At 40.5% G+C, this 144,179-nt stretch overlaps 1 protein-coding gene across 1 annotated transcript; it reads right to left on the bottom strand.

Annotated features, from left to right (window-relative positions):
* Nucleotides 1-6,607: 6,607 nt before the first annotated feature.
* Nucleotides 6,608-111,375, bottom strand: SLC9A3 (solute carrier family 9 member A3). Its single transcript, XM_075212822.1, has 16 exons — nt 110,943-111,375; nt 79,594-79,896; nt 78,796-78,956; nt 64,014-64,092; nt 58,619-58,796; nt 57,495-57,715; nt 44,871-45,073; nt 41,109-41,198; nt 39,880-39,950; nt 30,467-30,596; nt 29,581-29,696; nt 24,574-24,703; nt 15,965-16,138; nt 13,040-13,100; nt 8,000-8,110; nt 6,608-6,983 (listed from the first exon to the last, which is right to left on the bottom strand). Exons 1-16 carry the CDS (start codon nt 111,136-111,138, stop codon nt 6,736-6,738), a joined length of 2,472 nt encoding a protein of 823 aa, XP_075068923.1. The 5' UTR covers nt 111,139-111,375; the 3' UTR covers nt 6,608-6,735.
* Between the last annotated feature and the right edge of the window lie 32,804 nt (nt 111,376-144,179).

The raw sequence follows: 144,179 nt of genomic DNA on the forward strand, positions 1-144,179 counted from the left end.
GATGAGTGATTGGACCAGGATTTTGGTTGCTTCCTGAGAGAGGAAGAGACGGTTTTTCAGAATGGTACAGAGGTAGATGTGGCAATATTTGGTGAGGGAATGGATATGAGGGGTAAAGCTGAGGACTGAGTCAAGGGTGACTCCAAGACAGCGAGTTTGGGTGACAGGAAAAAGAGTGATGTTGTCAGCCATGAGTGAGATATTGGGAGGGAAAGCAACATTGGTAGGAAGAAAGATGATGAGCTCAGATTTGGAGACGTTGAGTTTCAGGAAGCATTGTGACATCCAAGCAGTGACAGCAGAGAGACAGCTAGATAACTGGGTCAGGACAGCGGGAGAGAGGTCAGGGGAGGAAAAATAGATTTGCGTGTCATTAGCATAGAGGTGGTATTGGAGGCCAAATGATTGAATGAGTTTGCCAAGAGAGGTGGTGTAGAGAGATAAGAGCAGAGGACCAAGGAAAGAGTCTTGTGGGATTCCAATAGAAAGGGGAAGAGGGGAGGAGGGAGAGCCAGAAGCAGACAAACTAAAAGAGCAGCCAGAGAGGTAGGCGGCAAACCAGGAGAGAGCTGTTTCACGAAGATCTAGGGAATGAAGGGTGGTGAGAAGAGAATGACTGATGGTGTCAAAAGCAGCAGAGAGGTTGAGGAGTATGAGAAGGGAAAAGTGACCATTGGACTTAGCTGAGAGCAAGTCATTTGTTACATTATTGAGGGCAGATTCAGTTGAGTGAAGAGGACAGAAGTCAGACTGGGGAAGGTCAAGAAGAGAGTGGGAAGAGAGAAAGTGGGTCAGATTGCAGATGAGAATTTTAGAAGCAAAGGGAAGCAGAGATATGGGGAGAGTTGGAGAGAGAAGATGGTTCAAGGGAGGGTTTCCTGAGAATAGGAGAAATGAGAGCATGCTTGAAGGCCGATGGCAAGATACCAGTGTAGAAAGAGAGGTTAAAGAGGTGAGCAAGGTGAAAACAGGCATTGGAAGAGAGGGAGCGGAGGAACTTGGAGCGGACAGGATCGAGATGACAGGTTGTAGAAGAGGAGGGAAGAGGGATTATCTCAGGCACAGTTACAGGTGGGTAGGAGCCAAGGGTGGCAGAGTGGACAGAGAGGACTTGTGGAGGGAGGCAAATCTGACGAGAACAGATATCATTGCGTATAGAGTCTATTTTGTCTTTGAAGTAGGTGACAAAGTCAAGAGCGGTGATGGAGGAGCTGGGGGAAGATACAGTAGAGAATTAATGGTAGCAAAGAGGTGTCAGAGGTTATTGGACAGGGAGGAGATGAGGGATGTGAAATAGGTTTGTTTGGCAAGAGAGAGGACAGCATAGTAAGAGGAAAAGATGAATTTATAGTGGGTGAAGTCAGCAATGTGTCTTTACACACATAAACATGGCTATGCAACGGTCTTCACATATTACAATTGCCTTTACAGAGTAATTAAACTCAATGTATGACTACTAAATCTACAGCACAAGTTTCCCTATATAAAACGGGGAAAAAAAAGTATATGAAAAACTACTGATCCCATTCTCAACTGTAAAACTAATAAGATAAAGTAACAAAGTTGCTCTCACAGGGAACATTTTTTTCCTGCACACAACAGTCTTCCTTACTTGCTCTATATATATAGACAATAGTATATAATAATTGTTATCATGGGAGACTTTATTTTTATACACCCCAGACTTATTACATGAAAGCCTACTGACGGCACTGAAGCCAGCCTCTGATTTTGTAATACTGAGAACAGAGAACTGTAGCTTACTGTTTCCCATACAAAGAGAGTTGCAGCACATGGTCACACACAGTCATCTTCTGACTCAGGGGCAGTGCAATAGCATGAATCTGTGTAACTGTCTAGCATTCTGTTCATAAACAAAAATTCTCAATACAGATTAGTGAATTCATACACAGGGGTATGATCAGATGTTACTGCAAATTTAAAAGGAAGTTTTATACAAATGCTTTGCCAGCACCCATGTGGACATCACTTTAAACATGTGGCATGTGTCTTCTACTTTTTAATAAAGCTGTATTGGAAAGTCACGTCAAGACTGAGTGAATTTTACCTTATTGATATTTAGGTACTTTTTAGGTTTTGGTTTCTTATTGTAATATAATAATAATAATAATAATAATAATAATAATAATAGTCAGAAGCACAGATACTAAATGTAATAGCCTTAAATCATTAATCTGTCTACATTTTTACTTACACTAAAATAATATATTGTTGAAATGGCAATAATAATTTCACAATTAACTAATGTGTTATCTTATCAGCTGGGATTTAAACACAGTTTTAATTGGTTTCCTTAATTTATAATCTCATTACAGTTGTGTTTCCTCCTGCTCCAAACAATGGGGATAAATATGACAAGGTGGAAGTGATCTGAGTTTCTGCAACTGAGCATGGTGCTGAAACGATTTTGGACAATTAAATGAACGCTGACTTTGTACACGTCTGGCAGCAGCAGACCTCAATGGTGTGTGTGTGCCGAGAAGTGGTTTCTCCTCTGGAAGGTCTTTGTTATTCATTTCTTCTGAGTCAAGTGTATTTATATTATTTTGCATTGTGTCCTTCAGTTCATGAAAAGGCTTAGACAATCGTGCAGACTTTGCTGGCCCTTTCATATCTAACATTGTTTCCCATTCAGATAAAGGTTCTATTTGATCATCTGTAATATATTCCATTATGGTTGCCAAGCTGTTTTTTTCTTTCATTTTTAGTAATGTGTAGTTTGGAGTCCAAGGCCATTGAAGACAAAAAGGAGCAATCTTTGGTGTATCTAAAGCACTCAAGGAATTATATCTTGTTTTGTCATGTGTCAAAGCTTCCAGATTTTCCATAGATGATTTCAAAGCTTGTAGGTCATTAGTGATGCAGTCACCTGGTTATAAAAAAAATATAAAATATACTTATATTTCAGATAGTATCTATAATAAAGTAGGTGGCTCTGCAACATGTACATTTCATAAACTCCATATATGCCAAAACTCGGTCTTTTTGTTATATAACATATTATATAACATACTCAATAAGTGATTCCATACTCAGTATATATGTATTAAATTAATTACCAAAGTTGCAAAAAATCAGAGAATGTGCTGAGTATTTCCATATTACACTTATTGATATGTGACTTATGCTACTCTATCTTTCCATCCATAACTTTACAGTGGCAATAGCACAAGAATGTTTAAATTATGTGTAATGAGGAGGGAATAAATATTTAATTTTTGTCACCAAAAGTACATTCGTCCGAAAATGAAATGAGATTGGGAAGGACCCCGTGTGTGAGCTGCTATGTTGTAGAATTATAAAGGTCTCAGAATCCAAAAGAAAAAATTGTATTAAAAATTCTGCAAATTATAAGGTGTGCATGAAACAGCATATTAAGTATCCAAGTATTCCAATGTATTTACAGCGTTATTGGATTCACAGATGGCAATCTCCTGGGTTATTGGCAAAATCAATTATGGCTGTCAATCAGCATGAAAATGGAATGTTGTATGAAAACTGTCTTGACAAATGACTTGAAGTGGTAGGGAGTAGAGGCTAAATTAAATTTTTGGTTAAAGAAGTTTCCATGTTAGAGTTTTTTAAGTTGTATCAAACTGTCATTTGTATTTGAAATTGGTACAGTTTCATATCCAATGTGAAGAGATTTAAAGAAACTCTTTCAATACAAAAACTTGGTTACTACTGTTTCTTCTATATGGTACAGTCTGTAATTGATGTTGCTAAAACTTGTTAGGAAAGGTCCTTCAGATTACTAAGGCTGGTGTTTAGGGTGAAGAGTTGGGTTCTTCCAAAATTGTCAATATCAGCACTAGACTAAGGTGGCACTGTAGCAAAGAAACAGCGTGGGATTGCCTTCCACAGTGACAAACAGCCCTGGACCAATCAGCACAGAGATGAACTCCGTAAGGAGATCAGGCCCCCCAAAAACTTCAACTCCCTCTTAGGATTAACCAGCCCACTGGAGTGGTGGGTGCAGGTTAAAAAATAAAAAAAAATAGTTAAAAATGTTTATTTCTATCTGTGTTGCACTACAGTTTGCAGTACTTCATTTGACAGCATACCCATGGCTGCCAGGGCATGCTGGTACTTGGTGAACCACAAATGCCAGCATGCCCTGAAAGAGCAGGAGAAATCCTCCCATTATAAATATATTGGCATAACTGCTAAGATCTCATTCACAATGGGAGCTCTTACCGGATTTAGGCTAGCGTCGTCAATTATATATATTTTATTTTACGAAAACCAGGATTTTTACATCAAGATGCCAGTGGTGCCAGACCAGATCTAGGTCTAGTAAAATATAAAATATGCCCACTGACTTAATGGTGGCCTAGGCCTGCTGGGACCAGTATACCACAATGGACAAAATTAGTATTTTTATTTTTTACATTATTAACTCCTTGGATGTGGGAATAGCCCTGGTGCTATTCTGCATGGGGCTGGTCAATGGTAAGGGGTGGGGGTGATTTTTTTTCCTGCAGGCCCAAAACAAGTCCCAGTTTAGTCACAGCAGGTCTGGTAATAGTAACTTTGACACTGCAATAGTCACAGTATAATGGACAGGCATCCTTAAAATCATTGACATTTTAAACACATAATTTTCAAATAAACTGTAGTTGAATAAACAACTCCACAAAGCCCCCATTCAGTGCTTTAATTAAAAGACTATTTTTATTTTATTCCTTCATTTGTCATAATCCAAATGAAGGAGAAAAAAAACCTACGATAATTCCCCATAGAAAAACAACCCACTATGAACAAGTGTCACGAAATGATCAAAATAACACGGGTTACTCTCAAGAATTCTCGTCACTTCCAGTCATTCAAAAGTATTTTCTCATGTTTGCCACTTGTTATTTACTATCATTGAAGGGGAGTCCTGGGTAATCCTAGCTTTGTTCATTTTGTTGTTCATAGTGTGTGTGGGTCTTTTTTGATGGGGATTTTTCTTTTTTTTTATTTGTACTGTAATGCATAAAAAAATATTTTTAAAAATAATGAAGTGAATAAGGGATTTGGGGAGTTGTTTAATCAATTAAAGTTTATTAATTAATTGTGTGTTCTTAGGTACACCAACACATTATATTGACTCTGGATGTGTCAGGGGTCCCAATCTTATTAATTACCAAGCCCCCACAGCTCAGAGCTAAGAGCTCCAATGCTTTTCAGCATTGGACTGGTAACCTCTGTAATGCAGTCCCAAGCCTGAGGCTGGTTTTCACTATAACAGGGAGACCCCACTCACATGGTCTCATTATTGCAATGGAAAACAAGTCAGAACTATGTTGACTAATTGTGTGAAGGAAATTTGCCTAGTTGTGTCACTTGTGGCAGACCGTTTCAAATTTAGTGCAATCATTTATTTATTAAAATAGATTACATATACTGTTTTAGGCACCATAGAGAGAATGAGAGACATATTACCATAAACATACATAAAAAGAAGGGTAAGTGAAGTAGATAAAACATAGAGGTAGCAAAACATGTTAATTCAAATAGCAATTACATTAGTCCAGCTAATGTCTCAATTCTAGAGTACATTTTATATAGAATAAAAAAGCATATATTTTTTGTAAACATATTATATTTTAATATATAAATATATATACCACAAAATAGATACAAAAGGCGCTAGGACACTGCACCAGTATAATAATATTATAGTCCAAAGTCTTGTAATGATTCCTTCTTATATAACACTTCCCCCGTGCGGGTGGCTGCCAATCCTCCGTATCAAGCGTTGTAGCAGGAAAAAATCTAAAAGTAAATGAGAGGAGGCGCACAATAGTGTAGTATGGCAAGTCAATGGAGCCAAGTGAAAAATCCAAAAAAGGAACCAAACCACCAGAAATGAGTGAGCCAGAGCTTCCCACCAAGTGGGTATCAACAGTATCTAAAATAGATATGTATAGCTCATAGAATAGAAAGTCACACACGGCCAGATGACATTCATAAAGGTATAAAACAGGTCACACCAATAAAGATGTATGCGTACCAGAAGCCAATTGTTTAATGGCTTATCTGCAGGATATCACGTAGGCTGTGAGGATGTATTCAATCTTCAGCCACCCTTGGCTATCCTATAGGTTACCTCAATATACAGAAGTACACAGATGTAGTATCCAAAAAATTCAAGTTTAATAAAAACAGTAGTAACTTACACATCCAGAAGCAGATGACAGGCCTATCTGATCAGAGATGGTAGTAGTAGCAGTAACTCAATGCGTTTCGTCTGTACAACAGACTTCATCAGGAGCAAACACAGGTAGTTTTGTGTTTTTTTTTTGTGTATCTATTTTAGATACTGTTGATACCCACTTGGTGGGAAGCTCTGGCTCACTCATTTCTGGTGGTTTGGTTCCTTTTTTGGATTTTTCACTTGGCTCCATTGACTTGCCATACTACACTATTGTGCGCCTCCTCTCATTTACTTTTAGATATATATATATATATATATATATATAAATATATATATATATATATTTATTAAAATATAATATATGTGTGTGTGTGTAATTTGATTATGCATGTTATTCAGCTTTTTATTTACCAGGAAAAAAAATTATTGCATTAATGTGTTATAACAAATATCTGTTAAGACTAATCAGTATGATATGCTTTTTTATTCCTGCAGGTTACAATTCTATAGTTGATTTAACCATGTTTGTATAGCATAGATCTGTGTATAAACAATAAATTCCATCTTATATATTACATATTTGTTGTCTCTGGAAGGAAAGAGCTGGGTCGCTCCTGTGCGCCATCTGTTATCAAAAAGGAATCAACTGATCTATTGCTGATACGCAATGGAGTGAGTCTTCTGAGGTTTCTCGGTGAATACGGTATCTGTACTCGTGCTCTTTGGGATGGGACTACTGCATCTTCGTTGCACAACCAAGGTGCAAACTTCATAGAGATATTTTGATCATCATCAGTTGAAAACACAGGATTATCAATTCCTAAAATTTGGAGTTGAAAATATTTTAGTTTTGCAAAAATTGTAAAGGGTAACAAACTGTAACATTGTCTTCTGAGCTCTTCAAAAACCATAAAAGTGTACAGAATTTAAATGCATATGATAGGGTTAAGTTTCAGTGTTAGACATCTTAGTAACATTTTCTTGGCTGACCATCTGAAAAACAGAAACATTACAGAAAGAGAAATAGAGTAGCTGACTGGTACATTACCAGTACTGCCAGAAATACCACTTAGAGAAATTATAAACATAAGTATTTAGCCTTGTTGTAGGCAGTGACATTAGCTCTTTTTAGATCTGGCTATATGCTAGGTTTGGTGCAGCTATGTACTTGAATTTGTTCATGAAAAGTGCATGCAGGGCGAACCAATGTAGATGTGGTCACATGACTGCTTAGGCCTCACCCCCCCCCCCCCCTCCTGTGCATTCTGGCACTGTATTTGATCTCACTATATGCACCTCTAGGGTGTCAGAGTATGTATATCTGTAAGTGCTTGTCGCTATAGTAGTTTTCTGGCTCCCTTGTGTAATATTCTTTCTTGGTGGATTACCATGGGCTTCCCTCTGCGATATTGTTCCTGGCAGATCCATTGTGCCTGCATATGTTATGAGGTTGCTGCCTGTTCCAAGGAACATTACATTAGTTTCATCCTTGTGAGTATTTCCCAAAGAATGCCCCAAAATCTGTGACATCAGGCTAATTGATATTTTTGTAGCCATTAAAGTTTGTATGCCCAACAATCTTGGGCTTACAACAATAAAACCTCACTTTATTGTGAGATATTCTGTCAACATAAACATGCTCTTGGTGTTCGATGATGTGTTTATAGTTATAACTTAATTTAATTATAGCTGCGGTTCTCATTATTGTGGAGATAAACTTTAATCACACATTTACTTGATCTAAAACTACTACACAAGATAAAACATGTCAAATGCAATAGAACATTTTTTACAAAATATGCATCGCTTATGAATTTTGTATATATTATTTATTACCAAATGCTGTGTCTGGTATTCCTTTGTTCTCTGTCAAAGATGTTAAAAAGGTAATGCTGCCATCAAGTTGATTGTCGTATTCCACAGTGTCGTCTGGACCTATATCTATCTCTGTATAAACACAAATCAAAAAATAATGCACTACAGCTGAAATTAAAACTAAAGTATAGCTAGATAAAGGAAGTTGTTGCTGATTAGGATTTTCCATTTTTTTTTATTTCTAGCCCACAATCTGTCTGATTTATATATACTATAATTACTTAAAAGCTATAATTGTGTCAATATTTTTATAGTATAGTAAAACATATTCAAATGATTACAATACGCAAAATCCAATTTAATTATTTTTGTAAGAAAAGAAGTGCAAAAAAGTGTGGTTCCTTGCTTTGCAGAAAAGTGCAAAACCATTTTCATTTAGCAAAAAAAAAAATAGAATTTTGCATCAGCTGTGACAGAAAGAGACATCCAGAAAGTAGATTTCATTTTGCAGGATAAGATTATGTAAATGGGATAAAGGGGTTGACAAGGCGTATGTAGCCGGTTGCCCCTGCACTGTTGGAGGGCACCCAGCCATTTTTTCCCTGCAAAAGGACATTACTTTTCTGCCACCACTGAGGTGGCTGATTCGGCTTTGTCCTGCTTTTTAAGGACACATTTTGTACCTTCCAGCCTCACTTCATTTCAATGCATTTCTAGGTATAGTTTCTCCCCCCTCCCCCCCCCCCCCCCCAAAAAAGCCCCTTAAAACATACAACAGTGCCACATGTAATAAACGCTGTATAAATGAAATAATAAATTAAGCTAAAATGATTGGTATTTTAGGGTAAATGCAGAAAAGTTTAAAAAATAGTAGGATGATGGACTTTTATGTGACATTTACAGTTTTGCACTTTGCACCTCTTCAGTTTTTAAGTCTCCCCACAAAGCTACGTGTACATACATAGTTTGCAGAGGTTTCTACCAAGAGTGTAGAGTAGGCATGGACCATTGAGGCAAACCACTGCAAAACCAAGGAGATATATGGTATGCAAATATCGTAACAAACATAGATGCTCAAAAGGCCAGATGGTCATACAGATTTGTTTGTCGAATAAGTTTAAAGATTTGCTGGAATATTCCATTGATAAAAAGAATTAAGCAAATTTTGAGAAAGGCACACAGGTTTGAACATATTCAAGCTGTTTGTACATAGTTTGAGTCAGTGCACACCTGTGTGAAATGGCTCAAACACATTCAAGCTGAAATTGATATATATTACCATTTCAAATTGTGAACCACAAACCATGAATGTGAATGGTACACCCCATTAGTCTCAAAACTACTAACTATTACAGAGTGGCTTTCGTACAATCTGACCAATCAGATCAAAACCAATCTGCATTGTTTAGAGTGACACTCATTGCCATGAAGAGCAGCAGTGAATGACTCAAATTTCAGTGGAGCTCCTGTAAAGAGCAGTTCTTTCATTGTCTGTCTATGGATTTGTTTTATCCTTTGTAAAGAATAGAACTCCTGGATTTATGTGACAAATAAATTGGTGGATAAGGATATGTGTGGTGTTTGTATTTAATAAAGTTTATTTTTAACAGTGTTGGTGTGATTATGTTACAGATATATTTACACTGTATATACATTTATTATATAATAAGCTTGGTTGGTCTGTGTGTTGGTCTCTGGAGTCAAGGCATGCTGGGACTTATAGTACCACTGTCAGTGCATGCAGAGTATGGTTAAACTTATTGATCCATAACGGCTTGGTAATTACAGGCTGTCTCTATTCTGGCCTCTAATAATCTAATGATTCCCATCCCAGTGTTGTCCTGATCAGACCTGAATGTTGGGAGATATGCTACGTTCATTACTGTTTTGCATAGTAATGAAATTGACTTTTGATGAAACTGTGAAATTTATTTCTGAATCCATAGCAACCAATTAGATGCTAACTCATTTTTCTAATACACGTTCTAAAATAAGCAAATATTTGATTAATTCATTACAACCCCTTTCTTTGAACAGTTACTGTGCATAAGTAATTTAAAAATGTGCCAAGTGTCTTTGGCAACATTCTACCAGTGAGATGTGCAGTAGATGTAACTGAGGGTTAAAAGAAAGATATCATATCATGCCCTGAGGGACTGCAAATGGATTTAACAAGAAGAGGGTGGGCTACCGCGCTCCCTATTGAGCCTGAAAAGGATAGATTTTGCTGCCAGGGGGACACAAAGCAAAAGGGTCGTCTCTACCCTTGAATGGACTAGTAGGTGAAGAAATCGGTCCCCTGGGGCGCAGACAGAGTGGGTGGGTAAAGAGTATGTTTAGTACCGCTATAGAGTGGATGGTATTCATCCAAGAGCATAAAGCTCAGCATATGATAGCCCTTTCTGGGTTTGGTTACTCGTGGTCTTATTGCTCAGAGGTATAAATATGTATACAGTTTCGGTAAAGACAGTATTTATTGCTCATATATTCAGCAACACAGTATACAACATATATAGTAAATAGCAGGTACCTTGCTATTAAACTAAGCATACATATAGGCAATGTTTAGTAAACAAATATTCCAACACTTGATAGAGGAATAAATGCAATTTCACTCTTTGAAAGACTCTTCGCCGCCTCACCGCTACATATGCTGCAGGTTGCAGCTGACACTCTAGAAGGGACCTATGCATCCCCCCTAAGAAGGGTAAGTCCTTATCTTACACACCACGAACCTGCCCTGCTGGACTTGCCACACCTGCTCCAATCGGATGGGAATTGAATGCATAAGGAATCTATGTACCTGTAAACAGGGCCCATTACCTTTGCCCCAAGGACATTTTTGGAGACTCTATCCTTATGGACATTTATTTTGCTTTGCCTGTTTGTAGTGTTTGATATCTAAATACCGGGGCAGTTCATCACTTGATTGTTTTTACTCTATTGATATTTGTGGTCTATGAAATTGCATTTATTCCTCTATCAAGTGTTGGAATATTTGTTTACTAAACATTGCCTATATGTATGCTTAGTTTAATAGCAAGGTAACTGCTATTTACTATATATGTTGTATACTATGTTGCTGAATATATGAGCAATAAATACTGTCTTTAACAAAACTGTATACATATTTATACCTCTGAGCAATAAGACCACGGTTAATCAAACCCAGAAATGGCTATCATATGCTGAGCTTTATGCTCTTGGATATTCATCCACTCTATAACGGTACTAAACATACTCTTTACCCACCCACTCTCTCTGCGCCCCAGGGGACCGATTTCTTCACCAAATGGATTTAACAGAATTTCAGCGCTGTCAATGTATTCATGTCACTCTCATTGTGTACAAAAAAATCAACTAAACAAGATAATCCCTGAATTATCAATAGTTGCAATAGAAGCAAGCTCAGGACCTCTGAAAACTGAACTCATGAAGATGATAAATAAGTGTTTGTTCAAAAAATGCCTACAGCACTAGTCAATTTGCTATGGATTAAAAGACAATAGAGGCTCAGCTGTAATCACCCTTGATGCAAGTTTCTTTTTTGGCATTGGATGAGAAGAAGGGACTGGCACTTGCTGTTTTGAGATTACATGCATGAATGAGGATGACTACATAGTGTCAGCACAGTGGGCATATTACAAGGCTGTAAAACTAGCAAGGGATAAACACAAGGCAATATAATAAGTGTGAAACAACTCTACCTTTAAAATGTAGTTTTTGGACTGTTTCTCTACAGAGCACGAAGGACATAAATAAAAAACAACACTGGATGTGCACTGCAAAACACCTTTTGTAACAATACAATTTATGGCTTGAATTAATGATGAGAGTAATTTGGCATAGTGTCTTTTGTGTTGTGCACTTTGTGTATTTAAATGTTTTTGTTTTACATTTCTTAAAATGTGTCTAGAAATGCAACTGGAAGTTACAAATGCGCCGCATTATAAATATATATTATCTCCATTTCTGAGTGTGATACTTCCTATTCTAAAGTGGTAGCCCTTTTCAGAAATAATTCACTACATGTGGCAGATCCTCTACTCAAGATTTGCAATGGCTCCTCTAGACAATGTTTTGTTGAGTCTTGTGGGGGATATTGGGAAACATCCATCACTTAATTATATCATATTGAGAGGATTCTACCAGATTTTAACCATTACAATATCTCTGTATTAGGAGCTTCATTCATCATACACATCATCATGAACATTTATTTATATAGCACCAGCAAATTCCATAGCGCTTTTCAATTGGGAACAAACACAGTATTAAAACAATACTGGGTTATACAGACAGAGAGGTAAGAGTGCCCTGCTCACAAGTTTACAATCTATAGGACAATCTGAATTTCATACATAAGGTTAATTGCTACATATTGCATATTGGTCTTGCCAGATTGCATAGGTAAAATGTACTTAGGGGGCTATATGATGCAGTCACACAGCAATGTTGGTCAAAGGGTTGTTGTCTTGTATGAACTGTGTAAAAGGTGGCAATAGGGTATGCTAGGGAGGTTAACCTGATGACGTGGGTTTTTAGAGAAGGCTTGAAGACTAGAGGAAAGTCTTATTGTGCAAGGGGGGGATTTCACAAAGCCTGAAAAAAGTCCTCGGGGCAGGGAATGAATGTGGATGAGAGAGGCAGATCTTGTGAAGAACGGAGGTGTCAAGTTGGGATATATTTTGAGACAAGTGAGGAGATGTATTTTGTGCACTTTTGTTAATGACCTTAATGGTTAGTAGAAGTATTTTATATTGGATTCAATGAAAATTATGAGAGGGCAGCAGTTTTTTTTTTACTTTCGTTAAAATGGCCTCTTTCAAGAGGATCATAGCCACCTAAACGCAGATGTCACAAGCCAGGATCCTTTTAAGCTCTGATCCAGGAAGTTTTTAACCACAGCACAGCAAAAATTTTATCTTACCAATATATAGCAGTTAATCAATGGGCAGTACATTAAAATAGGGAATAAACATGCAAAATAAAAAGGACTCTTTCAAATATATTGAAAATATGTTTTTGCCTATACATAAAATTTGTCTTATATAAGTTTACCATGCTCTTTGTTTTCATATGTAATATTCCCATTCTGTAGCATAAGCATACTGCTGCTTCTCTGCAAAAAAACCAACATATTTTAACATGTAAATGTAAGTAACTGATAAAAGAAATGCTAGAATACAAGTAACTAGGAAATAATTTCAATGCACTTTCTTTATGGTTTTCTTCATTTATCTTCAATCTTTTTGTATTGCTTTTTAACAAATAGCACAATATGAAGTATAATATGAATCTATTAAATACAGAATTCTTGGTAAGTTCAAGTAAACAGCCTTAACAGGATGGGAAGAGAATGGACAAAAATGGTACAGTGGGCTATGACGCTCTTAGTTCATTTAAAGAAGACCCACCGATTCATAGAAACAACAGTCATGTCAAAGGAGGCTAGAAATTAAGAGCCTCGTTTAAAGTTAGGAGGAAAAATGACAAAAAAGAGGAGCAAATTTGCACCTTGGCTAATGTAAAATGTGTGGACAGAGTTAGAGTTGGGAGGTGACATGTCCTAACTCAGACGTCGAGCAACTTGTGCCACAGAGTGGCACTTGAGGGAGTTCTGAAAGGGACTTGAGTTCTGTCTTCCTCTCCTGCTCTACTTTGTTCCTCACAAACAATGGTCTCACTGACTTTTTCTTCCTGTCTGTGTGGCTCAGGCCTTACCTTTCACCAATCACAGCGTCTCCTCCTTTGGCAGAATAAAAATAAAGCTGTCTGTTATCTGTGTGCTACATGCAAAAGTGGTCAGTATTTTACCTGTATGCAAAAAAAATGCATTTGCATTGCAACATGGTTTGTCCAGGGGCAAATTTGTTTATTTTTTTTGCTTCGCTCCAAACACTAACATGTCTATTTATTATTTATCATTATGAGTTACAGAGATAGGAAATCTATTATTGATGCGTTTTTCTTTCAAAATCATGTGCTATCTTCATCCTAAGAACCTTGTTTAGTAGGCTTCCCTTATGATAGCATGGCAGTAGCCCATTCACAGATAGCGAGAAGCCTGATCTCCGGCACATACACCTGTTTTCACTAGAATACACCGGTTTCCACCAACACCCCCCCCCCCCAAATATTGTCTACCAAAACTGAGTCAACTTCTCATTGTGATACAATTATGTTTAAATTTAATAATGCAAAGGTTAAGTTAGAAGACAATCAGAAATTAACTATTTGTAGCTTTGCCAGTGTCAGGCGCCGCCTGTAATGCCGATCAGCGCGTCTGTTTGCCTAGTAACCATACGCGTCACTTCCTCCCCGTTCGGCCGCCCGGCTACAAGTATAGAAAGCGTTCCCGTTGCTAGGCAATGGGACGCTGCATTAAGGAAGCGCTACGGCGCTAATATTATGACAGCGCTGCGGCGCTGAGGCTGATTGGCTATCAGATGTATTTAAGCCTCTCTTGGTCCCACCTCCAGTGCCAGAGTTTCAGGTCCATTCCTGTCCTTCAGCGTTTCCCTCAGTGTTCCTGTTATTGCTCGTCTTCTGACCTTTTGCCTGTCTCCTGATTATTGCCGTATTGCCTGTGACCCTTGTGACCCGGATTGCCTTGACTACCCCTTTGGATCTCCCTTTTGTACCGCGCTGCCAGAACGCTACCGACCCGGCTTGACTCACCACCCCTTTGGATTCTCCTAGTGTACCTGCCTTGTCCGCACCGTTGCAGAAGCAGCCTGTCTGACAATTCCTCTCGTGCTTCGCTATCTGACTCGTGGAAGGACCGCGACCTGCGTGTTTCCTGCAGCTGAGTCCATACCTCCTTGCGGGGGTCCCTGGTGAACACCAGGGGCACGTTAGACTCTGCACCTTCCTTCGAGTAGTGCCAACGATAGCAGGTACGCTATACTCAGTCGTGACAGCCAGTATGAAGATAGAGAGCAATGAAGGAGAGGTGATCAACTTTAGAATAAGCCATCACTCTTTACATACAAAGGTGTGCAATCCCTTTCCTTTAAATGATTTAACAATTGATTATGTCACTATTCTCAAAATAAGACCAGGGGGTAAATGTACCAAGCTCCGATTTTTTCATCGATTAAAAATTGCGGCAAATCACAGGTTATAACCCGCTATTTTAGTCCCCAAGTCGCAAAATGTATTAAGCTGCATTTTTTACTCTGACCTTAAAAATCGCTGGTCATCTCTCGTGATTTGCTGGAATTTCTAACTTTCCCGTGTTTAAGTTAAAAATGCCATTATGGCAGTGAGACCTCTACCACGTGTCCTCCTGCTATAGTGCCAACCACCCCATTTGCCTAGTGCTTTCAGTACTGGGCTAATTATTCCTAGAGGGGGGGGGTGCCATTTTTTCGTGGACCCCACTCCCTAGGGAATCCAGCCTGGGGTTGGTATGTCATTGTGGCAGTGGGACCTCTGCCACGTGTCCTCCTGCCTAGTGCTGGTTGCTTGAAAATCGGGGGGGCCCAACGCAAATTTTTTCCCTATTTTCACGCAACCAGTAGTAGGCTGGCAGTACTAGTGTAACAGTGATGTGCTTACTAATCACGCAGCTAGGATGCAGCATGTTGTATCTAGCAATTTTTAAAGCAAACTCGGGAGAGTTTCTTAATCACAGCTTCATACATTTGAGACTTGTATGGCTAGAGTGGCAAACAGTCGGGACTTCGATCTCTAGCGATTTTTGAAATAGCGATTTTGACAGAATCACATCTCTGGCGATTTTGCATCAAATCTCACTTTAATACATCGGTGAGATGAAACACCCTCGAGAAAATTGATTGGGATTGGGATTTTCAAAATCAGAGCCTGATACATTTACCCCCAGGTGAGAAGAGAGTTTTTAAAATGCTATGTACAATATATATATATATAACAATGTAAAATAAGTGGGTGCTTGCAGTACACTAGTATATCATAGCCCGAATCTCAATCAATCTATGTTTTGAAATTAGTTTTACTTACTCTCTGCCCACGATCTCTTTTGTAATTTTTGTTTAAATGTTTTGCTTGTTTACGTCCAAATTTGGTTGATTTAAAGGACTCTAAGCGCTTCTTCATTGTTCTTTGAAATATCTCCTTAGTTTGTATTTCATCTTCATCTAGTGTAACTTCATGACGACTGTAGAGGTGTTTTTGCTGTTATTAAAAACAGTTAAAGTTAAGACACAATATAGTCAAAGCTATATCAAATTCATGGAAAATAGTTTTAAGTGTCTCTTGCCAAATTAATTAGGTTACTTTTGTTTTTGCCAGATCTTTAATATTTGCTCACATTTTCAACATAAACTATTTTGAAATTGTTCCTTGAAGCAATTTTAATGCTTAAGGTGTAGTCTCAAAATAGCAAACATTAAGCATAATGTTATAGAAAATATACTCCAGATGTGGTGGTTATGTACTAAAGTTTGTGAAATTTGGATGGGTAAACTGGGGGCAATTGATGTGATATAGTGTAATATTTACAGATTTCACTAAACTATGTAGGATTATTAACACAGGCAGGGGATGGCTGTCCTAGGGTTCCCTTGAGTCGGTCTGGGTGACTTGACTATCTGCATTTTTCTTCCTTTATAATTTTCTTAATAGGCTGCAGAGCCAAGTATCACCCACCGGGCTAAAATATGCCAGACAGCCCCTGAACACAGAGTAGGATAGTAATTAGCTAAACAAGAGTTTAGAGAAAATGGTAAACTGAGCTGTGACATGGCAGATTTTAAAGTAATTTAATGCAGATAAATGTAGTTATGTGAATAACTATGCTAATGATAAATGATGATGATGATAATTACATATTAAAGGGAATGTAATTGGAGAAAAATGAGATGGAAAAAGATTGGGGAATACTATTTGATACAAAGTCATGTAGCACCATACAATGCAGACAGTGACTGCAGAGGAAATACAATTCTGGGATGTATAAAAAGGGGGATAAATGCAAACATAATATGAACATATACATCACTTCATAGCTCACATCTTGAGTGTAAGAATATAGTTTTAGGCTAGCCCCACTTGTCACTTCTACTTCACCTCCTCTCTGGGATCTCCCCCAATGGGGAGGAACAAAAAGTAGTTAAGTATGATATACACACTGGGCCTGAGTCACTAAGGAAAGTAAGGCAAAAAAAGAGTAAGTTCTCTCCTGGATAAACAATGTTACAATGCAAGGGGTGAAAATCAGGGGTTTTTTTTGCACATAAGATAAATACTGGCAGTTTTTCATGTAGCACACAAATTCTTGCTAGCCTTAATTTTACACTGACATTTAAAGTTGATCTAGGACATGCCCTACCCAAACTATAAATTTGCCATCACATTTTAAGTTTACACTCCCATCCAAAGCAACATGTTTTTGCCCAGGTGCAAAGTTTCTCCTTTTTTTGCTTTCCTTAATGAATCAGGCACACTGTTCTTAATTGCTGCGCTTTTGTTGTGTGTGGAAAAAACATACACTGAAGAAGCTATGTTGACACAATCATGAGAGTTTGTAAAGTTAAATTGACCTAAAGGAATTTTAGATCAAATTAATTTCCTCAGATTTATCATCAGAAGACAATTCATCAGATCCAATCAAGTCAAAGAGGGGTGTGAAAGAAAGAAGCAAAGAAAAAATGACACCCAGAGCCAGGCTTGTACTTCTCCGGAGTGTGGGGGAACAAAACCCCGGGTCCCTACATCTTCCCTAACTTAATACAAAAATAACTTGACTACAATGAACTAGCTAAAAGCTAATAAGAGTCTCTGGAGTCCTGCCAAACCTAGATCTAGAGTTAAATACATAAATACTAACCTGCAAACATAAAATAAAAAGCTCAAACAAAAGAGCAACCAAGGGTCTTGTTCGTACATACGTACATTTGCGCAGTGTATCTTTAGTATCTGTTGTGTGTGTCTACATATTGCAAGTACTGTTTAGCCAAAGTGTACTTCCACCCAGATTCAAATTGAAACATAGCTTGAGATTTGACTATGGTCGCAACGACACTTAAGTGGCTGCATAATATTAGTGTTCTAGTTGTTAAAAAAAAACATCTTATTAATTATTGTTTAATGTCTAACCTGTGTTTATTATTCTATTGTTTAGTTTTCATTTTTTCCTGTAGAGAATAAAAATGTACAATATGGGGATCAGAACATTTAGAGGTTATGATATGTTGTCCTTATCTTAATCAGGTAAATGGTTAGTAAATTATTAACCTTACTTTATTGTGATTGTGTTTATAGTGTGAAAAAATGGGTGATAAGATCAAAATGGTGCTAATTTTTAACTACTTTAAAATCAATACTGCTGATGCTGTGAGTCTTCAACATATACTGTATATTGTTTACTAGCATGTTAATTATCAAAAATGTCTTGGATTGTATGACTGTACTCTATATCTTCCAGTGAGCTCCTTCAGCTTATCAAAGATAATGAATACATTTTTCCATCACGGACAATACTACAAATATTCATTAACTAGCTGTTGTAACCAGTATTACACTTAAGGAAAAAGATGCTCTCCCACAATGCTTGAAATCTAAGAACACATGTTCTGATGCTTTAATAGAGTTTCGATGCATCTCCATTAGAGATGTTCACTGACTCCCGTGTTCTGGTTTTGGTTTTGGATCTGGATTAACTTCGTGTTTTGGACTTGGCTTTGGCAAAACTGCCCTTACGTGCAGGGGAGGACTGGCAAATTTTGGCCCGGGGGGCAAGATTCGATTCAGCAGTCTATTTTAAAGGGAAAAATAATGCAAGTGAATCAGCCCAAGGTAGCGCACTATGGGACCGGGCCAGGGGGCAGATGCCCCCTTGCCCCCCAGCCCAGCCTGCCCCTGCTTGCGTGTTTTGGTTTTGGATCCCTATTGTTTTCTAAAATCCCTATTATTTTGCTAAAATCACATAACTTTGCTTTTTTCCCCCCTACATTATTATTAACCTCAATAACACTAATTTCAAGTCATTTGCAGTCAATTTTGAGCACCTCACAGCAGGTCACAATATTATTTTCAAACACTTTCAAACAAAAGCTGCAGTGACCTGGCTGGATGCTAAGCGACAGAGCAATGACACAAACACACTGCAGTTCAGAGCACATTTAGGAAACATTGCCAAACAGCAGTGGCAGAAAAGAAAAGTGTTACAAGATGGAAATGTCCTTAGATTATGAATTCAGTTATGGTTTATTTGATCACTCCACTGATCCTTGGATAACTGTGGTAATTCTACAGCTAATACATGGCGACGAGCGCTGACCACCCCGGGATGCGTGCTTTTATCAGACCGACACCAATTCAGGGTGCCACACAATGCACTAAAAAGAGCCATTGTAATTCACAGCAAAAAACAAGTTCATCACTGAGCTTTGAATCAGCCCCAATTCCCCAAAAATTATAATATAGTTAGGTACCTTTGATGTAAAGTGCAGATTACAAAGACTTTGTGCATTACTGATGAAACAGCAGCAAAGTGGAAGATAAAACATATACACGTCTATTTAGAAATCCATACTTACATTACTTCTGCAAGCAACGTTGTTCTTTGTTAATAAAACTTGTCTTTATAACATTCAAAACAATTAAAAATAATCCTCCACATTCTTTGGATATTGATAGTTGATAGTAGGATCAGGTGGAGTTACAGCAGAGGTGTCACTAATTCTGGTCAATTATTTTACAGTAGACAAGACCAATATCAAAATGCTGTGCTGAGTCATCTGCATCATCAATGAGTGTCTAAGATTTTTGCAAAGCACACAACAGTATATAGCACATGTAGGTAACATTGGCACACAGCGGTAGCTGAAAGGATAAGTATGTTGGATCTTGAAAAGGACATGCACACTTAAACAAACCAAGCACTTCAGCGACAAGGAGTGTCACTTTTGAGGCTGATGTGCTTGGTTTGTTTGGGCCCCCACAAAACAAGCTAACAATGGCCTTAAGGCACCTAAGTAACAGTGCTGTTAATGAGCTCTACTGTGGTAAAATGTTGTTGACATCATCCTGAGCCTCATCCTCACCCTCATCAGTTTGTACATCATCCTCACACATTATTAATTCATCACTGCTGGAATCCACCATTACAGAAGTCTCAGTATTTTGATGTAATTGGCGAGAAAGGCCTTCCTTGTGGAAATTGAAGTTCATTTTTATGAACATCATCTTTTCCACATTTTGAGGAAGTAGCCTCCTACGCCGATCGTTGACAAGGTTCCCGGCTGTGCTGAAAACTCTTTCCGAGTACACACTGGAGGGTGGGCAGCTTAGGCAGTGCAAAGCGACTTGGTACATGGGTCTTCAAATTCCCTTTTTTTCCTCCCAGTATGTAAAGGGACTGTCTGATGTGTCTATTTCTATGCTGTCGGTAAAATAATCTTCCACCATCCTTTGGATGTTGATAGTAGGATCAGGTGCAGCTACGGCAGAGGTGTCACATTTTTTGGTCAATTCTTTTAGACCAGATCAGATGTCAAAATGTTGTGCTGAGTGATCTGCATCATCCCTTGGTCTCTGGGGAAAGCTAAGTTTTTTCCTAGCAACAGTTGACTGAGAAACTAAAGGAGGAAACGGCATCCTGTCACATAACACTTGAGCTGTCATCTTGCTCACCAGGAGCTCCTTGCATCTCTTCAGATCTGGGTCAGTTGGAAACAAAGAGAAGACATAGCTCTTAAAGCTAGGATCAAGCATAGTCGCCAAAATGTAGTGATCCAATTTTAAGATTTTGATAACTCAAGGGACCTTGCGAAGCAAATAAAGTACTTGATCTACAAGTCCGACATACTTAGCGTAATTGCTTTGTTTCATCTCCTCCTTCAGTTTCTCAAGCTGGTTTTCCAAAGGTCTAATTAAGGGAATCACTTGATTCAAGCTAGCAGTGTCTGAACTCACTTCACAGGTGACTACTTCAAATGGTTTTAGCAACTTGCACAACACAGAAATTATTCTCCATTGCGCTTGAGTAAAATACATCCCTCCTCTTTTCCCAATGTCATGGCTTGTGGAGTAACCATGGATGGCTTTTCATTGTTTCTCCATCTGCAGAAGCATATACATGGTGGAATTCAACCTTGTCACCACCTCTTGCTTCAGTTGGTGGCAGGGCAAATTAAATTGCTTTTGTAGCTGCTGCAATCTCCTACATGCTGTTGCCGAATGCGGAAATGTCCAGATATTTTACGGGCCACAGACAGCATCTCCTGCACGTCCCTGTCATTTTTTTAAAAACTCTGCACCACCAAGTTTATTGTGTGAGCAAAACAGGGAATGTGATGGAATTCACCCAGCTGTAATGCTCGCACTATATTGGTGGCGTTATCAGAAATGACATATACTGAGGAGAGTCCAAGCGGGATAAGCCAAGTTGCAATGACATCCCTTAGTTTTTGTAACAGATTGTCAGCTGTATGCCTCTTAGTGAAGCCAGTGATGCACAGAGTAGCCTGCCTCTGAAAAATGGGATGTACTTGGGTACATGCTGCTGCTGTTCCTGCTGGTGAAGGCGAGTGATCAACCCAGTGGGCTGTCACAGTCATATAATCTTTAGTTTGCCCAGTTCCGCTTGTCCACATATCTGTGGTTAAGTGTACAGTGGGTAGAATGGCATTTTTTAGCCCAATAATTACATTTTTACGAACCTTCTGGTAGATGTGAGGAATAGCTTTTCTAGTAAAATGGCGTCGTGATGGAATTTGGTAACGGGGACACAAGACCTCAAGTAACTGTCTAAAACCAGCTGCATTAATAGTGGATATTGGACGCAGATCTAATACTAGCATAGTCTCAATGGCGTCTGAGATCCGCTTTGCGACTGGGTGAAAGCTTTCATACTTGCTTCCTCTTGCAAAGGACTGTTTAACAGTCAATTGTTGTAAACTACTAGTAATCTTATTCTTGGTCTGCTTCTGGGATGAAGATTCACCCCCAGCAGCAGCAGCAGTGGGACTAACGTTCAAGAATTCTTCTGAGGAATCCAGGATAGTGGAGGAGTCATCTAGCCTTAGCAACTTGGATGCAGGACTAACTCCGATTGCTACTGAGGATATTGATGAGGACGGTGTTGTGCGTGTATATTGCAGGTGTCGGGATCTAGCTGAGAGAAGGGACCTAGCTGATGATGCTGGATTGCTTGTTGTTATTTTCTTAGCATAAGTTTCCAATTTTCCCAACAGCTTGCCATGAACTCACTTCAAATGGCTTAACATGGATGAGGTTCCTAGATGGTTAAGGTTCCTAACTCTACTGACTGTGGCTTTACAAACGCTACAAATGGCTAGACAACTGTTGTCAGGATTTGGGTAAAAATAATTCCACACAAAAGAGATGGAATTTTTGGTCTTATGCCCAGGCATGACAATGACCTTCTTCTTATCACGTGCAACAGCTGCTTCCACTGGTGCAGAACTTACACAAACAACATCATCCTCATCGACATCCTCATTAGCGCCCTCGTCAGCCACACAAATATCCCCCTCATCCTGTTGCAATTCCAAATTGGCATCCTCAATTTGTGTATCACTGGCTACACTTGGGCTGTTCATGCACACATCTGCAGAAATGCTGAAAGGGGCCTTCTTTATGGGTACACTATCAGAAAGGTTAGGCTTACACATAGCACTCGTGCATAGACTCTCCTCAGGGATTTGTGTCATTTCTGAATACATTTTCCTTTAATGCCTTACTGTTTTCTGCCAGCTCGGCTTTTACACGTAAAAGTATTTGGACACCACTATTGTAGTCAAAATGACAGGGTCTTGCTTGGTCATGACTGACCTTACCTCAGTGACAGTTGCAGAACTAGCACTCTTAGAGAAGGGCGAAGTCCTCATTCTTTGATTGCCACTGTAGAATGGCATGTTGGCAATTTTATTTTTTTCTGCAGATAACTTTGCCTGGATTACAGGTCTTTTTTTCTTGACCAAGGTAAAAGGTGTTTGTTTACATTTTTGTTTCCCTGACTTAAAAACACTATGCACTTTAACATATGCTATAGCAGATGACGTAGATTACGATTATCATGACTGCTGTAAATCCATTTTGATAACACAGTACAATGTGACTGCAGATTTAAAAGACCAAGACTGCCAGTCCTATTATTTCTATTTCAGCAATGAATATTAGCAATGGAGCAATGGAGCTCTCCTCTTTGTGTGTTAACTATATAACACCATACAATTTGATTGCAGATTTAGACAAAGACTCCCAGCCCTATTATTTCTATTTCAGCAATGACAAATAGCAATGGAATAATGGAGCTCACCAGAATGTCACTGGAGACATTGAAGAACACTGCTACCACTGCTTTTTCTTTTCTACCTATGACACTGTCCAACTGCACTAGAGACTGCCAAGAACCGTGCTACCCCTTCTGTGTCTCTCTGTAAAATGGCGCTGGATCGCCTTAGAGGGCGTATCTTATAGAATCCAAAACTCGCGAGATTCGACTACATAACAATGACGATTTGCCTCGTTTTCAATTCCGACGACGTGTGAATGTACTAAGCCGCCTCAGTTCGGTACTCGGATCTACTAAGTTCGGGTGTGTTCGGTTCTCTGGGAACCGAGCCTGAGCATCTCTAATCTCCATACAAGGCTGCTTTATATCATGTTAAAATATGCTATTCTTAAAAAATAAAAAAAATGTTTTTCTCCCTACATGGAATAAAAAAAAGTTAAATAAAAAAACACAAAACACACAGAAGAGATAACCTTACTTTATGATGACCTACACACACTTGTATAGAGATACAAATTGCAGATTACAATTTAAAGGCTTTTCTTTAGTCTTTTAGTATAATTGGATACAATTTTAGGGATTCCTGTCCGTTTGGTCAATTTTTCTGTAACCTCTGGGGTCTCCAGGGGTCCCAATCTTGTTAATTATGCAGGTGGATCAGGATTAGTTTCAGTGCTATCAAGCATGGGACTGTTAGCATCTGGAAAGGGGGGCACATTTTTTTGCATCCCATCTACCCATACTGGTACCAGTACTAAACTATATCAGACTTGTGGTCTTCCTGGATTGGCAGAAACATATCTAGGCTGTCTAGCGTTGGGGCTGGTTGTGAATTTGGGGAAAGTGGGATTCTGGACAGTACAACAAAATGAAACAAATCAGTATGGCGCTCCACTTATAGTGCAGCCAAATACGTACAAAGGCACCACACTAAGACATAGGAATAATTATATATACAAATGCGTACATCAGGCGCTCTTACATAGCACATTGAGATGATGATCCTTATTTCGTAACAACATGTAGAAATAATGGAAAAGATTTGTCTGTTTTGAGGAAACCTCCACTCAGCTTTGTCTAAAAAACAGACTTACAACACAAAGACCATATATAGTGTAGTACATAGGTTCAAATACAGGATAAAATATAAGATCTCCTTATTAGTTTAGTCCATTTCCCCTAGATGTTGTTTCGTTCATTTTCGGACATCAATGTGCTAGACTCCTGTCTCTACTACTTACTCTTTTATTACTAAGTGCTGTCATCTACTGCCAAGCTCATCAAATTAATTAAATTGAAACATATATATATATATATATATATATATATGTCAGACACACACACTTGCCTGTCTTCTTGGTTTATACAGATATTGCTGCAGAGTATGGTGGCTTAATATATCTTCTACCTCTCTTACGCTTTTTCTCCGTTGCTCCAATGCTTGCATGTCTAGGCAGACTGCACTGACATTTTCTCTTCTGAAATAGAGAGTTTATATATGTTTGTGGCAGCTAATAATAAGTAACCATGTACACATGCCAGACATTAAAGTTCATATACAAATGTGCACAACAAGACAGCTCTGCAGTGCACATGTCAATTTTGCTTACTGCAAATGCACCTCATTTTATGTGATCCACATAGATTTTGTACAGGAAAAGGGCATTGTCCTTACCTTCCAACATTGAGACATGCCGAATCTGTACAAAATAAAGCCCCCCTCCCTGATAGACACATGCCCGTCCTGATCATCCGCAGAGTGCCCACTTTTGGGCTAAACCCATATTTGCATAAACTCCACACCTTTTGAAGTCTGTAATTCGGAAACTGCTCTGCCAAAATCGGGACAGTTGGGAGGTATGGCATAGGAGGATATGGGACATTCCTTGCTGAGTGTGAGTTCAACAAATATGATCAGTAAAACTCAATAGCAAAGACAAGATTTTTTAAATGAGATTCAAGATGAGGAGAAGTTGCATGTAGTTCTGTTTAACATTTTGCACATGGAATAGTAAGAAAAACCCTTTCATTCTGTGATGCAGTTTTGTCTATGCTATCTCTGTATTCCATGAAATCCTTGTGCCTTACCTATTTGAACTTGACATTGCGAACTGTTATATACTAAAAGGAGTTTATATGTCGCACAAATTTTGTGATTTTTGTGGTTAGGTAAGGATCACTTTATTCTGAAAAAGTTTTCCCTGGCACAATAATTGTTTAACATTAGCAAGCACATCGTTTATTACATCAATAACATGGAATAAGATCAAATAAACATATATAAATATGCATGGCTCGGACCAAAAAAAAGGACTTGTATAAGTGAATATACACACAGTACAGCAATACTGGAGTGCCCAGTAGTCCGTGGGATAAATTGTCCAGATAGTCCAAGACCCACAATAGGTCCTAATAGTAAATTCAGGAGAAACAAACCAATAGCTGGAACACTCATAGATATAGTAAGCTTCAGTTATTATGTTAGGATTCCAAAATCCATAAGGAAAAATCTGGTTACAGCCAAAGTTAGAACAGATGTAGAGAACAGTAATCCTTATATAAAGTCATTTATAAACTAGAGGCACTATTTGGCTGCACTCTCCTCGATACACATGCCAGGAACAACCAGCGGTGAATGTTTTTTTATAAATGGTTCTTTATAAATGACTTTATACGAGGATTGCCGTTCTCTACACCTGTTCTAATTTTCACTGTAACCAGAGTTTGCCTTATGCATTTTGGTATACAGGTAATTGCTGTTTTAATTCTGTCTGCTGCAGTGTTGCTGTCAGCCTGGGTAAGATCACTTTAATTCCTCTCACCTGCAGCTCAATCTGAAATTACTTGAAATCAAGCCCTAGCTATTTGTGCCCCCCGGATGACAGGGGAGGTAATACGAAGAGTCCTGAAGGGAATTTACTACAGAGGAGGAGAAATGAAGCAATTAATTGTAAGTCCGATATCTAAAGAAATAGACATTGTGGATTGCATGTTTACATCTAAACAGAATTGACTATATTTATTCTCACAACTTTTTCGCTAACTGATATATGTACATTATCTTTGGGAACCAGATTCTCCTCAAACCGGACATTACTATATATCCCAACAAAATCATTTTGACTGTTTGAAAGATTGTTATTTGGAAGCAATTGCTATATATATTTAAAGGTGTTGGCTACACCAATTTGTTTAGTCATATATTTTTTTTAATGATGTTTTTATAATTGATAATAAATATGCTTGTTAGTGGAACAAAATAGCATTCTATATTTATATATTTGTATTCTATTATTTTTTTTATATTTATACATTAGGTGCGCTTGGATGCTATCATCTTTTCAATAGGATGGACTGAGCTCACCAGTGACTGAGTGGATGTTCTAAAAACATGGGGCTGGGATGAATAAGAAGGTGTTATCCAAAGTTAATAACTACTTAAAATAATATCTCATGGTGTATTTACTGTACTTGCCCTTTAAACCACACCTATCACAAGTGTAACCAAATGAATGAAAAGTATAACATATCACCTGTATGATGTTGCAGAATGACTTTTCCAAAGGTCCTATTTGCAAGTGCCACGTCATTGCAAATTAGTGTTCATAAATGTCTTATTATAAGATCTCCACAGTGAAAAATGTAATCTTAAATTTTTCTTGACATGCAGTTTTAAAAAATCTAACATTATTATTATTACCATTTATTTATATAGTGCCACTAATTCTGCAACGCTGTACAGAGAACTCACTCACATCAGTCCCTGCCCCATTGGGGTTTACAGTCTAAATTCCCTAACACACACAGACAGACAGACTAGGGTCAATTTGTTAACATCTAATTAACCTACCAGTATGTTTTTGGAGTGTGGGAGGAAACCGGAGCACCCGGAGGAAACCCATGCAAACATGGGGAGAACATACTAAAACTCATGACCCCAGTGCTGTAGGGCAGAAGTACTAACCACTTAGCAACGGTGCTGCCCACACATTAATTGTACATCCAGAGTAGAAACATAATTGCAATGCAATTAAGATATCTATACATACACGTGTGTGTGTATGTGTATGTGTGTAGACAGTCAGATCTTTACACGTGATAGCTGGCTTCTTATCTCTCCACCTGCATTGTTTGCTTTAGGTTATAGCTGGGCTGGAAGAGTCAGTGGGAACAATGGTTGGCCACAAAAGAATGTTGCAAACCTTTCACTACTTTGAAAGGAAGGAAAATGCTATTTGATTTTTTTTAATAGAAATGGAAAATTGTTTACAGCATGCTGTCAGGTTCAGGACTGGAGCTCAGTATTTAGAGTCCTGGCTGTATGGTGCATTGACTTCCATCTGCAACCTCCACATGACTGTGGTTTGAGGCCAGTTCAGATATATAAAGGTCTCCAACTATAGAGGTACTATGGTTTATATGATGAGAAACACTAATAGCCCTCAATATGCCTGGAAATAGGTAGCCGCGTCCCTGTATAATAAGGATTATTTCTCTGCTACGGGGAGTGGGCATCAGTGTTCAATGGGTAATTAGCTGCTTTTGCAATAAGCTAGGTTGTCTTTGTGTAATGTCAGGAATCTTTTCTGAGTTTCTGTAAAGGAACCTCTGTGAAATTAAGGAAATCACTGTGCAATGCAATCATCCAGAATATGTTAGAACCTGAGCTCGCACAATGCAGGTATTGTAGATGTGTTTGGTACTGTATTGTTATGAAGTTGGGATTATAAAATACATTATTGTTAAAATATGCCGTTCCCAACAACTTCCCTACGTTGAAAATACCTTTGAATTAATTGCTACATGCACAGGAGGCACCTACCTCTGCTGCATGCAGAACCAGCTCACCATGGTGAGTAGGAACATGCCTCTCAACTTCCTGCGAGTTGTGACAAATGTGCCCGCCGCAGGACAGCGGAACGGTTCCTTAAAATTGGGAATGTCCTGTTGAAATCAGGACAGTTGGGAGGTATGTCTAATGACTTCTAATTGGGTCTGAAAGATCATTTCAGATTTGTTGAATATTAAAAGTGAAGGCCATGACCACAGCAGGATGCCTGCCTTAGGTCCCACTGTGGTAAGTGGGATAAAAAGGTAAGTTGAAGTTTGTAATGGTTAGTGATTGTTAACAGAACAATAAATGCGAAAAAGTGTGGGACTAGGAGACAGATGTGACCATGGGAGAGGTTTGGAGAATGTGAGCAGCGCATGCCCAACAGGGACTGGCAGCTAGATAAAAACAAATGGCCATCTACCCCTTTTTCGAGAATATCACGCAGATGCAACCCTGCCCAGTGGGCTGTTGGTCGTAATGTGCATGTTCAATTGTATTGTTCTCATGTTGTTATATTTTCTTTTAAAAAAATAATATTATAAAAAAAAGTAAGGAAGAAAAGAGAAAAGAAATATGAAATGAAATTAAAAACAAAACAAAAAAAGAAAACATATTGAGCACATAAAGAAATAAGTAGCAAATTATTCTGCATAGCAATATAAATGGAGAATTGTTAATTTGATGTTTGTTACAGCCTGTGTGCGGTTAAGGGGAGATTGCTTATTGGTTGAAGTGTATGGTTATGTATACATATATTTGGAGGCAACCCCACGATTGTCTGTCAAGGAGGTGTTGGAGTGGTCCACAGTATGGGTTATTATACTCCTGCTTGGATTTGTCACCAGAATAGGAGGCATCAGTTGGCCAGTTGATGGGCACTGTTAATGTGGCCCTTCGATTGTGGTTTAACCCACATAATATACATAGCCCATGGGCAATGGGTTGCCCATTATTCCACTCCTCTTAACATTTTAAATCAGAGTTTTAAATAAAAGGCCATGGCCATTTTTTCCCACTGCTGGTGTCTATCTATAATTGTATGTATGATGGTTGTCTGATTGCGGGACAGAGAGACAGATAGTATCCCTGTGTAAGGTCATTAGGGTGTGCCAACAAAGAATAGATTTTTTTTATTTTACCTTACAGCACATGCTAAAAGGAAAAATACAGCCACATCAACACAATTGTGTGTGAATTTTACGATCATGTTATACTGGAAAAAGTATTGTGTTGAGCAATAAGACTAAGGAGTATATTTACTAACCTGCGGGTCTGAAAAAGTGGAAATGTTGCCTATAGCAACCAATCATATTCTTGCTGTCATTTTGTAAAATGTACTAAATAAATGATAGCTAGTATCTGATTGGTTGCTACAGGCAACATCTTCACTTTTTCAAACCCACAGTTTAGTAAATATACCCCTAAAGCTCTTAAAATTACATAATAGTTTAGGATGTAAGCAATGAACAATCAGAAAATATAACAGTAGATAAAAATGAAATTAAAAGTTATCCAACTTACAAAAAGTAGGAAACAGATGGTTCAGAAACAGATGGACGAGGACTGCTAAAATCAACATTGGCCATATTCTCCATGCTTGGTGAGCGAATAAAGGCCAGTGATCCTCTACGTTCTCCCTAGTGAAAGAAAACATAAAAACTGCTATTTTAGTAGCTTCAATGTAATTCAATTTTCAGATCGTTTCTACAGCAAGATTTCTGTAATATTTATGTTAATAAAATATTTTTTCAACTTCAGAAGATCACAAAATTGTTATGTTAACCTACAACCCACTTATTTATATCTTTCCTTTTCAAACAGAAATCAAATAGGAGAGATCAAATGTTCTGATTTTATACTTGCTCACTCTCCCGGAATGTCAAGGAGACTTCCGAATTCTGAATTCCAGGTAGATCTCCCAGACTCACAGGAGAGTCACCCTCCGATCTTATAATTCACCTCCCCTCTGGGGTCTCACAGAGGGGATATACTCTATCTACAGTTGGAAAGTATGATCTTAATTCAATTACATTACAAACCGGCTACCATTTGGTAAGAAAACTAAAAGGGACACCATCATACAAATTGTGCTAACTATATTTTTAGTGTATACAATAAAAGTAATTCAAAAGCACCATCCTGGGCTTTCAATAAAGTTCTAAAAAAATCAACTGACACCGTTAAAGTGTTTATTTGTGCTAACAATTTCCTTTACATATATACAGGATAATAGTTTGCCTTTTGGAGGTGAAATGAATAAAGACAAATGTCAGATGCATAAACAAGCCTATATAAGCATTAAAATAGTTTTAACAGTTTTAACAGCATACTATGCTATGCTATTTGTCCTTCCAATTTACAATAGCATAAACCAAGGGTGTGACATTGTACATAAAGTTTCACATACCTCTGCAACATAACTTATAGCATCCTTTATATTTAACTCATGGAAGACATTGAGTATTCGATCTTGTGTTTTTTGGGCTGATTTTCGCATAAATAGTTTGCTCAGATATTTTGCATCAATTTTTGAGATCCTAAAAAAAATATATTAAGATTGATTATATCGATTTGAAAAAAAGGTGAATTCATTCCAAAATACTGTCAATTAAGAAGTCATTATTTTGAACAATTTTTCTGATAAGCACACACTTTGTACAAACCTGCTTTATAACATACATTTGTAACAGAGGCGAGTCCTATCACTACTAACCAAAACAGAGCAGCCTCTCTCTGATTGGTCAGAGAATAAGAAAGCCTCACTTATCCTATGTGAACTACACTGCATCAATGTAGTTAATTTTTTTTTAGACCCCACGTGGGTCTAACCACGAGCAATTAGAACGGATTTATCACACTCTGACCAAGCAGAGAGAAGCAGCCTCTAGGCCTTTCCTTCGTGTTGCAGCTCCGCAAGGAACAGTATCCGTTGACTCCATAAATGTAGGTAAATAAAAACTTTGTTAAAGGGAGTTTTGGAGAGTGTTTTAATAAAGATCCCAGTGGTGCTGCAAGACCTAGCATACCCCAAGCACACTTTATGGCTAACAGGGAATGCTAGAAGCAGTAATGCCATCATCAGCACCATTTATTTATATGGCGCCACTGATTTTGCAGCGCTGTACAGAGAACTCACTCACATCAGTGCCTGCCCCAATTTACAGTCTAAATTCCCTAACATACACACTCACACACAGACAGAGAGGGAGACAGACAGACATCGAGGGAGAGACTAGGGTCAATTTTGATAGCAGCCAATTAACCTACTAGTATGTTTTGTGGAGTGTGGGAGGAAACCAGAGCACCTGGAGGAAACCCACACAAACACGGGGAGAACATACAAACTCCACACAGATAAGGCCATGGATGGGAATTGAACTCATGACCCCAGCGCTGTGAGGCAGAAGTGCTAACCACTTAGCCACCGTGCTGCCCAACAATGGGCACAAAACAAATAATGTTTTCTTATATTTAACCATTTACTACCCAATACCCACCGACAGGATCCCAGCTGCTTTTAGCTCATGACAACATGAACAGGCTAAGGTTGTGTAAAAATATGACAGGGGGATCCTACTCTGCGGGTTTCCTTGCTGTAGTGTCAACAGCCCAGCTTGACTGCCTTTTGGAACAATGCCACAAATTTAACGTCCACCAGGCATACATCCAAGAAGGAGTTTATGCTGTAAACAGCTTTGAGAGAGTTGTCCGCCCTTCCTATTTCCAATTCATCCTGTAGAAATTCCAGAATCAGAGCCCTCTGTGCTGTTCACATGCACCAGATGGAAAAAAATGTCCACACCCTGTTGTAGAAAGCTAGTGTATTAATCACCCTCAAACTCCACATTTAAAAAAAAATAAAAAAATATGATATGAATTAGACTACTTTTATTTATTTTTTAAATGTGATTCTATAATTTTGTATGTATGTATCCAATAACAACTAATGAAATTATATGAATAGATTAATTTGTGATGGTATGTATGATTTACTTGTTCTAGGAGATTTGCGCTTTAATTTATTGTAATTACATTCTTGATTATTTTCAGGGATTGTTACGCAACCATAGAAAAGCTGCAATCATCAGTACCAAATGTATTATATAGTGGCTTTTTTTAAAATAATTTATTGTTTTATCTAATTTCACATTGAGGTTTCACAGAAGCCCCCAATTTTTTTACCCTATTTTAGGATAAGACTTTTTACTGGATGTTTTCTATAACATGGAAAATATTACTCGAAACCATTTCATGAAAAAGGGAAAGTATACAAGCAGGGCAGGAAACTTTGCAGATCCAATTAAGCTGTTTAACTTTAGGCTTTTATTATTCAAGATAGACTCATAGGGGCATATTCAATTGACGGCGGGATCGCCGAAAATCCTGCGCTCCAAAAATATTACCGTTAATACGGTAATATCTCGCTGGATTTCAGCTCGCAGCTCCCTGAGGTGCGAGCTGAAATCCAGCGAGTAAATTACTGTGTTAACGTTTTTTACGCGCAGGATTACTGTATTAACGGTAATATTTTTGGAGCGCGAGATTTTCGGCGATCCCGCCGTCAATTGAATATGCCCCATAGAGATATTTATTCACTACTTTGTGAAATTATTATTATTATTTTATTATATTCACCTATTTCTAAATTAATCTAAATTAGACTGCACAGATACGAAAAGCAATTGTTAGAGGTGTCAGTTGTCTTCATACCACAGCATTTGGCATTGTAATGTACAATATTTTTCTATTTTAAATATTTATTTGCACCAACCAACACTAAATTATGAAATGCTGGGCCTGATTCATCAAGGCACGCATTCTGAGCACTACCTGCATTTAGCATTAAACAAACTTATTTAGGTTTTGTGTACTTCCGAATTTATCAAGACGCGGATCTCAAGATACATGTGCTCTTGAAATCGGGGGCAGGTCCGCTGTGCTTTACTACACCAGATGGTGCAGGATACATCCAATACCTATGTGGACTGTAAATTTGACAAAGAATACACACAGAAAAATATAAATAAATTATATATATATATATATATATATATATATATATATATATAATGTCACCTGTTAATAATATAAGCATTAATGATACAAGTTTTAAAAAACAAGCTGTTTTTTTCTTGTTGTTAATGTCTAAAGAGCATAATATACATTTTTACAGTTGCTTGTGATTGCAAACACATGCTATGTCATGCATACAAGGCTGTCATCACTACTGATCAGGACTTAGACTAGCCCTTTAGCTGGAGCAAGGGAAAAAGAAGAAAAACTAGAAAGTTTGAGATAGCCAGAGCTGCATTTGGATGTGGCTGCGTGCGCTTGGGTTTGGAACGCCCCTACTGTAAATTGACTATAGTAAAACACCCCTACCTCACCCCGTTCACTCCCAGAAATCGTAGGTTGTAGTAAGCATCCTTTGCGTTTGAAGACACATCAGACAGGGCTGCGTTTATGGATGTATCTCCCAGTTATGTGCGTGGGTTTGATAATTCATGATTGGCAGATACGTGCCTTTTGAATCAGACCTGATGTGTTTCTATCTTCCATCCTACCTTCTTCCCGACACATTACCCTCTCCTTCACTCCTCCTTATCTTCTATATTGCCCACTTTCCACAGTGGGGCATGGTGAGCCAGGATAATCATCTCTGTTCTCTGAGAATCATGAGAGGAGAGATGATTTTACTGTCCACTGCTTCCAGCTCAAGCAGTAGAAGAAAGAAGGGTTTTGCTGCATTTCTACTCTAATTTTCTGGGGTATATGTAACAGATTACTGGATTACTACTACTAATCTTGATAAGCGCTGGCTTACTTGATGTGCGGAGTCTAACGATCGCCCCGATGTTCACCAAGAACAGACGCAGGGTTGGGTGGGCTTCGCTGCAAGAAGTCGCAGGTCGCGGTCCTCAGGTTCGCCCCAAGATGTAATGCAGCGGGTAGGTGCGGAAGATGCGGAGTCAATCAGGCTGGGTCGGTACACAGGAATGGAAGCAGGCAGAATCAGGAGACAAGCTCCCCATCTTTCTTTTTCACAAAGAAGAAGCAAGCCCCAGCTGGGAAGGCAGACCATAAGTCTGCCATAAGATGAAGCCCCTTTTTAGGTTTTCTTGGACATTTTCCTCTATGGCCTTAGACTCAGGAAGGAAAGGGGATATACACGGCCTCGAGGAATAGGTTTGCTAGGCATAAGGTCAATGCCACAATCCCAGATTCTGTGAGGAGGGAGTCTCGTGGCTTCTTGTTGACAAAAAACGTCTGAGAAGGTTTGGTAGGGTTCAGGCAGAAGAGTCACTGGAAATGTTTGGGAGCGTTTGGGAATATCTTGAGGGACCACCCTTTGAAGGCAATGAGAGAAGCAGAACTGTCCCCAGGACAATATATGACTGGATTTCCAGTCTAGGGTGGGGGAATGGAGACAAAGCCATGGAAGTCCTAGGATGACTGGATTGGTAGATCTCTGGATCACAAGAAAGGAGATATTCTCCTGATGGAGTGCTCCAATCTGGTAAAGGAGGGGAATAGTGCGTACCAGGATGGAACCTTCCTGGAATTTTTTCCCCTTCGATGGCCAGAAGGGAGATAGGTTGTTCTAAGGCTTGCGTAGGAATGGAAAATTGCTTTACCACTGCAGCTGAAATGAAATTCCCTGCGGCTCCGGAGGCAAGGAGTGTGGACTGCGGGAAGGTATTATGTCCTGACTGTAGAGAAATGGGAATAGTCAGGCAATCATTACTACAAGGAGACTGAGTGAAGAGGCCCAACGATACAGCTCCCGAACACGTTAGGCCCTGTCTTTTCTCGGACGTTTAGGACAGGAACTCAGAAGATGGCCGCTCTCTCCACAATACAGACACAATTTGTTTCGGAATCTCCTCTCCCTTTCTTCGGCCGACAGGCGGGTTCTCCCCAATTGCATTGGTTCTTTGGGAGGGAGAACAGGGGTTTGGAAATAGGGAGCTAAGCGAACCATACTGCACCGACTGTTCCCTCTTGGAATTACTCTCCTTGAAACGTAAATCAACCTTAATACAAGGGAGATGAGATCGTCCAGAGATGTAGGGAGTTCTTGAGATACCAGCTTGTCTTTGATCCAATATGAAAGGCCCTGCCAGAACGTAGCCAAGAGAGCCTCATCATTCCAGCGAAGTTCAGAGGCCATCGTTCTGAAGTGGACCACATACTGTCCCACAGACTGGTTTCCTTGGCGAAGACGTAATAAGCCAGTAGTGGCATTAGATAATCTTCCTGGCTCATCAAAAATCTTCTTGAAAGTGGACAAGAAGGTGGTGAAATTATACAGAATGGGATCATTCATTTCCCATAAAGGAGAAGCCCATGCTAAGGCTTGGGTGGACAGCAGCGATATCACATAGGCCACTTTAGCTTTTTCGGAAGGAAAATTAGCTTGCAGAAGCGCGAATTGTATAGAGCATTGATTCAAGAATCCTCTGCAATACTTAGGATCTCCATCGAACTTAGGTGAGTTAGGTATCCGAAAGTTGAGAGGAAGAAGCTGCTGCTGCGGGCGGGGGTTCTCGGGCTGCAACCACCGGTGCAGGTGGTCCACTAGCCACCAAAGTTTTCAGGACAACGTCCAACCGAGTGGATAAACTATTGAGGAATTTTAAAAGTTGCTCTTGGTTGGCCTCTTGCTTATCCATCCTTCCCACTAAATGCTCCAGGAGATCTTTTGCTGCTGAATCCATGGTCAGAGCAAACTGTAATAGATTACTGGATTACTACTACTAATCTTGATTAGCACTGGCTTACCTGAGGTGCGCAGTCTAACGATCACCCCGGTGCTCACCAAGAACAGCCGCAAGGCGGGGTGGGCTTCGCTGCCAGGAGTCGCAGATCGCGGTCCTCAGGTTCGCCCCAAGATGTAGTGCAGCGGGTAGGAACGGAAGATGCGGAGTCAATCAGGCCGGGTCGGTACACAGGAATGGAAGCAGGCAGAATCACGAGACAAGCTCGGAGTCAATCAGGCCCGGGTCGGTACACGGGTCACAAGAATAGAGGGGTAGTCAGCAAGCCGGGTCGGTACACAGGGGTTGGAGAGCCAGAATAGTGGAACAGGCAGGGGTCAGAACACAGGCAACAAGACACATTAATCCACAAAGAACAGGAGCCAGGAACAGGTAAGCGTTGCTCTGACACTTAGCGAGTGTCAGAGTGATCTTTAAATACTGATGGGGATTCAAAATCCCCGCCTCTAGGCTGCTGTCACGTGACCGCATCCAGGTTGCGGTCACGTGACCGCCGAACACGGAAGTGCGGCTTCTGGACGGCGGCGATAAGGTAAGTCCATAACAGTATAGTGCTGAAGATTCCGCAGCCACTCTGCCAGTAGCCCAACAGGGGATGTGACTGGAAGAAGAATAGGTCCTGCAGACCGCAGCAACTGCTCTTGGCCTTTGTCTGCATGGGCTGACAAGAAGAGCTCACCTGCTACTACCATGTTACACGCTGGAGGAGGAGGTGGCCACAGCCTGTCTTTTCTGTAGGCTACATTTCGGGAGAGCAGATGTTATGGTAGGATTCTAACAATCTGTTCGATTTACCACAGGCACGGCCTTTAACATGGTGAAGGTCTTCACCAGTGACCCCATAAACAGCTTTGTCTTCGCTGCTAGCACTACGCAGGTTATGATTCTCTGGATGGGTACCAGGCGAGACTGACAGGTGTAAAGGATGTTCACAGGCAAGAAAGATAACAGGATAGCAGAGAAGTACCAGCTACGGAATACCAGGCTATGTAGAGAAGTAACGGACACAGGGTACCAAGATTAGCTGAAAAGCTCAGGATGCTGGATACCAGGATATGTAGAGAAGTACCAGACATTGGATACCAGGATTAGCAGAGAGGTGCAGAACTAAGGATATCAGAATATGCAAAGATTCAGGATACCAGGGAAACACTAGGAAGCACAGGAAACAGGAGCCAAATGATCCAGCAGCAGGCAATATGTCCAAATGGACATATTGTCAAAAGAGGAGGTTTAAATAAGTTGGAGGATAAGAGGGAGTTGAAGGCAATCAGTCAATGCAAAGAGAATGAATATTATACAGCGTACATGCTCTGAAAGCCAGCCCTGCTCTTGTCAACTTCCATTTTTAGAATGCTGAGGGAGGTCAGGCCCTCTATTCCGTGTGTACTGAAATCCCTATGGCATTGGTCAGCATCTTACACCAACATACAAATAGGGGCTGTTATGCACATATGTTCATTGTTGTTCTGACCACCCTCAGATTGCATGCGGCTTCCTTGGACAGCCATCTGCCCACCAACATAGGAGCATTTTTGGGAGTCTTTGGGGAGCCCCCTGGATGGAACAAAGGTCCAGCTAAGGTCCTATAATGAAGACATAAATTAGGGAAACCGGACTAAGGGACTGCCTACCTTCAGTTAGACAGGAAAGAAAGACACCTGAAGATGGAAGGAACTGAGCTTATACACTTCCAGTGCATATTTTTTTTCATGTCTGACCAGCATAACATATTGGCAGCTCATTGAGAAGTGAATGTATTTGCACTGTGAATGTATATAGGAAAAGTGTAAAAAAAAAGCGTATTTACATGCCTATATTAAGTCAGACCTATATCAAGATGCCTCCAGCTCAAAAGAAGTACCATTTGCACAAAACGTACATTACGCTTACAAGTTGTATCCTTAAATCTCACAATAGTTTAAAAAATGTTATTGGCAAGTGCTAAAGTCTTGTTACCTTATTTGTACAAAACTGAATAATGTACTACCGAGAGAATATATTTTGACAGTTTTTACTAAATAGAAAAGTTTACATTTTTGATATATGGATGTATACGTTTGAATTTTTGGTGCATATGTGCCATACGGAAAATGCGTATCTTCCACATAAATGGTTACAGAAATTCAGTTCTAAATGAGCCGAGGTCAGCAAAAATGCATGAAAATCTGAATCAGCATACAAGAGACCAAAGCCACAAAAAACATCCACACAGACAGACCTGGACAATGGTGATCTAGAACAGTGTTTCTCAAACCCAGTCCTCAGGACCGCTAACAGTGCTTGTTATCAAGGTGACAAGGGAAATAAGTATCTCACTTGTGGATCTGTTACAATGTGTCAGTCAATATTAAATACACCTGTGCTAAAGCAAGGAGATATGGAAAACATGCACAGCGCTCCTGAGGATCAAGTTTAAGAAACACTGATCTAGACTATTGCGATCTACACAAAAAGCCTGATTTTGGATATCCACAAAACAATGACTGGTTTCTCAGAAACATAAGACCTTGGACTAAGTTTAAAATACAACTTACAGCCTTTTAAAATGCATCAACAGTTTCCCTTTCTCCAGTTCGCGGCACCCTTAGAGTATCCATAATTTTTATAAGGCACCCCTCCAAAATAATTACCGAGCAGTTCTGTTTTATAACCAGTTGGGTCAAAAAATAAAATAAGTATTTAGGTCAGGACAGAAATACTTATTTAGTTGTATGCAAAGATACACATAAATCCAAAGGAAAATAATATTTTTTATATATATTTTTTCAATTATATTTCTGTCAAAGAATAATTTACAGCTAACTATCTCTGTGCCCCCTCTGCATCCACACCCTCTGTGCCTCCTCTGCATCCACACCCTCTGTGCCTCCTCTGCATCCACACCCTCTGTGCCCCCTCTGCATCCACACCCTCTGTGCCCCCTCTGCATCCACACCTTCTGTGCCTCCTCTGCATCCACACTCTCTGTGCCTCCTCTGCATTCACACTCTCTGTGCCTCCTCTGCATCCACACTCTCTGTGCCCCCTCTGCATCCACATTCTCTGTGCCCCCCAACCTCACCCGTTCCTCCTTCATTCCTTTGCCCCTCCATTGCTGTTTCCTATCACTATTCTGCACCGTTTCTTTACTTACCATACTTGACCTTCTTTCTTCTATTTCTTCTGTCTTTTCTTCTTACCAATTTGGCGGTGCCTGGGACCCAGCATCCTCTCTCCTGCCGCTTGCCACTGAATGTTGGGCGTGAGGACGTCACGCCCGACATTCAATAAGAAGCGAGGAGGGAGAAGGATGCTGGGTCCCGGGTGCCGCCGGATTGGTAAGTTGTATTTTTTTTTTGTCTCCTGGCCATGGCACCCCTGTGACAGCGCCGCGGCACCCCTGGGAGCCGCGGCGCACACTTTGGGAACCTAGGCCCTAATAAATTATGGACCTCACTTAGAGTCAGACGCAAAGTCCGTTTTAGGCGCATCCAACAAAAAAACACTATCACGCATGTGCAGAAAGCACCATATCCGCCTGCATCTTGGACACAATTAACACTTGCGACAGCTTGCGGCTCACTACGAGAGAATGGGCGGAACGCGGAATTGTGAAGGCGTGACCATGTAAATAAATCCTAGTCGCAGTGAGACACAGACGCAACACACGTCAAAAAAGGGCTAAAGCTGTGCGGCAGGAATTAGGTGGTGCAAGGGTTAGCTAGCTGCAGGAACTGCTCGCAGCTCAGTAGAGTATTACGAGTGGGACGCGACTGGGGTTGCTTGCCACTCGTAATACCCTACCAAGCTGCGGCACACTCCCACTCCTACACTTCTTAAACGGACTTTGCTTCCGACTCTAAATGAGGTCCTATGTGTGCAGTTTTCTCAAAATAATTGAAATTTCAATTTTGATAACAGTTTGCTAACAGACAAAAACCTTAATCAATTTGCTTTTGTTCTGGCAAAATTTGAAAATGTAATCTTCACAATCTTGTTCACAATATTCACAAACATTACTCATGAGATTGTCTATCTAGCACATTGTATAAGTACTCACTTGTCTCTCATGTAGTTGTGTCCAATTTGTCCAGAGACATCTTCAATAGCTGAACAAATGTGATCGAAAGCCTTTGTAGAAACATAATCTCATTAGTAATTTTGCAACAAAATTAAGTTATTTGCCTTTCTTATAAACATACAAGTTGTGAAAGTTATTCAGTCTCATTCTTTGTATTTATCATATAAGGGGGAATTCAATTTAACACAAAGTCCCATCGGAGCATTTTGTGCTGTGCTTGCACGCACTTCTGGGTATTACGGTAAGTAAGACATTGCTGATTTTTTAACGCACCTCTATGATTTATGAAGTGCAAACCAAAAACAGTAATGTTATAATGCCCTACCATCCCACAAAGTCTTGCGAGGCTACAAAGGGAATTTGACACTAATTGAATACTGTCATACAGTCAAGTCCATAAATATTGGGATATCAACACAATTCTCATATTTTGGGCTCTATACACCACCACAATGTATTTAAAATTAAACTAACTAGATGAGCTTTAACTGCAGACTTTCAGCTTTAATTTGAGGGTATTTACATCCAAATCAGATGAACAGTGTAGGAATTACAACAGTTTGTATATATGCCTCACACTTTTTAAGGGACCAAAAGTAATGGGGCAATCGAGTCAAAACCCATTTCATGGACATGTGTGGGTTATTCCCTCATTATTTCATCATCAATTAAGCAGATAAAGGGTCTGGAGTTGATTCTAGCTGTGACATTTGCATTTGGAATCTGTTGCTGTCGACTCTCAATATGAGATCCAAAGAGCTGTCACTATCAGTGAAGCAAGCCATCATTAGGCTGAAAAATCAAAACAAACCCATCAGAGAGATAGCAAAAACATTAGGTGTGGCCAAATAAACTGTTTGGAACAGAACGCAAGAAAGAACGCAACAGAGAACTCAGCAACACCAAAAGACCTGGAAGACCACGGAAAACAACTATGGTGGATGACTGAAGAATTTTTTCCCTGGTGAAGAATTCCCTTTGCAAATTTTGATAATAAAGTATTGTAGCTTGCATTTTAGGTTTCGTGTTTCAGGCCTTTGTTTTGTGCTTTATAAAACCTAATGTTGAATGTACTGAAATTTTAGTGCTAGGTCAGAAGAATAATCTGAATTGTCACTTATTATTTATTTTAACATACTCCAACTGATACTGATTTTATATTACTTTATTTGTTCAAAAATTTATGCAAAATTTCAGGTTGAACTTACTCTGCCATGAAGCTTTTCATTTAGTTTTCGATCACGATGTTCACTCCTCTTCACTTTTAACCATTGTACCAAAGGTTTAATAGTTAATCCCTGTTCAAAATTGAAATGAAAGTGTACAGAATTACTTTATGTGATGATAACAAAATTGCACAAATGAAAAGAAAACATATTATTTACTAATCACACAAATATCATGGATCATGTAAAATCATAATTTTGAAATCAATGAAAATGAAAACATGAGACTTAGTAAATTTAGAAGATTAAAAAGGTTGAGCAATAGATTTAAAACTTTAAATTAGGCAAATTTAGGCAGGCACAGTTGGTAGATTAGAGCAGACATTGGGCCTCAGTGGGCCCCGTTGGATATCCGCCATTTTTTGTGTGTAATATATGCATTTCCGTACTGCGCATTAGCACCAAAAATGCATCCATATCTAGATTTTCGGGTATTATAGGATATGTCTAAGGGAGGGCAAGCCTATACTGAAAACAATAAAGGTGTATTCACATAAGTGCAACATAATTAGATATGGATTCATCTCCAGATGTACCACTTAGGAGTACTGGAGGCTGGCGCAAAGACATGCAATGATGATGATAACCATCAGCACTACTAGCTATCCATTTCTGCTTAGCTGTTTGTGTATTGACTTCTCAAGCTAATAGTACTTAATTCATCAGTGCCTCAGCTATATTATGTCAAGCTGCAGCTATCTATTCGCATTACTTAACTGGCATTTCCATCTTGACTTCTGCAGGGTTCTCATTGGATTTGAAACAGGTATACAATCAGGGACGGATTGGGACCTTAAGTGGCCCTGGAAAAAATTATTGAAGTGGCCTCATGTGGGCGGGGCCAACTCAAATGTAGGTGGGGCTAACACAAAAGTGGGCGGGAATTAGAACTCTTTGAATTTGGTTGGGTAAACATTTAGGAAAACCTAAATGTGATGACTTATTACACAGTGGGTCATTTCTAAAGCAATGCAGGGAAAAAGCAGCCAGTCCTGTGTTATAAAATTACATGAATCCTTCTGCATGATCTGCGACTGGTTTATACATCTGTGCTCAAAATTGTTTAGTTATCTACCAATATTTTCTTCATAGAAACATATCTGACTTTGTTTAGTAAGCTTAACTATTACGAAACATGTTGACACAATCATATCTGATCAGTCTGCCAGAGCAGCATATGAGCACCTCACCGCACTGATGCATCTTCCCCAGACGTCATGAGATACAAACTACCAATCAAATCTCTGTTTAATAAATACAAATGTGTACTGTGTGTTTAAAAATGCATTAAAAATAATCCTTATAATAAATGGCTAAGCAGTGCGATCACCTCAAGGGTAAAATTTTGTAACAATTGTGTATGAGCCCTAAATGTGCCCTGTGATTGGTGGTGGTTTGAATTAATAACAATGCAGGCAGGGTTGGCAGACAATGGCATAAGTGAAGGGGAGAGCTATTCCAAGGGTTTTCTGGTGACATACTAAGTGCAAAGGAGGCAGGGTTAATGATATTGTCAGTGCAATGGGAGCTGGTCATATGTTCAGCAAAGTAATCTGAGAATGGGACCAGTGCAAGTTAGAAGGCAGGCAATGGAATCAATGCAAGAACCACTAAAGTATCACCAGAGCTGGAATAAGGCTCTGGGGGACCTGGGGCACATAAGACGGGGAGGGTTATAATTTTAGATACATTTAAGACAAATACACAGGCAAAACTGTGTGCACTACTTCACAAGCAGTACAGTGTGATGCAGGACATATTTCCCAACTGTCCTTGCTGTCGGACCAAATCCTGACTAAGAGAGACAGTCACCCAAATTCGGGTCTGCCCAACCAGATTCAGGACAGTTGGCAGACTATCCTGTTCTCTCCTACCTGTTCTTGTCACTTTCACCCCCTAAGGCTGCTGGTGTTTTTAGATCAGTTGTGGCTTGTATGGATCCTGGAATATTGGGGGCCCTATTTGGGAAAAGAAAATAGGTACATGAAATTTAGGAAACTGCAACCATCCCCGGCATTAAATCAATAGCACCAACATTTAATAATTAGTCTTCCCTCCAGCCCCAACATTAAAATAATAGTACTAACATTTGATAAATAGATCTGTTTCCCTCCAACCAGCCCTGACATTAAATTAATAGTATACACATTTAATAATAAACCTATTTACCTCCCTCCAAAAAACTGCAGCAATAAATTGATAGCATTTACGTTTAATAAATATAACCATTTCCCAGAACCATCCCTGGCATTAAATAAGTCATATTCACGTTTAATAAATAGCCCTCCTACCTAACCTCAGCCCTATATTTATTTAATAGCCCTAAACAACCCTAGCATTAAATTAAATGTCCCATCACCGCACCTTAAATTAATAGGGCCCACTATTAAATTAAACAACCCCACCATCACCCTGCAAATAAATTAATAGCACCACCATTAGATAATTAGCTCCGACCCACAGTCTAAAATTAAATTTATTAAATTTAAAAATTTAAATTGCTCCCATACAGTTTTCCCATGTGCAACCCCCTCCCATACAGTTTTACCAGGTGCAGCCCCCTCACATATAGTTTTCCCAGATGCAGCCCCCTCACATATAGTTTTTCCAGATGTAGCCCCCTCACATAGTTTTTCCAGATGAACCCCCTTCACATATATTTTTCCCAGATGCAGCCCCCTCACATATAGTTTTCCCAGATGCAGCCCCCTCACATATAGTTTTTCCAGATGCAGCCCCTTGACATAGATTTTCCAGATGCAGCCCCTCACATATACTTTTCCCAGATGTAGCCCCCTCGCATAGTTTTTCCAGATGTAGCCCACTCACATAGTTTTCCCAGATGTAGTCTCTCTCACTTACCTTAAATATCGGTGGCCGGCGCGCTCTGCAGCGTTGCTCGGCAGACCTGACCAGACAGACAGGAAGTGAATATTTTCTGCTTCCTGTCTGATCTGTACATAGTGCTGTAGGACCATACCCAGCAACAGGCAGCCTTGCGATGCTTGAGGCTGCTTGGTGCTTACCATCAATTTCTTTGATTGTTCCCCTCCTTCCAACCGTGCCGGGTGGAGAAAAAATGTAAAATAAAAAAGAAGGCGGCCTCGTTAGCCACCGGCCTACCGGGAAACTTCCCGGTGAAGCTTATGGCCAATCCGCCCCTGTGTACAATGGATGTGGGAGGGTTTGTACGCAATTGAATTTTATATTGAAAATGCATTTAATAGCAATAGACACAACACCATTCTCTTTTGTGAGTATGATACATCATTACAATATTGTACTATTTACAAATAAAGTTATGTTTTTGGGTTATATGCATCTTGAGATGCATCTGAATTACAATAAGAAATAAGTATGATTTTTTGTGCACATCTTTTTCTGTGTACACACTGACGCAAACGCTAAATGAGGCCATCTAAATTCTGCTTAAAATGTTTCTGTTCTTTAGGAACATTTGACACAAATCAGTATAAAATTTGCATATTTTTCCTGTATGAGACGTCCAGTCTCACCTGGAAATCTAGATATTCATCAGCACCTGTGTGAGGAGGAGACCCTGTTACAGGTGGTGTGGCACACCATGCAGGATGAATTCATCCGTCAGTATAAGCACTTTGAGGGTTTGATTGAGAAATCTTACACTGGAGCTGGCATCATTATGGAATTCACCATTCAGGACATCCTGGAGTATTTCTCTAGTATCACACAATCTCATTAGCAAAACAAAATACGCAGAAATACCTGAAATATAACTGTAAAATACACAACAATTATAGTTGTGCTGACAAACAAGTTCTTTTCTTTTACTTTGTTTTCATCCAATAGAGCAACTAAAGCAAAGGCAACAGCACCCCGCAGGCCACCATATGACATCACAACTTGATCTATTATTTCCAGCTGAACCATTCTATAGCGATTTAAAATCCATGTCTGAACAACCACACCTAAGAAAGAGAAAAACATCAATTGTTAGATTATATCATACTATGAGCCCAAGATTCTTACATGATCTAGTCTTTACCGCTTAAGAACATTGAACCCTAAGGGTTCTGCTTTTGTCTATGGGAGTAGAATTGCATGTAATTATTTGGGTCCAAAAGGGGGTCTGTTCAATGTAAACACACAGGAGATTGTTAAGAAAGTGAAAAAGGGCTCAGAAGTATCGCAAAATTGTATTTGGGGGGGTGGCAGAGCAGAGCAAAAACTAAATTGTTTATGGTGCTCATTGAGGCCCTGATTTATCCTCGAAAGCAATGGGAAAGCAACTTCCGTTTAAAAAAAGTGAACGGAACCTACACGCACTATTCAAGAACAAGCGGATCTCAAGAAACTTTTCCATTTGAATAGGGGTATAAGTACGCTCTGGCTATATGTTACTTGTCTATGTACACAGACACAACAGACTGCAGGATACACACATGCATATGTGCAATACAAAGTCCCATCAGAATGCATGCAAAAAAAAAAAAATCTATTAAATAAGTTCTCAACTCTCAATACCATAATCATTAATAACAATACATGTTGTATATACAAATATACGGTGTGTGTATATGTATATATATGTATATAGATTTATGTATTCATAGATATATGTGTATATATATATATATATATATATATATAAATAGATAGATAGATAGATAGATATATGTATATATTACATGAAATACATAAATCAGGATGTTCTTAATGTGTACTGTACATAAAATGCATTTTTATAGTTTCTCTTACACATGTTCTGACATGCATCACGTACCTAAGAAAAGTCGAGTTTGTATTGGACAAATATACGTGGGCTCAACCTTGGCACACACTTGCTGTACATACCCCCATTCTGTCCTTCAAGTCGAAGACAGTCAGAAGTCTAATTTGCATTTGGACATGAATTGCATGCAATTGTAATCACTGGCACAATGTTCTTTTCTAAACATGCGCAAATCAATTTCACGAAATCATGCAACTGAACTTACGTCCGCAGATAAATTAGGCCCTGAATGTGCTTCATAATTGAGGTACTATGAGTGCTAAATTTCAGAAAAATACATTCATTACAAATGACAGTGTATGGAGGAATTATGGAGGAATTCAATAATACATTTTAAACACAAACACATGAAAACCTTTATAAGACTTTGCTTAATATAAGCATTGGACATTATTTGATAAGATTTTACAAACCATAGCAACCAATCAGATCAGCTGCCTTGTTGGTTAGACTAATTAAATCTAACATCTCTTTGGATGCTATTGGATGCATCACATGTTTTCTGCTTACATTACTTACTTATATAGATCACATTCTTTTAATTATGTCCAAGAAATATTACATTCTACTAACTTAACTCTGAACTCTTTCCTAAATAGATTTATAATGTGACTTTATTTTGTACAGGAAAAAGTATTTTTAAAACAACAGAAAACGTCTTAAGTGTCATTAGCTCTAAGAAGATATGGAACCAAAAACATATATATTTATATACATTCTTGCAATTATCTCTGATAATCTGCATTTCATATATTTTAATGACTATCATATGAGAAACTGTTCCATGTCACTGTAAGTACCTCAATTAGCTGCTGCAGATGTTTACAGCCTGATACCACAATTATGGTAAGTACCGATACCATAAAGCGTATTTGCATTTTTCATAATTCTTGTACTTCATTACTCATGATCCTAGTGCTGTGAGGCAGAAGTGCTAGCCACTGTGCTGACTATATATCTATATTTATCTATCTATATATATATATATATATATATATATATATATATATGTATATATACACACATATACATATATATAAATATATACATACATATACATATATATACATATATATATATATTGTAACAAAGGTAGGCATTTATCTGACAAGAGGCAGAGAAAGTATACAAACAGAATAAAACATTGGCACAGTTATGCACCTAGGTTGAGATTAAACCAGGTAAAAATGTATGTGTAGTTTAAAGTTTGTTAACTTACATCATTTCCTCTCAGCAAACAGACAGGATGTGTCTGTTTGTGCAAACAGAGCCAGTAATGGGTGTTTTCTTTATAAGAGAAGCTGGGTGTGTCACCTGTCCATCAAGCTAAGGCTGGGGGAGGAGAATCATGTATAAAAGTTTGATTGTGTTATTTGTTCAGGGAGACCAACGCTGGGGTAGCTGGCTGGTCTTGAGAGAGAGCTGGTCTATGTATAGCAAGCGTTTAGGGTCTCCATAATTGCTGTGAAAGTATACGGTGTCAAAACATTTATCATCCTGACAATAAAGCTACATAAAAAGGAAGAAGTTGTTCGCGTGTGCTTCTGCAGTAGCGGGCTCTTGCCACAATATATATATACACATATATATATATATACACACACATATATATATATATATATATATATATATATATATATATATATATATATATATACATAGATATACTGACCAGATTGGGAAGACTTTGGCGTGAGTTGGTCAGCTTAAACATATATTGCAATATGTGGAACTAACATTCCCTGTTTTTAATATAGAACAGTATTTAGTACAGCATTAATTATGTGTTTGGAGAGTGCAGAGTATCCCTGTTTTTTTGTCTATACAATGTGGGCAACCCCCTCTTGCACCCCAGTCTGTACATGGTGAGTGCAGAGGATCTATGTCTGTTTCTGTTTATACAATGTAAGTCCCATCACTCTTGCACCCCATTCTTTACATTAATTAATTCCAACTTGTGTCAGGTGAGTCCCAGGTCTCCCATGGCTGCTAGTGCTTGGGAAAGACTTGCCTTTAAAAGCTGTGTGCAGGTAAGCCTTAAGCCCAGATAAATAGCATAGCATTTGATCATGTTAGGACTGACCAGATTAGGAAGACTTTGGCGTGAGTTGGTCAGCTTAAACATATATTGCAATATGTGGAACTAACATTCCCTGTTTTTAATATAGAACAGTATTTAGTACAGCATTAATTATGTGTTGGGAGAGTGCAGAGTATCCCTGTTTTTTTGTCTATACAATGTGGGCAACCCCCTCTTGCACCCCAGTCTGTACATGGTGAGTGCAGAGGATCTATGTCTGTTTCTGTTTATACAATGTAAGTCCCATCACTCTTGCACCCCATTCTTTACATTAATTAATTCCAACTTGTGTCAGGTGAGTCCCAGGTCTCCCATGGCTGCTAGTGCTTGGGAAAGACTTGCCTTTAAAAGCTGTGTGCAGGTAAGCCTTAAGCCCAGATAAATAGCATAGCATTTGATCATGTTAGGACTGACCAGATTAGGAAGACTTTGGCGTGAGTTGGTCAGCTTAAACATATATTGCAATATGTGGAACTAACATTCCCTGTTTTTAATATAGAACAGTATTTAGTACAGCATTAATTATGTGTTGGGAGAGTGCAGAGTATCCCTGTTTTTTTGTCTATACAATGTGGGCAACCCCCTCTTGCACCCCAGTCTGTACATGGTGAGTGCAGATGATCTATGTCTGTTTCTATATATATATATATATATATATATATATACATAGATATATATATATATATATATATACATATATATATATATATATATATATATATATATATATATATATATATATATATGTATATATATATATATATATATATATATATTTATGGTCAGCACAGTGGCTGCGCACTTCTGCATCACAGCACTAGGATCATGAGTTTAATTCCCAACCATGACCTTATCTGTGTGGAGTTTGTATGCTCTCCCCGTGTTTGCGTGGTGTCCTCCGGGTGCTCCGGTTTCCTCCCACACTCCAAAAACATACTAGTAGGTTAATTGGCTACTATAAAAATTTACCCTAGTCTCTCTCTCTGTCTGTCTGTGTGTGTATGTTGGGGAATTGAATTGAAACAGAGGTCCTTAGAGGGTTCATACCATGGTTGCCGAAATAGCTCTCTGTCACTTTTTCAGTAAGTCGCTATTTCCTACTTATTTAAATTAGAGCAATGCAATCGGCATTCTTTTGTCGCAGTTACGCATGTTGAAAAGGTGGTCATCGCACCAATAACTACCACCGGATCTTTTGACAATATATACCTATATAAAGCCTATAAAAATACTAGTTCCTATTAAAAACACGGGCACACAAAGCACCTCTTAGGTGCAGGGGAAGATTTCATTTTTGGTATTATGGCCAGGTACACTCCCAACTGATTTATGTATTTCATTCGCTCTCCATCATTAGGGACTCCTGATGTTGCTTCTAATTGGAACTGAAACATTAGTTTAACTAAATATGCTCCCAAAAACAGACTATACAAAATAACAATCCAAAACTATTTCATTTATACCCCGTGAAAAGTGCTGTCCTAAACCTATGCGATGTATACAGATTAACAGAAGCTAGAGACGCTAAGTGGCTCAAGTTTGTTGTAGAATTTGGCTTGTATTTCAGTAGGTTAACAATGGAAAAGTTTGTTGTGGACTATGCTCTCATATTTACTATGGTAATTATACAAACTAACAACAATGATTACATAGAAAAATATTCACATTAAAAAAACGCATATAAATATATTGCTTTGCAAACTACCATTCCATGTTTTATTCTCTGTTTACTTTGTGCGGTTTTACGCATGTGATAATGGAGTCGGTAGCTGACACTTTTATTTGAGTTGGCAACAAAACACAGTGGAGATTATGAAACATTCACAATAGTTTGACCTAAAAACTAGTACAAGGTTGTCTTGTTAAGTTTCATGTAATAAATACCTGCATCATTCTGTAACATAAACTGTTTATTGTCATGATATGCTAAAGCCATGATTGCCAGGTATTTTCTGTCATTGATTACAAAATAGGTAACATTTTTGTCCACCCCTACAATATAGTGACATTATTAAACTACAAATAGCACCTAATTTCCTATTGCAAAACCCTACAGTGAATTAATTAATTCATGTTTTAAAACACACTTTTCATCAATTAATTTAGCACAGATAGCTGCACAGGAAAAATAAAGGCTATGTTCAGGAAGAATATATTTTGTATTGTGTGAAATTGTTTGCTGGATTGTCTGCTCATCTACAAAAGGAAATTTACATTGTAACAGTTTCTATATAAAGGACGACATGAGCCAGTCATCAATTTTGTTACAGTCTGCAAGTTACTTCTTCCCTAAAATATTAGTAGTTAACGGTTACATGACAAGGGTTATCAAAACATATATGAACATACATTTGTCATTATTTTATTGCAATTTTTTTCACATGCAGACTTAAGGCCTGCTGAGTAAATACTACAGAAATGCAGTTAGCATGCATTCTAACTAGAGATGAGCGGGCTCGGATTTTGCTAATCCGAGCCCACCCGAACAGTGCGGATCCGACGGGATCCGAGCACTGTTCGGGTACTTCCGGCCGCCCAAGGACTCGAAAACGAATCTATGACATCCAAGTCTCGCGTCGGATCTCACGAGATTCGGATGTCATAAATGCCCCGCTCGCGGCCGCCATCTTCATTCTCCCTGTGGTTAGTGGAAGAGGGAGGTTGTTTCTGATCCTGTGCTCTGTCCTGCTGATTAGTTTATTAGTCAAGTGGTGCTTTGTCCTGCTGAGTCCAGTAGTACTTTGTCCAGTGCTCTGTCCTGCTGATTACTTTAGTCAAGTGGTGCTCTGTCCTGCTGAGTCCAGTAGTACTTTGTCCAGTGCTCTGTCCTGCTGATTCCAGTGGTGCTTTGGCCAGTGTCTGTCCTGCTGAGTCCAGTGGTGCTTTTGTCCTGTATTTTTTTCTGCTAAGTCCATAGTAATTTGATAATTATCCAAAAATCTTTAAAAAATTTAAAAAAAAAAAAAATACCAAAAAAAATAATATTTTTTTTTTAAAAAAATTATAAAAAATATTATAGAGCAATATATTATTGCAGTCCCAAAAAATAGGAACTGCAATCTATATTACTACGTTCACTGTTTCTGCAGTCCAAAAAAATAGGAACTGCAATCAATATTATTACTATCACTGTTTCAGCAGTCCCAAAAAATAGGAACTACAATCTATATTACTACATTCACTGTTTCTGCAGTCCCAAAAAATAGGAACTGCAATCTATATTACTACTATCACTGTTTCAGCAGTCCAAAAAATAGGAACTGCAATCAATATTACTACGTTCACTGTTTCTGCAGTCCCAAAAAATAGGAACTGCAATCTATATTACTATGTTCACTGTTTCTGCACTCCAAAAAATAGGAACTGCAATCAATATTACTACGTTCACTGTTTCAGCAATCCCAAAGTGTGTGCGGTTTAGGGGTACGCTCTCTTGTGCTGCATATAATGAAGTATAAAAATTTGGAGGATAACGTAGGGAAAGATCAAGACCCAATTCCTCCTAATGCTGAAGCTGCTGCCACTAGTCATGACATAGATGATGAAATGCCATCAACGTCGTCTGGCAAGGGCGATGCCCAATCTCCTAGTAGAGGGCATGTAAAATCCAAAAACCCAAAGTTCACTAAAATTAGCAAAAAAAGAAAATTGAAAACATCTGAGGAGAAACGTAAACTTGCCAATATGCCATTTACGAAATGGAGTGGCAAGGAACGGCTTAGGCCCTGGCCCGTGTTCAGGACTAGTGGTTCAGCTTCACCCAAGGATCTAAGCCCTCCTCCCCCCCCCCACTCAAAAAAATTTAAAAGAGTTATGCTGTCAGCAACAACACAGCAAACAATTCTGCCTTCTAAACAGATGACATCACAAATCCCCAAGGCGAGTCCAAGGGTGTTGGTGGTTGCGAAGCCTGACCTTCCCATCACTGTACGGGAAGAGGTCGCTCCTTCCACCATTTGCAGCACGCCCTCTGCATATGCTGGAAGGATCACCTACAGTGTAGATCCAGATTTGGATAATCAAGGTGTCAATGTTGTACACCGGAAGGAGGCTATTGATGTAGCTGAGGCTGAGGAGGAACTTGATGAGGAGGATGCTGATGTGGTTATTTTAAATGAGGCACCAGGGGGGGAAAAATTTGATGTCCATGGGATGAAAAAGCCCATCGTCATGCCTGGTCAGAAGACCAAGAAATGCACCTCTTCGGTCTGGAGTTATTTTTATCCCAATCCGGACAACAAATGTATGGCCATATGTAGCTTATGTAAAGCTCAAATAAGCAGGGGTAAGGATCTTGGCCACCTAGGGACATCCTCCCTTATATGTCACCTGAATAACCTTCATAGTTCAGTGATTAGTTCAGGAACTGGGGCTAGGACCGTCATCAGTCCAGGGACGCCTAAATCCCTTGGTCCTGTTGGATACACACCACCAACACCCTCCTCGTCAACTTCCTCCACGATCTCCATCAGATTTAGTCCTGCAGGCCATGTCACCAGCCAGACTGAGTCCTCTTCAATACGGAATTCATCTGAGGAATCCTGCAGCGGTACGCCTACTACTGCCGCTGCTGCTGTTGCTGCTGGTAGTCGGTCATCTTCCCAGAGGGGAAGTCGTAAAAAAGCTACGTCTTTCACCAAACAGTTGACCGTCCAACAGTCGTTTGCCATGAGCACAAAGTACGACAGTAGTCACCCTATTGCAAAGCGGATAACTGCGGCTGTAACTGCTATGTTGGTGTTAGACGTACGTCCGGTGTCCGCCATCAGTGGAGTGGGATTTAGACGGTTGATGGAGGTATTGTGTCCCCGGTACCAAATCCCGTCGAGATTCCACTTTACTAGGCAGGCGATAACAAAGATGTACAGAGAAGTACGAACAAGTGTCCTCAGTGCTCTGAAAAATGCGGTTGTACCCACTGTCCACTTAACCACGGACATGTGGACAAGTAGTTCAGGGCAAACGAAGGACTATATGACTTTGACAGCCCACTGGGTAGATGCATCGCCTTCTGCAGCAACAGCAGCAGCTGCATCAGTAGCAGCATCTGCACAACGGCTGCTCGTGCCAAGGCAGGCTACATTGTGTATCACAGGTTTTAATAAGAGGCACAACGCTGACAACCTCTTAGAAAAACTGAGGGAAATCATCTCACAGTGGCTTACCCCACTTACACTCTCCTGGGGATTTGTGGTGTCAGACAACGCCAGTAACATTGTGCGGGCATTACATATGGGTAATTTCCAGCACGTCCCATGTTTTGCCCACACCGTTAATTTGGTGGTGCAGCATTACCTGAAGAGTTACTGGGGTGTGCAGGAGATGCTTGCGGTGGCCCGCAAAATTGCTGGACACTTTCGGCATTCTGCCAGTGCCTAGCGCAGACTCGAGCAACATCAAAAAAGTCTGAACCTGCCCTGCCATCACCTCAAACAAGAGGTTGTGACGCGCTGAAACTCCACCCTCTATATGCTGCAGACGATGGAGGAGCAGCAAAAGGCCATTCAAGCCTACACAGCCACCTACGACATAGGAAAAGGAGTAGGGATGCGCCTGAGTCAAGCGCACTGGAGACTGATTTCCGTGTTGTCCAAGGTTCTGCACCCGTTTGAACTTGCCACACGAGAAGTCAGTTCCGACACTGCCAGCTTGAGTCAGGTGATTCCCCTGATCAGGCTGTTGCAGAAGTAGCTGGAGAAAGTGAGGGAGGAGCTGGTAAACCATTGCGATTCAACAAAGCATGTAGCTCTTGTGGATGAATCCCTTCGTACGCTTTGCCAGGATCCAAGGGTGGTCACTCTTTTAAAGTCAGAGGAATACATTCTGGCCACCGTGCTGGATCCTCGGTTTAAAGCGTATGTTGTGTCTCTGTTTCCGGCGGACACAAGTCTACAGCGGTGCAAAGACCTGCTGGTCAGGAGATTGTCCTCTGAAGAGGACCGTGACATGCCAACAGCTCCTCCTTCATTTTCTTCAACACCTGTGGCTGCGAGTAAAAAGCTCAGTTTTCCTAAGAGAGCACAGATGCTGAGAACATCAGGTCTGGACTGAAGGACCTGCCAACCATTGCAGACATGTCTACTGCAGCTGCATTGGATGCTGTCACAATTTAAAAAATGGTGGAGGATTATTTTGCTGACACCATCCAAGTAGACATGTCAGACAGTCCATATTCTTACTGGCAGGAAAAAAAGCCAGTTTGGAAGCCCCTGTACAAACTGGCTCTATTTTACCTGAGTTGTCCCCCCTCCAGTGTGTACTCGGAAAGAGTTTTTAGTGCAGCAGGGAACCTGGTCAGTGAGCGGCGAAGGAGGTTGCTTCCGCAAAACGTAGAAAAATTATGTTCATAAAAATGAATTATCAATTCCTCAATCAAGTACAGCACTGGCCTCCAGATACTACAGAGGGACCTGTGGTTGTGGAGTCCAGCGGAGACGAATTGATAATGTGTGAGGATAAGGAAGTACACACTGAAGGGGGCTAGGAATCAGAGGATGAGGATGAGGACGACATCTTGCCTCAGTAGAGCCAGTTTAGTTTGTACAGGGAGAGATGAATAGCTTTTTTTGTGTGGGGGCCCAAACAAACCAATCATTTCAGCCACAGTAGTTTGGTAGGCCCTGTCGCTGAAATGATTCGTTTTTTAAAGTGTGCATGTCCTATTTCAACAACATAAGGGTGGGTGGGAGGGCCCAAGGACAATTCCATCTTGCAACTCTTTTTTGGCATTATGTGACCGTCCAACAGTCGTTTGCCATGAGCACGACAGTAGTCACCCTATTGCAAAGCGGATAACTGCGGCTGTAACTGCTATGTTGGTGTTAGACGTGCATCCGGTGTCCACCATCTGTGCAGTGGAATTCAGACCAGTTGGAGGAGGTATTGTGGCCCTGGCACCAAATTGGGTACTGGGGCCACTCCACTACGCAGTCCAGATAGCTGCGTATCAGATATTAAACTACGTTTACTGTTGCTGCCAAATAAAAAAAATAATGAAAATGCCCTGTCATCATCGAAAACAAGAGGTAGTGACGCGCTAGAACTCCACCCTCTATATGCTGCAGAGGATGGAGGAGCAGAAAAAGGCCATTCAAGCCTACACAGCCACCTACGATGGGCCACGTGTTTGTGCCGCCCACTTGTGTCGCTTAGCTTAGACATCCAGCTACCTCGGTGCAACGTTTTGGACTAAAAACAATATTGTGAGGTGTGAGGTGTTCTGAATAGACTGGAAATTAGTGGAAATGTTTGTTATTGAATGTTATTGAGGTTAATAATAGCGTAGGAGTGAAAAAAACCCAAAAAACTGGATTTTAGCACTTTTTATGCTTTTTTAAAAATAAATCAGAACCCAAAACCCTAAATCATAACCAAAACGTTTCGTCAGGTGTTTTGGCAAAACAAATCAGAACCCAAAACCTCAAGCTAATCAGAACCCAAAACACTAAAAGTGGCCGGTGCACACCCCTAATTCTAACTAGCATCACTACACATGGCCTCTCCATAGTCCTTTATGTAATATTAAGGGGCCAATTCCATTCCCCTTTCTCACAGTAGGATTTAAGCTTGAATCCAACACTATGCAAATAAATATATATGCATATCTCTCTCTCTCTTTATATAATATGGTTGAAGTGGGTTGTATACGGTGGCTCCTTCTGCCTTCATTCTAAAACTATCAAATTCCATTCAATTACATTCCTGTTACATTTTCCAATTTTCCATACCACCACTTCTTAATTTCCATACTGCCACTTCTATGTTTCCACTTCAACCACTGTGTATATATATATATATATATATATATATATATATATATATATCTATATATATATATCTATATATATATATATATATATATAGAGAGAGAGAGAGAGAGAGAGAGAGAAATATATATATATATATAGTAAATAAATAATGTCCTCTTGGGGTGGGACACCGACGCATGGAAGTGGCAGGGCCAAATGCATATGTCCTGAGTGCCTTCTGCATAGATGGGACCCAGGCCAGGGGGCAAGGCGTGTGGAGGGGATCAATGCAAGCCTTGCCCAGTGGATAGACATTCACTAATACCAATGATGATTGTATTATTATGCTGGGTGGGTAACCGCCTGGCATAACAGTGGGTGACATCCCTCCTAACAAAAATAAACAGTAAGGCATTCAAAGTATTGGCTAAATGAAAAAAAAAGAAGAAATAGACATAGAAGAAAGATATTCTTGGAATTGTTCCAGAAAGAAAAAAAAAAGATAAATATGAGTGTATATTCCATTTTATTAGCACTACTCTTGTTTAAATAAAAATACATGGATACTATTAGAATAGGTAACATGTATACATGGAGCTGTCTTTTACAATTTTGCCTCATTGCATAAAAATGTCCAATAGATGGTGTGGCAGGATGAACCCCCTATGCCACTCTGACTGTTGTTGCTGGGAACTGGCTGGGCTTACTTTGCCACTGTCCCCTTTCATTATTCCAAATACACCCCTCCTGCCACAGTAGGAGGAGCCCACTGCCACCACTCAGCTCCTTTATGGCGTTCAGAACCATGTTCCTTCTGGGTAACTGTCACTGCTAGTGTACTCCTGTGCTGGTACACTTGGGCTGGTAACTCTGGACCTCTTACTATGGATCAGGGTTGCTGTGGATGGATCGCCCCTGGTCTATCACACTGACCAGAGCTGCAGGATAGCAGGCAGAGCGGTGGTACTGGAAAGCTGGGTCCAACCTCAGAAACAGCCGGAGAACGGATTAGATTTACGGTCTAATCTGCAGGTCACAGGATTACAGCAATATTGAAGAAGCTGTCAAGCAGGGTCTTGAAGCAAAAAGTGATGTTTTATTTCGCTCAGGTGCCCTCACAAGGACAGGTCCACTGATTAAAGGTATCAGTGGTGAGGTCAGATGGAATATCAAAATGATACATTTCAGTGTACAGTACAGTGCTTTCTAATACAGATTTGGACACAGGCTATTTGTAGAATCAGGATGTTACCTGTTTACCAAAACATAGATTTACATGCATTGCAAAGCTAACAATATTTACACTTATCTGTGAAATTTTAGAAAATCTGTGATGTGTTGCATCTTGTTTTTAGACGCAGGAAATCTAGCAGCACGTCTTTAATTAAACCTTCCTGTCTTCAAGTGAACCCTCACACATCAAAAGATCCAATCAACATGAATCCTTTCATCAAACAGTCGCAGAATACACATTCGCAAAGAAAGGTACAACCCCCAAAAAAGCATATATTTGGGATTGTACACCAAGATATACAGAAGGCTTTCAAAACAAAGACTTATTGTATCAGATATATACATCAGAAATCAGGCATTTCCTCTAGAAAGGTTAAAACAGAAAAAACACATTTTGTGTTATATCCTTTAAATAAATTTATACCAGAAGTTTTTTATCAGTGATCCAGTCATGGATGGTTCACAGGCCAGGTTACAATATATAGTATGCACAAATTTTGTTTACAACTTATTAAACATTTAATATTGGTACTTACCTATAACTCTGTAAACAGAGATAAAAACTAATGTCAGAAGTATGAAAGGTGTATTCCACACCCAAATATGTGGATCAACAGCTGATATCCCCAAGAACATGAAGATAATAGTTTCAGCTCCACTTGCCAACATCTTCATGGTGTATCTTACAGTAGTTGCTGATTGTTCTGAAATATTGGCTTTAACATACTTCTGGCAGAAAATTCCACAAAAAGTAATCCTGAAATAATTTGTGTATTGTTAATATTTTAAGATTTACCATGTGATATTTTATCAGCCAATGAATGCTGTTGGAATGCAAAAATAAAAAATCAAGCAAAATAGACACCATTTTTATGTGAATACCTTTCATGCTATTTGTCATTTTATGTTTGTCATCTTTCACAACATAGAGTGCAGATTCTCTTATAAGGACAACACAAATTGTTGACATATCTACCTATGGGTAGATGGCAGCGAAGACAATGCTATTATACTGATTTAATAAATTCAGTTACTAATGAAAATACAAAATACCTCATTGTGCATTATTTTAAGTATACACACTGAGATTGAAACACTGCAAGATGAAGCAGATTTTATTATATATATACTATTTAGGTTGTAAACAAATGAGTTAGAGGGAGAGTTATATTCAACTTACTTCTATTGAATAAAACAGATATTGGGCCTGATGCAGAGTTGCAAGCAAAAATAGTGTAATTTGCGCAAAACAAATGTGTGTGCAAAAATAGCGTATCTGCTCCTATATACTGAACCACACAGATCTCAAGCATCAGCTTATAGATGTAAATGCATGTATATGAGTAAAGCATGATGACATGCTATTATATCAGCATGATCTTGATGATGATAGCTGGTGTTATATGTAGTTTAGAAAACAAGAAAAATAAACACAATAAAGTGTTGCCAGCACCAGCGCTCATAGCCTCTCAACATACACTTGGTTTTATCTTTATTTATACAGAAGTGCCTACAGATCTGCCATTTGTCAATTTCACATTATGGGAAGCGTCACAATGTAATGGCCATTATTACCATTACATAAAACACAAAAGCTAAAATTATATGATTTATTTTTTCACACCAGGACTATCAGTTTTGTAAAGTACATGCTACTTACGCAAGGATTGCAGATAGAGAAAGCATCTCTGATGTAAGATAAGACAAATATGAGATAATGAAGACAAATCCAGGCTCAATTATCCTTACATGCTTGGTAAATCGTGTAACCAAGCTGAGTAGGTATGCAAAAATAATGCCAACTAATGTTCCTCCGATGCTCACCACAAAAAAAGACACTGAAAAAAAGACATTAAAAAAACAATTTCATAATAGACTTACAATATACAGTAGAAAAAATAATATACAGTAAAGTACAGGTGCTTTTAGAGAGTTCCTTGACTTATTTAGTGCTCACAATATCCCTCTGTTAAATGTCTTATTAACTTCATGCATTAACTCTTCCATTGACGCCCAAGAATATGCTTAAACACTAAATTCCAAACAAATTTCAGGTGATAAAAACCTGAAATAATAAACAAAGACAGTATCAATCCTAGGCAAAAATTTTAGTTTGTTGGTAATATGCCAAGTTATACAAATAAAGTAAATGTTGACTGAATGCTTTGGTTTACAGCAATTTTAATAACCTTATTCTAAGGATTTCTAATGGATACTTGCATCACATGTAAAATACACCACAGGAGGCCACATGACCACAACAGCACTCAAAACATTTAAATACTTTAACTTTTTATATATTACCCTTTGTATAAATATTACATGTTAAAGCTTGAAAACAGATGCTGAGAACTACAGTATATCTACATAAATGGTACTGTGCATTTAGTTTTCACTAAAGATCTTGAACACTGGGTGAATAGCCTGAATACCATAGTGATTGGCCGTTCAGCGCACAAGATAAGGGCTTTCAATGCCTGTTCCCTCCTCCCAACGTTTCACTGACTGGTCTCCAGTGCTACTGGGAGCGCCCTCCACCCTCCAAAGCTGCCCAGGACTCAGTGGGATGGGGTGGTAAGGGTGGGAATGGGGTGGTAAGGGTGGGAATCCCACCCTGGCCCCTTAGTCAGGGTTTACCTCTGGGATGGTAGTCCATATCCCTGCCACCAGGACTTCCACCCTCGACAGGCTGGGGTGCTACCTCCTTGGCCAGCAGCACCCCCAAATCCTGATTCCCAGCTGAAAATACTTGCATCCAACACTGCTGGCATTAATTGTGGCGAGGACCCACGTGGAGGAGAGGTGCGGCGGTAGTGGGAACCACACTCCTGCACTGTTTTGCTGTTTGGGCCGCCACACCATGCCGGGCCTACCTCCAGCACCCATATCCGGCCTCTAGTATGGGATATCCGGTGGAGACCATCCCTACCGACATATCTCCTCCTCACTGCGGTACATCAAACACCAGTGGTTAAGCTCTCCTCACAGGGGGCCATTGCCCTGCCTGACACACCTGGAGCCTGGCACCTCTGCAGACCTATAACTACATGGGCTACCCAGCTTCTTCTACTGTCCAGCTGATTTCCCCTAATATTGTTGGTGAGTGATTTTTGCTATAACAAACTGACCTGAGTCCTGTGACTGCTTATCCCTGTTTCTACCTATGGGGCTCTTCATCGGCCCCTCACCGGGACCTATTTCCAGCTGATTATGCACAGATTTTGATTCACCACAAGCGCCCTCCCAAGTCCATGTGCATCCAATACCTGACCTAACCCATCATCCCCGGTCGGATTTGCACCCGATTTCTGCAATACGCTCTCTCGTTTCAATCTTTTCTATTTCTGTACACAAGGGCCCCAAAAAAGGTCAAACACATCAAACACATTCCAGTAGTGAACTACTTTAAACATTTGCTACAGGTACTGAGAAGATGACTTTGCCGGCGATCCCTCCTCATGTGGATACTGATACCCCCTGATATCAGGAACTGTAGATCCCCATGCTGTTCCTACACCTCTTGACCCCAATTCTCCCCTGACGGTTGGTATTATGCAACTCATGCTTTCCAATCTCAACTCTGTGCTCACTGCCACCATGAAAGCGTCCATACGGGAACTCAGAGGGAAAAATTGAAGAAATCGGAGACTGCACTAACTACCTTGGGCAAAAAATGGGCGAGTTGGTGGCATCTCACAGCGATTTAATGGATGCCAATGACACCATCCACTAAGGCATGGACTCTCTCAGGGACAAGATGGCAGATATGAAAGACAGGTATATGAGGAATAATGTTAGAAACAGAGGTATTCCAGAATCAGTCATTAATGCTCAACTACTCACATATGTAATTTCTCTCTTCTGTAAACTGCTCTCTTCGGTTTCGACCATGACCTCCTCATTGACAGAGTCCATAGGTTACCCAAGCCACAAACCTTTAAGGGTTCCTCCCCCAGAGATACACTGCTTAGGATGCACTTTTTTCATGTCAAGGAGCAGTTCCTGAGGGCAGCTAGAGTGGCTGAACATACCAAAGATCTCTCTGATCTCCAATTGTTTCCTGATTTCTCTGCTGCCACTCTCAAGAGGACATTTCAGGCGGTCACCACCGCATTGCGGGAAAACGGCATCAGTTACTGCTAGGGATTTCTGGTGAATCTCATTGTACAGAACAACAATTCTACAAACATTATCGCTACTCCAGATTCTGGTGTAAAACTTCTGATAGGCTGGGATATCTTGTGTGCCTCTGAAACCTTCCGATCTCGCTCCTGGCCCAGGCTGAGTGGACGACTGTGGGACAAGAGTGTCCCTGCTTCGAGGCTGTCCAAGACTCTTCCATACATTCCCAAGGTACTTTCTTCGTGAATGCCCTCATGCGTCCTGTTTATGCTGTTTCTGATATCCCTGCATGGAGAGACATGGACTCAAATCGTGTACTTACCTAGCTGAATTTCAGGCATGATTTGCCCTCAATCTGCTTCCTACTTTCACATGAAAGGCATCTCCATTTTTATTCTTAAGCCTGGTAAACATGCTGTGGACTGCTGTAATTACCGACCTATAGCCCTCCTCAATATTGACATTAAAATCTATGCCAAGTTATTTACCAAAAGGCTGGGTCCCCTCATTACCAATCTTATAACTCCCAACCATGTGGGGTTTGTGATGGGATGCCAGGCTTTCAATAATACTAAGAGGGTCCTCAATATTATTGAATATGCTTCAAAACACAGAGAGGAGCTGTTAGAGCTTTCTCTGGAGGAGTAGAAGGCACTCAATGGTAATTAATGCGGCGGGTTCTCTTGAAACTAGCTCTGAACTGAGGCCAGACCGCTAGTTTTTAGCAACAGCTTCCAATCTGACAAATTTAGCATCTCTAATGACACCAGGCAAGGGTGCCCCTTGTCACTCACTTATGTACTTATTGGCCAATGAAACCCTGGTTGAGCACCTCCATTGTTCTGTGGATTTTAGAGGTTTCAACCTCCTGTGGACTGACCACAATCTTTTCCATTTTGCCAATGACGTCCTCCATTTTGTGTCCGGCCCGGAGACCTTGCTATCCCCACTACATTCCCTAATGGATCGATATGGCTAAGATTCCTATTACAAATTGAATACTGACAAAACTGAAGCCCTCCCCATTAATATTCCATTGGACTCCTTGGCCCACCTGAAACGACATTTTAACTATGCCTGGAAAGACAGCTCTATTTCCTACCTAGGGATCCATATCCCCTTGAACATTTCCAATGTGTTGAAAGTAAATTATCCTGTTAATTGCCCAACTCATTAGACTTTCTACCTCTTAAGAGGCTTATAAGGTTTCCTGGCTGGGTAAAGTGACAGCATTTAGGATGACATTGCTAGTTAAACTTATGTACCTCTTCTGAACAATCCCCTATCTTCTCCCAAAGAGGTTTATGATGGCACTACATTTGCTTATACTTCGATATGTCTTGAGGGGCAAACCATCATAGTTATCTTTCACTCTTATGGTTCAACTCAAAAGACAGGGGGGTCTAGGCCTCACGAATCATGCTCAAGTACCAGGAAACATGTATCCTCTCACAGATTAGAGACTGGGCACTCCCAGCACACCGTAAGCCATGGGTTGATTTGGAATGGATCATATATCCTTTGTTCCCTACTGCAGATTTGATATAGCTCCCAGCCTCAATGAGATCCTAGTTTCCAACTCCCTCATCCTCCATCTTAGATACCTTTACGGTTTGGAACAAAACAATTGGGTCATCTGAAGATTTTATCTCCCCAGCCAGGAAACTACCCCTCTCTAGTGTCTTTAGACTTATCACTGACCTCAACTTATCCAATTGGTTTGCAGAAGGTCTATCCTCTCTTACACATATGTTTGATGCCGGAGGTCTCCGCTGCTTCGCGCAACTGCAGAGCAGCCTTTGCATACCCTCTAAAGATTGCTATAGGTACCGACGACTGCACCATTGGATCGCTAATCTTCTCCACCATAAGTGCCCACTTATTTTACATCCGCCTTTACTATTTGCTAAACTGACTACTGACTAGAGATGATACTAGTGGGTGGACCACATTTTGGTACCAGCAGTGGCTTTGCCTCTCCACCATGCCCAAGCATAAGTCTCAGTGCAAATGGGAGTTAGTCCTCAACTTAACTCTTTCCCCAGCCCAATAGGACTCTCTCTATTGTAACCTCCATAAAATGTCCAAATGTACCAAAAATGTTGAAATAATTTTAAAACTTTTGTATAGGACTTACCTTACTCTAGCTCACCTCCAAAAGATGTGGCTGTTTTTTTAGGTATTATAGGTGGCACATTTCATGTCTTCTGGACCTGCTCAGTTATCCATCAGCTCTGGTTGGAGGTTTTTTACCTAGCAAGGAATGTCACTGCAGTCTCTTTAGACCCGTCTTCACTCAATGTCCTTCTCAATCTTTACCCAGAACAGCTTCCACACCACCATAGATATATCTGGGGACATATCCATAGGATGCCAGAGTGACAATTGCCCAACACTGGAAAAACGCGGCTCCTCCTACCATCTATAAAATGCATACTAAGGTACAATTTAGTTTTGAAATGGAGACATCTGTTGCCCCATATTTCATGGCTGCCTCTTCCTCTCTGATTAAATGGATGGCCTGGCATGAGTTTGTTATGGAGGGTGAAGGCTCTATGCTTTTGCGCTCTCCAAATACTGCTGTTCCATCTCGCACTAGCCCCCTCACCTTGTCTCATGGCACTTAAGTGTATTTCTGTGATCCAGTGTTGTGTATGGCATTTCTGTATTGCATAGACTTCTCGTGTATTACTTACTTGAACTTGATATTGTGAGTTGCTATGCCTGCCTCTCACTATGTAACTGACCTTCCCTTTTTTTTTTTCTGTACCTCTTCCCTTTTACCAAAAAAACATTTTAATAAATATTAATAATGGAAAAATCACAAATGTTTCCTTAGAAGAAAAAATTCCAGCAAGTATTTTTGGTATTCATTCAGATGAAATGAAGCTGCAACATAATAATAAAAAGCTTTGTGGGGAAAATATACATACCAACGCCTTTGACACAATCCACGCCTGTCACATTTGCACCTCCAATGGCAACAAAAGAATCAAACACATTGTACAATACCTAAAATAAAGGATATATTTCAGGTTAGTAGTTTGAAGACTCTTATGTCTGTCTGCTTGTACACTCACTGATTGTGAGGCATTTTTGACATTTTTCAAAATAAAAAAAGCTTTGAAAAATGTAATTATCTAAAATAAGAAGGTGCATTCCATTTTAATAAATAAAATATATTTTTAAGATGTTGTGACCATTAAACTACTTTAACCTGTAGATTTTGGAAATCCAATGGTAAAAGTGACATAATTGAGATAGCTTGATAGTAAAGCCAGGATTTATTTCAATAAATAAAGTATTCTCACTAGTTTGCCTGGAAGATCTATCATTAATGGTTGGCTTAACCTGAATACAGCAGAAACTATTAATTGATACACTTACAGATACAGATACAACTTTGTTCCACAGTAGGACCACAGACACAGATATAAGTAGACTAATTTGAGGAACTGTATTTTTTTAGTAGCAAACAATTTTTGGTAATAACCAGCAACCAAGATTCATCATCAACATCATCATAGGAGGTAGACAGGATAAAACTCACAAGCGTTAGCATTCAAGAGAAGTTGGTAAACAGAGATGATAATGGTGGATGGAAGCGGGAGGAATAGGAAGGCTGAGTGAAAGGAAGTGTCAGGCCGTTAGGCTCTCGAGGATAACATCAGCAGGACACTAACCGGTATTAGCGCTACTGAACTAACAGGTGCAGAGTCTAACCTGGTATTCGCAAGGAGGTTTAGACTTCGCTGCACAGGGTACGCAGGTCACGGTCCTGCTAGCCAGTTGCCGGTGTAATGTAGAAGGGTCAGACGGTCCGGGTCAAGCCAAATCGGGAATGCGAGGTACCAGGGAGAATCCAGAGGGATGGTCAACAAGCCAAAGTCGCGGAGAAATTTGGGTCACACAGAACGAAGGATGGTCGACAAGCCGGGTCACAACGAGGAAGCAGGAACACTGGGAGCACACTCAGGAAATTGGAGCAAGGAGAACCAGGAACTCAGGGTATGAAACCTGTTACTCTGGCACCCTAATGGCGCCAGAGACAGGTTTAAATAGAGGCAGAACTGCAGCTGATAGGAGGACTCAGGGGGCGGCACGCTGTGGTAAAGTAGCGTCCCATTGCCTAGCAACGGGATGGGAGCAGGGCGCATGCGCCCGACAGGCAACCGCAGCGGATCTGTTGCTAAGCAACAAACCGCTCGGCGGAAGTCAGGCGTCCGTCCCCGTCTGACAGGAATCAGCGGGGACGGCGCCTGACAGGAAGCAGTTGTTTAGGATGGGGAGGGGTAGAAATAGAGAAAATAGGGGTGGAGAGAAAGGAGTGGAAGGAGGAGGGAATTGTTGAGTGGGGCGGTATAGGTAAGCGTGAAAAGGTGATATTTGAGGGAGCGCTTCAAATAGTACAGGTTGGGGACAAGTCTGGTAAGGTGGGGTAAGGAGTCCCAAAGGTGGACAGTAGCATTGGTGAAGTCCTGATGGTGGAAGTGTAAGGTGGAGATAGGAGAGGAAGAGAGGTGAAGACCCTATACAGAACATAGTCGACAAATTGGAGAGTATATTTTGACATGGTCAGCGATGTGGGAAGGGGAGACATCAAAGAGCTTTAATAGGTGAGGTTAAGCAATTTAAATTGTATGCTGGATGGCATGGTGAGCCAATGGAGGACATTGGCAGGAGAGGCAGGTTGTAATAATCAAGGCAGGAGATGACAAGAGTATACATGATGGTCTTGGTGGCATCCAGGGAGAGGAAATGGCAAATCTTGGCAATGTGCAGCAGTGAAGGCAACAGGATTGGGCGAGAAACTGGATGTGGGGAGTGAAACTGATGGTGGAGTCAAAAACCCCCAAGCAACGCAAATGGGAAAAGGGGAGAGAGTGACACCATCAACCTTAAGGGCGAGAAGAGGAGGGGATGATAAGCTCAGTTTGGGGTATTTTGAGCTTGTGATAGCATCCAGCCCTTCAAGTGGAGATGGCAGAAAGGTAGTCGGACAGAAGGGGGAGGAAAGGTCAGGAAAGACAGATTAGGGTGTCATCAGCATAAAGGTCATATTGGAGGCCGAAGGAGTGGATAAGTTGACCAAGAGAGGAGGTGTAAGAGGGCTAGAGCTCAATTTGGCCTTCCAAACATCACATACAGTCCCACAGGAATGTATGCTAGTTGTTATTTTTTCTTTAGAATGTGAAATTCCAAAGAGCCAGAAAAATCTTCAATGTTTATTTTTTTTTCATTTTTTTATCCCCATCTTGCTCACAAGATATATGTGATTTCTAGTTACTTTACATATAAGTACCTTTTGGATTTAGTTTACAATCTAATATATAAAAATTATTGGTCTGTTTGTCCGATTATGCATTCGGACACCCTGGCACCGATTGGAATGAAACCAATGCAAGGTAGTCCAGTTGGATACTGGCCAAGTTTTATGGGGGTAAGGGTCCTGGACGGACCTCCGGCTGGTGTAAACTGGACAGAATTTTTACCCAAGTAGCCTGTTCTGAGCCTACATTTGGACTTCCCTGCACTGATTGGGTAGAAACCAATGCAAGATGGTCCAGTTGTATCCTGGCCATGTTTGAGAGGGCTTAGGGTCCCAGTTGGACCTCTCACTGTTGTAAGCTGACCAGAACTTTGACTTGGGGAGCCTGTATTTGAACACCCCTGCACCCATTGGGTTGAAACCAATGCAAGGTGGTCCAATTGGATCCTGGCCAGGTTTTAAGCAGGTCAAGGCCCTGGTCAGATCTCCTGTTGGTGTACACTGGATAGAACGTTGACCCGGGGAGATTGTTCTGAGCCTGCATTCGGACAGTCCTGCATCGATTGGAATGAAACCAATGTGAGGTGATCCAGTAGTACACTGGACAGGTTTTAGGGGAGTTATGGTCCCGGTCGGACCTCCTGCTGGTGTTAGCTGGCCAGAACTTTGAACCGAAAAGCCTGTTCTGAGTCTGCATTCGGACACCCCTTCATTCATTGGGATGAAACCAATGTGAGGTAGTCCAGTTGGATCCTGGCCAGGTTTTAAGTGAGTTAGGGTCCCGGTCAGACCTCCTGTTGGTGTGCGCTGGGCAGAAATTTGACCCGGGAATAAAAATGTCTAAAGAAGCCATTTTATTTTCAAACTGTGTATTTAGTGAAATAAACAATCAAAATAGTGACACACACACAAAAAAATTGAAGTACACAAAACATTAGATTTCCACAATCTCTTTCCCCTGGCCCAAAATTTGCCGTGTTTGTGGACTGCACCTGCCTCCGAATCATCCAAGCAGTGGATGGAACAGTCTCAGAAGCAGGTGGTACAGCCTCTGGCACTGATTGCTCAGTGCTCAGGTTCCTAGATAGCAGATCATGCCACAGGGACTGGTGTGACGGCACTCTGTTTCGTAAAATGACTAATCATTTCTTCAGAAAAATGCTCCAAAGTTTTCTGCAGGTTCTTTATATCTGAGTTACAGTATATTCAACTTTGTAGCTTATCTCCTTCAGCTCCATCAACATTTGTTGGCCGTCAGTGATATTTAGCTGCTCAGGATATGTTGATAGTGGCCTTTAAGATTCCTCATCTCCATAACTGTCAAGGGATTCTTCGTCCTTGGTCACGAGGCTCCTCGTCATGTACTGCTCGGATAATGGAAAAAAAACACATATTAAAATATTGTATGTTTCAGGCCTTTACATTCCTTTTACATTGATCATAAGAATTATAGTCTACATCGTACAACATTTGGCATCATATATGTCTATTTGTTTATTAGTAAACCTCATTAAACACATTACTAACGTAACATGTCAAATGCATACACTTTTCAACATTTGTGTACATGTAGGGATATTTTAAAAACAGACAAAAAATGTATTGACAATATCTATGAAGTACCAACTACCATTGTATGTCTTTGTGGCATTTTTACATATGCAGCTATTTTAATTATTTATTTTCCAAGGGATATTCACAGGAAATACATAATAAACTTGACAGTGTTTTACATATAATGCATAATTACTACATGACTGTATGTTATGTTTATAAAATTGCTATGTTACTTTTAAAATCATGAGTTGCCAATGCCTGATTACTTGATTGCATAAAACAGTATTACATATTTTAACAAGTGTTTGCTAGTTTAGCTCCATTTGTTTAGTCACACCATTAAAGTGTTTGGAATAGTTAATGCATGTATTATATGATATTTACCTGAGGGTGATTGTTGTGTGGCTGCACAAGTTGCTCATCAAAGCAGGCCAATGTCGTACGCACCAGAGGTGTCAGGTCCAACGACGTTATGGGTTTAACACCTGTACCACTTACAGGTTTGCGGTGCTCATGAATTTTCTCTTTAAGGCGTCGCTTAAAATCCTGCCACTTTTGTGAGATACTATAATAATACTTTTGAATAATGCCATGGATAGTTACAAATATCTGCAAAATGCAGACATACACAATATATATGTATGTGTATATATATATATATATATATATATATATATATATATATATATATATATATATATATGTATAAGTATATATATATATATTTATATATACACAAGTTAACCCGTGCATGATACTCATGCATTCTAGTCAAATCAAGCTACTTAAGGTGTTAAAAAGGTTCTTGTCATGCATTTGGGCCTAGCCCAGGCCTCCTCAGGGGAAGAGCGTTACTTCCCGACGCAAGCGCCCTTTTTTAACGTGGTTTTGTCCACATGTCACCACCTCATCATTTTTCTCCATCACCTCATCCTTCATCTTCATCGCCACATCCTTCATCAAGCTACTTAAGGTGTTAAAAACTCCCCACTGTCACCCCCGGCAACCACCAACCACTCCCAACTGTCACTTCTCCTTCAAGAAATATATAGGTCAGTGTATAACTCTGCCCAGCAGGTGGCGCTGCAGCTTGTTTTGTTTTTTTTCCACACACGCCACTAGGCATTTATATAGTAGATATATATATATATATATATATTGGCTAATGGTCACACAATAACTACAGACACCTACACAGCCATAAACACATAAATATATTACAATAAATGAGCTCCTGGAAGGCTGGCAGATTTATAACACACAGATTAAATACATTTTATTATACTGAAGATTATAGAGTGCCCCAACAAAACACATTTTTCTCTTTTTCTCTTCTAGGAAGCGGTCCTTCCTTTACATAACTCATTGGGCAGCAACCTGTTGTCCTATTACCAGTACTAGCACTGGTAGTACTGGTAGTGGTACTTCTACTACCAGTACTACTAATGCTAGTACTGGGGCTAGTAGTACTTTATCAACCTCTACTAATAAAAAGGTATTGTGGAAATAAAGTGCAAGGAAAGCATGCTCCAAATCCAAACACTGTTTTTCTGTCTCAAAAAAAAAACCCATCAGCTCTTGATGTAAGGATTCAGGGAAAAGTTACTGATGAAGGTAGTGATTTGTCTAAAAAAAATAAAATAGCTATCATCCCATACATAACACGAAGTGGCAAGGAAAAAGCTCAGACCAAGGCAACTTTTTGTTAGTAGTAGTCCTGCTATGGCAGTTACAGGTATATTGAATGCAAATTGCAAAAGCGAGAGCCCAGCATGATCATGCGTCTTCTGATAAAATCCCATGTACCACCTTCTCACTCTGAGCATAGGTCTGTCGCCTCCAAAACAGCCACATCAGTGCATAAAAAGAACATTGAAGCTGAAGAACAAATTGGGTGTTCAGTGAATCCTGAGTAGAGTTAAAGGGTGTCCATGAGTGCTGTATTTGAATCTGAAACCTGCAGCTGAAACCCGAAGCATGGGGTCCCCCTGCTATAATGACAACCAACTCCAGGCAGGTCAGCACGGGGCTGGATTCCCTAGGGATATGGGGTCCACAAAAAAAAGTGGAACACCCCCAGCGCTATCATGTCCCTTTCTGAAAACACTAGGACTTTTCCCACACCCCTGGGGTGGTAGGTGTGGGGTAATTTAATTTTTTTTTATTGTAAGAACACCATTTTGGCACTAGTGCACTAAAGGTCCCAGTAAGTCCAAACTGCCATTGACAGTTTGGGCACACTAGTGCATGTTGCACTGCAAGAACCAGCATACCCAGGGCTGCCAGGGCATGCTTGCACTTAGGGAACCACACAGCTGCAAACAGCTCCTTGCGAGCAGACTGTCAGCTCAAGTCAGACAACAGTTTCTCCTAAAGATACAAGTACCAAAACGTTCCTTTTCAAAGATTTACACTGATGATGAGTCAACATAGTGCACTAATGTGAAAGATGATAATGACATCTGGTTAGGCCTCTTCCACGTCTCAATCTGATATACGTTTTATTAGTAGAATGGAGGAGAATTACTTTAATGTCAGTGATGAGAATGATGTTGAGGGTGAAGACATTGTCAGCATTAGGGAAGATGACCACTGTGAGCCTAAAGTCCAGTTGTAAATTGTTAAACTCCCTATCTAATCTATAGTTCAACCAACAAGAACCAAAATGTTGTCTTTGATGGAGGCCCAAAGAAATCAAGCACTTCAGCAACAGGAAATGCCACTTTTGTGGCTGAAGTGCTTGGTGTGTTAAATTATGCATGCCCTTTTTAATATACAACATAAGGGTGGGTGTGAGTCCCCAAGGACAATTCCATTTTGTAGTATATAACATTATGGGCTTTGCCCACTTGCGTCTATCTTCTTATCTAAAAGTCTATTGATTCTGCTGCTATCCATCAAATGAGCTTTCATCACTGCCTCTCTATCATGTGTCAGACCTGCAGTCTAACGTTAAGAATAACAAATAAGTCTGTGGCCTTTTTCCCACCATTTCACTTCTGTGTGGAGATCACCTTGGTTCTTCTTTTCTAAAATGACAATCCTATCAGTCAGTGCTCTGCCTGTATATTTTAAAGATGTCCTGTACTTCATTAAACTGTCATCCTATTTGCCATTGCTGTACCACTATGTTGCATAAGTATTGTATATATTTTATTAAACTGTCATCCTATTTGCCATTGCTGTACCATTATGTTGCATAAGTATTGTATATATTTTATTAAACTGTCATTTGTTTGTACCACAGATCTGCAGCCTTTGGCCAATATTGGTGAATTAACAGTTGTGAGGTAGTCATTAGAAAATAGACTGTAAATGAATGTTAATGATATACATACTAATGTAGGATCAAAAACAGCTTAAAATTACATGAGTTTACCTGTTTATCACATTTTTTTATGAAATTCAGATCCAAAAGCAAAAATGCCAAAATTTATGAGGTTTTTTTTAGCCAAATCCAGAACCAAAACATAAAGATTGTTTTAGAACCAAAAACAAAATAATATTGTAATTTAGTGTTCATAATTGAACATAATAATGATTAAATAATAGTTATAATTAAATACTCTTCACCGTTCTAGTGATTCGATTTCATTCCTTAACTTGCTTCTTTACCACAAAGACCATTTTACCAGTGTGCACAATGGAGCATGGTGCAATGGTAGAGTGAAAATAATATCTGCTTAACATATGTAGATTGGTAAAAAGAAATGTATTTATTGAAGCATACTTAAGTACTTGGCAAGTATACTAAGGTAAAAAGGATGTACTTCTATAGCTATATTCATGGGCAATAAGAAGGGTTCATCAACTAATGAATGAAAGTGTATGACCGCCACCTTGCCAGTCATACACTGCACATGCATGGAAGCCCCCACTGCATAGACATACTTACATTGCCAGTCACATATTGCTTATAGGCAACTCCATCGGCAGCACCGAGATCCTGCTCATATTTTGCACAAAGATATTACCCGCCAGTTATATGCAGCTATAAGATAAACTACATTGCAGCCATACATTGCAATGCTACCCTTATTGATGGACATAAATAGTACAGAGATAAACACAATTGCCTGCCATACATTGCACAGAGATCTCCACACTGACATATTGCGCACAGACCACCGTCCCTCATTATCTCAACTGTCATTCCATTTCCTCTTCCACGGCAACTTAAAAAATTCCTGCACACTATGTTGTGAAGTGTCTCTTTACCCATAATAATGCGTAGGCACCAGAAGTTTATGTTACTTACTGGTGGTCCTGGAGATAGTCATAGTTATAGCAATAAACATTAACAATACAGATAAACAATGACAGCAGAGGTAAAAAGAATTGTGTTCATAATATCTGCTCTAAATAGTCAGTGGCCTGTGCAGGGGGGCCAGCCTCCAGGGTGTGAAGCCAAATGATAGCACATTTTAGAAAACAGGCACAAATGAACGGTACACCTGTGCTTAGCAACCATTTGTGTCTGCAATTATGATTGGATGCATTTACATGGAAGGCAAAGGGCAGTACACTGTGGGAACAGTCTTAAGTAAACATTACATGCAAACCCTCCAGTCACCCCTTCAAATTCAGACACAAATAAATTGATGGAGATAAACATTTTTAACTAATAATACACTAAATTTAGGCACTAGGCATCCGCCCGAAATATGGGCCAGGATGGGATTGGGAAAATCTATGAAAACATCCATAATACCAGTTAAACCAGTATGTAAAACAATATAAGTATAGTTAATTCACTTTTAATTCAGCTTGTGATTGCCACTGCTGTTTGATTTCAAGTGCTGTTTGTTTAAAGTGTGGAGTTAGATACAGTAAGGAGTTGAATCCAGGAAGGGGTTTAATGGGTTTAATCTTGTAAGTGCCTAGCAAAGGTTAGTACTCTCGAGTTCACTGTACGCTATAAGAAGTTAGGTTAGCCATAATAAGATGAGTGGTAGCAGGCTTGATGATCTCACTCAATGCATATGTCATATGTATGCACACTTGGAGCAAGTGTTCCAAGGTTTATACATCTGTGAGAAATGTGAGCAATTGGTCTCTTTGGAAGCCCAGGTAACTGATCTAAAGCAGATCATTGCAACATTGAGAGACATTGCCAACCTGGAACAGAGTTTACAGCTCACCGTTGATGCGTTAGCTGAGCAGGGTGGAGCAGAGACAGAGGAGGATGCACAGGTAGCTGGGTAACAGTTCTGAGCTAAGCAATCCCAGCAGATTTGCCAGATTGGATGAAGATACTGTGGAAGGCAGCTCAGAATTGGTAGAGTTGGATGAGACTGCTTCCTCTAGCAACCAGGGGAACGGTCTTTCCAGCATAGAGGAGACCAAAGTTACTCAGGGACCCAGGCAGATTGTGGTGGTAGGGGACTCAGTTATTAGGAAGGTAGATAGGGCAATCTGTTACCGGGACCGTGCATGCTGAACAATGTGTTGTCTCCCGGGTGCTCGGGCTCGGCATGCTGCGGATCGGATGGACAGATTGTTGGGAGGGGCTGGGAATGACCCAGCGGTTTTGGTGCATGTTGGCACCAATGACCGAGTTAGAGGAAGAAGGGGTGTCCTAAAGAATGATTTCAGGGACATAGGTCGAAAATTTAAGGCAATGACATCCAAGGTAGTATTTTCGGAAATACTACCTTTGTCACGCGGTAGTCCAGGGAGGCAGCGGGAGATTAGGGAAGTTAATGGCATCTTCCCCTCCTCCTTCAAACATGCTCTCGTATCCCCCATTCTTAAGAAACCTAATCTCGACCCCACTTCTCTCTCGAACTATCGCCCCATATCTCTTCTCCCTTTTGCCTCCAAAATTCTTGAGAGGCTCGTCTGCAGCCGTCTCACCTCCTACCTTTCTGAATACTCCCTCCTTGATCCTCTCCAGTCTGGTTTCCGCCCCCTCCACTCCACTGAAACTGCCCTGGCTAAAGTCACCAATGACCTCCTCTCTGCAAAAGCCAGGGGCCACTTCTCCCTTCTCATCCTCCTTGACCTCTCTGCAGCCTTTGACACCGTTGACCACCCCCTCCTCCTTCACACCCTCCAGTCTTTCGGCCTCTCCGGCCCAGTCCTGTCCTGGTTCACCTCTTACCTTACTCACCGTTCCTTCTCTGTCACCACCTCTGGGTCTCTCTCCCCCCCATCCACCCTTCCAGTCGGGGTCCCTCAGGGCTCTGTTCTGGGACCCTTACTCTTCTCTCTATACACCTCCTCCCTGGGTGAACTCATCAGCTCCTTCGGCTTCAGCTACCACCTTTACGCTGACGACACTCAACTATACCTCTCCTCTCCTGATCTCTCTCCCTCCCTCCTCTCTAGGGTGTCCGCCTGCCTCTCTGCCATCTCCTCCTGGATGTCCTCTCGATTCCTCAAACTTAACCTTGCCAAAACTGAGCTCATAGTTTTTCCTCCCTCTCATACCCCATCCCCTTCTGACCTCTCCATCACTGTCGACAACACCTCTATCTCCCCTGTCCCCCAACTTCGCTGCCTTGGTGTCATCCTCGACTCCTCTCTCTCCTTTGGCCCCCACATCCTCTCTCTTGCTAAATCCTGCCGCTTCCAGCTGCGCAACATCGCTCGCATCCGGCCCTTCCTCTCCCAAGATGCCACCAAATGCCTTATCCACTCTCTGATCATCTCCCGCCTGGACTACTGCAACCTCCTCCTCACTGGCCTCCCCCACTCTCATCTCGATCCCCTTCGATCCGTCCTTAACGCTACAGCTAGGCTTATTTTCCTTTCTCGCCGCTCCTCTTTTGTCTCCCCCCTCTACCTAGCCCTTCACTGGCTCCCATTCCCCTTCAGAATCCTCTTTAAGCTCCTCACACTCACCTACAAGGCCCTCGCCAACTCCACTGCGCCCTACATCTCCACCCTCCTCTCTATTCATGCTCCATCCCGCCCTCTCCATTCTGCCTCTGACCGTCGCCTCTCTTCCCCCCTTATAACCTCCTCCCACGCGCGTATCCAAGACTTCGCCCGCGCTGCCCCCCTCCACTGGAACAAGCTCCCTCCCTCCATCAGAACTTCCCCTAATCTGTCCAGCTTCAAACGGGCCCTAAAAACCCACCTTTTTCTTAAAGCCTTTCTGTCTCCCACTTAACTTCCTACCTTATCTTCTGCCTCTGTCCCCCTACTCTCCCTCTCTCCCCTGTGTCTCTGTCTGTCCACCCCTCCCCTTAGATTGTATGCTCCTCTGAGCAGGGCCATCTCTCCTCCTGTTTCCACCACTTCTAACTCTGCTCTCCAGCTACTTAGCCCTCCTCCTCAAAGGTCCTCCACCCCACGTCCACTTTCGCTCCCTCCTCCCCCCTGGGGGTCTCCCTGTCTTCCGCGCCCCCCTTCTTGGGCCCCGTCATTTTCGGATCCTCCCTCCCCCTTCCCCGCCCTCTCTAGCTGTGCATTGAGCGTACTGAGTTGCTGTGTTTACTGTACTGTGCTGTCTCCCATTGTATTGTGATTTTGTTTGTCTCTGTACGGCGCTGCGGATGCCTTGTAGCGCCTTATAAATAAATATTAATAATAATAATAATAATAATAATAATAATAATGTGTGGCTAAAAGATTGGTGTAGGAAGGAGGGTTTTGGATTCCTAGAGCACTGGGCTGATTTCTTGGTCAGTTGTCATCTTTATTGTTGAGATGGATTGCACCTGAATGAGGAGGGGGCTGCAGTGCTAGGGGAGAGGATGGTTAGAAGGTTGGAGGAAATTTTAAACTAGGCTCCAGGGGGGAGGGGCAAGCAAGTTTTATGGGATAGACATTGGAGGAATTTAACAAGAGTTAAGGGGGTGTAGAGGGAGGAAAGGGAAGCATAGATGATAAGGAGAGGCCCTTTTTAAAGTAAAAAGAAATACCTAAGGGAGACAATAGACTTAAGTGTATGCTTGCAAATGCAAGAAGCCTGACAGGTAAAATGGGGGAGTTAGAACTAGTAGCAATGAATGAGCAGTATGATATTATAGGTATTGCAGAGACCTGGGGGTAAATGTATGAAGCTCTGGGTTCTTTAACACCCGCGAGTTCGGCGTCTTCAGCGCTTAAATTTAAAGCGGCGCTGCCTTGTAAAGGGAAGTTATATACGAGAAAATAGGTGATAATATAGAGGCATTGTGGGTGGAAATATCCAGCGGAGGAAAAAGTTCAGATAGGGATATGTTATAAACCGCCAGATAATAGTACGATTGAGGAAGTGCAACTTCTACAGCAAATTGAGAAGGCTACACAACTAGGTCAAATTTTAATTAGGGGGGATTTTAATTATCTGGACATTGATTGGAGTACTGAGACCTGTGGTACAGCTAAAAGACCATTACATGTCCCAATTAGTAGAGGAACCAACTAGGAAACGGACTATACTGGACCTAGTATTAACAAACAATGTAGACGTAATATCAAATATTCAAGTAAGGGAGCACTTGGGAAACAGTGATCATAATATGGTCTCATTTGAAATTAGTTTCCAGAAGCAACGGTATAAGGGATCAACTAGGACTTTAAACTTTAGAAAGGCAAATTTTAATATGCTAAAGGAGTCTATAAAGAGCAGAGACTGGGACAAAGCCTTTGAAGGAAAAAAATACGGAAGAAAAGTGGGCTGTCTTTAAAATGTTGCTGGAAACATACACATATAAGTTCATTACTATGGGAAATAAATGTAAAAGAATTAAGTCTAATCCAATGTGGCTAAATAAAAAGGCAAGGGAAGAATGCAAAGGAAGAAGCATGCATTTAAATTGTTTAAGTCTGAAGGGTCAGAGGAGTCCTTCCGTAGGTACAAGGAATGTAATAAAAAATGCAAAAAGGAAATTAGATTGGCTAAATTAGAAAATGAAAAGCAAGTTGCAAAAGAAAGTAAGACAAACCCCAAAAAGTTTTTCAAGTATATAAATGGCAAAAAGATTAAAAAAGATAATATAGGACCCCTAAGAAGGGAGAAGGGTGAGTTGATAAATGATACTAAGGAAAAAGCAGAGGTATTAAACACTTTCTTTTCTTCAGTATTTACTAGAGAGGAACAAATGGTAGGAGTAATACATAAAAATGGAATTAAAACCATACCATTAATTAATACTTGGTTGTCAAAGGAAGAAGTCCAAAGGCGACTGAAGAATATTAAGATAAATAAAGCTCCAGATCCAGATGGCATACACCCAAGGGTCCTTATGGAGTTAAACTCGGAAATAGTTAGACTGAAAATTCTTAATTTTCAGAGATTCAATCTCATCAGGCTCAGTACCAAGGGATTGGTGAATAGCAGATGTGGTGCCGTTGTTTAAAAAGGGGACGAGATCACAACCAGAGAATTATAGACCTGTAAGCCTGACATCAATAGTGGGAAAATACTGGAAGGTATTTTAAGGGATAGTATTCAGGATTACTTGGTGCGCAATAAAATTATTAGTGGGAATCAACATGGATTTGTGAGGGATAGGTCATATCAAACTAATCTAATTAGTTTCTAAGAGGAAGTTAGTGGGAACTTAGACCAGGGCAGCACAATACATGTGGTCTACTTAGATTTTGCAAAGGCCTTTGATACAGTGCCACACAAGCGGTTGGTTTACAAAATAAGGGAACTGGGTCTAGGAATCAACATTTGTACTTGGATCGAAAACTGGTTAGAGAATAGGGAACAGACAGTTGTGATAAATGGAACATTTTCTAATTGGTCAAAAGTGTAAGTGGAGTACCTCAAGGTTCTGTGCTGGGGCCACTCCTTTTTAATATATTTATTAATGATCTTGGTGATGGTTTAGAGAGTAAAGTTTCTATTTTTGCAGATGACACTAAACTCTGTAAGGTAATAAAATCAGAGCAAGATGTAGCTTCTCCACAGAGGGACTTAAATAAACTGGAGGATTGGGCGGCCAAATGGAATATGAGGTTTAACATAGATAAATGTAAGGTTATGCATTTAGGGATCAAAAACAAAAACGCAATCTATAAATTAAATGGAATTAATTTAGGAGAATCTATAATGGAAAAGGATTTGGGAGTGCTTGTAGACAGTAGACTTAGCAATAGTGCTCAATGTCAAGCAGCAGCTGCAAAGTATTGGCATGCAAAAAAGGGGCATAGATGCAAGGGAAGATAGTATAATTTTGCCACTGTATAAATTGATGGTAAGACCTCATCTTGAATATGCAGTACAGTTCTGGGCACCACTCTATAAAAAAGATAATCTGGAACTAGAAAGGGTTCAGAGAAGGGCGACAAAATTGATAAAGGGTATGGAGTCATTAAATTATGAGGAAAGGTTAGCCAGTTTAGGCATGTTTACTTTAGAAAAGAGGCGTCTAAGGGGAGATATGATTACTATCTACAAATACATTAAGGGTCAATGCAGAGATCTTTCATGGGAACTTTTTACCCCAAGGACTATACACAGGACACGCGATCACCCCCTAAGATTAGAGGAGAAGAAATTTCACAACCAGCAAAGGAAGGGGTTCTTTACAGTAAGGGCAGTCAACATATGGAATTCATTGCCAGGGAAGGTTGTGATGGCAGATTCAATAGATATGTTTAAAAAAGGGTTAGACAAATTTTTAGCGGAAAAGTGTATCCAGGGATACGACCGTTAATTAAAATGAAGGATAGTAGTGGATGTAGGGTAAAAATAGGAATGCAAAATTTTAGTCTGGGGGGATTTTCACAATTGAAACAGATTGGCGGTTTCTTACTCTGGATCAATTTCAAATATAAGTGCAGGATCGCAGGAGATCCAAAATAGGTTGAACTTGATGGACTGGTGTCTTTTTTCAACCTCATAAACTATGTTACTGTGTTACTATGTTACTTTTAAAAAAGATGACATCAAGTGTGTGAATTACAGATTTAAAATGTAATATCTCTTGTAAATATCTCTTTACCACTGTAACAGCATCATTCAGTAGAGATTCTCCAAAAACAATGATAAATAAGACATCATTGACATGAACTTCTTCAAATACAGCAAGAACAGCAACAGGGTCCACCGCAGCAATGAGACTTCCAAAAAGTAGAAATTCCAGCACACCAATTTGTAAATTTCCTGAAAAATAAAACAGAAAAACGCAGTTTCAGCACTCTTGCTAAATAATCTCTCATTAAACAACTGCATAAAACAGCTTGTAATTTCAAAGATAAGCAGGGACACAGGAGAAGGCAGCATTAGCGTCTGGAACACAGAAGGAGGAGGAGGTAGTGTCATGTTAAGTACAATACAGCTGCGCATGGTACTTGCCCATGTATATTAGTAGGCATATTACTGCCGGTTGTTGTCTGTGCTTAATACTGGACAAATTAGTGGTCAAATTACTACTGCTGCATGTATTTCTGGGCATATAAAAACTGTTGCCTGGGATCACTAATAGTGTTGAACATACTACTAGACATTTCACTACAGCTATAACTATTGATGGACATTATATTACTTCTTCTCAGAATATATTTTCTAGTGGGTATATTTTGAACTGCTGGGGTACTATTTGGTGTACACTCGTTACTTTTTTATGCTGCGCAGTTCATGTATGCCTCCTTAGCCCCTTAATGTGAGCTAAAGAGACATAAAAATCATTTTCCAGGTCATTTTTAGTAAGGGTACCTTAATCAGTAGTTTTACATTTACAAATATTAACAAGAAATGTATTAATGTCTTTAGAAATACAAATGAAGTAATGAATCCTTACCCATTACGCCGGTTAAGTAAACACCATACAGTGAAAGGCCAGTTGTAGCAGCATTCCACACTGTTCCAATTACTGCATAGAGAAGAATGGTACCAAGATTTCCGAAAAATAGTCTATTTGGCATAAAGTATCCAGCATCCAGTACAATAGGCGGCAATAAATAAAAGAAGAATACTGTTGGTGTTAAGGTAAACGAAGCAATGTGGTCTGCAGCCCATACTATACCACCCAAAAACAAGCCAAGCACAATCAGGAGACAACTCTCTGGCACAATTGTTGTCACTTTGTGGGATAAGTGAAACACTGTAAAAAACAAAAATAACATATTTGTAATATTTTAAATGTAGTTGTCATTTCTTTTAACACATTTACTATATTTACTAAATGAAGCTCAAAATGGAGAAAAAATGAAGACATAGAAAAATAATTAATATTTTGGAAGGCTAAAATTATTAGTTTATTAGTTTGAAAGTCCACAAAATATTTTCACAGTATTACACAAGAAGTGGACTGAGCATTAAAATTAAAAGAGGAAAACACTAGTTACATGAATAAATCCTGGAAATATTCTATATGTATTTGGGATGAAACAAGATCACCCAGACAAATTGTACCTCACTTCTCACACTAATTGGGGATGAGTTACTATACTTTTTATCCCTGGTCCGCTCATCACAGACTTTATTATAGGAGAACTCTATGTTGCAGTTAATGCCCCAGTCAATAGGGACAATTGTATGTGATGTGCCTGCATTATGTAAATCCAGCATACCTAGCAGACCTCTCTAAAGTATGTTTGAAGGTATAAGCATATCTCAGTATTAGATAATTGGGGGCATATTTATTAATTAACAGGGTTTTGATGATATTTCGGGCCCATTTAACAAAAAAATCTTCCTGGGATAATGCATCTGATAGGAGGCTGTCTCAATAATGAATTTACTTACCTTAAAACTTCAGATACTATCACAAAGCCACCTTTGCAATAGTAACCGGAGGGGAGAGCAGGTAAGCTGCGGTGAGGGATCCAAAGATCCTTCTACCACTATCCTCTCCCCATAGGCTTCAATGTCTATCACCAACTTCAGATTGCGACAGCCAACCGGGCAAGTTCCGAAAATCAAAGATTTTTGGAACTAGGTAAATCATGCAAAATAGCAGCCCCATAGAAGACTATGAAGACTGCTTTTTCATACAATAACAGAGAAACCGCAACAAATAACAATGGAACCGATCCTATAGTTATAAATAACAAGGGTACTTAATATTTGGGGGATTTTCTGCTTTTATGAGCTTGGTAACTAGGCCCCTTGATGTAGCTACTGGCAGTACATTTTACATAAACCATATGGTATACTATTTGGTGCTAGTGCCAATATATTGCAACTAATGATACTGGAAAATTTAGTCAGGATGTTGGCTCATCTACTGTATTCCCTGGGTCATTTCAAACTGCAATGTTGTCGTTAACTGTAGGGGGTGTTTTGTATCAGGAACCATTGTGTTCAAGATGGTTCCTTAATATGTAGCAATATGTTTAATTAGTAAATTAGCATATGTTTGCTAAATACCCTGTGTGTTTGCAGACATGCAAACACAATGGGACTGATTCATTATGGAAAGTAAGGCAAACAAATGAGTAAGTTTTCTCTTGGAAAAAAACATGTTATAATGCAAGGGATGCAAATTAGTTTATTTTTTTGCACATGTTATATATTGGCTTTTTTTTTCATGCAGAACACAAATACTTGATAGCTTTATTTGTACACTGAAATTTAAAGTTGATCTAGGACATGACTTACCCCAACTATAAATCAGCCATCACATTTTAAACTAACTTCCCCATCCAATGCAACCTGGTTTTGCCAGTGTGCAAAGTTACAATTTTTATTTTTTTTACTATTTTTTATTTTACTTTCCATAATGAATGAAGCCCAATTTGTCTGTTATGATAGTAAGCAAACCTGCTATCTCCAGAGCTGGTGTTAATCAGATTACACACACACACCATTGTGTGCAAGAATCTAGACATCCAGCCCCACCCCAGATTTTATGGCAGGTAGCTGGCTAGCGGGAAATCATACGACTGTAATTTGCTAATGTTATTGTACTGCTATTATTCTTATGTTGTGTTCTGTGTATTTATGCAAATAAACCACATGTTTATATTTGTACCTAATCCTTTGCCTGAGCGATTTGTGCCCACGTGAGGGCAACCTTGGCATATGTTCACAGTATATAATCACATGTTCAAGACTAGACAAAAACTGATAAAATCGGCCAGCTTGACTCCTCAGCAATAATGTGGTGCCGCATACCTCCCAGAATTTTTAATGTGAAAAATCAGGATATAATAAACTACATTTCTGATCCACATAACCACTGCCCCAGATTCTCTTAAACACCTGTTTGTCACTCCACTTTTTTTTTATGTTTTTCTTCAAGGATTTTAGGGTGCAAATAGGTCCTTATGGGCTCTCTCCCCGAAAGATCTAGGGGGGCTGTGTGGCCATCAGGTTCTGGCCCCCCTGCAACCATCGTGGGTCCTCCCTTACGGGGGTTGGACGAGCTGTCGAGCCCTGGATGAAGCTTCGGCGGATCCCAGGGGCTAAAGGGACAACCCTAGCCTTGCGGCGAAGGGGTTCTGAAGACCCTTGCCCCCTAAGGGTCCTTATGGATCCGGGGGTCGGGGACTAGGGCCTTTCCTTTCTTGAGGAGGGCCAGATCTGCATTCCTTGTGCACGTTTTTTAAGTTTTCACTTATTTTTTCGGACACTTGGACACGAGAGCACTGATTTTACAGGCTTTCAATAAAAAAAATAAATCTGCACAAATTGGCTCAGTGAACAGGTAGGTTATCCTACCATTCTGGGCAAGTATCACCAAGGCAACTGAGTATGACTAATCTTCCCCAACAATAATTTTTTTGTATATTGGCAAAAAAAAATAATCACCATTTTTGCCAGAGAAAGGGCATTTAAAACACTGAATAAGTGACATCCTTTCACTCATTCAGTGTCTTGATTATTACTGAGACGCCCAAACATTGCAAACATGGTGGGGCAACAATAGTCAGCTTCTTGCTATGAAGCTGCTGGCTGATGCTCCTCCATGTTTTTAATGGGCTTGGGGTGTGGAGCTCAGCCATAATGCCATAACTCCCTCACTGGCCATGTACATATTTAATTGTTGCAATAAATATTAAACAATGATTTGCAAGTTCTACACAAGAGCTAACGCTCACTTGCTTTGGATCTTTTCACTCTGTTGCTAGACTTCTACACTGTCTTCCTTAGCAGCTCCCCTGATCTCTCAACATCAGGTCTATCTCCACTTGTCTCCTGTCCCTCTTACCAGACACAGGTCCAATACACAGCTTGCAGGGATCAGGCTTTGTTTTTCAGCTCATGGCTTCCATTCACCTATTTCTGGTGCTCTTTTAGGGAGCAGTATGGGGACAGTCAGTATTATTGACGCAAAAAACTTGAATACAGGCCCACTCACTTAAAATGTCTATGGTGTTAATAATGTTAATATCAAAGCTGTTTTTATGTTAAAATGTAACAAAAATGTAGGGAATCTGGTAATAGGGTGCCTAGATGTAGAGAATTTAAATGGAATTGTGAAGATCCCCATTACTTCCATATTCAAATTGAAAGATGTTTGTCATTCTTCACCCCAGAGAAAGTTAGGGGGAATCTTAAAAAAATATTTAAGAGTGAAAACATTGGGAAAATAAACAGTTGGGTTCAACTGATCAGCTTAACACAGTAATAGATATTGACAATGTAGGGATGATTATTACATAAACACATAGTCACTACTGATGAAAGCTATTAGGATTAGAATTAAAGTTTGCAAGAGTCATATAATTTAATGAATTCCTAAGGTTTTTAAATATGTCAAGAAAAGCAACCTTGACTGTTACATAAGCAAACTTTTATATCTTCAAGTGTAATATATTTGCAGCTGTATACATTAACTATGGTTTTATTTGGTCTTAAAACAAACTGGTTTGAGTTAGGTTCTATCCAGCTTTTCAAGGCATAAAGTAGGTAATTAGCACTTAAAATGCAATCCACACTCTAATGGGTTCACTAAACTGAAGGTTTTCATAAGTGGCCTGCAAGACATTTCTGTTTGTAGAGGTGAAATAAGGAAGTCATGTCAATCTCTAAAAATACAGAAAGACATGTACAATGGACACACACTACACTCACTTAAGAGACAAATTAGGGAGCATACATACTTACCTTACCAACTGTCCCATTTTAGGAGTAACAAACGCCCTTACGTGAACAACATTCTCATCAGTCGGTGTTTAATAAAAATTATCCTATGCTTTTATCATAAGGAAATGCAGTGCAAAAATGAAAATCAGAGTTTATTTGACGAGGAACAAAATGGTTGAAGGTCAAGGGTAACAACTTGTACTGACGGACCTAATCAAGAATTATCAGGCTTTTGCCCCATTAAGTATCATCTGTCATTGCAATGATGACAGGTGACTTTTCTGAGTCTAAGGTCAGCGGTAAACAACATGTTCAACCAACATTAGTAGATCACTCACTTAAATAACACTCGTCCTTAAAGCACATCAACATATTAAGTAATACTGCACTTGTACTGCACTTCTCTTTCTGTGGCAAAACATATTCTTAGGGTAGATGACAGAATTACATGGAAGTAGTTTGAAGAAAAATATATTTGCTTTGTTGACATTCATTATTCCGCTGATAACCCCTAAAGGTCTCTTCTGGTTAAAAACTATATAAGTCATGTCAGGACAGCGCTTCCAATAGGAGGCTGCCTATTACTGCGCATTCGCCACCTAGGGTCCCGCATGCACTGTTGTCATTTGCATTAAACAGCACAGGGGAGAGCATCAATGCTTGTGATCTTGTGATGCTCTCCCCATAGGATTGAATGGCTTGCATCATCAAGGTCAAGCTACGAAAAGCTAAGCTTTTTGGAGCTTGATAAAATTGCCCAAACTGCAATCATCATTGAGAATTATGGGGACTGTGGTTTAATGCAGTACTTTGCCTAATGCAAAAGATATCTCTGATATCTCCTGCATTAGGCTTTTTTTAAAATGACATTTACTTAGAAATGCCTAAACCATGAAGAAACAGACGTTTTCGCGTTGTTTAGAGCTTCATAAATAGGTCCCTGAAAGAGAAATCAGGTGAAGAATGTATATTATATACAAATTAATGCAGAATAATTTGCTTTTTGCTATCCTCTTTTTTGTTTATCAAAGTGTCTTTATATTCAATTTTCAAATTCATGTGTTAAGAACTAAAATTTCTCTTCTCTTGTTTGAAACACTGACATTCTAAAACTTTAATCTTATCCAAAAAACTGCTCAAAATTGTAATCAGTCAAGTTTGATCATTTTAAAGACTGGTTATTTGTGTGGACAATGGACAGAAATTAACTGGTCTCTTTTCTGGGCATGATCACCGTCTCTGATACATAAATAAGATCACTCTTTAACTGTTTATGAGTTAGATTGTCAAAATAAAATTCTTAAAATTGATGTACATGGGGAAGTTTTAGTTTAGTGACCAAAATAATTCTGAAATTTACTTTTCTACACTGAGATGCAACCAAAGAAGTTATAAAATTATGTGCCAGATGCAATAAAATGGTACAGCAAAAATATAATTCTAAAGGTATGTCTGCATTATCTCTGTTTCAAACACAGAAACATAAAGTAAATAAACGTTTAATTTAATAGACCGGCGGTACCCAAAGTGTGCGCCGCGGCTCCCAGGGGTGCTGCGGCGCTGTCACAGGGGTGCCGCGGTTGGGAAGAGTAGAGGAAAACTAAAAAAAAAAAAAAAACTTACCAATCCAGCGGCGCCTGGGACACAGCATCCTCCCCCCTCGCTTCTCACTGAATGTCGGGCGTGACGTCATCCCGGCCGACATTCAGTGACAAGTAGCAGGAAAGAGGAGGATGCTGGGTCCTGGGCGCCGCCGGATTGGTAAGTTTTTGTTGGTTTTTTTTTTTCCCTCTCCCTGGCCCCCGGCATGCAGACGGCACAGAGTGAGGGAAGATGCAGAGGGGGCACAGAGTGAGTGGAGATTGAGAGGGGACACAGAGTGAGGGGAGATGCAGAGGGGGCACAGTGAGGGGAGATGCAGAGGGGACACAGAGTGAGCAGTGATGCAGAGGGGGCACAGAATGAGGTGAGATGCATAGGGGGCACAGAGTGAGTGGAGATGCAGGCAGGCGCTGGCTGGCAAATTTCAGCCTGGGGGGCGCACAGGCGGCCGCATCTCATGACACACGATGCGGCCACGTCATTGATGATGCGATGTGGCTGGCTCTGCGCTGACACGGCCGCATCACGTGTCCATGGATGCAATATTGAGGTAGTATTGCATACACGGGGGGCGGCCGGCCCAAACAGCAGTTAGACTGAGCGGCACGGGGGGCTGATGCCCCCCTGCCCGCCCCTGTGCAGAGGGGGCACAGAGTGAGGGGAGATGCAGAGGGGGCACAGAATAAGGGGAGATGCAGAGGGGGCACAGAGTGAAGGGAGATGCAGAGGGGGCACAGAGTGTGGGGGCATGCAGAGGGGGCACAGAGTGTGGGGAGATGCAGAGGGGGCACATCGTTTGTGGAGATGCAGAGGGGGCACAGAGTGTGTGGAGATGCAGAGGGGGCACAGAGTGTGTGGAGATGCAGATGGGGCACAGTGTGAGTAAGCTGTAAATTATTGTTAGACAGAAATATAGTTGAAAGAATATATAAAAATATTCTTTTCCCCTGGATTTATGTGTATTATTTTTGCATACAACTAAATAAGTATTTCTGTCCTGACCTAAATACTTATTAAGTTTTTTTGATTCAACTGCTTATAAAACGGGACTGCTCAGTAAATATTTTGGAGGGGTGCCTTGAAAAATTATGGAGACTCTAAGGGTGCAAAAGTTTGGGAACCACTATAATAGACTGTATATCAAAATCATTTTTTTCATATATTCTCTTTACAATTTAAAAATATAGCATGACATGTGATGATAAATTACCGTAAGCATTAAGTAACTGCACACCTGCAAATTGTTGCAATTATTTCCACATCATTGAGTTTTAAATACTTCAATTACATGCATTTGTAAGTGGAGTCTAAGGTCAGCCATAAACAACATGTTCAACCAACATTAGTAGATTACTCATTTAAATAACACTCGTCCTTAAAGCACATGAACATATTAAGTAATTCTGCACTTGTACTGCACTTTTGTTTCTGTGGCAAAACATATTCTTAGGGTAGATGACAGAATTACATGGAAGTAGTTTGAAGAAAAATATATTTGCTTTGTTGGCATTCACTATTCCGCTGATAACTCCTAAAGGTCTCTTCTGGTTAAAAACTGAATAGGCTGCTAAGACTTAAATAATAATAATAAAAGGTACACAAAATTGGTATTCCTGAACTCTGGAGAACTAGACTTATGAATTTTAGGTTACATTTCTTTGTATATGGTTCTTTGTAACCATGAAAAAAAATTGTGAAAAGTCAATTCTTGTGTCTATCTTGTCTAATTTTCCCTAGTTAATCGACCCTATTAATTTCAATATATTGCCAATATATGCAACATTAAAAACAATACAGCATTTGCTTGGGTAAAATGAGAAATTAAAAATTAATTCCCTACAAAGCAACACAAAACTCTTAAAATGGGCACGGTCATATTAGGTTTAAGCCACTTTTGATTTTAAAGGAGACTGCAAAAATTATTCACGTTTTGAGTTATGAAACACTTTGAAAAATTCATATATTTATAAATTGCAATGAGTAGCTGGAATAGACAGGTCCCATGCATGTTATCATTTTTATTTTGAAAGCAATAAGCTTACAATGAAAGAGAAATAAACACAGCAGTGTTTATGCTATAGTCCTGCAGTATATAATAACAGTCATAGGCAACATGTTCAACCAACTATAATAACATAAGCTGAATAGACTTCTGACAGAATAGTCCTCAGGGCTTATGTAACGTTACTCAGTGGCCTAGATGTCCCTCCCCTCCAACACCCCCACTGCAGAACCCCCCCCCCCCTCCCCCCTCCACCTCCGGCACTGCTCTTCCTGCAGGATTCTTTGCAGCCCATCATTTAAGGAGCCTCTGCACTTCTGGAGGTTAGTCTGCTCTTCCGGGAGTACGGGAGATCTCCCAATATCCCAGGAGAGTCCCGGACATTCAGGGACAGTAGACAAGTATGAAATACAGTGCTACAATAAAATATAACATAAAAACCGTTCAAGTATAATTTTCCAATTATTGGAATTAAATATATGACCATCCTTTAAAAGGGATGCTTATCATGATAAAAGTATCTACCTCCACATGATATTGTTCCCTCTGGATAAAATTATCATAAGTAACGTTAACACAAGAAAAAAAATCCCAGGGTGCAGAGTACAGTAAATGGGCTTAGAACTCTTGCTAATATAAACATTAATGTCGTGTAGACATACTGTGTAGACACAGTAAATTTGTGAAGTGCTTCAAATGGACAACAGAGGAAATAACATAAAAGTATTTACTAAAACAAAGCTTAGAATATTCTGGCCAGAACTTAAAAATGGTTCCAAATATATAAACTGAGTTTACATTAGCAAGGGTTCTAATCCCTGGGATTTGCGCCCTGGGATTTTTTCTTGTATGTGTGTCATTCAAAAGCTTGGAGTTCCCCTTTAATTTGTCTAGGTGTCAGAAAAAGACCCCCCCCCCTTTTTCATATAAATGACGTTAAAATCACATATTTAGGGTCACATAAGCTGTGTTTTAAAATAGCACCTATTCACACCTGTACTGATACAAAGAAATTAATTGCTACAAAGACTCCATTTATTTCTAAGTCCTTGCAGAAAGGTCACATCTAAATTGTTTTTAATAAAAACGCAGACTCTATATTTCTCATGTCCATTATAATCTATGATCTGATGATGGCAGTGTGTCAAGTACTTAAATCTACATAAATTATAGGGATGTTCATTGTCCCCGTGTTTTGGTTTTGGTATTGGATCTGTATTAACTTTGTGTTTTGGTTTTGGTTTTGCCAAAGCCACCCTTACGTGTTTTGGTTTTGCTTTTGGATAGAGATGCTTGGGTTCAGTGAACATCGGCGATCAAAATACCGAGCCGAGCCGGCCCTCAAATCTGAAAACGAGTCAAAACGTCATTGTTGTGTCGTGTATCTTGCGAGTTTTAGATTCTATAAGTACTGCCCTCTACAGATATCCGGCGCCATTTCACAGAGAGACACAGAAGGGGTAGCAGGGTTCTTGGCAGTCTCCAGTGCAGTTGGGCAGCGTTATTAATGAAAGTTAAAGAGAAGGGTTGGCAGTGTTCTTAAAAGTCTCCAGTCACATTCTACAGAGTTATAGCTCACACAGAAACAGGAGAGGTGGCAGTGTTCAGTGCTGAAACAGAAATAATAGGTCTGGCAGTGTTCTTAAAAGTCTCCAGTGACATTGTACTGTGCCATAGCTCACCCAGACACAGTAGAGGTGGCAGTGTTCAGCTGTCACCCAGTCGCAAAGCGGATCACAGACGCCATGGCGACTATGCTAGTATTAGATCTGCGTCCAATATCCACTATTAATGTAGCTGGTTTGAGACAGTTAATTGACGTCTTGTGTCTCCGCTATCAAATTCCATTACAACACCATTTTACTAGAAAAGCTATTCCTCTCCTCTACCAGAAGGTTTGTAAAAATTTAATTATTGGGCTACAAAATGCCATTCTACCCACTGTACACTTAAACACAGATATGTGGACAAGCGGAACTGGGCAACCAAACTAAAGATTATATGACTGTGACAGTCCACTGGGTTGGTGATTCGCCTTCACCAGCGGGAACAGCAGCAGCATAGACCCAACTATGTCACATTTTTCAGAGGCAGGCTACTCTGTGTATCACCGGCTTCACTAAGACGCATACAGCTGACAATATGTTATAAAAACTAAGGGATGTCATTGCTACATGGTTTATACCACTTGGACTCTCCTCAGGATATGTCATTTTTGATAATGCCACCAATATTGTGAGAGCATTACAGCTGGGTGTATTCCATCACATTCCCTGTTTTGCTGAATCAACTTGGTGGAGCAGAGCTTTTTGAAAAATGAAAGGAACATGCAGGAGATGCTGTCTGTGACCCGTTAAAATTTTGAGTCATTTCCAGCATTCTGCAAAGGCGTATAGAAGATTGCAGCACTTACAAGAACAATTTAATTTGCCCTGCCACCAACTGAAGCAAGAGGTGGTAACAAGGCGGAATTCCACTCTTTATATGCTTCTGATGGAGGAACAGCGAAAAGCCATCCACGCTTAATCCACAAGCCATATCATTGGGAAAGGAGGGGGAATATATTTTAGTCAAGCGCAGTGGAAAATACTTTCCATGTTGTGCAAGGTGCTGAAACCATTCAAAGTAGTCACCTGTGAAGTGAGTTCAGACACTGCTAGCTTGAGCCAAGTGATTCCCTTAATTAGACTTTTGGAAAAGCAGCTTGAGAAACCGAAGGAGGAGATGAAACAAAACAATTACGCTAAGTATGTCGGACATGTAGATCAAGTACTTTATTCGCTTCGCCAGAATCTAAGAGTTATCAAAATCTTGAAATCGGATCACTACATTTTGGCGACTGTGCTTGATCCTAGGTTTAAGAGCTATATCTTCTCTATGTTTCCAACTGACCTAGATCTCAAGAGATACAAGGAGCTCCTGGTGAGCAAGATGACAGCTCAAGTGTAACGTGACAGGACGGCACACCTCCTCCAGTTTCTCAGTCAACTGCTGCTAGGAAAAAACTTAGCTTTCCCAGGGATGATGCAGATGACTCAGCACAACATTTTGACATTTGGTCTGGTCTAAAGAAATTGACCAAAAAACGTGATCCTACTATCAATATCCAAAGAGGATTATTTAAACCACACCTTAAAAATAGACACGTCAGACAGTCCCCTTACATACTGGGAGGAAAAAAAGACTGATGAGGGTGAGGATAAGGCTGAGGATGATGACAACAACATCTTGCCATAGTAGAGTTCATTAACAGCACTGTTACCTTAGGTGCCTTAAGGCCATTGTTAGCTTATTTTGTGGGGGCCCAAACAAACCAAGCACTTCAGCCACGAAAGTGGCAGTCCTTGTTGCTGAAGTGCTTGGTTTGTTAAACTGTGCATGTCCTTTTTAAGATCCATTATGAGGCTGGGTGGAAGAGCCCAAGGACAATTCCATCTTGCACCACTTTTCCTTTCAGCTATCACTGTGTGCCAAACACATTGATGATGCAGATGACTCAGCACAACATTTTGACATCTGGTCTGGGCTACTTTAAAAGAATTGACTAAAATTCATGACACCGCTGGCATAACTCTACCTGATCCTACTATCAACATCTAAAGAATGGTGGAGGATTATTATTTATTTTTTTACGGTATAAAGACAGTTTTATTAACAAAGAACAACGTTGCTTGCAGAAGTAATGTAAGCATTGATGTCTAAATAGATGTGTATATGTATTACTCAAACCTTCCACTTTGCTGCTGTTTTATTAACAAAGAACAACGTTGCTTGCAGAAGTAATGTAAGCATTGATGTCTAAATAGATGTGTATATGTATTACTCAAACCTTCCACTTTGCTGCTGTTTCAACAGTATTGCACAGTAATCTGCACTTTACGTCAAAAGTACCTAGCTATATTTACATTTTTTGGGGATTGGGGCCGATTTGAAGCTCAGTGATGACCTTGCTTTTTGCTGTGAATATCAATGGCTCTTTTTAGTGCATTGTGTGGAACAAGATCCAATATACTCCTGTCAGAGTGATCACAGCCAATTTTTGGACACCTGGCGGATTTACCCTTCTGAAGTTTCTTTTCAATCATCCTTTTAATTTCTTCTCTCTCGTACTTGTGACCACATACTTTGTTTTTCATTGGGTTCACCATCTCCAAGTGTATTACAGAACAAGTGAAATTTGCAGTTCTCTGGGTGACGGTGATCTCCTCATCTTCATCTTCCAAAGCTTCATCTGCAGGGGCCGGTGACACACCCATTTGTTGTCTCAGGTCTCTTAGCTGTACTTTTAACTGGACATATTTATCGTCCTGAAAAAAACCCAGCGCAATTAGATCACCAGGGAATAAATGGGAATTATATTAAATGTACAGCACAGACTTTTTCAAAGCATTATAATATGCATGATAATGCTTTGAAAAAGTCTGTGCTGTACAGATGAAACGCGTCAGTATTCAATTATTGATGTATCCTACCATCCATACAGCGGAGATTTGAAAGTCCCACTTTTGACATCAACTTTATTACATACCCGGGCAATCGTTCCATAGGAACTAAAATTTGTTTGCTCTGGATCCGGACAGACATCTCTAGGGTGCGCACCCGAAGACCTCATGACCGCCGTATAATAGGATTACCGTCACCTTACATCCAGCGGGGAGTTCGTGAGTTATTCAGTTCATACGAACTATGTCCATGTCTATATATTGTTAATATCCTTGGAGGCATTTATGGAAACTTTGTACGTAGGACTAGTTTCTCAGTCCCGCACATGATTATTTGCGATCCATTTACCACATACACTATGTCAATTTATTAGTGTGGAAAGATTCCTCCTATATTTAATAGCGTTTGGAGATATATACGCCTAAAGGTTTATTACAATCATTCCACCATCGGGTCCAGTTGGCTAAAGCCCTATACTTGTGGCTTACTATATTGATAATTATCACAAGAACGATATCACCTAGGTGATTGCTCTATCTTATGGATCAATAATAGATGGGCACATTATCTAATACATCATTATTGTATTGGGATGTATAAATTATGCAATTGAGATGATCTGATGCTTTAGAGATACATCTTTAATTAATACAGATTACCACATAATATGTGGTGTGTATTTGTATTGCTTATTATCTATTGTATTGATTGATGCATTCATGTACCTAATTGTTTGTAGTATTTTTCTACATGCCGGTTTGATCATTTAATATAATTTCCATTTATTCCCTGGTGATCTAATTGCACTGGGTTTTTTTCATTTTGTATATTTTGTTGTGGGCTAGACCTTGCCCATTTCCAGCTGCATACATTTCTACTAGGTAACTAATAGAATCTGTCATTGCAGCGCCTGAATATATTTTTTATTGTTTGGTTTTTAATATTTATCGTTCTGCCTCAGGGCCTCCTCTGTATTATTATTCTAAATTTCAGTGTATCTCTCGTGTACAAGCTCTCTTAAATCCGGTATCTCATCCAGTGGGTCATGTTTTAACTTAAGTACAGTTTCATCAACTGCATCTATATATTGGTGTAAATCTCTGTTCAATGCAGTGTATTTCAACACAATGGATTCCATGCTGCCCAGATGTTCCAGTCACAGTCTGTCTGAAGAAGATCTAATGCCACTCCAGTTGTAATATCCATTCCTGTGTCTACATAGGTTTGGCAGTTCTTCAGGGATGAGAGGGAGGTATCCACAGAGAAGAAGGATATTAAAGGTGCAGCACGAGCAGACAAGGTTTAATAATGTAGAGTTCATTGACAGCACTGTTGGCCTTAAGGCAGCTAAGCTATTGGTAGCTTGTTTTGTGGGGGTCCAAACAAACCAAGTACTTCAGCCACAAAAATGGCACTCCTTGTCACTGGAGTACTTGGTTTGTTAAACTGTACATCTCCTTCTCTATATAATATATAAGGGTGGTTGGGAGGACCTAAGGACAATTCCATCTTACACCACTTTCTTTTCTGGGACTGCTGTGTGGCAATGTTTCCTAGATGTGCTATGAACTGCCGTGTCTTTCACTCGTTGCTCTGTTGCTTAGCATCCAACCAGCTTGCTGCAGTTTTTGTCCAAAATTGTATGAAAATAATATTGTGACCTGTGAGGTGATCAAAATTTTAGCATGTTTTAGCAATTTTTAAAAAAAATACAGATCAAAACAAAAACAAAAACACGCAAGAGCGATTTTGTCAAAACCAAAACACGAACTTAATACAGATCCAAAGCCAAAACCAAAACACGGGGGTCAGTGAACTTCTCTAGTTTTAGATCTGTAGTTGTTTTGCAAAAATTGATAAGAAATGCTAAAATCATATAATTTGGCTCTTTTTTTTGTTCCTACATTATTATTAACCTTAATAACATTAATTTCCAGTCATTTTCAGTCAATTTTGACCACCTCACAGGTCACAATATTATATTCATCCAGTTTAAGCCAAAGACTGCAGCAAGCTGGCTGGTTACTAAGTGACAGAGCAATGGTACAAACACACAACAGTTTATAGCACGTGTTTGAAACATTACCACACAGCAGTGGCAGAAAAGAAAAGTGGTGCAAGATGGAATTGTCCTTCGGCCCTCTCACCCACCCTTATTTTGGATATTGAAAAGGACATGTACAAAAGAAGACGTGACTTATGTTTATGGTTTTGAATTCTAACTTCATTAGATAACTGGCTATACTTGTATTTAACTACTTCAGAGAGGTGACTGTGTAGATTGCCTGTGTTTTATGATATATTGTTGTGTTACATGCCCACTATGTACCCCTATTCCCCTGATCTATGTCTTCCCCTTCCCCTGTTTTTTATTCTGTACCCCCAGCAAATATTTTATCAAACGCAATAAACTTATTTTCAGTTAAAAAAAATTAAAAAGGACATATACAGTTTAACAAACCACGCACTTCAGCAACAAGGAGTGTCTGAAGTGGCTGAAGTGCTTGGCTTGTTTAGGCCACCACAAAACAAGCTACCAATGAGCTTAAGGCAGCTCAGCTAACAGTGCTGTCAATGAACTCTACAGTAGCAACATGTTGTTGTCATCCTCACCCTCAGCAGTGTGTAACATCATTTTCACACAATATTAACTCATCCCCACTAGAATCCACCATTACAGAAATCTCTGTACTTTGATGTAATTGCCGTTAAAGGCCTTCCTCGTGGAATTTGTAGTTCATTTTGATGAACATCATCTTTTCTAGATTTTTAGAAAGTAGTCTCCTACGCCGCTCGCAGACAAGGTTCCTGGCTGTGCTGAAAACTCTTTGCAGACTAGAGGGTGGGCAGCTTAAGTTTTGAAAGTGAGTTAGTTCATGGGTCTCCAAATTGCCTTTTCTTCCTCCCAGGATGTAAAGAGACTGTCTGACGTGTCTATGTGTATGCTGTCATTAAAATAATCCTCCAGCTTTCTTTGGATGTTGACAGTAGGATCAGGTGGAGTTACGGCAGTGGTGTCACAAATTTTGGGCAAATCTTTTAGACCAGACCAGATGTCAAAATGTTGTGCTGATTCATCTGCATGACCACTGGGTCTATTGGGAAAGCTAAGTTTTTTCTAGCCTGAGAAACTGAAGGAGGAGATGTCGTCGTGTCATGTACCACTTGCGTTGTCATCTTGCTCACCAGGAGCTCATTGCATCTTTTGAGATCTAGGTCAGTTGGAAAGAAAGAGAAGACATAGCTCTTAAACCTAGGATCAGCAGCAGCAGCAGCGGACTTAACGCTCAAGAATTCTTCTGAGGAATCCTGGATAGGGGAGGAGTCATCTAGCTTTAGCAACTTGGATGCAGGACTAACTCCGGTCACTTGTGAGGATATTGATGATGAAGGTGTTGGTCGGTGTAGATTGCAGGTGCTGGGATCTAGCTGAGAGAAGGGAGTTCTGGACTGCTTGTTGCTATTTTTTTTAGCATACGTTTCTGATTTTCCTAAAAGCTTGCCATGAACTCGCTTCAAATGGTGTAACATGGATGAGGTTAACTAGATGGTTAAGGTCCCTACCTCTACTGACTGTGGCTTTACAAGCACTACTAATGGCTAGACAACTGTTGTCAGGATTTGAGTAAAAACAATTCCACACATAAAAGGTGGATTTTTTGGTCTTATGCCGAGGCATGACAATGGCCTTCTTTTTATCATAGGCAAGAACTGCTTCTACTGGTGAATGACTTGCACAAACAACATCCTCATCATCATCATCCTCATTAGCACCATCATCAGCTACTCAAATATCCCCCCTTATCCTGTTGCAAATCCGAAGTGGCATCCTCAATTTCTATATCACCAGCTATACTTGTGCTGCTCATCCACACATTTGCAGAAATGGTGAATGGAGGCTTCTTTATGAGTACAGTATCAGTAAGGTCAGGCTCACACATAGCACTTGTGGATCCTCAGGGATTTGTGACATTTCTGACCACACAGTTTATTCTACTGGCTTACTGGGTTTTTTCAGCACCGATTTTACGAATGTAATAGGAATGGCTCCTATTCTAGACTCTAGAATGACAAGGTCTTCCATCGTCATGACAGACAGAAGAAGATGCCTACCTGACAGTTGCAGAACTATCACTCATAAATAAAGGTAAATGCCTGAATCTTTCCTTGTCACTGCGTGTGTAGAGTGGCATGTTGACAATTTTATGTTTTTCTATAGTAAACTTTCCCTTTATTAGAGGTGTTTTTTTCTTTAACAATGTAAACACTTGTTTTTTGGATTTCAGTTTCTGTGACTTAAACCCAATATGCCCTTGAGCATAAGCTTTATTAGATGACGCTGAAGGACTAGTGCAAGCAGCTGGTTGGTGCTCTTGCTCTTCTGTCGACTGATCATGATCCATATCGATGAACACACACAATTTATCAAAATATTTTTAAAACTTTTTCTGCAAATGACAAATGAGTACACAACTGAGTAGAGTACACACCGCGAGTCAGTGATTTATGTGAACAATGCAGTCAGATACACACACTAGAACAGCGTGCAATTTGAATAAAATAATTGCTTTTTGCAGCAAATGGCAACTGAATGGAGAACAAACTGTGAGCCAGTGTTTTTTGTGAACAACGTTGTCAGATACACACACTAGAACAGTGTGCAATTTGAATAAAATATAAAATAATAGCTTTTTTCAGCAAATGACTACTGAGTTGAGTACACACTCCGAGTCAGTGTTTTTTTAGCCTTTGGGTCAAAACACGGATCACAAAGCCCAATAGCAGAACTACCCACTTTGCAGGGGATGCTGTGTAGTGCTCTCCAATATACTCCAGCATAAGACATATATTTTGTACCTGATGCAAATCCAAGAAACAATATCTTTCCAGATCAATTATATAATATACAAATCACAGGACAATATACTGCATTCCAAAAAAAATCCATACTAGTTTTCACGTCTAGCACCTTACCAAGATCCTGCCAGAATTTTGGCAGTCTTGTCTTGGTGGTGATACTGACTATAACTGCATAGACTTGGGAAATAAGTCCCTTCCTCACCAAATCAATAATCTCATAATCTCATAATTAATTAATTATAAATGTGTCATAATTATTATTGATGGTGGTACTATCTGTTGGAGTGTAGCAATAGGCTAAGTATCACTTTAGTGACTATACTGGAGGTGGCGTTCTATTTTAGACCGTCACTGTGTAATCTCTCTATTTGTACTTTCTTCTATCTGTTCTAGTAAATTCTCCATGTTGTGATTTTTGTTGTTACCTGTATTAGTCACAGTAAGGTTTTTACATAAATCTTCCAGCAGTCAGTTAAAACCACACTCACTGATGCACGCACACATCAGTGAAATGGTCCCATAGTCCCAAAGGGCATAGATTCAGGAGCAACAAGTCACAACGCTTGACCTGCATAGCAAAGAGATTAGTTATCTTGTAGATGGAAGTAGTAATGCGCTAAAGGAATTGAGTCTACAAATTTGCTCCAATACAAACAATCTGGCAGTACCAATAAATCATGTGCTATATGTTCTTAGCTTGGAAGGTGGAAACTGATCTGTAAAGCACATAGTGTCTAAAGGATTAATCTTAAAAATTTCAAGGTGACTAGTGTACTATTCCAGATGAATGAAGGGGAAAAGCCAGAGCCAAAGCAGACAAACACCTGTATTGTCTCAACACTGCAAAGGAACAGGTGAGAGTAAGAATGCATAGTAGACATGATAATTGTATTAACTTGTGGCACAGACGCCTGGGGCATAGACACTCAGATAGCATACAAGAACTGAAAAAGCATTTTAAGAATCTCATACTATCAGTTTGTCCAGCAATTATGAGGTTGGATTGTTGCACAAAAGCTAAAGTCACAAAGGCAACAATTCCTAAAATGAGCAAGAGCATAGCCTTAAGACCACTCGATCTCATACACAATCATGAGTGGGCCTGTAACAAATAAAGCATTACAGATAGGTGGCCCCTCCTAACAGTGATGGCAGGCAAGGTCACCAGGAGAAACACCATAATAAACGAGGTGCAAGGACATGGTCAGCAGCATGGTGCGAAAAATCATAACGCCGCTGATGCGGGGATTACGTGGGGTGGTTGGGGGCCACCTTGGTGCCACAGGAGAGGAGGAGGTACCAGGCTCCACTGGTGTTTAGGAAGCATGTTCGCGGCAGACTCAATTGGGTATCAGATATATCCTTGGGGAAGAGCCCCCAGTAGAGAGCCCCATTTAAACAAGCCCCAATGAGAAGGGGCAACAGATGCCGCAAGACCACAGTGACTGGAGGCTTCTAAGCGGGGCAGAGGCGACAGATGGGCATCCCTGCCGTTAGGGGTACCCTGAAGAGGCTCACCAGGTGCAAGATGAGTTTTGAGAGTGAAGTGTCCCTAAGGAAATGCCACCTAAAAGGGGTAAATGTGTGTCAGCTGCCATGGGAGAGCACTGTATGTAGAAGGTGGAAAGAATGCCCCAATACTAAGAATCCTTGCATTAACTCAGAGTGTCAGCACTCTGAGAAATGGTTCATGGTCAAATGCCATGGGAGACTGAGGTTTATTGTGCCCCTAACTAGAGGGAGTTATTGATGGACAACAGTACGGTTGGACCCTGAAGTCAGGGGAGTGCTGTGATATATTGGGGAGCTGAAGTGAGGAAATCCTTGGTCAGTGGTATGTAATATCTGAAAGCAATCTGGAAGTGTTCTCTAAATAAAAGTTGCAAGCACCAGGAGAGATATGATGGAAGGTCCCTTGATGTTTGGGATTACTGTATAGCAGCAGGAGATCCCCAAGGAAAGTACCCACATGAGGGGGGTCCTTGTAAAGGAGTGTCGCTTATGTAAGTGATGGTGTGCATGATTGGAGTAGTGTCCTGGATATTGGGATGGGAGTAGAAGAGTACAAGAACCTCTGATCCATGCCTACTGTCTGTCTGTAGTCTTGATTGATTATGACTGTTTGCTGTGTAACAACTTCACTCACAACTCCGGGTATGTGAATTGCCAGAACTATTTTATTGCTGCTAAGTGTATGCAGTAGGAGTTGGAGTCATGGAGGAAAAAGCAGTTTAAATAAAGTTTACATTTTCTGCTTGCACACCATCACTTACATAAGCGACCCTCCTCTACAAGAAATGATCTGTTGGCCTCACTAAACTTAGGTACAGAGGAGAAATCCAACACTATGCAGACCGCCAACACATACTGTATATGTACATATATGTGCCAGATTCTGTTAATAACTATCTGTATTGTTGGGGCATGGGTCTGTTTCCAATCAGTGGCTATTTAGCATGTGGCCACTGAAACTTTATGCCTGAACATCTTATTCTGGTAATTAGTGGCCGTCGGTATCCTAAGTGAAAGGAGGAAGAACCTGGGGGAAAGGGGGAAAACCTAATAAAATAGATGCAAGTTTCTAAGCTCTAGCCAGAACCCTGCTAAATTGGGGCATTGACACCAAATGTGGAGAAATGAGCCATCTATTTTGCAACCTTTAAAACATCTATTGGATGGGTCAGGGAAAATCTTATTCAACTTGTTGGGAACACATACAAACTCATGTATCGGTGGTACTTACCACCGATACATGAGTTTGTATGTGTTCTCTTTTACCTTTACACAAATAGAACTAGAAGCATTATTTATGCTTATTTCTTCCCAGTCTTAGTCATCAGCGTCTCGCCACCTCAAAGCTCATTCATGCAGGTCTTTCAGGTCTGAGGACTTAAGTTCCCAATACAGAAGGGATATGAAACCTTTTGTTGATGACTGCCTTAGGGAAAGAGGCTCGAAAAGGAAAAATGGTCTGGCACATAATTGAGATTTGACAGTGGAATGGAAATTCCTCAACTGTAAGAACTGGAAAAAAAAATATTTGAAAATTAATTACGTTTTTAGGTCATCAAATGAGGGGAAGGAGATGTCTTTAGTGATATCATTTAACTTAATATATTTTATAACTTTATAATATAATATTTTATAATATATTATATTATAATGTAACTTAATGATATCATGAACTTAAGTCCACAGACTCAGGTATGAAAGACTTGCATGAATGAGCTTGGGAGGAGGGGAGGAGAGGAGACTCTATCCATGTTTCAAAGAAGGTTAAGTGACTGCCTGGTAGAAAACTGTGATTATCAAATAGTGGAATAACCGGTCTAGGGGCCTGAGCTAATTTCAATATTTTGTTTGTCCTATGCCTAAGCGACAGTATGGGAGCAATAACGGCTGATGAGGTGCTGATTTTAGGCAGCTAGGCCAAGGGTGCCAGAGGAGGCAGGAAAACAAAGAAGTGGCCTAGCTCTCTGCCTCAAGTTCCAAACTCTTGCTGAACCAAAGGTGTTCCACAACAGACACTGTGAGAGATGTGCAGCCAAATAGTAGTGTGTATAATTAGGGACACCTAGACCTTCTCCTTGTGCTGATCTATGTAGAATTTAAAATCCTGAATCCGGGGTGTCTCCTGCACCATATAAATTGTAATGTATATGTTACGAAAACCAGTGCAGCATAAACTTATAGAACAGGTAGAAGAGATCTTCACCTTTAGCAGCCACCTTTCCTGCTGAGACTGGTTATGCTCACAGGTACTCAGATGCCCCCAGGTCTTAAACTCAAAGTAGTATAAATTCATACTCACACAGCTGCATCACGGAACAGCGGCGGACCAGCGATCTGCAGACTGGACGGAGCACCGGAGGGGGTGGCAGGTATCAGCACGGTCAGGGTCACAGGCAATGGTTCGAAATCCAGGGACAGGCAATGGATCAGGATCACAGGCAATGGTTCAGAGTCCAGGTACAGGCAATAGGTCAAGGTCACAGGCAAAGGCTCAGAATCCAGGGGCAGACAAAGGGTCATACACAGGTAGTCAAATCAAAGGGTTTTCACCAACAAAGGCACAGGAGCAGGCTAAGGCACAGGAACACTGAACTATAACCTGCAGGGAGGCTAAGCCTTATAAACCAACACTGGCCAATGGGGACAGGGAAGCAATCAGGCCTAGAGGCTGTCCTAGTGGCCCACACCTGCTGATTAGCGCGCGTGCCCGGCTGCACCTAATGCCGGGACATGGCACTATGTCCTACAGCGTCCCAACCATTGCCTAGGCAACGGCCGGGACGAGACCCGGAAGTGATGTCCCGGTCATCATAGCGGCGGCCGGGACGCGGAAGAGAGAGTCGCGGCGGCTGAGCACCGCTGCGGCTCGTAATGGTACCCCCCCTTGAGGAGGGGTCAAGGAACCCCGACATCCAGGTTTTCCAGGGAACCGTTTAAAGAATTCCTTGAGAAGTTTGTTGGCATGCAGGCGTTTCTGGGGGACCCAAGAACGTTCTTCTGGGCCGTAGCCCTGCCAATGTACTAGAAAATGGATTTGTCCCTGAACCCGCTTGGAGTTGAGAATTTTCTCTACAATAAATTCCTTGGAACCATGCAAGTTAACTGGTCGAGGTTTGGGTTTTTACGGATTCTCAAACTTAGAGGACAAGACAACAGGTTTCAGGAGGGAACAGTGAAACGTATTAGGCATTCTCAAAGAAGATGGAATCTTCAGCCTGAAGGCAACAGGATTAATTTCTTTTTACAATAGAAAATGGTCCAATGAACCTAGGTCCCAATTTCTTGAAGGGTTGTTTGAGCCTAATATTCCGGGTGGACAGCCAGACTTTGTCTCCTACCTTAAGAGAACAGTTCCTGCGATGATGATCTGCGGCATGGACCTTTTTCCAGACAATTCTGAGACGGGAGGCTGTTTGGCGTACCCCAGGAGACCCAGAAGGGTTGATTGAAGTAAGAGAGTTGGACCTGGGATGAAGGAGACGTGCCGGTGGACGAATGGCAAGAATTATTGTAGGCAAATTCGGTCCACGAAAGTAAAGATGACCAATTATTATGAAATTTTGAAATGTAGAATCTGAGAAATTGTTCCAATGACTGGTTGACTCTTTCTGTTTGTCCATTAGACTGCGGTTGATAGGCAGAGGACAAACTGACGTTGATGCCAATGTGATTGCAGAAAGATCTCCAAAACTGAGCGATGAACTGAGAGCCATGATCAGAGACAATATCTTCAGGCAACCCGTGGAGACGGAAGATATGGTGGATGAATAATGATGCCAGAGTTTGGGCGTTGGGTAACCCTGCCAAGGCGATGAAGTGAGCCATCTTGCTGAAACGATCGACCACGACCCAGATTGTATTGTGACCGGATGACCAGTGTAAGTCTACAATGAAATCCATAGATAGATGTGACCAAGGCTTACTTGGAGTAGACAAGGGCATGAGTTGACCCGACGGAGAATTTCTGGTGGTCTTGGTTCTAGCACAATCTCTACATGAGAGTACAATATTCTTTAACATCAGCGGTCAAGGAGGGCCACCAAACTGTGCGTAGGAGGCTTTCAGTGGTCTTGAATACTCCAGGATGTCCAGCAACCTTGTTGTCATGAGCCTCAGACAGTACAGCCTTCCTGAGATGGACCGGTACAAACAAATTACCTGATGAAGTCTCACGAGGAGCGATCTTTTGGAAATTTTGGAGAACAGCACCCAAATCCTGGGTCAATCCCGAATGAATAGAGGATGAGGACACAATAGGAAGCGGCATAATGGAAGGAGCATTAGAAGACACAAAGCTGCGGGAGAGTGCATCCGCTTTAACATTTTTTGAACCTGGTCTGTATGAAATAGTAAGGTTGAAGCGGGTAAAGAACAAAGCCCAGCGTGCCTGTCTGGAGTTAAGACGTTTGGCCGATTCAATAAACACAAATTTTTGTGGTCTGTGAGCACAGAGATGACATGAACAGCACCCTCCAGCCAGTGTCGCCATTCCTCAAATGCCCATTTAATAGCCAAAAGTTCTCTGTTACCTACATCATAATTTCTCTCAGCAGCCGAGAATTTTCGTGAGAAATAAGCACACGGATGCAGTTTATGATGCCGGGGATCCTTCTGGGACAAGACAGCACCAGCACCTCTATCAGAGGCATCCACCTCAACGACAAACGGCAATTCAGGATTGGGATGTCTTAAGACTGGAGCGGAGGCAAAGGCAGACTTCAGGGCTTCAAAAGAGGCAATAGCATCAGAGGTCCAATTAGTTGCATCAGCCCCTTTATGAATTAGGGCCGTGAGAGGAGCCACAATGTCGGAGAAGGAATGAATAAATATGTGGTAATAATTTACAAAGCCCAAGTATCTTTGAGGGCCTTCAGATTGGTTGGGCGTACCCAATCCAAGACTGTTTGGACCTTGCTGGGATCCATGAAGAAACCCTCCGGGGGAGATAATATATCCTAGACACTTTTTGGACCTCGAATTCACACTTTTCTAGCTTGGCAAAGAGTTGATGTTGCCAAAGTTTAGAAAGGACCTGTTTCACATGAAGACGATGCTGGTCCATGGATGAAGAATATATCAGGATATCATCCAGGTACACTACGACAAAGCGCCCCAAGAACTCTCGTAGAACATCGTTAATTAGATCCTGGAAAACAGCATGTGCGTTGCATAAACCAAAGGGCATGACCAGGTACTCATAGTGGCCTGAATGGGTATTGAATACGGTCTTCCACTCATCCCCGTCCTTGATGCGTATGAGGTTGTATGGTCCTCATAGATCTATCTTGGTGTACACTGAAACACTTCTGAGTTGATCAAACAAGACCGATATGAGTGGAAGTGGGTAAGTGGAACTTTGCCCGGCTTCGGTATGACAATAATATTGCCATAAAAAGAGGCTCCAGCTAAGATTTTATTGAAAAATTCTGCCATGAAAGGATATTATTATTATTATTGTAGATTTGTAAAGTGTCACAGTGCATCGCAGCGCCGTACAGTATGGTAAACAGGACATACATAATACTGGGACATACAAGGTAGACAAAATAAATGAAGACATGATAACTAAGGGTATGGAGGACCCTGCTCATTAGAGAGCTTACACTCTAAGTGGAATAGGGCATGGCTGAAACAAGAGGAGAAAATGTGGCTTAGAGTGAAGATTGGGACACTTGTGGGGGTACATTAGTGTGAATAGTAGTATTATAGGGGATAAAGGGGATAAAGTATGCTCTAAAAAAGAGATGGGCTTTCAGAGCGCGTCTTAAGATTTGAAGGATGTGGGAAAGCCTGATTGGGTGTAGAAGGAAATTCCATAACTGGGGAGCAGCGCTGGCGGGAGAAGTCTTGTAGGTGGGAATGAGATGTGGTTGCAGGAGATGAGACAAGGCGCAGGTCAGAAACTGATCTAAGAGGGTGGAAGGGAGAGTATTTTGATGTAAGATTTGAGATGTATGAAGGGGTGGTGTTGTTGAGGGCTTTGTAGGTAAGGGTGAGTAATTTTAATTGGATTCTGGAAGACACAGGGAGCCAGTGTAGGGATTTTCAAAGTGGCAAACTGGTGCAGCAGATGTGGAGCGATGACAGAGGAAGATCAGTCTTGCAGCATCATTTAGGATGGCTTGAAGTGGGGATATATGGGTGTCTGGAATGCCAGATAGCAAAGGAGTTATAGTATCAAGAAGGGAGATGATGAGATAATGGATAAGAGTTTTGGTAGCATGTTGAGTAGGATAGTGGAGAAATTTTTGTAATACTGAGTGAGTGAGACTTTCAGGGCTGGGAGCTGAAGATAATATTAATGATTTTATCGCTTATAAGGTCCTGTGTAATGTCTGCATTCAGAAAGGAACAACCGTTATCAGAGAGATCGGTCAACGGTAGTGATGACAAAAAAGACTGAGTGCTAGATTTACTAAGCTGCAGGTTTGAAAAAGTGGGGATGGTGCCTATAGCAACCAATCAGATTCTAGCTTTCATTTATTTAGTACTTTCTACAAAATGACATCTAGAATCTGATTGGTTGCTATAGGCAACATCTCCACTTTTTCAAACCCGCAGTTTAGTAAATCTAGCCCTTAGTCTCATTCTCCAGAGACTTGGCAGAGGATGGGACTCCAGGTAGATTGTATTTATATTTTCCTGTTAGTGAATCTAGACATGGAAGCCCAAGACCAGGCTTCCAGTAAGCCCAAGTCCAGGCTTCCTGTTCCAGTGCACATGCAAAAGCACACAAACCGGCTCACAAATGTGCAGACTGACCCTGCACTGGCCTGATTAGCAGTAAGATTCCTCTTACCTCTGCTGGCCAGTGTCATCAGGGATCCGTTTACATTTTAATGTTAAATTGTGTAGCAAAAGTTTTTTTCTTATTGCTGCGATAGACAGTGATAGGAAATCTTCACAAGTGTAGGACCATTGTTGTGCCTTCAGCATTGTTGTTTTTACAAATCCATTTATTTCTGTGTAAACCCCACCTAGTGTCAGCTTAACTAAACAACTCAGGCTGCCATAGCTAGTTCTCATTGCATCTTGGGTAATGATAGGAAGTCACCATTTAAGATCTTACATGCTAAGTCAGAGCAGTAGTATATTCCTCCCCTTAGCACACCATCGATGGTAAGATATTCTGTCAAGTTATGCTTTTATGCCATATTTTCATTTTATTATATCTGTTCATATTGTCATTGTATTTTACTATTTATCTATTCATTACAGTTTTACCACTTGATCTACCATGTTCTTTACTACTTGAATAAACACGATTGTTCAGTGTCACTCACCGGACTGTGAGTGCCATTTCCTGTGTGTTCAGGAAACATGGCCATCCGCCATCCTGAGGGTCTGCGCATGTGCAGCCCTTATCAAGCCTTCAGTACCTGTTGCTTTTAATTGATTGGATGATCAGGCAACCCTCCCTATTTAAACCACCTGTGATCATTACCTGGTTGCCTGATCTTGGAGTCTCATTCCCCATGAGCCTCTGAAGGTGTTCCTGTATTCCTCGTGTATTCAGCTCCTGCTGATTCCTGTTTGCTGCTATTGTGGTTTCCAGACCACTTCAACTCTCCTGTGTTCATCGTGCCTGCACTCAGCTGATTCCTATCCGCTGCCTCCGTTACTACTACAGCGTTCCTGTTCACTTCAACTCTCCTGTGTACATCGTGCCTGCTCTCAGCTGATTCCTATCCGCTGCCTCCGTTACTACTACAGAGTTCCTGTTCACTTCAACTCTCCTGTGTTCATCGTGCCTGCACTCAGCTGACTCCTATCCGCTGCCTCCGTTACTATTGCAGAGTTCCTGATCGTCTCATCTCTCCAGGGTTTATCGTGTCAGCTCTCCGCTGCCTCCACCTCTACTACTGGATACCAGACAACCTCAACTCTCCCGTGTTCTTCATATTTCCAGTTCCACTTACTACTGCTTCCTGAGTATTGCTTCGTTGATTCTGGATTACCTGCCGTGTGCTGCACCAACCTGATTACCGCTTCCACTCTCCAGTGGTCTCTCCTCCTGCCGGTCTTCAGCCGTTCAGGTATCCCTGCACGTCTCTCAGACAGCCTGCTCTCCTGAACCGCGGTATGCATACCTTCCATTGACTTTGCTTATGTATTGCATATCCATCTGGACTGCGTTGTGTTCTCCTCAGGAGCTTCCTATCCATTGAAGCTATTGTTACCATTGACTTTGTTTACTATTGCCTGGATAGCTATTGTGACTTTGTATATTTCAAGCAGTGCTTGTCAGTTATCGTTGTATTGTGGAAATCATCGTGGGATCAAGTTCTGTGTGCCCCGTGTATACTCTGCTTTACATTCATCTCCTCGTGCCCCTCCTCACATATATATAGCAGTGGTACAATTTGCTGACGCAGACCACTGACTCCTGTTCCCTGTGACACCAGCTTCAAGTATCCTCTCACATAAGCAGTGGTACAACTTGCTATACGCAGACCACTGACTTCCCCGTTACCTACCTTCACCTGGATTCCATTCCTTCACTATAGACAGCAGTACAACTTGCTATACGCAGACCGCTGACTCTCACCACCTCCTCGCTACTCCTGGACATTCCTCCTCACTATAGCAGTGGTACAACTTGCTATACACAGACCACTGACTTTCCTCACGTTTCCTTGTCCATCTGGTTCCTCGTGTACATTCATCTACTCATTACCAGTTGCTGCTAGTCATAGACTTTCCTCGAGCATTCTCTCACCATCTGCTGTTTCTCCTGTTCCGTTGTCACCCTGCTACCAGAGAACCATAGTACCAACTATATCACTCTGGTAAGTCCATCATCTGGTGATATCCTGGGCAAAGACTCCTAGTGCCCGTGACATTCAGATTTTCACATCTAGACTGGATTATTAAAGTAGGAGTGGTTATGCTGTCTGTTTGATTATAGTCAGGCTAAACGAAAGTTGTAGTGAGCAGAACAACCCTGAGAAATACACCCCTTTCACTGAGTACACATAACTGTTCCTTCTCAACCTTCAAATTATAGTGCTAATAACTGAATAGCTGAAGAAAAATCCAATGTAAATGATTGCAATAAATATATTCAGTACAAAATCTTAAGTTATTGAAGACATCATCAGAAGAACCATTTTACTTATGTATTTCCAGATCATTCATCATAGAGGGCCAAATTGAAAATCCAAGGATAATATTCCAGATCAAGCATTAAGGCCAACTGTAATTTTCTTTGTGGAAAATTGTTGTGTGTTTGTGCTGCAGACAAAAAGGAATACAAAGGCAACATTTTCTCACTGAGCAGGATTAAGAAGGTGACAAATTGAAGGCAATACATTTTCGAAAATACACGCACTAACAACACATCTTAGACAACAGTCTTAGACAAAAAGCAGTGAGTGGCCTCCCACAACGTATTCTGCTACGATTCAGACACTAAAGAAATTGGGGAGAGCCCTAAAGACTGGACTGTGCTGTAAGGAGAACTGTTTTCATCACCAGACACATCTTCACATGTGTATGTGGCGATGATGTCTTCAACTTCCTTTATGATGGATGGGACTATTATTTTATATGATTTTTAGCTATGGTTTTAAACAATTAAAAATAATTTAGTTCACAATAGCGTCCATTTGGTTGCTTTTTCTGGTGTCTGGTTGGTGTGTGGATGTCTTGTAGAATCAACAACAGACAGGACAGTGGTCTCAAGAATTAATGTATATAGTTATAAGCATATTTTTTACATTAATATAGCCTGTTTGCTAACTTACTACACTATTGGCCTGATTCATTAAGGAATGTAAATGCCGATACCTTCTATATTTTGATTAAAATCTCTCTGCGCATGCCCAGAAACGAACCATACACAAGAGAACACAGCACTATCCAATTCATCCTGGAACGCAAAGGACCCTTACAGCAGCTTACGATTTCATGGATAGAACAGGGGGTGGAATGTTCATATGCATGTAGTCAATGTACAGTAAAGGTGTGCACGCAGAAACGCACACGTACGCAGCAATGTTTGATTCAAGCTTTGGGCATTTCAAAGGTACGTGTGTTTCTGTCCTATCACTTGCAGTACATTACAGGTCTGGTGTAAGTGCCAAGTGATAGTGATGTATGCAAGCTAGAACATGTGTGTGCAATCAGGAGCAACTGTAAAAAATAATTTTATGTACAGTAGACATTCATAACATCCTAATAAACATATATTATTTATTTTTGTATGTTTTGTCATTAATAACTATATTACACGGTGACAATAATTTATTTTTCCTTTTTTTTCTGTGTGTTCTTTTAGAACTTTATATTTCACATATGTATTGGACATATTCTGCTGTGTCCTGTCTGTTAGAGCAGAGTGGACCTAGACCCATATTCAGCAACACATCTAGGGCCTGATTCATAAAAGAACCACACATGCCCAGAAACAAACTATAAGCCATAAAGTGTATGCAATTCATCTTTGAGCGCAAAGGACGATTAAGACAGGCTACGATTTCATGGGGCGAAACAGGGAGGGGAATAGGTGTATGCACGTAGTCAATCTACAGTTAGGAAGTGCCAAACTCGAGCTCACATAGCAGCGTCCCACTCAAGCTTTGGACATCTCAAGGGTACGTGATTTTCAGTCATATCACTTGCACCACAAGTGATACTGATGATGGTCCTGTATGCATGGAAGAACATGCGTTTTGCTATTAAGAGCAACTGTATAAATGGTGTATGCACATAGATTCTTACAGCATGTAATTTTTACCAAATTTTGCCAAAATCTAAGAGTCAATACTAAAAGTTAAGAGCCAATGGGGCATATTTAAGAAAGCACAATAGTGCTCTTACCGGGAAATTAAGGTCCCTCCGTGTCCTCCGCATATTTATGAAAGGTGCATCACAGCAGATATCATTGATATCTGCTGCTTTGCACTCCTCTTCGTTTTTGGGAGCAGTCACCATTCAACAGTATGGTGACTGCTCCTGGCCGCAATCTATCAAGTCCTGAAAAAACATTTTTTTCGGAAACTTGTCTTGATTCAGCCGGCGTACATTATCATAATTGTCAGATTTCATGGCTGTCAGCTCTGCTCCGAAGAGCAGAGCTGGACAGCGCATGTGTGGAGGGATCACATGATCCCTCCCTGTCACTCACCACTCTCTCTGCAACTATAGTTGCAGAGACAGAGCGGGGATGTTTTTTTGCACATGTGTAGTTTTTCGAACTGCACATGCGCAGTTCCAGAGTAAAGAAAAATAAAGAACACCTGGAGGAGATCCGTGGACACCGCGTTCTGAAGAGGGGGGTAAGTGTGATTTTTTTTCATCACAGAAACAGCAGTTTATCGGAACTGCTGTTTCTGTGATCCGTTTTTAATAAATTTGAGAAATAGTTCAATCCTTATCCATGCGATAAGGATTGATAACTATTTTTTAATTTTTGCCGATGATTGATAAATGTGCCCCAATATATGATAAACAATATCTTGTTACAGGTATAATATACTGAGTCATAACTGGTTCCAGATAGAAAAAAATAAACTGTATATAGTAACTACTATACAAAGTTGAGCCATACCTAGTGCGAAGTATAATTTGTAGAGACACCTCTGAGGACAAATCTAAAATGGAAAGCTATATTTAGTGCCAAGTATCACTTGCATAGATATACCTGGTGCCAAATCTAATTAGGAGAGTCTCATATAGTATTAAAGTCTAATGTACAAAGAAATATCTGTGCCAAGTCTTATATTTAAAGCATTATTAATAATAATAATAATAATAATAATAATAATAATGCTTAAGTTCCGATGCTGTCCCACAAACCATGCTCTTATCCTTAAAACTGGTTGTATTTGTGCAGAAGTAGGTATATGACATCACAAATGTGCATTTGCACAGAAAATGTCTTCAAAAAGAATATAAAAGTAAATAGTATTTCACATTTACTTTCCATCTTACAACACAAATAAAGAAAGATTACATTTGAAGTAGAGTTCCTTTAACAATGAATCCTGGATTTTTCATTAACCTATTTTAATATAGCAAAAGCTACTTTTGATACACACCAGCCCACTGCCCCATTTATATTTATTATACTTAGTAATATCTAAATAAAGCAGTACAATGTTAGGTGCAGTAAAACAGAACTAATGATATCAGAGAACTGAATACAGGCCAGTGATGAAAGTGTGGGTGTATACGGTGGTATGCCATATCGCCACTTCCTTTACTGCCTCATTGTAAAGCTATCAAATTAAATTCAATTACATTCCCATTACATTTTTCATAACGCCATTTCTAAATTTCCACTTCGACCACTGATACAAACACTGTGGTAATTACAAAACATCTAGCAGTAACGTGAATAAATATCCACAAGTAAAGTTTTCAAATATAAACATAAGACAAGAGTTCAGCTCATGGGTTAATGAGGACGACCACAGAGTGAGCGTATTACTGGCTCAAGAAAAAGTGTAAAAGATTGTAATAAAACTGATACCCCTCTGAACAGTGTAAGTCTAAATATTACATACAATAATTACATAATGTACATTGTACAGTAGAATATATAGATATTTTAACAAAGATGCAATAAAACATGAATGCATTTATGTTAATTTACGTGATATGTGCACACAAAAACACAATTTATAGTCTATTAAAATGATTTTTTTTCAACTAGTTTTTTTTTTTTTAAACAAAAAAAGTTAAAAAATACTTACCAATTTTAGCTAAACTTGCCACGAGAATCCAAAGTGCGATTATGTAAGGTTCCTGGACATGATGCCATTTAAAGGTGACAATCTGAAGACTGGAAGGGACTTCTGAGGCTACGTTTTTGTCGTCTCCCATCACCGGGGCAAATACTTGACACACCGAACTAACTGCCAAATAAAAGTGAATCTTCTGCATGTTCATTATTTCACAAAGCAGTTGCTATTTCCTGATTATCAGATTACACTTGTAGATATACCTGACACCCGCTGTCCTTTATATAACTGTAATAGCATTTATCGATTCATGCAGTTTCTTGCTAGTTGTTCACTAGTTAAGTTTTAGGCAATGCAATTAATCCTCCTTTATCAGTTCTGGCTGCCTCACTATTGCTTCTCATGTAGCTCTTACGTTCACCTTAAACGGAGATCCATTACTAAGAAATAAATCCATATGGATGCTTCAGATGGTACCGGCATATCTCAGCATCTGCTTTTATGTACATAGAGGGAGGGTCCAAATTCGTGGACGCGCCTATTTCCCTTCCCAGCTCGTAGCTAATAGTGACCGCCTTTTATTTCAGGCATATCATTAAACTAAATCTAAATATATGTATTAGAAGCAGCAGAGTATAACACCTCAGAATAATCGCAAAAATGTGGAGGAATTTTGATGGGGAATCTAGGGTTACCTACAATGCATTTCTGAAATACAGGTGTACAGAATATTGCTCGTCTGAAGGAAATTTACATGGCTGATATGTCTACTATGTCAACATATATCTGACATGTTTAAATGCATGTCACATAGCATACATGTATATTTTTAATAATATAATTTGGATTCAAATATTTTAAGTGTATAGTAAAATAAAGTGTTTTGTACATGTCCTGCATAGGATTATAATATATATCATGTACTATACTCTTTTCCTGACAACCAATGTCACTTGAATAATGTTTATTTACCTTATACATGATACCCAGATGCAGGAAAGACCAATAAAACCGCATGACAAAAGTGATTGTGTTTGACCCTCAGTGATAACAAGTGCTTGCACTTGCTTTTGGGGGATGTCAGTGGAAGAAACCCCATTTATCCCAAAGCAGCTAGCACAAGTAAATAGACAGGCATCATCCAGAAAACAGCATAAGCTCCCAAAAGCAAGTGCAAGTGCTAATTGGTATGGGATCATTGGAGCCAATGGTTCTATTCCTGTTTACATGCTTTTAAAATGTTAGTAAAAATCATGTAATTTTATGCTGTCCACTAAGATCAAGGGTAACTAACATATTGAATGCCTCCTTGTAACAGCAAGAGAACTAGCAAAAAGTAACATTTAATACTTTCTTGTATGTATGCAGGAGAAGGCGACCTTTCTAGATAATGATTTAGTGACTTACGAGAAGTAAACATTAGCGATTTGTCCAGCCTTAACCCTATTTCAAGAGCTTACCATTGTCCCCATAGACCTCTATGGGCAAAGTAGCACTAGTCAGTTACAAGGAAGATCATCAATAAAAATTGACAGTTATCCCATGATAATTGCTATTTTACAAAAGAGGTCCCATAGTTCTTTTAATGATTTTAATGTCAGTAGACGCCATCCTTTTTACAGGGTAAATGACCAACCACCAGACGCGGGCTGGGAGAGCCGTGGCCGGGGGGCACACAGGCGGCCGCATCTCATGAAAAGGGATGCGGCCGCGTCATTGATGACGCGGCCGCATCCCCTGTCATGTGATGCGGCCGCCTGTGCGCTGACGCGGCCGCATCTGATGTCATCAGATGCGGCCGAGGGGGAAAGAATTGTATTTTGCAGCCGGGGGGGCGGCCGGTCGGCCTACCCCCCAGCCCTAATAGCGGCCTGACCGAGCGGCCCGGGGGGCCGATGCCCCCCTGCCCCCCGGGCCAGCCCGCCGCTGCCAACCACTTATGTAAGTCATCATAGTATTGATGAGAGGAAATGCCACATCTAGGGCCTGGTTCATAAAGGAACTACACCTGCTCAGAAATGAACTCTACGGCATAAAACACAAGTGTATGTAATTAATTTTGAGCGCAAAGGACAATTAAGACCGGCAACGATTTCATGGACGGAGTGGAGAGGGGAATGGGTGTATGCAAGTAGTCAATGTACAGTAAGGGAGTGCCAAACTGAAGTGCACATAACAGCGTCCGATTCAAGGATTAGACATTTGTAAGGTATGTGATTTTCAGTCATATCACTTGCACCAGCTACAAGTCAAGTGTAAGTGGCGAGTGATACTGATGATGGTAGCGTATGCATGGTAGAACATGTGTTTGCTATCAAGAGCAACTGTCAAAATGCATTTTATGTACAGTAGATATTAATAACATCCTGATAAATGTATTTCATGGGGGAGGTGCATGGAAAAAAACCTCATTTTTTAATTGTTTTTCCTTTAATGACTTTGGGCCTGATTCATTAAGGAAAGTTAAGTAAAAAAATTGAGCAAGTATTCTCCTGGACAAAACCATGTTAAAATGCAAGGGGAACAAATTAGTTTTCTATTTTGCACCTAAGTTAAATACTGTCTGTTTTTTCATGTATCACAGAAATATCAACTTTAAATTTCAGTGTACAAATAAGCTATCAAGTATTTGTGTTTGGGAACCGCTGACTTAAACACATGTATCAACCATCTGTGTTAAAATAAGAAATTGTTCCTTATTGAGCCGGGAATTTTCTTAAACTTTGTGGAAAACTAAATGTTAACTTATTTTGAGATCATTTACTCTGTGTATATTCACAGTCCTATGTGGTAGTGGATTATTTTGTTTTCCCATTGTTGTACAGGAAGATTAATTAGCACATAGTTCACTCTTAAAAGCAAGGTGTGTTAATTGAATTGTATTGAAATGAATGTTGAATTTGATCTGATCTCTAAAAGACGTTAAAATACAATACTTTACAAGTGTATGGACTGTTAGCTACCTTAATCATGCACTTTTAAAACACTGCATTCAGTTGAAAACAAATATACATAATATCATTGTGCATGCAGTATTTCACAAGTGTTTCCTTCTTTTACAGCAGTTTAAGGACATACACATGAATCAGTGCAAATATTGTTCACAGATATATCTATGCTTTTCTTGATATTATTATATGTAAAAGATTACTATGTAAACCATAACTATACATTAAAATTATTCTATACTTTAGACCTCTAGAGGACAGCAGCACTAATCAATTTATTGAAAAACTTTGCAGCAAAGTAACCCCATGTCAGTATGACATTACTTGTTTTTTACAAATGGATCCAACTGTAGCCTTCCCGACTTTGCTGGATCCATCACCTGTGACAGTGCTATACACATGCGCATAGCACTTCCACCATTCGCCAGCAGCATTAGGTTGTTGATGAATAGAAAAAAGGCTCCGTGGAGGAGGGGGATCTTCATCTGGCATGGTGAATTACAGCAGTATTTCATTATGCACTGCTGCAATTTGTAGTGATGCATACTGTTTATTACCGCACTGTGTTAATAATTAGACCCCTTAGTAGTATACAGTAAAATAAATGAAACTGTACTGAATATTGCAGGTGGTACCTGCTATCAAAAGTAATTTAATATTTTTGCATATTGTTTTACTTGATATATAGTGATCTATTCCAGTTATTGTTTCTTATGAAAGAGCTAAAAATAGCTGAGTTAATTTGTTTATGGGGATGCTGAACACCATGATTTTTTTCCTCAGGAACACATACAGCCAGTGGCAGTGCTACCATTGCTACAGCAGGTGCAGTGCACCGGGGCCCATGGAGATAGTGTGGCCTGCTGCATGGCAGATGCAGAGGGTTGGGGGCCCCAGTTCTCTCTTCTTCGCCTACCTACATCGGGGCTCACAGCTCACTAGTTCCGCCTCTACATACAGCAGATTATAAAGGAGAGAAGCAAAACATCATGGGCCTAATTCATTAAGGATCTTTACTTAAGAAACTTCTTATTTAAGTCTCCTGGACAAAACCATGTTACAATGCAAGGGGTGCAAATTAGTATTCTGTTTTGCACATAAGTTAGATACTGACTGTTTTTTCATGTAGCACACAAATATCAACTTTAAATTTCAGTGTACAAATAAGCTATCAAGTATTTGTGTGCTACATGGAAAAACAGTTAGTATTTAACTTGTGTGCAAAACAGAAAACTAAATAAGATATTTCTTAATTTAAGATCCTTAATGAATCAGGCCCCATGTTTGTAATTTCCTATACATATTTCTCAGTGTGTACGGGCATCTTAACTCTTTCACTGTAATTGATTTGTGAACATTTTGAACCTCAGTCGTCCAGGCCAATTTTCAAGATATGGTTTTAATTAAGTGTAGGCTTTATTCCCCGTGAAAGCTTTTCTAATTACATATTTTGATACCATTTTAGGGTGGCATAATAAGAACAAAATCATAAAAATTGCTTTTTTATGCAATACTGTTTAAATAATATATATTTTATTAATATGTTAAAACATTATGTATTATATAATTTATACTTATATATAATGTTTATGTGTGTTATTTTAATACTTTATTTTAACTTTTTAATAATGGAACTGAAAGTCCAAATTTTTGCAAACCAGTTCATGTATGAGCACAATGACTAAGACTAACCTGGTCCAGCTGTAAGTTACTATTAGCTTTTCTTCCCAGTATCACTCAGCTGATTCTGTGATATTTTTTCGATCGATGTGAGTAAAATTATTTTTTTTTGTATCATGCCATAAAAAGTTACAGTTATGCTGTGATACTTACAACTTCACAAAGTAGGCCCTGTAGTCCTTATAATGATTTCAATGTTAGTAACAACAAAAATCAAGAAACGGTTCATTATTGACCTGAGAGTTTTCTTAAACCCTGTGGAAAACTAAACATTAACTTATTTTGAGATCATTTACTCTGTGTATATTCACTGTCCTATGTGGTAGTGGATTCTCTTGTTTTCCCCATTGTCATTGTACAGAAAGTTTAATTTGCATATAGTTCACTCTTATAAGCAAGATGTGTTAATTGAATTGCATTGAACTGTTGAATATGGCAGCACAGTGGCTAAGTGGTTAGGACTTCTGCCTCACAGTGGTGGGGTCATGAGTTCAATGCCTGACCATGACCTTAGCTGTGTGGAGTTTGTATGTTCTCCCTGTGTTTGCGTGTGTTTCCTCCGGGTGCTCCGGTTTCCTCCCACACTCCAAAAACATACTAATTGACCCTAGTCTCTCTGTCTATGTGTGTATGTTAGGAAATTTAGAGTGTAAGCTCCAATGGGGCAGGGACTGATGAGAATGAGTTCTCTAAATAGCGCTGCGGAATCAGTGGCACTATATAAATAAATAGTGATGATGATGAATATTACTCAGTGCTTAGGATAAAAACACATATTAGCATACAATACTCTTTGTAGGAGAACAAAGCATAAAAAAGGGAGTAACTTTGCATCTAGGCAAAACATTGTTGCAATGGAGGGGAGCAAATTTAAAATAAGGGGACAGATTTATAGATGGGATAGAGTAGGTCAACTTTAAATTTCAGTGTAAAAATAAAGCTATCAAGTACTAGTGTGAAAATCAAGCAGTATTTAACTTATGTGCAAAATAAACTAATTTGCACCCCTTGCATTGTAACATGGTTTGTCCAGGATATTGTTAGCTACCTTAATCATTCATGTGTTTTTAAACATTGCATTCAGCACATACAAGTGAATCGGTGAAAATAGTTTTCACAGATCTGCCTATGATAATTTTTTGTTCTTACTATATGCAAAAGATTAGTTTCTCAACTACAACTATACATTAAAGTGATTCTATACTTTTCAGAAGACAGGCACATGTTTGGATTTACTGGTAACCTCTATGAGGAAGAAAGTGATAGACATTCTTCAAATAGAGAGGATTAAAGATATACATTGATTAGATTATAAGTCGGGTTAGCTATGACTTTATCTTTGTTGCATAAATTACTAGCTTATGATTGTACATTTGCATGTATTCATTTTTTAGTCCATTAAATTAACTAGTTGGGGCGGGGCTTAGTGACACGATTCCTGCATCATTGTGGCCCCACCCCCACAGTAATAGGGTAAAATGGTTATAACAGCTTAGGGGGCAGGGCCACGTGATGCATCCCGCTTGACCACGCCCCCAAAACTCGCCAGCAAGATATCCCCTCCGGTAGGTCCTATATTATTTTCCACTTACAGCTCTGTCCAATGGTGATCAAAATTGTTTTGCAGTTCTGTAATACTCTGGGTAGGGGCAAGGGGCTGCGCTACCACATTCTGCTAGATACTGGAATATATGACTTAATGAGCAGAGAACTGTAAGGCTACATACATACAGATCTATGCAATTCTGTAACAAATGGACACATAGGGGGTATTGAATTGTTAGCGAGTTTGGAAGTTCGAGCGTGCAAAGACATTTTTTTGCTATTTTACCTTATTTTCAAGCGCGAAAACTTCTCACGCAATTCTAATCTTTTTTTTTTTTTTTTTACCGAAACGGTGTTATCGCGTTCCAAGCGTTTGTCAATGTTAAAGTATAGGCTGGCTGCGAACCCTTAGCGGAAAAAGCTATTCAATTGTTTTTTAACACTGAGTGTGAAACAAGCAAATCTGCTGTTTTATCTCGCACCTCCTTGGTCTGCTCAAAGAAATTTTTTTTTTATTAAGTTAAGAAAAATATACATTAAACTGAAAAAATAGGTGTAAAAAGTTCATAAAAGTGACCTAAAAACAGAAAAGTACTTAAAAAAGTGTGTAATAATTAATAATTTTTGGAAATTTCCCCCTTTATAAAAAACCATAGTGGTGCATGTATTTAAACTTTTTTATATTATTTGTTGGTTTTTAAGGGGGGGAGGGGGTGGTTGTGCCCAAGTATAATGTTTTTTTTTTTTGGTTTTTTTTAAAAGCAAAATCGTTTGCTCCCCACTCTATTTAGTCTTCGCCCTAGTGCTGGCAGGCTATTGATGTGTGAAAAATTTGATGTAGGGTTCCCCCTAATTTAATTGAACCAGCACCAGGCAAACCAGCCTGGGTGATAGGCACTATAGCAGGGGGGGGGGGGGGGAACGCAGTTTGGGTCCCACGGCCATAATGACTAAACACCCACAGACTGTTCAGCGCTGGCCTGGATTCCCTAGGGATTGTGGTCAGCTGAAAAATGTATGCGGACCACCCCCCTAGGGACACCCAGGCCAGTGCCGATAGCACTAGGGCTCTTCCTACTACCCCTGGGCTATGGGTAGTAGGGTAATAAATGGGGATTTTGGATAAAAAATAAAATAAAAAATAAATAAATTGATTTGTGAAACTACATGTCCCAGCCAGCCATGTTGTCCTAAATAGTGTGGGCATGCTGCTACTTGTCTAACTACAAGCACCAGCGTACCCATAGCACCCAGGGCATGTTTGCACTTGTAGTAGAACCACAAGTGCCAACATGCTCTTACACCCACGGCTGGCTGTGATCTGTAGTTCCACAAAGCAAAATGTTAAATAAAAGCACAACACCCTCATTCCAACCACAAATCTTTATTAAAAATAATAAAACCCCAAGAAATACAGTAAAAACCTCCATGATTTTTATTACAAAAAAAAAAATACTCACCATGGACGAAATCCTCAGTTTTATGATGCTTTACTTACACACACTCATTTACGCAAAGTCCCAACAAATATTTGTACCTTCGAAGAAAGGTTCGGCTTGCCCACTGTCCCACAAATATTTGTACCTTACAAATGTCCATGCTTAGCCAGTGTTCAAGAAATGTTTGTAAATTTCAAAAAATTTACCTCCTTGTAAAATCTTTTATTCTGCTGTACAGGGGGGGGGGGGGGGCATTGTTGCTTGCAGTGCTGGGGCCCTTCTTCATTGCAGTGTGGGGGCCCATTCTCTTGTGCAGTGCTGGGGCCCTTCTTCATTGCAGTGTGGGGGCCCATTCTCTTGTGCAGTGCTGGGGCCCTTCTTGATTGCAGTGTAGGGGCCCAATCTCCTTTGCAGTGCTGGGGCCATTGTTGATTGCATTAATTTACTTTTTTTTTTATAGTAAAATGACTGCCTTAACCACTCCTCATTTCAAACTCGCTAGGACCAATAATAGAGCGCGAGGGGGTGCATGCAAAAAAACAATTGAATTGAGGGGTTGTTTTTTTTTAAACGCGCAAAATTTTAACGCATCTCGCTAACAATTAAATACCCCCCATAGTGTTAGGGTTCCCAAAGTAAGACCACTGAGAGAGGGTAAGTGAATGAGGTGGTTTATTAGAAACACAGGTATTACCGGTTCAAGATGCAAATGATGGTCATGAAGAAATAAAGAATAGTAACTGTCAGCGACATTCATTAATATAGGCTGCATGCAATAATCAAAGTCTCTTTAGTAATAGAACTAAGAGACAGGAATCAGCAAAGTCCAGACATACTCAGACACGACAACACAAAGTTTGTAACGGATTGTGGAACTGGTAACCATAGTCAGTGATGCAAGCCGAATAGATGGCAGGTGTAGATCATAGCTTTTACCACGGACAGTGGAGCAGGTATGCAGAGATGAAAGAAATCCAATATACAACAGTGGTGAACACACAGCAGCAATGAAATAGCAGCTTACCACGGATTGTGGAACAGGTAACAGGAGTCAGCAATGCAGGCCGATTGGATGACAAAGTCCAACAAAGTACCTGCAGACAGGAGCTGCAGAATGCAGGTCATGACACATAGGAAGTTATTCGATGTTTACAATGCACTTAGAATTAATTTCATATTGTAAATGCAACTGTGTACTGATACATTGTCATCACAACTAACTTTTTTCTTATCAGGTTTCATGCATTTAACTTGCAAACACAATTTAAATAAACAGTTAATATGTACTAGAAAAACATTTATAACAAAGTTTATTTTTTCATGAAAGGGTCAGGTAAAAAACCTTATGAGGTTGATATTATGTGACATATGCTTGCCACAACGTGATATATCTAGTGGTTAGAAGTTGACCGATTTTAGCCTCATCTTTGGATTGCAAAAAGAAGACCTGGTGAAACCAGAAATAATCCAGATGCTCAACTCGAGCACTAAACAGGCAGTTCCCATGCAATTTCTCTTCCCATCTGTGTGACCAGCTTTACCATATGTGGCTTGGTAAGCTCCTAAAGGTTCTAAGTAGTGTTGTAAAAGCAATATGTGTATCAATGTTTAATGTGCCAGTACATGTGTTTTTTTATTTTAATTTTAATATCTGCTGTAGATATAATATTTGGGAATTTTAGGCATTCTGCTGCTACTACTACTACTACTACTACTACTACTTTTGCTACTACTGTAATGGATCCTTCTACTGGTACATCAGTTCAGATTCATCTTTTGTTTACTACTTCTTTCCACGATTAATGCTCCATAATTTTTGTTTCCTGAGATTCAGAAAGCTATTAAGACTTGATATAATAATGCAGCAATCATATTGTAATGATACCAGTATGTTAGGGTAGGAATCCAGAGGGAAGCCCTGGGGGATATTTACTAAACTGCAGGTTTGAAAAACTGGAGATGTTGCCTATAGCAAGCGATCAGATTTTAGCTGTCATTTTGTAGTATGTACTAAATAAATGATAACTAGAATCTAATTGGTTGCTATAGGCAACATCTCCACTTTTTCAAACCCGAAGTTTAGTAAATATACCTCCTGGTATGTAGGGGTTCAGTATCACACAGGCAAAGAGAGAGAGATGAAAGATTTGACTGTACCTTTATTACAAAAGACGAATATCAAATTCAAGTAAATAGCCAAAATAAATAGCACACTTCAAAACAACCCCAAAGTGCTCACCACACTCGAGATAACACTCATTAAATCCCCAGTGCCTTTAAACCAAAATTGCAAGTAAAATAAACATCCCTTTTTATACACAGTCCAAGTTAGGTTAAGTTGTTTTTGGGCCAAGCTGTCAGTGTCTTTGATTTCAATGGTAACTGCAGATTCTTATGTTTCTTGTGGTATCCAATTCCTGGCCAAGCTGTAGCAGAATGGAGTGATGCTGACAATGTTGACAGAGCAATAAATGCTTTGGGTCTGATGGATCCAAGAAAGATCTCCCATCCAAGATGTCTCTCTCACATAGATTACAATGCTAAGTCCTGGCAAAGCTGTTGTAGAGATCCTCTTTTTACTTAATGGAAGGACCCCATGCTGTGGGTTTCCTGTCATAGTGCCACCAGCCCTGGATGGCAAAGCCATTCAGGACTGGTACTAATTAAAATTTTTGGGGGGTAACGCTTTTTGTCCCCCTGATTTTGCTAGTACCAGACTTGGCTGGTAGCATTAGGGCTGGTTAAGCTATTTTTGGGGGAGAGTGTTTTTTTTTTTTTTAAATGTTATGTATTTATTTCATTTGTTTTTACTACTGCAAGTTCCGTGCTGATGGTCATCATCATCAGCATGGATCTTGCAACAGAGAGGAAGCATTCGCAACAGATATGTTTCGTAGAAGCATATCTGCAGCTACTTCCCCCTCAGCATAGCACGTGAGATCATTAACACGTACATACTTTACTAGCCTTGCCCATTACCTCCCCTATGAGAGCAGACCAAGACAAATCGTTGCAGTTTGGTAAGGCGCTTGAAAATCAGACTTACATCCAACTCTACATGAGGTCAAAGGGTCCAGCAGCTGAATTGAGGTGGGATTGCATATTCTAAACAACATGGGTCCTTGATGTAATGTCACATTTCCCACTGCCTTCACAAAGTTTAACTGATTTTATACTTGTGAGGATATGAAAATGTAAGGCACCGAGCTAATCTAAATTACAATCATCTCTAACTGGCAACAGCAGACAATGGAGCTATGTAATGCAGGTAGAGGGAACACATTCTTTAATTGGCACATTTCCCCTAGGAATACTGAAATCCGCGCTGCCTGGGCTTAATGTGTCAAGTTTTATTTAACTCATAAATTGGCAACACTGATTTCAGAAACTGTTCTTTTTTTTATTAAAAAAAATATATATGTATTAATTACAAACAATTTGATCACTATGATATAATATATTGTTATTACTATTATTATTATTGTTAGATATAAAGCACCAACATAGTACTCAGCTCTGTACATTTAGAGATATACTCTCACATTCAAAAACATGTGCATATTTGATGTCATTAGTAGACCAGAATAAACGAGGCACATTGCTGTTTTATCACAGATATAATCACAAAGGTCAGCCACCTAATAACATGTTCTGTTCAAGTGTGGCATTCCTGTGTATGGTCTAAATGGTCACTGATCTGTTTATTCTGCAATCATGCTCGGAGACTACTTTGGCATGTTTGTGGAAAGTTTATCTTGTACTGCAAAACACTCTTGCGTGTTTCTGTAGATATGTGTTGGGACAGATGCCCAGTCTTAAGGGCAGAGTTGATCACCATGCAGACAAGGAGGCCTGGTAGGGTCTAACACTTTTATTCCATGTAATAGAGACAAATATGTGTACTCACCTAACATTTGGCATTAGAAAATATCAATAAATAGATCCGCTTGAGCTAGAGTATGGACGTAAAGGCGTGCAATTTGCATCCGATCTTTAAAAACATAAGTTGTGTTCACATGGCGTTCGAAGATTAATCAATCCCTGTGTGTTTGGAGGGATCTCAAGGAAGTGGGACATCCTGATAGCTGTATATATTGGACTTTTTAAGTGTGTTTGGTGAATATACCCCCTTGCGGCTCATTGTTACTTTGGTCTGAGTAGATGTGAACCTTAGGGAAGGAGGTTGACCTAGGTTTACCATGTCAGGATCTTTAGTCAGTTCACTATCAAAGAAAACCATGTGTCTGTACAGTCCTTTTTGGGTTCAACATATATTGTACTTTCAACTGGAATATGATACTGGTAAATGTGATTCCTATGTCTGGCGATTCACCTTCATTTATCGGGAGGAAAAGGAGTGTGGCCAGGACAAGGAATATGCGCTGGGAAATTCCACCCAGTGTGGCTGTAGAGGTGAGGTACAGACAAAGTTCTTGATAAGGACCCAATCTCCTGGTTCTGTATCAGCTGTGCCTACGCAGCTTTCATGTATTCCTATAAAATACTAAGAGTGTTTATGAGCTTCATACAAAAATGTACCGTACTTCCCGAAAGATGATGTATAGAAGTCCCAGGGTGAGGGACACCTCTGTGGAATTGGCGATCCATTATGATCTCATATGGACTAAGTCCTGTTTTCCTACTTGTGGTTGAGCCGATTGTCATAAAAGCCAATTGTAGTGCCTCTGGCCAGCTTTTAATATTTTGACTCATTCTCTTATTAAGTTCATTTTGTTGCTTACCAATAAACATTGTCCAATGCGATTATTGTGGTTCCAACGCACAAAAATATTTAACTGCAAAATTTAACAGGGTTTACAGCAAGCCATCATAATGCATAAAAGATATTACAATAAAGCGGGAAAGTATACAAACACTGAATACATTACATTTTTGCTAGTGCTTAACCTGGGCCCAGGGTACGATACAGTCATGTTGTCTGTTTGTCAGGAAGATCTGGGAAAAAATGGCCCCAAGAAGCTTGCTTATATGCAGTTTCAGATTACAAAAAAACTGATGATGTCACTATGTACACAGACAACACGTAGAGCGGTCTTCTTTGGCTCAGGGTTCAGGGCAGTACAGTATAATGCAAATGATAGGTCAGTTCAAAGGATTCCTCTGATAAAGTGTGGCCAGCTCACTCCAACAGCTGAGCACATGTTGTGCCTAAGAGAACTGACCTAATCCAGTTTTCACCAACCTATTTGCATTCCAAACACAATGTCATTTTGAACATTAATCCTTTATCTTCCATAACTAGCAAACGCAATAAGCAAATGCTTCGCCGATAGTAGTGGATTCATCATGGTAATGACACTAAACATGATACATTTCCTATTTCCTGTACCTTTAATATATTAGCATCTATGTATAAATAATCTCATACATTTTACTAATAAATAAATGTGGATAGGACCCTTAACAAATGTGTATTATTTACAAGTGTAAGTGCGAATGTAAATTGTGTTATTAATTCGTGCAATTGCGTCATAACATGTGGCATACTAATCGCAGTCGCACGGTAAAACAATATTAACTAATTTGGTTTACTTCATACAATAATTTGACTTTTATACTCTCTTTCAATCTACTGTTGGTAAGGAAAGTGTAAGTTCCTCCAAACTTTCAGAGTTTCTCCTAATTTTTTTATAACTTTTCCAGTAGGGCCTTGGTCACTATCTAATGTCTCTGGAGTCCCAAAATGTGTGATTAATTATTTTAACAATATATTAAGGCAACATGGTGGCTGTCCTTGCTTTGCTAAAGAAGTTTGTGTGTGTGTCTGACATTCATCACAGGTACAATAGATGGCAGGAGTGCTGAATCCAGCAGCTGGATGATGAGATCAGCATGTTTGATGGGTGTGCCTGCTGAGGTTAAGAAGCCTTTTTCCTTCCATTGCATCCCAAAGTCATGAATTATACCCCATAAGTAGCATGATCCAGTGTATATGTTTGCTGTGCCATCTTTTACAATGATTAGAGCAACAAGTTCACACATTTGAGCAGAGTAGTGTGGAGGAAGAGCATGGCCGGATTAAGGGGGGAGCACAGGGGGCACGTGCCCCGGGCCCCCCTCACTCTGAGGGCCCCATGCCGCCTGGGAGGAGAGGAGCTGGATAGAAGTCGGCGATGTCAAACTTTACAGCAGCCGCGGTGGCGCTGTACATGTGCAAGGATTTTGTCCGTCTGGAGGGGGAGGGTTTGTATTGCGTTGGGGGTGGGGAGGAGACTTACAGCCGCAGAAATAGGAGAAAGATCGGATCACCTGTCAGTTGGTGATCCGATCGAATGGTATTTTTTTTTTTTGTTTTGAACTTTATTGCATGTTATGAAGACAAACATATTAACACCAAGCGGCATGAAGAGAGAAACAATCTTAGATTAAATATTTCAGTATGCACAGTCTAAAAACCCATTCCCTTACAGAATGGAACAAGGCGTTGTTCTCACTTCTTTTAAGCAGTGGGTTAAACTTGAGAACATTAAAATTGTGCAATTTTATAAGTTGCCCTAAATAGCGCTGACAAACTTTAAAAGGTGTTCCGAAATTTTAATATTGGGATATTTTTGGTGTCGTTCATAAATCCACACAGGGAAAAGTTGAATCCCCATATGCAAATTGCAGAACAATACCAATGGGTAATACTTCCAATTCTAAACCTCAAAAGTTATGTTTCCATTTATTCAAATTCAGTTTATATAAGGACCACTTTGACTTTCATGTAGAATTGTGTATTTTTGTGTTTGAACTTTCCTGTAGTGCACCGTGCCACACAATACACAAAACACTAAATATTTAACAAGCTATACAGTACATGTGGTCTATTTACAGCACTGCCTATTTAGAAAGCCACCCCAATTTACCAACAGGATTATTATGTTAACAAAACACAATGATAAATATTTGGATATATGTTGCCCCTTTAAAATGCCTGTACTTGGGCTATACCAGTGGTTCCCAAACTTTCTCAGTTCGAGGCACCCTTAGGGTCACCATAAACTTTCCAAGGCACCCCTAAGCCAAAATAATTACCGGGTAATCCCGTTTTTTTAAGTAGTTGGGTCAAAATGATGTAAGATGTATTTAGGCCCCTTCACCATCACATTGTGCCCCTTCATCATATCACTGTGCCCCTTCACCATATTACTTTGCCCCCCATTTCGCCATCTCACACTCTGTCCCCCTCCTTCAGCATCTCTCTCTGACCCCCTCCTTCAGCGTCTCTCTCTGTCCCCCTCCTTCAGCGTCTCTCTCTGTCTCCCTCCTTCAGCATCTCTCTCTGTCCCCCTCCTTCAGCGTCTCTCTGTGTCCCCCTCCTTCAGCCTGTCTCTCTGTGTCCCCCTTCAGCCTGTCTCTCTGTCCCCCTTCAGCTTGTCTCTCTGTGTCCCCCTTCAGCCTGTCTCTCTGTGTCCCCCTTCAGCCTGTCTCTCTGTGTCCCCCTTCAGCCTGTCTCTCTGTGTCCCCCTTCAGCCTGTCTCTCTGTGCCCCCTTCAGCCTGTCTCTATGTGCCCCTTCACTTCCTTTACTTACCTTCTTTCCTGACGTCCTCTCTGCTGCTGCTCCTCACTGAGGCTGACGGACGTGATGACGTCACGCCCGGCAGTCAGTGAGGAGGAGAATCCGGCGCTGGATGATGGGTAAGTTTTTTTTGTTTATGTTTTTTTTTTGCTATGGCGATCGCGGCACCCCTGTGATAGCGCCGCGGCACCCCAGGGAGCCGCAGCGCACACTTTGGGAACCGCCGGGCTATACTCTTTTTTTTTTTTTTTCTGTGTAATATTTCTCTATTAAATAGAACATCGTGATTTACAACACGTAACATCAACAAAGTCAAAATGAACAAATCATTGAGGTAACTGACATTCCTTTCTTTTCATTATTTTTTTCTTTCTACAAGTCTGTTATTTTACAGCAAATAAAAGATATATACCTTTTATTCGAGGAGGAGAGGAATTAAGATAAAGATAAAAAATAAAAAATAAAAAAAAAATAAAAAAAACCCCAAAAAAACAAAAAGAGAAATGTAACGCTGCCATATTCAGGTAATAACCTGGAGGGGTAAAGAAAAAGAAAGTTAAAGAAAGTTAAAGAAAAGAAAAGAAGGTGGGAAATCCGGTGGGGAAAAAAGGAGCTACCTCATTAAAATTGTAATTAACATGGGTCATTCTCGGCTGAGGGACAGAGGGTTGAATTCATCAATTGAGCTAGTTTCCCTGTATCCTGAAATGCAAACCAGGGACACCAAATTACATAATATTCTGCAATCTTATCAGTTGAAGAGAAAGATAAATCATCCATAAACCTGTAGAATTCTATTCTCTCCAGCCACTCTCTAATGGATGGGTGTGTGGGAGATTTCCAATGAACCGGAATCACTGCTTTAGCGGCAGAAATGAAATATATGAAGGGGTGTGCCAGGGTCCACCTGACACCTCCAACAAATGCTCGGTACCCCTGGGAATATTTTTGCTAATTGTATTTTATATTTATGAAAGTAGTATTAGAGAGAGAGAGTTTCGGGACTATTAATTTATTATTCAATGTGGGTCTAAATTTGGAGAGAAGGGGGGCAAATTTATTAAACATGAATATAAAAATATTAATTGTCCGCAATGATTGTGTGAAATGGGTTTATTTGTTACATGTGAATGCTATTAATTTATTGCTGGGCTGTTTTGAGGGGAGGGAAATAGTTTATTTTATTAAATTTCTATACTATTCATTTTATTTCATTTTATATTCAGGCCTATTTGCAGGGAGGAAGGCTACTTATTAAATGTGGGTGCTATTGATTTAATGCCAGGGCTGTTTTACATTTTCACGAACTTTCCAGGATCTACACAAGCAACAACTGCGTTTAAGACACCAGCAGCCACAGGTGATGAAAGTGACAAGAACAGGTAGGAGAGAGCAGGACAGTCTGCTTTGGACAAAAATATGTTTTGGACTTATGAATGGTTCCTGCTAACATAGCAGTAAGGCACTGGAGAATGAGAGGAGCTTATAAAAGGAATCTAAAAGGCCGTCTAGATTAAACAAGAAATTACACTGAATCTGGTGGGGCAGTCCAGAATTTGGGTCACTGTCTCTCTTAGTCAGGATTTGGTCCAACTTCAAGTACAGTTGGGAGGTATTTCCCGCTTCACACTGTACTACTGGTGAAGGCAGAGCTGCCTGCACCTAACAGTAGTGCACACAGTATTGTCTGTGTATTTGTCTAAAATTATAGCCATAGTACACTTTAGGGGCCCCCCTGTCTAAAGTGCCCCGGGCCCCCCAGAGCCTTAATCCAGCACTGCTTAGGGGTTGTTTGTCTTAAATAGAGATTTCGGCTAGGCCCTGATTTATCAGGACCGAGCTTTGATTTAACTACTATGAGTAAGTAGTATAACTCCTTTGTTGTTTATTTTTTGTTTTTTATTTTTGTATTTCTGATGTTCTTCCACTGTGATCCTATCTATTTCCACCCGATTCCATTACAGATCCTATATTTGCACTTGCAACTCCTATTTCAGCCAGCATATGATTTGAGAGGGGGATAGGAGACATTGGCCCATGTGGCTCACACACATACCCCAGAGCATGGTGACCAACGGGCTGTTCAGACCTATGAATAAGTTAAAGATTTGTTCCTGGAACGTGGGAGGTACCCATTCCCCAGTTAAAAAGAAAAAGCTTTTCACCTACTTAAAGAAACACAAAGCCGATGTCACATTCTTCCAAGAAATGCACCTAGTTGCTGCAGAACATGACAAGTTAAATATGTTACAACAAAAAATAATTGCAGAAGCATCATTCACATCTAAATCATTTGGAGTAACTATTTTACTTAGGAAGGGTATTCCATGTATAATTCATAATCAGACCCGAAATGCCTCTATATTATCGTAGACATCACTGTGGATAGCATGAGACTTACGCTATGTAACTTAATATGCCCCTAACGATATGATAAGAAGTTTTTTCTTGATGTTGTTTCTAAACTTTATTCATTTGTGGACTCTAATATATTTTAGGTGGTGATTTTAACATTGTGGCCCCTACAATGTTTGTATTTTAGACTGTTACACAATTTAGTTATGGTGGGAGTCACCAGAAGCGCTTCACTTCTCCACTCTTATTGTGTTTAGGCTTAATGGTTACTGTTTCTTTATGTGACAAAAATGTGTGTTTTCTTGTAGACACGAGCAAAATGCTCCACAATCGCTAAATCTGTCTGTGCCCTTTTACACTGTCCTTTAGCTGTTCAAAAACGTTATGTTTCTGGTGTAGAGGGAGGTTTTCTGTATCGTGCTATTACTAAACCACTGTTCTTCTGTCTGGGGCTACTTTCAACTGAAGTATATATTGTTGTTACTTAGACATTTCCTTATTGCTTGCTAGGAATGGATATTTTAACCCTCGTAGAAGTCTCTATTGTTAGTGGTCTAAGTGCCTCTGCTATCCATCGACCCCAGCCCAAGCCTGTCAAACTACATGTTCTGTCCACAGCTCAAGAGGAACTGCTTGAGTCCCACGAGAGTCTCTCTGCCACTGCCAAAGTCTGCCTCACCCATTCAAGCACAAGTTGAACCTTCCAAGCCTTTTCTCGCCTATGGCAATACCCACTCAAGCCAGGGACTGAGAATGGGGTGGAGCCAATAATTAAACACTTCCTTCAACAAGGCATCATAATCCCCATCTCCAGCACAGTAAATACACCCAGCAGGCCAGTCAAGAAAGGGGAGTGGCCAAAAGATTCTTGGAGAGTCACACAAGGCATGCATGCACTTAATACATACATTTCCTGTTGTTCCAAACCTCTCTACTATTATGTCACAGATTCCCCCAGACATCACTGTCTACACAGTGAAAGACCTAAAATATGCAATCTTTTGCATTCCCCTTCACCCTGATTCCTACTACCTCTTTGCATTTACTTACCAGGGACAGCAGTACACCTAGACCCAAATGGTACAAAACTTTTGCAAAAGCCCTTCATTGTTCAATCATCCCTACACAGAGATTTGCAGTTTGTACATTTAAATTCAGCACTTGTATGCCTGTTGATGACCACTTACTATGTAACACTGAGCTATTCCTTATTTAGCAGACCCCAAAATTCTACTACAGTGGTAGCCAACCAGTCAGAGACCAAGAGCCAAAAAATATCTATAGGTACTCCAAAGAGCCAACTTTACCTTTTATATGTGAGTGCATATAAATATACCCAGTATAAAAATGTGCATACATACCGTACACACATACATTGAAAATAGAACATAATTTACTATATCTTGTTAAGCAGAAAAACAAAATATCCAATACAATGCCAAAATTTTCAGAATTTATCATAAAATCCTTCCCACGTGCCACTAGATCTCACCACATGCCCCTTAAATGCCATCAGACCTCCCAACGTGCCATCAGATCTAACCAAATTTCCCATACATGCCATCAGATGTTCAAACATGCCCCTTAAATACCCATCAACCTCCCCACTTACCATCAGATCTACCCAAATCCTTCACACATGCCATCAGACCTCCCCACATGCCCATTAACTTCCCCACATACTGTCAGATATACCCAAATCCCCAATACATTTCATCAGACTTTCCCATATACTCCATACATGCCAATCACCCCCCCCAAAAAGAAAAATGCCTACAGACCTACACACATTCCATCATATCTCCCCAAATGGCATCACATCTCCTCACATGCCCATCATCCTCTTCACGTGCCATCATACCACACATGCCCTTTACTTGCCTGCAAAGAGGAAGGAGGAAGTGTACACTACACTTTCTCCTCCTCTTTCCCTAATTGGATTTTCTGTGATACTGTTGCCTCCCTGCATTGTTCAGAGGAAGTCACAAGATGCGTCTGCTCTCAGTCAGTCTAGCAGCTGAATATTTTTCAATCTACCCCTGTTGTCATGGACAACTGTACTACGTTGATGTTCCTGGCCAGGAGTCACATTTAAAATCTCAAAGAGCCACTGGTTGGCCACTGCTGCTCTACTGCATGCTTTACCAACCAAGGGTCATAAGGTGCCCCAATCCAAGATGCAGTTAGCACAACCCTCTGTTGTGTATTTAGGACACCCGATACAAGCAGGGTCTAAGGCTTTGTCTATTGACAGACTCCAACTCTATCCCTGAAGCCTGCACGCTGCGGGGGAAACGCATTGGATATCATATTTCTACCAACTGTATTTGTCATCTACAACTAGCCCCTTGGATCATTGTGGCTAAGAGGAGAGAAGATTTCACATTGCTATCCCCCGCTCGTCAGGCTCCAAGTTTGCCAAGTCAGCCAAATTGGAGAACAATTTGGAGAACAGCTGGGACTACTACATACTCTATGCTCATGTGCCGACCGCTGGAGACACGGCGCTCACCTCACTTCGTTCATAGCTGATCTTTACGCCACCACCAGTCCACCAGGGGAGATAAGAATGGAGATTGATACCAAGGCTCACACAGGTACTGCTCAAAAGAGTAAGTCCTCTACCACTTTCTCCTGGTAACTTATTACCATTGACTTTGTATTTATCATCCAAGGAACTCTGTTCACGAACTGCCACTGCAGATTTTTTATTGATTCAAACAGTGGGCATATATTATGGCTCCTGTACTGAACTGGACATCCTTGCTCAGAAATGGGTTTCTGATTTCTATTTGACCATTTGCCCTTATTGGGCTCTTTTTTGCACCTTATGCCTCACATTGTTAGCCGAGGCTGTTTGTGATATACCGTGCACCATTTGATGCACTACAGTGTATTATTTTATTCTGGCAAGAATTGCTATATTTTGTGTGTCTGCACTTGATAAAAAATAAGGCACCTGCATTGCCACATTCACACATCTCTTCTCTTACTTATACACATTTATAAGCACCCCCCACCCCCTATTAGTGCTGAGGATTCTCTTTCTATAGTCTATCCCGTATAGGAATAGGGTCACCTATACTTTTCCTCAGGCAGCTTGAACATCACCTTATAGGGAGCGCAGTTAACCACACCTTTTGCTAGATCCAAGCCCTCTGCACTGCCCCAGGTTCCTGCAGCATGCGTGAGGTATGCTCCTTTTTGGGACTAACAGGCTATTGTCACCAGTGGATACCAGAGCCGGATTTAGACCTCATGGTGCCCTAGGCAAGATATTGGTATGGGCCCCAGCCCCCCCTATGCCCCCCTCAGCCCCCCACGCCGCCCCACCCCAGCCCCCCACACTCCCCCCAGCCACCCGCCTTCCTGAAACAATCCATAGCATTATATTTTTTTTAGCATAGCATATACTCCTATTGTTAAGTAGAAGGGTAAGCTATGTGCCGCCGCACATCACGCTAGTGGCGTATAGGAGCTAGCTGTAGGCTTCTGTCCCTGCCAGATTTGTGGCTGTGTTTAGCAATATGTTTAAGCAGTGCCTTGATGTGTCTGGAAAAGTCTTACAAAATAAAGTATCAGCATTTACAACAAAGCAGTCAGTTTCAGACTTATACTGATACTGGAAGGATTTCAATCACCAATGCACAGTACAATATACATCAGAACAAGTGTGGTCTGCATAAATTCAGATATATGGAAATCACAAAGGAATTGTGTGAAATTACTTTCTTAAAATACTATACAGTTTATAATGCACAGCTAAAATAATTATAATGTTTACTTAGGCTACTTTATTTCATACTGAGCACTGATCATTAGTTTAAGTATTTATTCCTAGTATGTGGCATTGAGCCATTATATGTACGGTATGTTTGTCTTGCTACTTTCTATCAGTAGATAAAATATACAGAATATTGACATTGTGGGAAAAGTCTACCCAGAATTTGTAAAGAATTAGTAAAGAATGTAAAGCATTATGTATCATCAGTGCTGGAAGTGAGGGTGTATGTGTGGCACTTCTTCACCCCACTTCCTTGCAAGCAGCATATATCCTCTACAAGCAGATACATGTGAGTATAAGACAGTTGTTGCATCCACCTGATGAGACTGCTGTTGTTGCTGAGCACCCCCTTCCTGTACTCTTCTTATCAGCACCTGGACCCCTTTACATCACCAGCCCGCCTGCAGCTCACAGGGAGATCTCTCAAAGTTGTAACGTCATTGCCCAAAGACGTTGAAGTCTGCCTGCACCCCAGAGAATCATCAGCCTCTCCAAATTACTCTATTTGCTTGTGCCTGAGGTCTATCACCACTTCAGCTCCCAGCTTACCTCACATCAATGGGCTCCCAGTCCCTTCCGAATCTGGAACTGCCCCCTGGTGCAGTGTGAGTCGCGGCACCGCCCCCTCCCCTCCCCGCGACTCGCGGGTGCCGCGAATCGGGGGAGGGGCCGTTTTTTTTTTGTTTTTTTTTTACTCCTTTGTCCCCCCCATCTGGCCCCCAGAGAGCCGCTAGGCCCTAGTCAGGTGCCTAGGTTGCCTAGCGGTAAATCCGGCCCTGGTGGATACCCCAGACTATGTCAAACTTGCTGCTCCTCTTCAGTCCCTGCTAAAAGAAAAACTGTCCAATTCGACAAGGTCCAGTGGACCCCCCAGTCTAAACACTCCTACCTTCCTGATTACCTTCCTGATTACCAGAAGCCTTTTTATTAGTTTGTGCATTAGTCTGATGGTTTTTCCCTCTCAGTTCTGATGCAACTCCAAAGCACCCCATAGCATAACTCTCATCTATACTAGTAGCAGCTGCATTCCCTACTTGCTTGAGGGCTGTGGCTGCTGCTGTAGCAGCGGCAGAGTCATCCTTCAACATTTATGTCCCACATGCAGTACATGCCATAATTACACAGGGATGCAATGCCCATGAACACTCTTCTCACTATACTAAGTGGAAACAGAACTGATGTCGCATAACATCAACATACTTCGCTGTGGACCAATGAATCCTGCAATGCTCCTTCCCTCACCTAATGAAACTGCAACACATGAGTGTCTTCAAACCCTAGAAGTAGGTTAAACCAGAGAAAAAATAGACTCGCGTTTGTTATATTCCATATTATAAATGGTACCAGCTGCATGGCAATATAAATGCCTATATATGTATACAAAACAAAAAGACAGCTGTTTGTCAGCGCTTATCCTTAACATGCATATCTATATGTCTTTAGCAAAATGAAAATATGAGGTATTATGGCTCATTTGTCAAGGGAGAAGGCAGGGCCTCAGGTTATGCAGTTACTTCTTCCTATGTTGATGAATCTAACCCTCTTCCTCAGAGCTGGATTAAGGCTCTGGGGGGCTCGGGGCACTTTAGACAGGGGGGCCCCTAAAGTGTACTATGGCTATAATTTTAGACAAATACACAGACAATACTGTGTGCACTACTGTTAGGTGCAGGCAGCTCTGCCTTCACCAGTAGTACAGTGTGAAGCGGGAAATACCTCCCAACTGTACTTGAAGTTGGACCAAATCCTGACTAAGAGAGACAGTGACCCAAATTCTGGACTGCCCCACCAGATTCAGTGTAATTTCTTGTTTAATCTAGACGGCCTTTTAGATTCCTTTTATAAGCTCCTCTCATTCTCCAGTGCCTCACTGCTATGTTAGCAGGAACCATTCATAAGTCCAAAACATATTTTTGTCCAAAGCAGACTGTCCTGCTCTCTCCTACCTGTTCTTGTCACTTTCATCACCTGTGGCTGCTGGTGTCTTAAACGCAGTTGTTGCTTGTGTAGATCCTGGAAAGTTCGTGAAAATGTAAAACAGCCCTGGCATTAAATCAATAGCACCCACATTTAATAAGTAGCCTTCCTCCCTGCAAATAGGCCTGAATATAAAATGAAATAAAATGAATAGTATAGAAATGTAATAAAATAAACTATTTCCCTCCCCTCAAAACAGCCCAGCAATAAATTAATAGCATTCACATGTAACAAATAAACCCATTTCACACAATCATTGCGGACAATTAATATTTTTATATTCATGTTTAATAAATTTGCCCCCCTTCTCTCCAAATTTAGACCCACATTGAATAATAAATTAATAGTCCCGAAACTCTCTCTCTCTAATACTACTTTCATAAATATAAAATACAATTAGCAAAAATATTCCCAGGGGTACCGAGCATTTGTTGGAGGTGTCAGGTGGACCCTGGCACACCCCTTCATATATTTCATTTCTGCCGCTAAAGCAGTGATTCCGGTTCATTGGAAATCTCCCACACACCCATCCATTAGAGAGTGGCTGGAGAGAATAGAATTCTACAGGTTTATGGATGATTTATCTTTCTCTTCAACTGATAAGATTGCAGAATATTATGTAATTTGGTGTCCCTGGTTTGCATTTCAGGATACAGGGAAACTAGCTCAATTGATGAATTCAACCCTCTGTCCCTCAGCCGAGAATGACCCATGTTAATTACAATTTTAATGAGGTAGCTCCTTTTTTCCCCACCGGATTTCCCACCTTCTTTTCTTTTCTTTAACTTTCTTTAACTTTCTTTTTCTTTACCCCTCCAGGTTATTACCTGAATATGGCAGCGTTACATTTCTCTTTTTGTTTTTTTGGGTTTTTTTTTATTTTTTTTTTATTTTTTATTTTTTATCTTTATCTTAATTCCTCTCCTCCTCGAATAAAAGGTATATATCTTTTATTTGCTGTAAAATAACAGACTTGTAGAAAGAAAAAAATAATGAAAAGAAAGGAATGTCAGTTACCTCAATGATTTGTTCATTTTGACTTTGTTGATGTTACGTGTTGTAAATCACGATGTTCTATTTAATAGAGAAATATTACACAGAAAAAAAAAAAAAAAGAGTATAGCCCGGCGGTTCCCAAAGTGTGCGCCGCGGCTCCCTGGGGTGCCGCGGCGCTATCACAGGGGTGCCGCGATCGCCATAGCAAAAAAAAAACATAAACAGGCTGAAGGGGGACACAGAGAGACAGGCTGAAGGGGGACACAGAGAGACAAGCTGAAGGGGGACAGAGAGACAGGCTGAAGGGGGACACAGAGAGACAGGCTGAAGGGGGACACAGAGAGACAGGCTGAAGGGGGACACAGAGAGACAGGCTGAAGGGGGACACAGAGAGACAAGCTGAAGGGGGACAGAGAGACAGGCTGAAGGGGGACACAGAGAGACAGGCTGAAGGAGGGGGACACAGAGAGACGCTGAAGGAGGGGGACAGAGAGAGATGCTGAAGGAGGGAGACAGAGAGAGACGCTGAAGGAGGGGGACAGAGAGAGATGCTGAAGGAGGGGGACAGAGTGTGAGATGGCGAAGGAGGGGGTCAGAGTGTGAGATGGCGAAATGGGGGGAAAAGTAATATGGTGAAGGGGCACAGTGATATGATGAAGGGGCACAATGTGATGGTGAAGGGGCCTAAATACATCTTACATCATTTTGACCCAACTACTTAAAAAAACGGGATTACCCGGTAATTATTTTGGCTTAGGGGTGCCTTGGAAAGTTTATGGTGACCCTAAGGGTGCCTCGAACTGAGAAAGTTTGGGAACCACTGGTATAGCCCAAGTACAGGCATTTTAAAGGGGCAACATATATCCAAATATTTATCATTGTGTTTTGTTAACATAATAATCCTGTTGGTAAATTGGGGTGGCTTTCTAAATAGGCAGTGCTGTAAATAGACCACATGTACTGTATAGCTTGTTAAATATTTAGTGTTTTGTGTATTGTGTGGCACGGTGCACTACAGGAAAGTTCAAACACAAAAATACACAATTCTACATGAAAGTCAAAGTGGTCCTTATATAAACTGAATTTGAATAAATGGAAACATAACTTTTGAGGTTTAGAATTGGAAGTATTACCCATTGGTATTGTTCTGCAATTTGCATATGGGGATTCAACTTTTCCCTGTGTGGATTTATGAACGACACCAAAAATATCCCAATATTAAAATTTCGGAACACCTTTTAAAGTTTGTCAGCGCTATTTAGGGCAACTTATAAAATTGCACAATTTTAATGTTCTCAAGTTTAACCCACTGCTTAACAGAAGTGAGAACAACGCCTTGTTCCATTCTGTAAGGGAATGGGTTTTTAGACTGTGCATACTGAAATATTTAATCTAAGATTGTTTCTCTCTTCATGCCGCTTGGTGTTAATATGTTTGTCTTCATAACATGCAATAAAGTTCAAAACAAAAAAAAAAAATACCATTCGATCGGATCACCAACTGACAGGTGATCCGATCTTTCTCCTATTTCTGCAGCTGTAAGTCTCCTCCCCACCCCCGATGCAATACAAACCCTCCCCCTCCAGACGGACAAAATCCTTGCACATGTACAGCGCCACCGCGGCTGCTGTAAAGTTTGACATCGCCGACTTCTATCCAGCTCTTCTCCTCCCAGGCGGCAGGGGGCCCTCAGAGTGAGGGGGGCCCGGGGCACGTGCCCCCTGTGCCCCCCCCTTAATCCGGCCATGCCCCTAAGGGTCTCAGAGATATTTTTTAAGAAAACCTGAACTGAAAAATTTAAAATCACAAAGCTCAAAACCTAATAATAGGAATATAATGATCTCTAATTTTATGTATTTTGCTTTTCAGAACTTTAGGTCAATTAACAATGTTCATCCAACCTCCCTAAATGTGGCTAGTTATCAACTGGTAGTCCTGTGGCAGAGTTATCACATCCTTCTAATAAGTATAGAGGTACCAGCGATAATGGGATTAGGTAAAAATAGGGAGGTCAAGGGCTTTGATCCCAACTCATGTTCATTTTTGGTAAACCAACCATAACTGTGAAACAGAATTAGTACCTGAATAAATGAGGCAATCAAAGATTATTAGTTTCACCACAACAAAAGTCATTTTTGTACCTTGTGTAAATTTTGACAAATATGTAATATTATGTCCATGGCAAGGTCAATTGTCTCCGCATATTCCAATGTTGTACAATTGATTGTAACTAGTAGAGAGGATAAATATGCAGAACGGTAGAGGGAGAAAGTAGTACTAGAGGAATGTACAGGAAGGATGAGAAAGTTGCGGAGAGGGGAGGGGATGAGATGTGGTAAGAGTTATTATAGAGTTGGTGAAAAGGGAGAAGTGAGAGGGGTAAGGGTATGAAGAGTTAAGTAAAGATTGCCAGCATAGTTTCCCAGATGTTGTGTTGTAGAGTTATGGTATTCACTATTGTTAGTAGAAGTACCTGCAGCGTTGGTATCTGTTAATTCAGCTTCTTCCTCATGTAAGAAGTGTTGGGTATCTGCTGGTGTTAGAAAGTCTTTAAAAATGTATTGCCCGAGAACAGAAGCAATCTGGCTGGATATATAAGGGCAAATTTCTGCTTCCGTTGGATTAGATTGGAGCAAATTGGAGCAAAGTCTTTTTGTGCTTTTGAAACCGCTGAGGAGCAGTCCTGAAAAATATTAAGCCGTTTGCCCTCCCAGGATACTGAGACCGATACCGAGACCATCCTCTTGTAGGCCGCCTAGAGATCTGCTTTTTCAGTGTAGCTAAGACATCTGAAAATCACTGCCCTGTGTCGGGTGGAAACATCCTCCCTCGTTAGGCCTATTCTGTGAGCTCTTTCCACAACAACACGGCCTGAATTTGCCTGCAAGTGCACCACAGTTGGCAGTGTAGTGCATATGAATTCTTGCAACACTGGGCCTTTTAGTGTCTCCGATAAGCCTTCAATACATAAATTGTTCCGGCGAGATCGGTTTACCAGATCATTGACTCTACTCCATAGTTGGTTACATGACGTGGTAAGAGAGGTGACCTGCGTCTTGAGAAGTAAGACCTCTTGAAAAAATTCCCCACTTTGACATTCATTCACGTGTGTATTTTGTGAAGTTTGTGTAATTTGCGTTCTCAGTTTGTGAATTGCTGAGTAAAATGTATTTGATTGTTCCTGGGGAAGTGGCTCTATAGTTTCTTTTATAGCTTCGCTGATGGCTGAATAGGAGATGGGGTTCCCAGAAGAGCATGTAGAATCTGTGTCCAAAGAAGATTAATTTGCCTTTTGATTGTCAGAAGAGGAAGCATTGGAGTCAGGTTTCTTTTTGTCAGAGTTGGCACGTTGTGGTTTAGAATTAACACATTTTTCCACATTGCTGCCATACAAGTGTATTATAGGAATAACTGAATGTAGAGCCTTTTCAAAGCATTATAGGGTTATAGTTGCTAATAGCGTTTCAAACAGACAATTCAAAAGGAGGTTCTAAAAAGGAAATAGAAGCCATACATGGAGTAGTACAGTTTACACATTCATTTAGTTCAAAGTCAGACTTTGAACTAAAATGGTTTCTGTAATTGGTCTTTGTGATGTATTTCGAGAAGGGATGGGAATGTCATTTTCAATAGTCCTCGGTTTATATCTTTGGTGGTGGGCGAGCTTATGTGTTTGTATTTGTGTACCATTACCTGTTTATTTTTATTTTTTTATTATTCTGTTATTTATTTATGTATATTTTTCTTGTTCTCTTACACTCATGGACGCTATTATGTCGTTTGAAATTGAGTTATAAACCTGTATATCGATTTATGAGCCTGCACACTTACTGCGCATGTGTGAGAAACTTTGCATCCAAGCCTCGATGTGAAGCAAAAAGTCATGTGACCTCCACTCTGCAATGCGTAGACGGAAGTTGAGTCACGTGAATATTGACTCTGATCCGACTGTGTGGGAATGGATAAGATGGACTTTAAAAGGGACACTACATTAACTGCCAGATACCTTGATAAAGATTCCTTGGCGGAATCGAAACGCGTTGGTCTGGAGTGGCAGTTGATTGATTCATCATGGAGACTTGTGTTTATCATTAGTGATATTATGTCCTGTTGTTTATATTGCTTTTATCAAGACTATTTGTGGTACGCGCATAAGGAGCATTTAGCTCTGGTTTTATTTTTGTTTATGGTACCAAGTTACCTTTCTTAATAAATGGTATTATACTATGTTTGCCCCGTTTTTCCATTCATGTGAGGTGCTGCATTTCCATGGAAGCAAGGTTTATGAATATCTGCCAAATTTGATGTGCCTGATTTCAAGTGGAATCTTGTAAGCATAATCCCTTAGGGGGCCCCTTCACGTGGTGGATTTAATTTGAGAAGATCTCCATTTATTCACTTGGAAAAAGGGCTCCCTTTTGGACAGTATATGCATGTGTAAGCTGTAATACTCCATGTATGGCTTTTATTTCTTTTTTAGAACCTCTTTTTGAATTGTCTGTGTGAAACCCTATTAGCGCTATAAAGTATCTATCTTTTTGTGCTTTGAATTTTGGGGATGTGGATATTCCTGCATATCTTAGGCAGCTTTTGGGCTATACATCAGTGCCCATTCCTGTATTTATTCATTTTTTTATAGAATCATATTATATAATCAACATATTTCTCAGGCCACAAATAGGGTTGGAGAGGTGGGCCTGGTTACATTGTGAATTGGTATATTGTGTTAGGAACTACTCCAGCTGGTACAACAAAACCCGGAGTCTGCTCTGAGGTCTGGTGTTCACTGTTGCCCTGGTGGTGGGGACAGACTTGGCTGCAGACACACAGAGGGTCGAGAGATGCGTACCGGCTAAGGAGAACTCAGGAATAGAGCGTGACGATAGACAGCAGCGTGGGGTCCAGGCCAGAATCGGTGCTGGCAGCAGACAACGTAGCCGGAGAACAAACCAAGATCAGGGGTCGCAGACACAGGTTCTGAAACCAGGGACAGGCGTAAGATCAGGGTCACTAGCAAAGGTTCAGATTCCAAGTTCAGGCAATAGATCAGGGTCAGAAGCACAGGTTCATAGTCTAGGAACAGGCAAGGGTCATACACGAGTAATCAGTCTAAGGTTGAAACACCAACAGAGGAACAAAGCAGCAGGCAGCAGAACTGAAAACAGGACACTATAATTGACAGTGAGGCTAATATCTCAATGCCTTAAATAGTACTAAGAGCCAATCAGGACAGAGGAGGATAGGGCTGACAATCAGCCTCAGGAGGCAGCTAATTAATTACTAGCTAGAACTAGCAAAGGTAATACCATAACCAGGAAGCATGTATAAAAATATAAGTGAACCAGTTTAAATCATATGAGAGCTCCCCCTGGTGTTGGAGGATGTCCCTACACCCTCCTATATCTATGCCACAAGGATAATAACAGAGCACAGAAACTAAAACACACGCCCGACTGCTAGTTCATGCCAGGATGCGAGGTACCACCGCGGCTCGTGACACATTGTGAGTATGTTGCTTAGAATGTCTGCATAAAGTGATCCAAGTGTTACGTTATTATTTGGAGAAATATCAGTACCAATGGGGGTAAAGGTCTAGGATTGTTAAAGGATGTAAATGGGGGTAAAGTAGTGGATAATCTCTAGTAGATGGCAGCAGAGTGCAAAAGAAATTGTCCACTGATGTTTGGTATGTGTTTGGAATTATAGATGCAATGTCTGTAATGATCTTGCCCACAAAATCATTGAAAGCCCTGATCGCCTCTGTGTGCCTTGTACAGTGGGTATGTGTTAAATGTTCTGCACGTATACAGTGGCAGTCAGCCCCTGTGTGTCTAGTACCCAGAACCCGAGTAGTGGGTCTGGTTAGTACAGGCCATGTTGGTATGCGGGGAGCAAAGCGCAATGTGTGCTGTCACTTTGCCTGCTTGTAGGGCCGGTATTGCCAAGTCAAAGACGGCCACTGGTGTTTGCAATATAGATCTCATACAATAGCCAAAGTGGCTGGCAGTCCAGACACATAAAGCTCTACTGGTTTTCGTATGTGTGAGACAGGATGGGGCTAGAGAATCGAGCTTGGTAACAGGAGCTCTCAAAAAACTCGTCCAGCCATCTTACATCCAGCCCATGCCCCATCCCTCTGCCTCTTAAAGCAAACACGCTGCCATGTCCCCAACGTATATTCATTTATTTAGAATATTCCATAACATCAACAGCATTATACAAGATTTTTGAATACATTCATTTGGAGTTTGACCACTCCTTTTTTACACTTTTATTTTGACTATGAATGTGCCATAATTTAATGACTCTGGGTGATCGAAATCCCTGTACTGCAATTTCTGAGAGAGCATACTTTCATACAATCTGGAGTACCAGACAACAGGGAAAAACCACAACTGGTTAAAGGTGACAAACAAGATTATAACACTTTTTTAATATAAGACAGTAAAGACGCTAGCTTCAACATAAATGTCTGTTCAGGCCTTGCAATTGCATTACAAGCTAGAATAAATGAATAAATGTAGGATTTGAATCATCTCTGGTCCTTGTAGGCCAAACCACCAATTGCAGCACCAATATGTGTATACACCCATTGTTTGTATGTGTATCCTTTTACAATTTCTCAAAAAACCTTGTCAGAGCAAAGCCTTCAATTACGCATTGTCAGGTGCCGTCTCGGCGCTCTCCACAGGTGCCGTAGACGGACACCTTCTTTCCGTAATCTACGTCCTGTTGCCTAGCAGCAGAACTCTATCTCTACTCACCTGTCTGCAGCCAGCATGTCTAAACCACCTAAATCTACCTAACCCAATCAGGAGGAACATTATGGTATATAAGGCAGCCTCTGACACAGGTTTAGTGCCAGAGTATTGGTTCTACCCTGCTCCAGCATTTAGTTGCATTCCTGTTCCTGATCTCCTGTGTAAAGACTGCTTGGCTTGTTTGACCTCTTTTCCGGATTTCCTTTGTACTTCGCTGCCCGCACTGGTATTGACCTTTGGACCGTCCCTGACTACTCTTGCCTACTCTCCGTGGTACCTCGCTTCCTTGGTTTCGACTCGGCCTGTCTGACTACCCTCTATACGCTGCAATGGTGACTTCCTGAGAGAACCGCGACCTGCACATCGCACGCAGCAAAGCCCAAACCTCCTTGCGGGGGTCCCTGGTGAACACCGGTGGTGTGTTAGACTCCGCGCCTCTCAGGTTAGTAGCGCTAATACCAGTCAGTGATATTCTCTGTGTAAAAGTGTGACAGAATACTCTGGCCATGAGTGGACCGGACGAACCTTCGGCCCGCCATTTATTACTGCACCTGGGTCAAAGAGTGGAACAGCAAGAATCCAATCAGGCACAATCGCTGCGATTTATTCAGGGAGTGGTCTCCCATCTGGACTCTCTTCAAGCCTCAGCTCCTATCATCTCTTCTAGCACCTCAGCTGCCACAAGCCTCCACATCCCTCCTCCTGAGAAATATGATGGCGATCCACTGAAGTGTCGTGATTTCCTTATCCAGTGCTCTATTCAATTTGAATTGACTCCCGAAAATTTCTCCACGGAAAGAGCTAAAGTGGCTTATTTGATCTCCCTCCTCTCCGGGCAGGCATTAGCCTGGGCTTCTCCTCTTTGGGAACGGGATGATCCTGTGCTTCGAAATTTGGTGGTCTTCATCGAGAGGTTCCGAAAAGTATTTGATGAACCCGGAAGAGTTTCTTCCGCTGCCTCCAGTCTCCTAGGGTTACGCCAAGGCTCTCTTACGGCTGGACATTATGCAGTACAATTTAGGACTCTAGCAGCCGAACTCTGATGGAACGATGAGGCTCTCATTGCTACCTTCTGGCAAGGCCTTAATGATCGCATAAAGGACGATTTAGCCTCTCGTGACCTCCCTCCCAACCTGGACGACCTCATATCCCTCTGTATCAAAGTGGACATTCGCCACAGGGAATGGGCTCTCGAACGGGATCGTACTCGCCGACCCTTGGAGGAGTCCATGCAGATCGGTCGTTCCCGTCTCTCTCCAGAGGAACGTGAAAGACGAATGAGGAACCGCCTCTGTTTATATTGTGGTGAACCAGGTCATCTCCTCTCCGTTTGTCCCAAGAGGCCGGGAAAACGCCACCTCCTAGGTGATAATAGGGAGGTCAACCTAGGACCTCAGTCCCTTTCTCCCTACTCTTGGAAGGAGTCAGAGTTTTTGATGCCTGTCACCTTGAATTCCCCCAATGGCCCATTTCCCACCTGGGCCTTTGTGGACTCGGGGTCCGCAGGGAACTTTATTTCATCCAAGTTAGTGACTGAACTCCGTCTCGATACAATACCATTGACCCAACATTTGATGCTCACGGCAGTTGATGGGAATAGAGTTTCCAATGGCTCAATCTCTCTCTCTACTCCTCCGCTCCAGATGGAAGTAGGAGCGCTTCATTCCGAGCTCATAAGTTTTTTTGTTCTACCGCAATCCATTAACCCTATCATCCTGGGATTACCCTGACTTAAACTTCATTCTCCACAATTTGATTGGCAACGAGCACAAGTCATCCGCTGGAGTTCCTCCTGTAACAAGAGATGCCTGAGATCCGTTTCACCCTCGAAATCCAAGTTGGCCTGCCTCTGTACATCTTCCCTGGTGGGTCTTCCTGAAGCTTATTCTGGTTTTTCTGATGTCTTCTCTAAAACCGCTTCTGAAATCCTTCCTCCGCATCGGCCTTGGGATTGCCCTATCGACCTCATCCCTGAAAAAGACATTCCTAGAGGCAGGGTATATCCTCTGTCCTTACCCGAGACTCAAGCCATGTCCGAGTATGTTTCCGAGAACCTGGAGAGGGGATTCATTAGGAAGTCATCTTCTCCAGCAGGGGCAGGCTTCTTTTTTGTTAAGAAGAAGGACGGCGCTCTCAGACCGTGCATTGATTACAGGAGACTTAACACCATCACGATTAAAAATCGCTACCCTCTTCCCCTAATTTCGGAACTCTTCGATCGCATCCGAGGGGCACAAATT

This window comes from Mixophyes fleayi, chromosome 5 (genome assembly GCF_038048845.1).
Source record: "Mixophyes fleayi isolate aMixFle1 chromosome 5, aMixFle1.hap1, whole genome shotgun sequence".
NCBI lineage: Eukaryota > Metazoa > Chordata > Amphibia > Anura > Limnodynastidae > Mixophyes > Mixophyes fleayi.

Excerpts from the sequence above, each read along its gene's own strand:
- SLC9A3 (XM_075212822.1), bottom strand. The coding sequence starts at position 111,138 with ATGAACATGCAGAAGATTCACTTTTATTTGGCAGTTAGTTCGGTGTGT. Across the intron at positions 78,957-79,593 it reads TTACTTAACCGGCGTAATGG|GAAATTTACAAATTGGTGTG; the intron begins GTAAGGATTCAT and ends TTTATTTTTCAG. Across the intron at positions 16,139-24,573 it reads TGTATAAACCAAGAAGACAG|CAAAAACACCTCTACAGTCG; the intron begins GCAAGTGTGTGT and ends TTTTAATAACAG.